Here is a 135,529-nt window from a genome sequence, read left to right as displayed (position 1 = left end):
CTCGGGCCTGGTACTGCCAGGGCGGAACGTCTACTAAACACCGGTCTTAAGCGTGGCGTGCGGGGTTGGGCTCCATGCGTCCGCTATAGGCCGGAGCGTTGCCTGATCCGGGGGCGACGAGCATCGTTCCACGAGCGTGAAACCTAAATTTGCCGTGGCGCGGTCACTCTCACCGGGGACGGCTTGCCGTCCCAGGGAAACCACCGCCCAGTGTCTTCCTCGGAATCGTGGGTAACCGCGAGCGATGTAATCACTGACGGGTGCCAGGTCATATGACTGTGAGGGTCTGGCGAGCCGTCCTGAGCGAGGAACGGGATACCTTGCGGGACGGACTGAATGCCTGGTCTCCTCGGAACCGGGTCGGACGGAGAAATCTTGCGGGGCGAATTGGGTGTCCTCGCTCACTATGAACAAATTCTTGCCTAGACCGAGAGCTCGAACTAAAGGGGCCAGACCACCCATCGGGCGAAGCACGTGCACGTATTCAGCCGGCTCGGGGCTTGATATGAGATAGGCACCGGCAGAAACGGCAATCTGTCGATAAAGATCAAAACCGTACGCGCTATAAAGGAGTCGTCGCGGTACACACAGCGGTGCCCCGACCGACTTGCTTGCGGACAAGGCAGTTGCGAGGGCCTGAACGCCGGGTTCAAACCTTGTACCACGGGACTCGGAGTAAGCCCCGTCGAGTCGGCTTGCTAATAGCGCCTCGACGCTCCGGGGGTGCTGGACCCGAGGCGCACGACCGCGTGGACTCACCGAGGACTTGCGCTCGCCCGCACCGGGGAAGGCACACTTGAGGAAGGACTCGTGGTGGTTGTGGGAGTACCGCCTTAGTAGAAGGGGTTTGACTCAGGCGATAATCCGTCGGGCTCTGGCCGCGGCGGTCACTCATTATGGCGCCCGAGGTGAGGCGGCGCCCCGGGTAGGACCCCCGGAGCAATCCGGGATTACTGCCCGGAAGAGACAACCCCGCGGTTATATAAAGGGGCTGAGTGTCTCCGGGGCAACCCGGAAGAACTGGTCGACCCCGCAACACACGGAAAGATGTACGTATATTGTGGTAATATTGAAGTTGTACATTTTTAGATTTTTTTACAGTTCAAAATTTATTTATTTTTTTGTGGAGCAGGAGGAAGTCATTGAATATTCCTATGATAAAATTCAACTTACTCAAAGTTACTCTTAACTTGAAGCACATTTTTCTATAAACAAATAGCAAGCTGTTGGATAAGACATATTAATTAATTTAGGGAATCGATGATCTTTCAGTTTGGTTGAAAGTTAGTTTTATGTAACTTAATTTAAGGGAATACAACGAATGATATTCTCCAATGTTCATATTTAACTGTGGTGTTTAGTATACTTTCTCTTTTACATAAGTCAGTTAAACAATAGTTGACTAATTCATTAGAATCTTGTTGTTTTATGTCATGGCAGAATTTTAAAACATTAATTCCTAGTGAAAATATAACCTCTTGCTAAATCAGAACATTATTACCCATAAACATACGAATAACGACATATTATTAATAATTAGATTTTATCCAACTTTTTTTAAGTCCTCGCGTCTCGAAACGACTTATCTGCTGATCCTCATTGGTTTTTAACATATTTATAATTCGGATATAATGCTTATAAAAATTATTAATACAATTCTAAATATTTTATTTACAGTTTTTAAATTTCAAATATTTAGATATGATCGATTATAACAATGATATGTATTGGATTAACGAGATGAATATAAATCGTCAGCGTTTTATTTATATAATATAATAGACAATAGTGCTGTAACTTGTATTTGTAGCCTGTAAGTGTACAATATATTACAATATTTAAATATAATGTACATATATAGTTAGCAGGTTATTATAGGTAATCATTTTGAACATTGTTAGTTCCATAAATTAAATGGTACGTAGGTATGTAGAAAGATATACGGCAGTACCTATTATAGTAATAATAAAGACAAATATTATTCATATAAAACCTCATAAATCAACGTAAACTTAATATAGTATTATAAGCCCGTCGAAGGTATGTTGACGAGAACATCATTTTAAAAAGTGTCGATGCCGGATTTCAGTGAGGTCAAGAACGGTACCAGGCAGTTGATTTTTTTTCATCTTATGATTTATCATTATATTTGAAAAACGATTAGGTTTATGTGGAAACGGTCAACATTTTGTCTGAAAACAAGCAATCGTTTATATTACCTAATCCTTTTTTTGTTTTGTCGGTAGCAGCTTTGTTTGATATCCACGTTCGACGGTTCAACCATTAGGAAATTTGGAAAACGACCTCTAGTACCACCCGTGTTCAATTTCCAATCTGGAGGGTCGCTGAACGAGGCTTTTTGAGATTTCTCACTGCGTGTATTCACATATATATAATAATATATTACAGCCTTTTGCCAAAATATAATAAATGGTACATAAAATCAATATGTGTCCCGCTCCGCTATCGGCAAAATCTGAAATTCTGTTGAATATATATATACATAAGTGTATAACATAGGTAATATGGATACGTATTATACTATATACACATCACGTACGTGAACTTAACGGCGCACGTGTAGCACACTAATACGTTACGTTTAAGCCCGTCCTACGAATTTGTCACATCAACGCGTGAACGTCAATGAGAATGACGGCAAAAATACCTTAATATAATACCGCATAACATACATTAATGATGCAGCTGCAGTATGCCGACCGACCGTGTGTGGGTATAATATTTATATTTATACATTATATGCATTTATAATATTTATAATATATATAATATTATAATATTCGTCCGTAAAGTGTTAGCCGGTCAAATTAAAAATGTATAATCAAATTTTTTTCAATAATTAGAAAATAATTTGTACTTAACAAATTTAAAACTTATAAAAAAAATCTCTCTTAATTTATCTTAAAAATAAATTAAATTAAACGGACCTTTTAGAAATTTTCGAACTTAAAATCGCGCTAAATGTATGGTATTTGAAAATATTAGTAGGCAGAATTTCAAAATGTTTAGATCACTAATTTTGTGACACCACATGCAGTACCCTCACGAGACTGGACATTAAGCGTTTCAGTTATATCTCTGGATGGTCACTTAGTACATAAACACAACTTCTCATAACTCAACAAGATCATTATGTAATATATCAGAGATTAAAATTGCACATAGGATACTATACTCTAAAGAATAAGTTTGACTGAAATTTTTTGATTTAGTGCTTGCAAATATATTTACTAACCACGTATAACGTTTTTGCATGTAGTACTCAAAAATGATCTAACGGTGTGTTTATTTTGAAAAATTAAACCACGGTATATAGAAAATGTAAAAAATATAAAAAAATAAATATAAAAAGACTGAAAACGGGTGAAACTAAAAATGTTTTTTTTACGTGCTTCTAAATTATTGAGAAAACTGGCAATATATGTTTTGAATTTTGACGGCTGACTCTACTACACTACACGGATATGGACGATATTGTTATACATAGCTGATGATATTATTTATTATTATTATTATTATTATTATTATGGCGTTAGAATCGGGTTCGATCGAAACGCGTCCAACCAGATAATATGCGCCTATTACTACATGTATAATATTAATAAATGCGGGTGGTGTAACAATCTTATATATATGGTAGCTAGCACGTCACATGGCTATGTCCCGCAGTGTATAACGCTCAAGTCCCGGTGGCGCCAGCACTTCACGCGAGCACTATGCTATAATATGCATTATATACATACATATTATATACATATATAGGTGCATATATTACACACGCACACATATCATATACTATTTTATAAACAATATATACCTATATGATTTATATACATATACACGTTGATATTATGTATAATATATATTATATGCGTATATAAATAATATTCAATTATATATATATAATATATATACCTATGTATAGTGCAGTGGCGGCGTCATCGATCCATTCATCATCCGCGCCATGGCGGCGCGTCCGCAGATTAGATTCAAGGCGCCGCCGAATATTAAAATACACGGGCGAGCACGTATAAATAATTTAATATCACCGCGTGATTGCTGCGGAAACGTACCATGAGCTATTATCATAATGCAAACGATAAAAACCGTTTAGCATAATAATGATAGTTGTAATAATGATAATATTATAACATTTATTACTCGTGTGTAGTATAATACGATTAGAATTGTTTCGGAAATTGGAATTTTTAAATGTGACAAAGATGCGCGTATAATGTTGATATTATCTAAGACTCAGATTTGAACAACATGAATATTTTTGAAAATTGCGTTTATTTTATTTTCGAAAAAAATTCCCAAAGTGCCTTAAAAAATGTCTTGAAATTGTATTTTTTATTATTGTTGATAATTCAATACAACTTGTGTTAAATCAACTGGTAGCCGATAAGTAATCCTGTTTATTAGTGTAATCTATAACTCGTGCTATATTGTGTCAGATTTTCAAATGTTATAGTACAAAAATCACAAAAAAAATCTCATATTTTTATAATTCAATTCAAGACACATTTTGTTGTTATATTCCAAAAAAGATCCTTTACTTAAAAACAACAAAATATACTAAACATAACACTAAAAAAGGTGATAAATATTTATTGCTTAGAAATGATCATGTTAGGTAATCAAAAATGAAAATTAAATATATGAAAATATGAGTTGGAATCCTAGCCAATTACCATGACACTACATCTTCAAAACTGAATATTCGTGTTAAATTTTTAACGTATTTTTGCGGTTAGACTATGAGTTATGAACAAACGATAAACAGTTGATTAAAAATAATAATTGTAATGGCTATTTCATTTTAAAACTGTTAACTGTTTATTAAAATTTTAGTAGGTACTTATTAAGAAACCACATATCACATGCACATAAGAAATACTACCTCTCTGTAAATTTAATTTCCTTAAATATATGTTACTTGGAAACATAAATATTCTAATAATCATCTTTTACTTATAACTTATAAACAAGGCCAGATTCATAAATTTTTCGCCTGAGGGAAGGAATTTTCTTACCTTCCACCTTTAAAATATAAAATTAGAATTTACAATAAACATACCTAAGTATATGTATATGCTGAATATCTAAATGTATTGAAATACGTTAGCTAAAATAATTACTCTAGTAATCTTCAATATCAACAGGTAAATAATAAATTTTACAATAATGTTATTGCTAAATAAACATTTATCATTGATTGTTATACATGATATTCCTGTTAATAAAATATATTATTTTAGTACGAAAAAAAAAATACTCATGGTATATATTAGTGATTTATAGTAGAATAATTTATAAACTATAAAATATAATATTATAAAAAAAAATAAATATTATGAAATTATACACACTCTTAAAAACCTTACACCCGAAGGCAGATGCACCCTCTGCCACCCGTTTATCTCATTCCGCTTATAAATTATTTTTTTAAATATTTAGGTATTGTTTTGTTTAAATATTTTTCAGAGTTTGCATACGCCGCCACGCCGGCAGCATTCAATCGAGACTATATTAAAATCATATATTATTTTGTAAATTTTCATTTATTAGGCATCTATAAATTATTTCAAACTTCTAAAAACGTTTGTGCATTAAGTCTAGTAGTTTGTGAACAACTATTTTCGGAGATACTGCAATAACAATCTATTGAAGAAAAGAAAATCCATTTCTCAACTCCACTTTTGAATTTTGAATTTTTTTTTAAACAGATTGTTTGAAAACTTTGAATATTAATAAGTGTATAAAAACAACTCAAAAATAGTAACATACATTTACAACGTAAAACTTTTATTATTATTAAAATGTCATAAGCTGCATATCAACTAAGAATGGTATACGACCTATTTCTAAAGTATCTTGGCTATTCTTAACCAGAAATTCATTAGAAAATTGTCTTTGAAATAAAATTTGTGAAATCTGAAAGCTGAGAATTGTCTAGCGAGATCTTTTGAAAGAATCTTATTAAAATATATCATTTGTCAAGAAAAATATGATTATATTGTGTTATGCTTTATTTTTGTTTTATTACAACGTCACTAATATCTAACTAACTGTAATCACATAAATGTAAATTAAATTTATCATAGTAGTAGTTATGTATTTACTAATAATTATATTTTACATTAAAAGTGCTTAATATCTATGATGGGAAGTCAGTGTGTTATGTTTTTTCCTATTAAATCACGTGCAACATTAAACAATAATTGCGTCAGTAAAACCAATTTTACGTATTAAAATTTATAATATTTAGTTTAAGAACGTATTAATCTATCATTATTAGCTTTAGGCTTACAAATATTTATAAGATATCTAAATTCTAGTATAAATTATGAATACTTGTGTATAATAATAAAATTCAAAAATGCTTATTACACCATAGACAAATTGAAATATCGTAAAAATATCTATCGTATAAAGATAACGTTTTTAACTTTAACTTTGGTTGTTGATAACTTCAGTATCTTTCACTCTTATTTCAAAGATAACAAAATAAAATTAGTTCAGGGAAATTGGCCATGTTTTATTATTGTACACTGGTCAGAAAAAGAAAACAAAATATAGTGTGTTGATGTCCTATTAATAAAATATTGTCTTAATTCGTGGTATCATCCATTAACGGATATTTTCTTTTTGATTTTGGTTAGCATTATTTTCTTATCGTTTCTCATTTGAAACGTATTTTATTTTGTTTTATACGTGTTCGATAGCTTCTTCATCAACTCGTGGGATAGGGCTAAGTAATAAAAACAATATATCAATATAACATTGCGTAAAAATGTTGTATAATGTAAACATTTTTAAGTGGTTAAAGGTTAGTTGAAGGATTGTGTGGGATGTTTCACTCTTTATGGGTCGGTTTGGAATGCTATTCGCTTTCATAATAAGAATAAAATAAAATTAAGCATATTTTGATTATACATCTCAATTAAAAAAAAATATTTCTGATCACAAAAGAAATCTTATGAACTCACATTATTTGTATTTTGTGTAAGGTTACGCTATTGTTTTTTACATTAAAATAAAGCTATTGTTTTATAATTAATTATTTTATTAAACTTAAAGTTTATTGTAATATTAAATTGACATTATATTTTATTCATCTATACATAAAAACTATAAAAAAGTTATCTTATCATTTTTTGAGAATATAAAGTAATATAAAATATAATTAAAAAAAATCTATAATTAATTAACATAAATTATAGAATTAATGAATTACAGCCATAATATTATATTAAATCACTACATAATATATTTTATTGTTCTAATACCAAAAATAACATATTATATATTTTTGTATACAATTTTAAGATATTATTACATTTTAAATTCTTAATTGAACAATGTATATAGTATATTATTAGCTAATAGCTTATACGCGTATCTGATTTTGTGTCTGTCATCGTGTTCTAGAGTAAAAGCAATGCTCTGATTTTCAACTTATATGTAGTTTTGAATGAAATATTTATTAGATTTAGTTTGTACTTTATTATAAAAATCTAATTAATTTTCAGAAATATTTACAAACAAATTTTTGACAAAATCAATTATGTTTTATTTTGTGATTTAAAAAGGAATAACCATATTGACTTAAAATGTTGACCAAATAATTTTATTAGCTTTTTTAAACATTTTACAATTATAGGGTAATATTTTTGAGGATTTTTAGTTTTTTTTAGATTTTTAAAATGTTTTTTCCTTTTTTTTTTTTTAAATGTCCCCCATATTTATTTTTATTGAAATAAAAACAAAAAAAAATAAGTTAAACGTATTTTTTAGGAACTTTTAAAATATCAAATATCAATGAAGTTGGATATTTAAAGATTTAAACGTATATAATTATTACGATTTAACCTAAACTAATGTTTTTTATTTTGTTATAATTAAAAAAGTATTAATTGTAGGGACTTAATAATTTTTAACATTACAGTTATTATTATTTTATACACAAATTAAATTTAATAACTATTTACTTATATAAATATTATGTTATTTATAGTTATACCACTAATCTATTCATACCATTCTATGGTACAGTTGTATTTAACCATGTATAACTTTAATATACAATATATGATTTGCATTTTAGAAATATTTGTTAAGCCTACCGTATTACTATACAACAATAAATTATTAATACACGGCAGTTATATAAACAAATTATAAAATATTTTTAATAATAAAAACTTATATAATTATATCATATCTATTTTTCACCTGTTTAAGTGATAGATTGAAAATGATTGTTTAATAAATTTATAATTTAAAATAGCTCGTTTATTTCATTTAACTGAAGTATAACAAGTGTATGTAGAAGTGTGGTGCGTTAAAGAGCTGTGGACTCAATGACACAGGTAAATCTACATATGTTTTGCTAGGGACTTCCATATATGTGACGTCCCCATCCCTCTTTTTCTGAATCTGAAGTCCATTATTTAGTCACGGTATCGTTGTTTGTCCTTCAAAATTTTTTGTTTTTGTAGGTTAAATTTTTTAAGCTAGTGTGATTATAATGTTCTGTTATTAAATGTATTGAATAGATAAAATCCGGTTCATGATAATAATCAAATTCATGATTTCGATTTCAACACATGTAAAACATTATGATTGGCAGTAACAAGTTCGAGGATTCAAAGATATCGAAAACATATTTTATAATAATAATCATAGAATTGGTAGTAATTTGTTTGATAAATTGGTACACAATACTGTCAACACTAGGAATCTTTTTTTTTTGTTTCTCTTCTTAGCTGATAATTCTGCATAAGATATGAATTTGAATATTTCATTTTTTTGTTTGATTAAGTCACGAACTGTCTGTTGATTCACGCTGAACTCATTTGCAAGTTTTTGTACACTTTCACCATAATCTACAGCTTGGTTAATTATTAACAATCTTTTCTTTAAAGAAAAAACGACACGTTTTCGCTTAGCACTTATTATTAGATTACGTCGGAACGATATTTACGACGATAGTGATCTAGTGAAGGCCAAAAGTTTATTGAAGGTGATTCGATAAATATAATCATCGATGTATAATATTGCTTATCTTCATATTATTATCGTCAAAAATACCATTAATACGTTTGTCGATATCGTATAGAATGTTCGATTATAACTACACACATATGTACAGTCCATATTTTTTTTAAATTTTCGGAAGAGTGAGCACGGTTAATCGCGAACACGGATAATCGAGGTTTCACTATAAAAGGTATTGAGTGGGTCTCTGTAATCGAAATTTGAATTCATTGATAGATATATCATACGAAAAACCATTTTAAATGGAGATGGTCTCTCATATACGTCTATATAAATATAACTAATTACATTTCATGATATTGCTATTAAAATCATTTATTTTATTATTAGTATTACGATAATTTGATTTAACTTTTTCTGAAAACATCGTATTTATCAACTTATTAATATTTATAAATACAATTTTGTTATTAATTATTGAATCCACCACCTTACCGTAAAATAGTGTCAATTGTTCAAGATAAAAATAATAGTTAAATATCTTAAAATTAATCAGAATATTTTGAAAATATCATTGCATTCAGTAAAATTTGTAGACCTATACGTAAAAGATTTGTTTTTCCAAAAATAATTATGTCTTTAAACTATATAAATAGTGAACATCAGTTATTCATGTAAAAACTTGAACGTAGAGAATTTATAAAAAAAATTATACGACTTTCCGGTAAAATTTTTATTTTAATTTAATCTTAAAATAGTTATAAAGAACCTTGTATTCAATTTTAAAATTTTAGGTATTTTAACTACATAATAATTTGCTAATCTTATTTATTTTTACGAAATTCACAACTTAAAATATTTATAAATTTTTTTGTGGATTTACGCTCATGTATTTTTATTTTAGTTTATATTTCTAATAACTTATAAATAATCTTGTTTTAAACTTCCAAGATTTTTTACTAAGTGAAAACATGTTTTTTTAAAAATTAAAAAAAACTAATAGGTATATTTTATTTATTTATTTGTAAATAGCTCAAAAACAATCAAAATAAAATAAAACTTTAGAGAGCACAATAACACAATAGTTAATACAATACAATTTAGTAGTCCATAATATAATATTCTTAGAAATATAGGCCAACTGACCGTTTCCGCTCAGAATCGTTTTTAGTGAAGTGATTTTTGTGGTTTTTAACTACTCATATTGAGTGTTTAACTATGATAGTTGGTTAATTTTGATCATTTATGAGTAACCCAAACTCTAAAGTAAATTAAACTAAGTGAGTATTATAATATTAATAACAGCTTAAGCGAGACCATACATTTTGTCAATATGCTCGATTTTCAAATATTTAAATAAAAGTCCAATCTTTTTTCAATTAGATGGAGTCTTTAGTTTTTTTTTAGTTTATTTACCTTGAGTATTTTTTATTTTATAAATTTTAATCATGTTATTGTTTGTTGCTAAATTCTAACATACAGCAACAGCAACTAGCAAGTAAGGGCTGTTGAAATTGACCTAATTTTAGCAACGAACAAAGTACGATGTCTAAACTATTTCGTACAAAGTAAACAGTTAGTAAACCGTTAGCTTTAAGTATATCCACAAAATTTCGCTAATTACTAATACGTTTATTTATTTAATATATTTTTGACTTTTAAGCCTTTTCTCCGGTTTTGTATGTTCATTTGACATGTTTACCAGTAATGTGCACTTATTTTTTGTAAGGAGTTTCTGAAATATTCATTATAACACACTCTATTATATATTCAAAAAAAAAAAAAAAAATTAATTTGTTCTTATTAACATAATTTAAAATAGTTATTAATTTACTTAATAGTGAACTATTATCCATCAGCAAATTTATTAGTCACTCAACCACCTACCATAGATTTCGATAAGGGTATTAGTAACGACTCATACTCCTGTAAGCACCCATTTGTGTGCGCTACTGGTGTTTATCGAAATGGTTCGCAAATTGGTATTCGTTCGTTTATGTAAATATCTGTAATCCGTTTTGCGTGATATAACTATGCTTATGATACAATTTCAAAGACAGGTTTTTTCAATCAAATACTACGTTAACTTAAACCGCTTTAACCTAGTATTTGATTTTAACTATTAAATATTGGCTGTAAACGGTATTTTTCTTTTATTATCTTAGGTGCCTAATTATCAAAAGCAGTATTAGAAAGTAAATCTTTCGTATATTACTTAATTTATAATATAGTATGTTTACATTATATTATTGTAGGTTCGTTTAACTAACGTTAATGATAATAATTACAAAGTTGTATTGGATTTTGGAACGTATAATGTTCCCTGGGTGGAGTGTTATATTATGTGGGCCCAAAAAAATTTAACAAGAAAATATATATTTTTTTAATTATTATGTATATAAAATCAAATATTATCAAGTATTATTAGATTAGCTTGGTTTTTAAACTAATTTCGGTACACATTTTTCACTTGTTATTTTACGTTTTTTTTTTTTTTTTTGAACCACGTTTTACATTGTTGTAATTTATGAAAGTCTTTTTACACTTTTAGATCTGTAAAGGAATGATAATTTATTAGATTTTTTTAGTAAATCATAATAAGCAACAAATACTATACATAATTTTTCAATAAAATACTTGTGTACTTTAAACTTTGTACAATTTTTCATTGAGTTGTATACATTTGAACTTAAAAACAATAGTTGATAATACTGATTAGAGTTACCTAATATTGTTTTTGATTAAGAAATCATCATAAAGCGTTAGTTTACTACAATTTTTAACGTATAATTCTTGATCCATGAACAGATACATTTTGTAAAACATTCGATAATATTTTTACGATTGATTTTTCCGCACTTACCGTTCAGTAATTATAAAACTACAGGGTTTTCTACTCACCAAAACCCTCCCATCTAAATCTGGCCATGTCATGATAAATAATAATATGACTGTAAATGTAATTGTATATAATATTATGAAATATATTATGTAGATAACTAAAATTTGTGCTGTTTGACTACGAATTTACGTGTCCCCACGACACCATGCTATGGAGGATGATTACAGACCAATATCGTAAGGGGTGGAGGGGAGTATCAATATGAATAAAGCCTCCGGTTGTTTATTATAATATTGTATAAAGCCTATATACCTATCTATATATTATTGGTGGATTTGACAATATTGCTCATTTAAAATTGTTGTTTGAGCTGTAAAATATACACTCAATGTGAATTGTATGAAACAGAGATAAAATACCGAATGCTTTATTCACATATTTTATACACCCCACCGCGATGTCAGTTCGTCATCTGTTCTGGTACTGCGGTGACACGTTGATTCGAATAACGGCACGAATAGCGTTCATCAATACACATACGTCTATGATTACGTATTAATATATTATACTGTTATTCACTGTCGTTATTCGTTATTGTCAATATATCGTTGTAGGTTATATGGACATTTACATAATATTATTATAAATATTATTTGTGAAGTTGTTCTGTAAAACGTGTATCCAAATAACACGTAATTTACATTTTATTATTCGTATATCTCAACGGGTTGTAATATATAATAATAAAAATACCATTGCAAACTTAAAAATCAAGGTGGTGGACGATCCCCGACTATATTGTCAGTGCTGTCAGTGCCTCTACTTAAATATTTATAAAAGGTAGAAAGGGTAAAATTAACTAAATGTAAAGTGAAAGCTGAGTTAAAAAGTTCATCTTCTTCAAACATAACTTAATTAGTTAATTCTGTAATATCAATACTTAATAACTTAAACTAGTTAAAGTATTTTCTGTTGGAATAACTTGGTTTTATCCTGTAATTTTGATGACAATTTTACATTAATAACTAAAAATGATGTTTATTTATGTCTATGTCTGGCAATTAAACCTGATTAAAACAAATTAATTAATAATTGCTTTATTTAATCACGCTATAATCGATATTCACAATGATTTAAAATGAAATAAAAGAAATAAATGTTCCATAATTTAATAATACAGTTGACACAAATATACCATAATTTTCCAAATCACTACGACTAATTTGCAACAAGAAGGAAGAGTGAGATGCATTGTTTACAACATCCTTAGTTGTAATTTAAAACATTTGAAAGTTGTACAATCACTATGTAAGTAATAATAAAAATAATTATATTACTACTCTTCCTTTAACAACCAAGTTGTGTTATTTTTCTCGAAATCAGCTTTAAACCATTAGATTCAAAAATACCTACATTGTGTGTTAACAAATCTGACTTATAACATAACGTTCTTATCGTAGTTGACTGAACTCGATTTATTTTTTTCGTCGATTCGCTCGCAAACCTTTGTGTACACAATGCTTACAATTTAACACCTACGATTATAAGTTTTTCGATTCATTAAGTTATAATTTTAATTGTATTAATATTACATTTCAGTCGACTTGACGGTATTAATGACGACGATAATAACGATATTATTATAATTAAATAATATTATAATTTAAAAAGGCAAAAAAACTCGTACTAAAAAAAAAAAAAAAACTGCAAAAGAACAAAAACGAAAAAATGAGCGAAAATCTTCGTCAGCAGTTTCCTCCGGATGGACGCGGCGGATAACATTTTGGTGAGGGGTGGAGGGCGGGGCGGGTAGTTGGCGGTAGGGGTTACGGCGATCTAGACGGCGGAGGGGCGGCGCGGCGGGCGCTCTTGGAGAGCGGTCGACCCGAGAGAGAACTTTTGGCTCGTCACCTGTGACCGCACTGCGGCACCACCGCGCCCCCAAGCTTGCGCGCGCCGCCCCGCCGCCGCGGGCCGTGACGAGCGCTCGACACGCGGCGGCCACGGCCCGCGGCCTCGCAGTACACGCTATCCCGTCGGCCGGCCAACAAATCGGCTGCTGTACGGGTGCTGCTCGGGCTGCCGCCGCTGCTGCTGCTACTGGGCCGCCGCTACTGCCGCTGGTGCTCCGTCGTACACATGTCACCGCCGCCGTCGTCGTCGCCGTGACCGACTCGCACACACGTAAGCACATTGTTCCATGTTTATATTATCATTGATATTAGCGTTATTTATTTTTATTTATGCGTCCGCCTCAACCCTTATCTATATATTACTATTATTATTATTATTATTATTATTATTATCATATATTGTTTATATATGTATATATATATATATTGTATAACCGGCCGTGTGACCTTCACGGCTGGCGCTTGACCATCCGCTATGCACTCGATCGCACGTCTTTCGATTGTGATATATTTATTTTTTTTTTTCTGAAAACACCAGTTCCAGTTGCCTTGAAAGTATTGTACATATTATGACAGACGATACGAAATTATCTATATTCGATAGTAATAATAATGGTTAAGTTTCAATATTTATAATAATTATACACAACGTGCTAATATATATATATATATATTTATATATACAGCTTTGTAATGAAAATTATAGAGTTCGGTAGGCGGCGTGTATACCAAAATTAGGTACGAGGTATGACAAATATTATTAGATTAACATAATATTGTTTAGAATTAAGTTTATTATTATAAGTACGACCAAAAGGACGGGTCCTCGTCGGGCGTAGGCATCCGCATTATCCTATAACAAGAAATTAACATAATATTATATAATAATTTATAGGTATCTACTGAGGATGGTTAAGTCGGTACGTGGGGTGAGTGACGATGGTGGGTCTTAGAATACATGATTTGAAACAAAAAAAAAAAAACTACTTTGTTATAGTGTAATTTATGTTATATTTACAAATCATTATCTACAGGCTGTAGGTAGTCGGGCGGTGAACGTAGATGGAACAAGGTAGAAGATAATTTGGGATAGGGAGAGTTTTTTGGCTAAATTTTGAATAAAAAAATATATTTAAGTGATTTAATGATAGATTGTAGATTTAATGTAACAGGATTTTCTATAGAAGGTATTAAAACTTAAAAAAAAAAAAATTGGTAGAAGGGCTAAGTCTATGATTGACAAGATAATTCAGAGACATATTCAGAGTTAAGACGCTCTTAGTAAAGTTTTGATGACCCTCTATTATCCTCCTTAAAAACAATTCGTCACTAGTTAAAATTTGGATACAAAAAGTTTCCAAGAATTTACGAATACTTAACTTTGATATAGGGATATCAAATCTTTAAATTTTTTTGTCATTAAATAATCATTCGAGCTTAAGGTCTAATCTACTTTAGATATAATACGTGTATAATTTACGAGTAAATATTAAATATATTAAATAAATTTAAAATAACTTAGTAGTAGGTATATAATATTGATATATACTTAACTAGTAATAAATTAGGTTCATAAAATCAAATAGATAATTTTGATAACTATACAATAGAAATTTAATAATGTTATATTATCTATAACTGTAATAATAATATTTTACCAAGCACGACAAAAAAACCTAATTTTATACTTCATAAATAAAATAAATTTGATTTTTACACGAATTAATAGTCATGATAATAAATGTTTATGTTTCTTTATTGACAAATGGTGATTAACAGCGATTTTTGTATTTAAATTAATATAGTAATAATTCTGCCACCACTAAATTTTAGAAAAATTTTCTATCTAAAGCACCTCTAATTATCCCTTCAGTATCCCTAAATACGTTCTAAAATGAGTAGTTTCTACACAGAGTGGAAATTTTATATATCAGTTATATTAACAAAGATTAAACAGTTTTTGAAGGGTTAATAGTATTTAAATTCGATATCGGTATTGCAATATCAGAATCAGTACCAGTATTTAACAAAAGACGGGTCAAATTGCACTTATTTATGTCGAGCTGTACTCAGTTTAAAAAGGTAATGTTTGAACTGCACTCCTTTCGATCACTAAATAAAATGTATTTAATTACTAACGAATATTTACAGTCGGATAAATAATAGTTCGTATTTTTAATAGTTAAACTGCTATCTACTCGTATTGTTTATGTTATTATTATAAAATATATCTACGATTTAAAAACAAAAATATACAAATATGTTATTTTTCAAATTAATAAAAAATCATTTAAAAATAAACTTCTTTAAAAAAAAAGTAATAAAGAGCTATACAATTTAAGTATTACATGTATACAATTAAAATGTATAATTTATAATATGGAAATATTATGTAAGTACTTGTATTAACATTTATTTCTAAATTAATCATTTATGTTGTGTAATAACGTTATTGCAGTAATAATAAATCATTAAACCTATATACAGGGTTGGATTTAAGATTTTGGAATCCCTAAGCCTATCCTTAGAAACTTTGACTATAGTTTTTCAATTTCATGTAATAAATAATAATATAATATAATTTATTAAAATATACTGAAAAAAAAATATTTTAATCAAAAATATAGTTGAAAAAAAATATTTATTTTTATTAAAAAATGAACACAAAAAATAAATGATATAATACAATAAAAATAGTTAATTACATTAAATTACATTAATACTCTTTAAGATTTCGTTGCTGTAAATTTTTCAATCATTTGAGAAAAACCTAATGATTTAAGTATGTTACTTTTAATACTTAAAAGAACAATGCTTGATAGTCGTGTCATCGAAATTCGAAATCTGTTTTTTTTTTTTTTAACTAATTATTTTACAAGTTCCTAACTAACAAATATAAATTCATATTTATATTCTTATATTTATGCATTTATTTCATTAGGTATTTATTTGTTAGTGAAAATATCATTGATTGAATATTTTTATTGAAGTTGTGATTTTAATTTGTACTGCAAATTTCAATTTATATTAGAGTTGCATTATATTCGGATGATTGGATTAAAAAAAAAAAACTTTATATTGAGGCTCTGATTTTGTGATGGCCAGGGGCTTCCTGGGTTCCTTCTAAAAATCCACCCTTGCTCATAAATGCAATTGTCATTAATATTCATAAGCTCTACGAAATGAGCGGATTGAGCGTAAGACGAACATTACTTTACTATAGGCCGAGCGCAGTTCGAATATTACCTTTTTAAGCATTTTGCTACTTTAATGCAATTTGAACGTTATAGTTTAATAAGGATGTACACTCTCCAAATGCATAAAATATATTATATTTATATATCTACACGAACAATCGTTTCTGATTGGCCAATTCCAAGTAGTCAACCTTAAAGTAATTGAATTATTTAATATTTAGTTATCATATCGTGTTGAATAAATAACAGAAGTTTTTAATTATTCTTACTTTACGGTACATACAGTTTATCAACATTTACGTACAATACAGTGCGTACCAGAAAACAGTAAAACCGATACACACCGGAATACCGTAATGCTAATAACTACATCGTACTATTAACATAATAATATAACATAATACTATCATATTATAATAACGATGGTACAAACCGAAATACAATACGCTGGCATTGACAACATCATATTATTATACGTATCAAATGTATTAATACAATCAAATACGAATGCCTAAAATAAAATTATCGTTGTACAGTTTATTATGTATACATGTATAGTGAATACACTTAATGTAAATAGAAATCTTTTCAAAATCAAGCGTACGGCGTCCTCCATTAGGACACAGCCACACATGTATTAAAATTTTTTTTGTCTTATTCGACATGAAACCTAAAGCCATGATTTTTCTCATATCGTCGATATATTTTTTTAATTTCAACACATTGTATTTCTGTGTCATTCGGCGTAACCCCTCAAGTGGTGTACGTGCTTGAGCAATCACCGACGCCCCGTAGGGGGGTATCGTTATCAAACGGAAATGTACCGAAAAAACCATCCACGCTGTGAATTTTCATAGCGCAATATATTGCCGTGTTGTTATCGCATAATGTTTTTGTATGATCACGCCGTTGTAACAAACAATTTTGTGACGTTCGTTTGCAGACGGCGTACTCTCGACGCCGCGCTCCCATACACGCGCGCACAAGCGGCGGTGGTTCCGCGGAGAGACGGTGACGGCGGTGAGAACAACTGCACCTTAGCGACGACGACGACGACTACCACCGCGACCATCGTCAACACGGTGACCGTCATCGGTGCGATGCGTACCGCCGTCGACCGCGACCTCGGACAATCGTCACGCCGCTGAGTGGCCGGGCCCCTGATATAACCGAGTGGCTCGAGATACTATGGAGTGATGGCGAGAGAAGTGAGTATTATTATTCCTAGGCGCTGAAAATATCGCACGTCATAATATTATTATAGTTGTCGGTCACCCGTGTCATGTATAATATTATGTCACCGCGCGTATTCGGCGATTGCAGTTGTCGCCGACGAGTTCTCCCGACGGAGGACGCGTTGTCGTCTTCGATGTATACAACGTTATCGTCTCGTGTGGGTTACAACTACTGATAAATATACAGACACACGCACACACACGCACACACCTAACACACACGCACGCACACGCACACACACACACACACACGCACACACACACACACACACACACACATGCCGATTACTCTTTGTAGGTCGCGGATACCTCTATCTCGGAAAAACTGTGAGCGTGTTGATTACATACTAAAGGGAGTCTAGCAATGGCTTTTGTTCGAGGGGCGACGATTAGACGGTGAAACCCAAAAGCGCAAATTCATTTTGTGCTTTTGTATCTTAGTAGTAGAATAAAAGCACAAAAATAAATATTTGTACCCGTTACACTATAAGTTTCATTTTAAAATTACTAATCATTAAATTAAATTATTCATTTTATTTAAGTATATAGTATTTTTATAATTCAAAAATACATCAACAGTGATCGAGTTCAGTTGAAGTGTAGTATCGAATTACAGTGAAGGTTGATAATCATTTAAGATAACTTAACAATGTATACAGTATAAACTTATATCAAATAATATTTGACTGTGGGCTTCAAACTTCAAATTTAATATTAATAACTATATTATGGTTTTTAACAAAATAAAAACTTTACTGTAAACTTTATTTTTTTAAAAATATATTTGTGTTTATGGTTGGTCAAAAAGGTAGTTTTTGCTTATGAAATATTTATTTTTGCGCTTTTGGGTTGCATTTGGGTCATATTTTGCACGTATGGGCTACAACCCGATTAAACGATTTCTAATCTCATTGTCACCGCCGCCCGGAATCTATGCTCTAAAATAAATGTCGAATGGCGTACGTGCATTAGAATTATAAAATTTACAATACGAATTTCACGATGACTTAGGTCTTGTACTGCTGTTTTGATAAATTTAAAGTTAGTTAACACTGTCTGATTTAAATTCAACAGAAAAATATCTGCACTTTTTATTTTTCATTTTTAGTTTCGTTATAATTATGATTTGATAAAATCCATGTATCAAGTTTTCAATTAATGTCTAACAGAAAATATATGAGATTACATTTTTACTAAGTTTTCCATACGATCTGTAGACATTTTCCCACTGAATTCAAATATTTTTAAGATTTAAAATCGGATAATTTAAACTGAATTTAATTTTAACATGACTTTAGGTCTTGAGGTTCTGAGAGTGTGAGATTAAATAAAAAATAAAAAACCCCAAATCAAAAGAAAAAAAAACATTTAATTAACTGATCACTAATAACAGACCTATAAAATACCGGTAGGAAATCACTGAATTCAAACAACGAACATCACTATTACTAGAATGTAATCACACGATAAAAACTTAAACATATTCGATTTTGTGGTAATATTTGTATAGCGTTAGTAGGTACGATTAAAATTTTCAACCACATTTCAGCCAGAAAAAAAATATTTTATATGACATGACAAGTTATGAATCTTGCTTGAATGTTTGAATTGCGAGCTAAATGATCTCAAATTATTATATAAGGTGACGTGATGGTTGATGATTTTTGTTCACCTATATTATACTTTGTATATTAGTTGTAGTAAGGTCGTAACGTATTGGTATCGAATCGTCAAGTATTCATTTAAATACGATATAATAATACGCGTAGGTACCAAATACGGTATTACGATAGTGTTCAAAAATATATTTTCTATCCAATAATAATTTCTAAAACTTATATTTTCAAGTATTTCTTCTTCCTATCTATTTTCCATTTTACTATATAGACCTAAATTATTTACTAACACTTTCAAGTTTTTGGAAAGGTAAGCGATTAATGAAAATAATTAATTCAAGTTAAGTTAATAAGTAAATGCGAGATCGTTTAGTCAGAATTAAAATAGTTAAAAATAATAAATTTAACTTGCTAAGTTTAATATGGAGAGGAAATAAGAAGTTAAAAAATGTATTTATTTTTTCAATAAGTATGTTGAATACATAAATATTTTGTACCTATAACTATCTATAATATTGTTTTATAAAGAAAATAAACAAAAGTTATACATAAAATTAGATTATTTTTGTTTTAAACTGTACCTATATACCGATATTTAATGTACCATTTAAAACCATTAAAAACAATTAAAAATACATTTTTTATATTAACTTGATGGATTATTTTCAAGTAAAAAAAAAAAAAAACTAACTTATTTCAACGATTAATTAAATTAGTTAAGACAAAAAGTAAAAAAAAAAAAAACTTTACTTAAACTTGTAAATTTGTAGTTAATGTTCATCTTTGCATATTATATATGTACCTTATAATTTCTTTTAACTTGTAAAGAAGTGTTAGTAATTCAATATTACCTATCTTTACACGTTTATTAAAAGAAAATATATTTTTTAAATCAGTCCTTCAGATTACAATTACGTTTAATTCTGAGAGCTGAGCTGTATACTATAATACTGTAATTTCAAACGTAATTTTCTAAATCATATAGCAGCTCATAATTCGACATAATATATAATGGCAAATAAGTGCAGATTTCTTAATATTTTTTATTACTTTATATTAATATTAAACACACCATATAAACAAAATCAAAATAATATCATGTGATTAAATTTTAATTCTCTACCATCTTAAAGACATTTCCCAAAATTATATTAAAAAGCGCCTCGTGTATCAAGATATCGGGTTATATTTCACACCAAGATAAATAAATGTAATAAAATATTATAGCATACTTTATTTCTCTCTATAATAATATCATATATATCGTTCGTGCATGTAGTGTGAACATTATGATACTATATATAATATTAAACTGCTCAGACGATAAAAAAAAATCATTATTTTGGTGTAATAATATTTTAACACTTTATATTTATTTTTGAAATTAATTAGAAATATAATAACGACACTGCAATCGCCCCAAAATTATATGAATGCCCGAAAGCAGTAATGATATTCGAATGATTTATATTTTTCCATTTTTAACGATGGTGAATATATTTGTTTATTTGTGTAGGAGCACGATAAAAAAAAAAAAAAAAAAAATCATGTTCAAAATATTTATTATTCATTTACCGAGGAAATATTTAGAGAGACATGATACATTTTTGAAACTTAAGTAGTTGTGCGCTGTATCTTATGTATGTTAGTTACATGACTGCTCCTTTTAAGTATGTACATATAGATTCAATAAATAACTGATGACTGGTGTGATTAAAGGGCATGCGGTAAATTGATTCCAAAGGATGATATTTGCATTTTAATTAATCGTGTACTTAAACCTCATAATTATATTTCATAAACGTAGGTAAATTACGGTTAACTTAAATTTATTAGTTTTGTAAAATGATTATCCGTGCAAAATACAGTATTACTTATAACAAATAAATAATACAGGTAAGTATCTTAATAGTTCAATTATGTTATATATATTGTATAATTTGAGATCACTGTGGTAAAAACATTAAATATTATGTCTTCTTATAATCCTACCGATTATTGCAAAACCGATAATAATAAAATTATAGAAATGATTTACAATGATTGAACCAATGTTCGACATTGTAATAATTTTTGTACAAATAATAAATTTTTAATCGTAATATTAATATTGTAATGGTTTTGATATAATTATAAATTATAAAAGCCATTTAGCTTATTATTAATAAATCATAGAGTGTACGAATGATTCATTACATATTTTGATTGAAAATGAAATATCATTATTGCATTCATTTAAATTTAGATGTACACAAAATAAATAGGTAAATATGTATAGAATTACCTGTAACTTAAAAAATAATTTTTCGTAAAATACTCAAATAGTTTAATTTATTTTAATTATTTCATTATGTTACGTATATTATTACTTTTTCATTTAAGTTACATTCAAAACTATTGTACAGTTTAATTTACATAAAAACTATTAAATTCTTAAATGTTACCATCAAATAATTTATAACATAAAATAATTTGAAAATAAAAAAAGGCAGTCTATAGCGTGCCACGGACATTTTCAATATATATATATATTTTTCATTTTTAAATTCTTAGTAAATATTATTTATACAATTAAGTGTTAAATTATTAGTTTTAAGTATTTTATATTAATTTTAAATTAATTTATATTTTTTCATCAAAATAACAGTGAAATGTTTCAATGTCTATAATTCTTGTACTTTTATTTGAAACTAACAAAATATTTTTGAGTCTACATGGTATCAATCTAGATAATCCTTACATATTTACTATACCGAAATACAATCAAATATTATAATAAACATAGATCATACCTGCAAGTTACTGGTTATTATTTTTGGTGGGAAAGTAGAGGGAGTTGATATGAAGGGTAATTGCATATTAATATTATTTACTGTTAAGTATATATTCTCTCTTTTGATGTAAATCTTTGATTTCCAGTTTAATGGTAATAACTAATAAGAATCATTTAAACACGTAAACTACTCCTTACTTAGTTAATTTATTTTCATTTACATATTATTTGGTAACTCATAGAATGTAAGACACATTCATAAGCTATTAATAAAACCGTACATTTTTAATTTCATATTCTGAAATAGAATATAATTTGACATATTTGAATGTACAAAAATTAGTTTTAAAAAAAAAAGAAGTTTTTGTTGAGCGGAATATTATACCAATCACCAATATTTTACCAAGTATACAAGTTGTATACTACGGTAGGACTGTGAAATTGAAATACTTAAAATTAGGGCTGGGATTTCAATGTATTTTAAATTCAATATTTTAATTTAATTTTAAGATTTTTACTTAAAAAAGTTACTTTGTAATGTATTATTGAGGTTTTAACCTAATCGAATATTATATATCAATCGTATCAAACGAATCCGTACAATGTAAAAATCGAGATTTGAGTGGCGATGGAAAAATAAATGAGAATAATTCTTTTAGTTATTTTAGATTAAATGTTAATGTAAAAATTTGAGATTATGAAATTTTGCAAAACTTTTTTTTTAAATTTAATAAAAAATAGTTTTTGTGATTAAAATAAAAAAATGAAGCGGTGCGATATTTGATTTTTTTAGATAAAAAAAACATTTATTTTTGCTAACTATAACATAGTGTAATTTACGTTCTCTACATTTTTTGTAACTCATAAACTATTTGTACGAATTTCAATTCTTATGTATCACAGTATTTCAAAAAATATTTTGCTTTAGAATAAAGGATTAAAAAGGTATATTGTCATTAAAAAAGTAAAAATTTAAATTTTATTTTATTGACTTAAATTTTAAGGTAAACTTTGGTTATATGAAAAATTGGTTGTATACAGTTTTGATTAAACTAATTATTTTTAAACTTTTAACAAAACGACGAAGGTGTTGATTACAATGATGTTTGTTTTTTTTTTTTTTTGTTATAATTTTTTGGAACAATAAAAATGTTTCAATTTTCAACATTGAGGGTGATTTTTGATAATAAATTAAATCTACTTAATATTTTGTTGGATAATGGTCAATAATAAAAAAAATTAAGAAATAACTGTTATTTGTATGCTATACTAATACTTGACAAAAGCAATTTTGATTTTGAAAACTAACCATTGATACTTGAATATTCCAAATATTTATAATATCATTTTCAAAAATATTTTGACTCTTTTTGAGTTATTTAAAAACATTAGAAATGTTCAATGTTTTTTAGTTTTTCTTTCTAAAAATAGTAATAAAAAGTTTATAGTTAAATTAAAATGTTTGAAAATTTAATATAAGATTCCTCGTGAATAGTTCATCTACTATTTAAAAAATATGTCAGATTTTTTTTATTTACATTTAAAGTTACAATTTTGGCAAAATTAATTTAACCCGTTAAAATTTACAAATTATATTGTAATATATTTTTTCATTTTATACCTAAGATTTGAAAGTTTAATACAAGATTTTTCATAATTTTTTCAACCTTTTACAAAAAAATTAATTTACTGAAAGTCTCATTAATTTTATAGGATCGTTTGAAGTTCAATTTTTATAAAATTGAATATTCAATTGTATATTAATTTTATCTTGTCAAACGATTTTTTTTATATTTTGTTGCACTTCATTAAAAAGTAAGCCATAATTAACCATAAATAATTAAAATTTTCTCCAAAATGTTATATTTCTATTTTCTATTAATAAAACAATTTTCAAAAAACTCGTCTCATTTTTAGCTATTTAAATTAGTCATGAATAATATATCGTTTATTTTTAATAACTTTCAATAAAAATGTTTCATTCAGTTAGATAGTTTAAAAATGTAATGTTTGTTTCGTTATAAGTTACTATTAAGTAATAAATCGTAAAGTATAAATATTAAATACATATAGGTACTTTTAAGCATTGAAATTTAAATCATGACAACATTTGTTAAACTCATAAAAATTAGTTAACAATTTATAAAATGTTGAATTTTCATAAATAAGATTTGAGTATTTAATTTAATATTGTTCATAACTCACAAGTAATTCACATTGAATCCATAAGTAACAAGTAATTTTTACTGAAACTAAAAAATTTAAAAATATAATGTACATTTTCTTTTAGATATTTGAATTTCAAATTTGGACGAATTTACATATTATTAAACGATGAATAACGGTGTTAAAATTATTTTGAAAAAATTTAAAAACATCATTTATGGGAGATTTAAAAATTGCAAGTATAATATGAATTTTACTCAACACAATAAAATTTTCGAAATATTTAATTCAATATATTACATATTTATATCATAAGACTATTTACAGTATTTTATAGTAAGGTAGTAGTATGTACTCAAAGTCAGTGACAATTATATGATATTAGATGTTATTAAGATAATTTAATCTTAATGATATAACAAATGCAATACTTTCTGAAGAAAATAAATCAATTAATTGTAATACTAAAAGTAAAATAAATAACTTTAATAGCAATGTAAAAATCATATATTACCATTAAATGTATTTATAGTGATATAAACTGATAGATAATCTCCATTCAAAAGCGTTTTTGTGTACAGTGAAACATTATCACTATATTATTGAGCTTAAAATGAACATTTCAATTACAAAGCCCAACTCTATACCAACCATATAATTAAATGATACTTAATTGAACACTGTTTTTTTTTTGTTTTTTAATTATACCAAATAAATTGATTTTTTAAAGGATTATTATAATGTTTTTTATTGTTTTAAGGTATATATAATATGATCTAGCACAATCCTTAAGATTTTTGGCATTTTACATTCTTCGAACTCCTTTTTTTAAATTTGTGACATTCTATCTGTAGGTTATATGATTTGTTAATCGTGTTACTTCATAAGTTTCACATATAGGCAAGTGTATCTTCCTTTAATAATTACAATAACAATAAAAATAATAAAAATAATATGTTTAAAAGTGCATAAGAGACGTGAAACTAAGTGTAATTGATTTCACCAAGGTAATTTTATGCAACAGTTATTATTTAGCAGAACGATACATACTTATTTACCTTTTTTTTTTATACGAGCTTAACTTAATAAGTTAAAAAAAAAAAAAAAAACATTGTTAAGCTAACTTCATAAAAAAGTGAATATTGAATACAAGAGGTCAATATAATATCAAAAAGGTATTAAAGCCGTGAAATTACAACTAGGATTGGTTAGCTTAGTGCGAGGTTTACATTTTTTCTCAAATATAATCAGAAACATTATACTAATCATGCAACTAATAACTATTGTTGTAAAAATTGTCATGTGAAACAATGACAATAACGATTTCTAATGCGGTATGTAGGATGTATTTTAACGCATCTGTTAGAATGTTGATTATGTATAAAGTATAAAATCATTGTATATAAGGTTTGTGTACAAAATATCTTAATATCTTTAGTAGGTATGCAAAGAATTTGTAGGGATCTATGGAATATAAATTTCAAACCAAATAAATTAATTCTACGAAAAATCATCTAACTATACTACTAATGACCTGTTTTTTTTTTCGTGTCTAGGTTTTTTTTTTTTAATGTCTTAAAAGTCAAGTCAAAATATATAGCACAAATCACATTAAAAACAGAAGGTTTATGTACTAAGTGTTTGGAAAATAAAATTTTTTTATTTATTTTGTCACCGTCTGAAAGTATTATAACGTCTCTTCTTTTAACAGAGATAATTTATATTGTTTCTTTTAATAATATTCAACGAAAAAAAAATTGAATAAACATTTTAAGTCGATGAAGACGGGGAAAAAGTACTGCTTTTCAATAATGAAAACACAGACATTCTCTAAATATTTAGAGAATACTTACATTATCAGAAAAAAAAATATAAAAGTTTTACGACCTACAGGACCAATGGTATCTTAAATGAAAAAAATCCACTTTTCACTGGGAATAAATTATGTTTTATGGTGGCACGTAGAGACTGATTTAACGCTTACAACAAATATAGTCAGAATGTTTGGATTAATAATAACAAGAATACTAATAACATGTTTCCGAAATCATGATATTTCTAACATATTATTTTCGAAGACTGCGTGATTTTTGAACAAAGATCTTTCGCCATCGTCGAGGGAATAGCTTTTAGAATAAAATATTATGTTTCTGCATATACAATATCTACTGTAATATCTATATTCGTTTTGAGATTAATATTCTATAGGTATTGCTTTAATCTAAAACTATAATTTATAAACCTAAGCATTTTATTATAAATATTTAGAAAATACAGAAAATATATATTAGGTATGCCTTTTATATATTATAATATACAACACATGAGTGTAAATAAAATATACTTGTTCATCCTTAAATTTTTTATGCAATAAATAATTTATTTAAATTTTAATTTTTGGACAACTATGTTTTTAAATTTGTTTTGTGCAACCTAAGAACTAATTAGTCACTACATTATTTTTAAAAGATAACTGCCCCTTTTTTTTGAAATTTTTTTAGTATATTTATGTGTTTAATTCAAAATTTGAAAAAGTAGTTTTTCAGTTATTAAAATATTTATTTCAAAGATAATAGTCCTTAAAAATGGTTTTACAAAAATAAAAAATAGATGTAATATCAGATCTGATATTTATTTTACTTGACTTCTTTTTTAAATCATATTCAGTATTGCAATAGATTTCTAAAATTTGAAGAAAAAAAATGGTTTTATTTATAACTATATTTTAAAAATCAGAATTTTGAAATTTTTAAGTTAAAAAAGGGATGAGTCTGCTTGAAAATTACTCTGAGAAGTACAATGCATGTTATTAAAATGTGTGCAAGAAAGCTTAGAGAGCGAAAAATGTTTATTATACACGTCGTAGGTTGTTCGTATTTTTCACTCTTATATGTATGACGATAATATCAACTGTATAATTTTAATGAAAAAAAATATGTACAAAACAGAACACTGCCGAGTCTCGCGTATTGGGTTGTCTTGAACTGTAATTCCGGAAAATCGAACGTGTCAAACCAGCTGTGGATGGTTATCAAAACACAAGGGGTAATATTAAACAGACAGAGTGACGTGTACTAATAACCATTGTGTTGTATGACATGAATGACATGGACATACAAGAATATAGCTCTTGATTTACACAAGTACGCACTTTATTCATGACCATTTGCACTTTTACGAGTTTCTCTTAGATAATCAAGTGTCATTTACGCAAATTCAACGGTTTTCATCCATTCACTAGTAAACCAGACCGGAATTTCTGTGAATTCACGTATGCATTTTAATTATTATGATTTATCATAAAGAATATGAAACGGTAAATTGATTTTTATATTTCACATTAGTTACATTGTCATAGATAAAGAGATAAATTACCAAAACACAATTTAACAATATTAGAGCACGTGTTTCAACTTTTGATACTGATTAAAACTGTGCTTTATTAATCATTTTTTACAATATAGGTATTTTATATTTGTTAATAAAATTACTATTTTATGGTTTTATAATTATATGTGATATTTTTACGTTTTTAAGTTTTTTTTTTTTTTTTTATCTGATGACAATGTTTATATAGTACCAAAAATATTTCAATATCTTTTAATTGGTACTTTGAAAATCGGGAATAAAATTTCACAGTTGAAAATATTCCATTAGAAAAAACAAAAACATTATAGAATAATGCTCATATTTTTACGCGAAATCAATTTTCCTTTTTGTTTTAATTCAAAATCAAAAAATCATTGATACTTGAATTGTTACTAAATTTTTAATTTAGTTTTCTTTGTATAAAGTGTATTTTAAATTCTTTTCTTTTAGACCTTAAGCATTTTGAAATTAAAGATTTTTTTTTCTAGTCTTATTTTATAAATATTGATAAGCAAACTTTCGCTCGGTCAAAAAGTACAATAAAAGTTTTTTTCATAATTTATTATTAAAAATACTTTAATATTTAAAAAAAAAATACCTATGATTTTTATTTTAAGTTTACATTTTGACAAAATCACAAAACATTTACATTTTTTTGTAGTTAATAATATATAGAATGTTCAATTTTTCTAGTTAAAGAATGCAAATTTAATACAAGATTCCTCATATTACTTTGTTAATTCTGCAGACAAACAGTCTAAATAATATATAAGTGCAATATTTTTGTATATTTGAAGTTTATGTTTGGATAATATTAGATATTTAAATAAAGAATAACAATTTTAATTTATTTGTTATTTAAAAATTAAACGCAGTTTAAAAAAACATTTATATTTATTATTGTATTTTATATACTATATGCAATGAATACTAGTATAATTATTCAAAATTAATAATATAATAAATAAAATCCATATTATACCGTAATACTGATAATAAAATAAAATGATTTTAATAGCAACACCAATAAATTAGATCATAAAATATACTTAGTACCTACTATGTGTTGTCAGGCTTTCTTCGTTCAGAATTTTTTTTTTTTGTATGGAATGATTTATCATTGAATTTAAATTTAACATGTCATAAATTGATACATTTCAATGATTTACTTAATGACGAGACATAATCGATACCTAGTGTTGGCAGAATGGTTATTTATCTAATTTCCTCCCTTTTTTTTTAAATATAATACTTAAACATTTAAATTGATTTTATCACATTTAAAATATCATTAAATTTTAATGACATATTTTGTACCTACTGTGATGTTATCGTTTTTATTGAAATCAAAAGTGGATTGAACTGCTCAGAAATTTAAAAAAAAAATACATGTAATATTTATTATACGAATTAATAATGAATCATTATAGGTAGGTACATAAATATAGGATACGTTTAGTTATATTCAAACGTGTACACATTTTTATACTTTATGTAAAACTTCATAAACTTATAAATTTAGTGTATTCATACGTGTACATCGTTAAAGAAATTAATAATTAATAAAAGCATATTATTTATATACATTAAAGCTAGTATTAAAACTGAATTATAATATTGTGCGATTACATACTTATTAAAATAAAGATAAATAATTGTATCTCAAAAGTAATTAATAATTTATTATATTTCATCAAAAATGTAACTTGAATAAATTCGTTGGGTTGATGAATGGTAAAAGTTAATAAATAAATCAGTTTGTATACAAAACGATTATAATGGTTTATATGAAAGGTATACTATAATATAATATTATAGATACGGTTGCATTTACACTCTTCATTTTAGACTTAGGTACTGCCATATTTTTATTGCAGTCGACATATTTATATTTAATAATATAATGTATTGTATTATGCACAGTGTATGTTTAATAATGTATTATGTTTACATTAATTTATGGCAAAAAATTAACGATAATATTATAATATTAATTTAAAAGAATAAATATGTGTTAGAATATAATTTAATAAATTTATAAATATATTTATTGTGTATTTTCAAACGTGCAACCGTGTTTAAATTTCTAAAAATATTTTTACTGTATATCATATACATATTATTGTCTATATTATTTGTGTCAGTAAAACCGATTACATTTCATGGCAAATATAAAAAAAAGTGTTCTGTTTTTGAATATATAAGCAACCGGACATTAACGTAACAAACGCTGTGCGAATGATGAATAATTGATTACAGTGAATTGTGATTACATGATTACAATTTGTTATTGAAATAGAATAATTCGAATAAATTATTAAAATAGTAAAGTGTTTGTTTAATAATAATTAGCATTCGATTATTACAAAATAAAAAGAGATAGAGAGAAAAACTCACTTAACTGCAATGAATGAATTGAATTTGAATTCCATTTTGTAAATATTGTAAGAAAAAATGAAGGAGACGAGTTGGCCGTAATCTATTTCTAAGGATAGAAGTTATTTATTTGAATTAATGGCATAACCGTAAATCCAAAAAACGAATGTCAAAATAGCGACGGCTAAATAGCTAAAAAAAATATTAGCAAATAATGTTCAAAAAAACTAAAATATATTATTTTAAAATTATTATTATTATTTATCTGTAGTAAAATAGTATTACTTATAAAGTATAAAGATACAGATAATCACAATTAGTTTTATGGCTAGGTTATCCAATATTCTGGACGAACGAAATCTAATAATAAAATAAGTGAATTAGATATGAGCACAATATTCGACGACAGTGTGTGTTAGATTTTAGATTCTGAATGGAGTGATGAATGTATTGATTTTACAATGATGTGTGTTTTTTTTTTTATGTCTGTGTACAACATAAGTAGTCGAAATAATGCTTCAATTTCAAACTTCGGGGGTGGTTTCCGATGGTAAAGTGAATATCCTGGGTGCATTATAGAGGTAAAAAGTAAACATTTTCCAACAGTTTTCAAAAAAATCTTCTCGATTTACAAACAAAAAAATGACGGAAAAACGGGAATTTTTACGCAAAACCAGTTTTTGACCAAATCGATTTTTTTAAATGGTTGTAATTCAAAAATTAATCACTGTAAATACTTGAACTTTTCACCAAATTTTTATGTTAGTGTTATTTATATACAGTTTAATTTTCAATAAATGTTGACTTTTTTGAGTTATTTATAGACCACTGAAATTATCGATTTTTATGAGAATTTTTTTTTGAAGTGTCGAAAAAAAATGTTGGATGATCAAAAATTTTTGAAAATTTAATGCAAGGTTCCTTATGAGTTGTTCTTATTGTAGCTAAAAAAAATTAAAAATCGTTAGTCACAATTTTTTTTATAAACGTTTATTGTTCAAATATTTACGAAATCTATCGAAAACGCAAAAATTTGTAAGTAATTTTGAAGTTGAAAAATCATAAAATTTTTTGTATTTATAACTAAGGATTAAAAATACTACACTATGTTTCCCTAAGTTTTCCTTCAAGTAGCTATAGTAAAAACTCGAAACATCATTATAGAAATAATTTTAAGTGCGTTTGAATTTTAAATTTTTATGAAATAGCGTAACGATAACGATTTATCCTCAAACGATTTTAAATATTTATTAATATTCAAAAAGTATAAGTCGTAGAAACTTGAAAATTTTACCAGTTATTTAGATTGGGCATTTTCTTTATATGATTTAATTTTCAAAATATTTTGACTTTTTTTAAGCTATTTTAGACAACTGAAATTTTCAATTATTCTAAAAATTTGTTTTTGAAATGTCGATAAAATTTTTTTGGCCGAATCAAAATACTTGAACATTTAATACAAATTTCCTTATAAGTTATTCTTATAGTGATCAAAAAATTTTAAGAATACATAGGTAACAATTTTTTTTTATTAGCATCTGAAGTTCAAATATTGACAAAAATTCGTCAAAACCATGAATATTTGCAACTATTTTGTAGGTATAGTTCATAAAAATTAATAATTAATTGATTAATCATGACTTGTAAATGCGCCCTAATTGAAAAATAAAATATTTGTTTTAAAAAAGAATGTATGTCAATATTTAAATATAATATATCCTAGACTGACAAATCATCTCCGTTCAGAATTGTTTTTTTTATACAATGATACTTATCATTGCATTCAAATTTAATCTACCCTAGTCCGAGGTTCACTCTACCCCCTAATGTACAGCAGAGCGGTACCCACTTTCCCCGCTTTTTTGTATATTATATGGGTTAGAATCATGGTTTTAATCATTTACTTGGATCGTGTCACCCGACATTTTAGGAACTTATAGAAGGGTTCAAACAAGAACAGACTAACACAGAAATGAAAATAGAGCAATACATAAGCGGACAAACCCTAATAAAAAAGAAAAGAGAAAAAATATCAAGATACTGCATTAAAAATTCTAGAAATTCAAAAACAACATACGAAAATAATATTGTTAATTATTTGAAAGGTATAGCCTAAAATTTATCACTAGAAGTATAAACTATTTAATTTGATATATGACTAATAAATTAACAAATTAGTGTGAATATTTTAAAAATTGAATTGGGTATTACATCAAAACTGTTAGGAAATTATTATAATTTAAGATGTTAAAGTAGATTTTTTATTCAAATTTTTTCGATTAATACATTTATTTTTAAGTAAAAAAAAAATAATTAAAACTTCTAGAAGAAATATATGATTATTTTACGTTTAAAAATACGCATATTCAATAATAATTGAATTAAATTATTTAGTTAATAACTAAAAATGCTTATAAAAAAAAAATTATAAACCTATAAGTATTTCTAACACATTATTTTGTTAACTTTACTGCCGTTAGAACAATGTATGCAAAAATTTTTGTTAAATGTAAATAATTTAAGCATAAAAATTGACTATAGTTTCTGTTAATCTTCATTAAACAAATGATTGAAAAGTTTCGTATCTTATTACGTATTTTATTAACAATTCGAATTTAAAATATTTAAAATATAAAATTGTAAGGTTTTAGTGTATCAATAATAAAATAAAATAAAATATAAATTATTATTTTTAATTCAGTTATAATATGTTACATTTTGATAAAAATCAATCACGAAAATAATAATATATGCTTATTCAAAAGTTATTTAAATGGAATTTACTACATATTGAACATTAATGTTTTACTATTTAATATTAAATAATACCATGTTCATTAAGGCCAACTATAATCCTACATGATGATTTTTTTTATAATTCTATCATACGTATAACATTACGAAAAAATAAAAGTAAGTAGGTATACAAATAAAATACTTATTTTACTACGAATACGCCTATTCAAATTATTATGAAATTAACATTTTCAAGTACATCTTGAATTCTTTCCTTTTTTTTTTTTGTAATTGCAATTTTATTAAGTAAGACATTATCACAGTTGTTAGTACTAACTAAAAAAATGCATGTTGATCAAATTTATTTATCAAGTTGATTTACCTATCTAAAGAAGAAAAAACAAATTCTTTGAGATAAATATGATATCATTGATATCTAATGTTTTTGTTAAATTGTATTACAATTATTATTATTTTTTTTTTAATTGAACTTAAGGCCCGGCAATTAGGGCCATTAGCTGAACTATGGTAAGGGGTAAGGTTGGTACGGTAGGTTGTATTTTACAATTGTTACGGTTGATAGAAAATACGTGTATGTGTGGAAAGGTTTTTAACCACTATGATCCCGAGTGGTCACCCATCCGGGAGCTAGTAGCTGTGGTCGTTACTTACTCTCAGTCGCATTCCACGACTGGTAGCAGCCAACGCACCACGCCAAGCCACATACAATTATTTTATATATATTATTAATTATATTTGAATTGCTTTTTCGATAAAAACGGTATTTAGTAAATATTCACATCGTTTTTCCTAATTTTAACACATGTGTAATGTATTAATGTATTATTATTACAACCTTATTATCATAATATAAAACGAAAAATTTCTTTACGTAAAAATTAATACTTTAAATGTTCTTGAAGTACCTACAAAGTAAGAAGGTTCAGTCTATAAATAAACAAAATATAAGCTTTCTTTCACTTTTTATTGTATTACTTAATGTATACATAATATACATCAGTGAAACAAACATGTCATTTGCTAGAAAATAATGTGTTTGGGATATCAATTCCTGGAAATATCATAGCTCATAGATTATTGTCATGTTTTGATACTATACATTTTCGGATAAAATAATGATTTGTCATTAATTTATTTTTTATGAACTTTTTGTTTTACTTAAATTGACATTGGACAATAAATCATCATTTGTATTGAGTTGTATTGAAATTTTTACAGTATAAATAGTTACTTGAAAACTTTGGTACACCATAATAATATATTAGGTAATATACGTACCTACCTATTGTTATGAATTTGAAATTATTATGAAAACTACAATAGCAGTCGTACACAATTTTATTTAGTTATTGACTTTTATCCGTATCCATACTTATTGAAAAAAATTAAATCATATATTATGAAACACTTGATTTTAATGATTTGATTTTATATAGACTACACAAACATAAGTTAAAAGAGTATTTATGAAAAATTATTCTATTTTTTATTAAACAATACTATTACTCACTGTTACAAATTGTTTAATATAAATTGATAAAGTTGATATTTCAGGATATATTAGGATGAAAAAAGTTTTTAATTGTTTTTATCAATAACATCGAAAAGTTGTTTGATTAAATTTTCATTTATTAATAAAAAAAAAAAAGTTCAATTAATACACTTTGGTATAGTGTAAATACTAAAATATATTATGTACAACAGCATTATCATTAAAATATAGATATATAAATATTTAGGGATACTAATAATTTGCGTTTTATGAATTAAGGGTACCCTGTACAGTATACATAATATATTAATTTAATTTTCTAACTAACTTTAATAATTCTATGTGAGTAGAACTGTGTATACTTTTACGATATATTTATATATAGATTTCCATAGACATGATTAAATATTCTACGCAATTACTTCTGCGTGCTTTTGATAAAAAATTAAACATGTTTACTTATAGTAGTTAATTTATTATATTCATTTATATTCATTTGCTGTTTATGTAACACAGCATGCATTACATGTATGTATTATACGTAACGTATAATATGTAATTTGTAAGATTATTTATGATTTAACTAAATAATATTATTAAATACCTATTTAAGTTCAAAAATAAATTTTGATCGTATGATAATACTGTTAGGAGTAGGTAACAAGATTACAAATATATTTCTTAGACGTTGGTGAACTCAAAACATTTCGCCACATTTATAAATCGGAAAGAAAAACACTTTAATTATAAGGTTCCGTTAAATTTATCCGTTATACCTCCGTCAGTAGCCAATATATACTCACGCATTTTTCGTACTATAATATTAAACACGTCGTAAATATAATATTAATAGAGTGAATTGTAGGCAGTAAACAGGTTATCTAGTTGGTAACAAACAAGGATTTGTTTTTATTATTTCAATAAATAATACACGTGTTATACATGTATTGTGAGAAAAATTAATCGAAATCATAAGGATGGTGTATAATGATGGTTAAATTATATTATTGCATCAGAGACAATAATATTGTACTAGTGGCCAAAATCCCGAGAAATCTCTTACGGTTCTCTCAAAAGGATCGTTGTCGTTTAATCATTGTTTTCTCGGAAATTCAGTCGAATAAAAATCAATAAAATTGTGGTTGGTGCCTTGATATCTTTTATGTACAATTTGCTTGTATTCCGTATTCATTCAATGGCTTTAGATATACCAAATTGTATTAATCGTAAATATTTGAGTATAATCTATATACTATATTATATAGTAATCATTGCGGTATTTAGTAATTAATAATAATTCAGTAATTTTGCTAGGTATAGAAAAAATAAATTACTATATTATTCAATTGAATTTCAACTGTATAGAATATTATGTCATTAGTATACACAATAACTAATTTAAAAAAATACCATTAGACACCAATAATAATTTTTTAAATCAAACTGCATTACACACAGTGAGTATTTATCACGTTACACAACTGTTTTACGTATTTGATCCTTTTAGTGACATTTTAACACGAACATTTTTATTGTTTTGAATTTTTTCCCTCAACACCAAAATTGTAGTAAATATGATACTTATTTAACTATTTATGGCGAAAAAAATATTAGACTTTTCATATGATAATCGCATTATTTTCAATCTACGTCATTTAATGAGAATAAACGATTCATTTTTTATATTACTCATAGTGTACGATTTTTTGGTCATACATAACAGTGTTTTGAATAATTAATGATTACTACTACCACAAAATCGGATGATAAATTCGAATGTGAAATGATTAAGAGTCACCATTATAATGTAAATAATATGTGGAAACTAATTTTCAACATGAAAATCCCAGAATTCTAAAAACATTAATTGCAAAAAATAGAATTTTAAAAATTTTAATAATTAACTGCTACTGTTTATAGAACATAAAAAAGATAAAATTAAAATGAGAGAGAGTTGACCTCGTGTACCTAAACCTTTTTCGTCAACTTGTCACTTTAAAATGACAAATTTAAATTAGTTTTCAGAATCCATTTCGCTTAACTACATAAAATTGCTATGTTGAAAATTAGTTTTTATGCCATGTCCAAAACGTATATGAGTGTTTATCACGGTGGGTTATTAACGTATTTTATACACACTAATATTATATTTTTCACATTAAAGTACCATGTAATGCGTATAAAACAGGGGTATTCGTTTTTTTATTTTACTGTGGCCAGAATCTGAAATACGTTTTGACATTACATACCAAAATTATTTGGAAGTGGGTAGAAATTCAGTAAGATTAAAAATGAAGAAAAATCGTTAAATTAATTATTTATTTAGATGTCATTTTACAAAGGTAAAAATTAATTTTAATGATTTTTTCACAATAAATTAGAACTTAGAGTTAATGGAAAAAAAAAATCAGTCAAATTTGTGCTTTAAATCAAAAGAAATGACATAATATAGTGCTTGAACACGCCCCTAATGATTTACTTTTTTTTCATTCCTATCACAAATAACATAGTTTTAAGAAAAATTACACAATTTAAATCATCATAAAAAAATTTAATTAAGGTAATAGTAAAAATTAAACATTAAATTCTTCTAATTTCAAATCTTTTAGTAGATATACCAAGCGATTTTCAAAAAATTTTACTTTAAAATAAAGTGTCATATAATTTTCGTGAATTTGATATCGCCAGTACTAAAGTAATGTAATATAATTTAATCAAATGTATATTATCATCAATTAATATTAAAATTTTGCAACCGAATTTTTGGCGATCATCGTTTTTTTTTTATTGTGCTTAAAATTTGTTCAGGTACAATTGAATATGTAAAATATATATACCTATAATTTATATGTCCTTAAAAATAGTCATATATACTAAATTAATAAGAACAAACATCATGTTTTAAACTCTGTATATTAGGAGAAAAAAACACTACATTGTTGTGTTCATTTTTAACTTAATAAAATTATCGAATCAAGTTAAGTATATGACTGTTGTTTTAAAGTATATATATTTATATATATACTATAATTTCATAATACGTATAATAATTTATAAACTGTATTTAACTACGAATGTGATTCAATTGCTATAATATGTATTTACAGGCTACCCTCTCTATGTATACATGTGTGTTCAATAAATTTATATACAGCCCTCATATTATTATAATAGTATAATGTCTATGAATAAATATAACAATCACTAGGGATGAAAATTGAATTGTATGAAATAAACATTATTAAATTGTATGTATTTGTTTTGAACATTAATGTTTATAATTAATAACCATGTTCAACTGTGAGGGGGGAGATCGGATATTCTCCAAAGGGCGTTATTTTCATAATAGCGTGAGACAATGACTATTCCGTATCGAACATTGTATGGTATGAATATACAAAATTTAAATGAATATAATTATATTTTTCGATTTTTTAATTTAGATGGTTATTTAATTGGTTAATGTCTGTAGATTCTTATCGTTTTTAGGTAAACTAAAAGTGGTGATAATAATAATTTATAATAGTTTAAAGTATATATGGTTGTTAGTAGTATGGATGAGCCACCTTAAAACAACCCGATTCGATCAGAAACATTATCATAGAAATTTGAATCGATCCAACAAGAACCGAGAAACATATTATAGTATTATACACAGCTCAATTTCACCATGACTAAATTTAGATAATATAACTCCTGGCCTAACCCATAATATAAATGTTGAAGTGCTCGAAGGAACTCAGAAAAATCTCATAAAAATTGTATCTAGTTCGATGATCTAGCTCAAAACGTATTAAATACAATCTGATTTAATTCAACCCATAACTAAATTTAATTGAAAAAATCTGACCAAACCCGATAATAAGTAAAGTTATGGAGTATGGATCGACCTGAAGCTTCGGTAGAATATTACGAAGAAATATATTTTATATTAAGTGAAAGCTATACCTACATGTGTACGTATTCATATTGTCTCCATCCTAGGAACGTACAATAGCAAATTTACGATCAGCAGAATTAATTTCATATTTTCAAGTCAAATATTACTATTTATAAATGCTTATAACATATTTAAAATTTGTTTAAAAATCAAACCATTGTAAGATTATTTAAACTGTTTTATCAATTGTCTATATTGATTTAGGTATTTTTCTATTAAAATTAATGACATAAAATAGATTCGGTTAAATGTAAATATATTATGTTGTACACTTGTACATTTTTAGAAAACACATGCTTATATAATACCCATGTCGACTTTTAAATATGTAGTTAATATTTGTAGTGTAAACGTTGGCTAAATTCTGGTTAAAGATATAACTTATTTTTTCAAATAGAACTTTAAATGATATTTAGAAAATAATTTAATAATCTGATCAATTTCTCAATTACAATAATCACCTCACTTACTTTTTAAAACACAGTTTATTGAAGCTAAAGTACTGAAGTTCATTATTGTTTTTACACAATTATTAAAAAAACCGAAACAAATTTAATTAAAATATTTTAAAAACATCCCGGTCTGGTTAACATCGAGTCGTTCTGAGCTAACCAGGACTGTATAGGATCATCGAAAATGCATGCACATTTATTTGGTTATTTATTTATTAGTATTACAGTTCAAGGCTGAACATAAAAGAAAGCAATAAAATCATGAAATATTGAAAAAAAAGTATAAAAAAGAACAATAATACAAATGTAAATAAGATAGATATAACTGTTATAAGTCAAGAATAAGAAAATAATTAGAATGGTATAAAAATGAATGCCTGATAGATAGTAAATAAATTAAAAATCTCAAGTTGATTTAATTTGCCATGATCTTCAATTGAATAAAGTAGCATGGAATTAGTAGTTAGAACTTAGAAAAAGTAAATATAATATAAAATGGGAAAGTAAATTTGATGCGACGTGACAGAATTCTGAAATTAATTTGAGATAACAATGTCAGCGAATCAATGAAGCTATTTATAAGTTTAGTGAGGAATGTGAAATCGGTAGTTCTTTTCTTGTCAGCTAGGGTATACTATATGCAGAGAATGTTTAAAGAAGAGTGAAGGTATGTGGGATAATGTATATATCTAGGAATTTAGCGCATAAGAAACAAGTTATCTACATTTTATTCGTTTAACCATGATTGGCTCGGCAGTAATAAAACAACAATCTATTCATCAGTCAAATGTAAACAATAAAAGAGCAGAAAAGAGTTTTCGGAAAAAAATTTCAGTTAAATCCGGAAGCGATTAATTTGATGAACACTAATATTTTAAAGGCTTTGCATTTAATGTTTAAAATATATACTCTAGGAAATCAAGTCAAAGAGAGTAAAAAATTAAGCTCTAAACAGAACTTCTCACAGAAGCTATAGTGTATTATTGATGGTGTAATTCGCGGCCAACGGAAATTAAATTCAGGAAAATGTCATTAATTTGAATTTATCTATATTGAAAGAGATAACTAAGGACTCAATCCAACTAAAAAGTCGATTAAGGTAGGATTAGAAGATCTAAACATGAAGAGATTTGTATCATCAGCAAATATATGAAGATTAGTATGCAGTCAGATTACATTACTTTGATTTACAAAGAGAGAAATAGAGGGAAGAAAATAAGCTTCTTGTAGTAGGTACATCAGAAAACGGAATCACAATATTTAAATTACAATCATGTAATTGTGCCCGTCGATGGCGATTAGCTATTAGTAAGAAAAAAAATCATGAAAGATTAAGTTCATCAAAGTTAAACTTTATTGAAAATAAGACAGTTGAGGATATGTTTAACATGATAAAAACTTCGAATACCTAATTGGTTTAAATTACATGTACTTCTGAGTGTTATGATACAAAAACTAAATATTCGTCTAGTCGTGGATCTACATAAATAGAAATGATGGTGCTCGTTAATAAGGACTTCATATTATGTAGAAAGAATAATGGGAGGTCGAATTAATGTTTTAAAAAATTGAAAATATAAAAAATATTTGCGATTGGTTAATGGTTTATAACTTATGAGGTATTACAGGATTTAAGTAATGGTGATAATAAATTATAACTTATTGATATATTATTTTAACACGAATTAGTGATGAGTATATATTATAATAATTAATACAAATTATTTTTCTCCGGTATTTTATATTTTATCTTAATTTATGGTTGATGAACGATATAATATTGTATTATTATGGAAAATAAAATAATAATGTATTAAAAAATCAATAATAACTAATTAATAATTAATGTATAAACTATTAAGTAAACTTTTTGATACTTAAAAAATCTCAACTTTGAACATGTCATTAATCAAACTAAAAAATGATTATAAAAATAACGAAAAAAAAAATATTTAAACGATATATTAAAAACCCAGTCAATTGATTGAACGAAAATCGTGATTTTTTTTTTGGACACATCCATAAAAACAAATTAAGTAAAATTCAGTTTATAAAATATCTCATTTTATTATATTGTGAATGTTGTAATGGGTATGTTAATCGGCATATAAAAACCGAAATAAATATTATATAAGTATATTTATTATTTATTTTTTATCTATCGATTACACGGCTATACTAGAATAACAAGAATTTTAATTTCAAATAATAAATAGAACTGAAACTCGAAAAATTTGCACCGGTAAGCAGTCATAATTAGGTTTTTATTAATTAATTAAAGCAAATTAATCTGACTAGTAACTAATGAGTTGCATTCAAATAAATTTGAAATAGAATAGGGTAAATGTTGGTAATATATTTATTATCTTATATACATATAACTATGTATGTATAACTGTATAAGTACTGCAGTACGACTACCTATCTATTTTATGTTTAATCTAATAATACGTAAACTAGTCAGAGTATAAAGCAATAGGAAGGTATATCTCTCAACACCCAAACCGGTAAGATCATTGTAATAATCAGCAGTAGTGCATATTATATTTTCCTATCTGAGTCATTATCCAGTCGCTTTGTTGGCAAACTTCGAAAGGTCACGTATGCGGTTTTCCATTATTAAAGCATTATAGTTTTGGTACATAAGATAATTTTTTCCTCGAATTTTCAATTGAAATATGAAATAAAGTAAACTAAAAAAAAATTTAATATATATATAAATTAAATTATATTTTTTTTACTTGAAATTTAATTTATAATTTAATATATTATATTACACATACGTCTTTATCGTTTGTTGATACTTCAGATTAACTAATAAAACAACTTTGGTCTGTATAGATATATATGTAAATTTGAACATTTTGTTTGTTTAAATTAAAATCACGGATAAAAGGAGTTATAATGATTCGATGATCTCTAAATTGAATCCCACGAGATTAAACAAATCGATAAAGGATATATTTATTTAGTTCTTAAAAATATAAAATACTTTCGTAACTAATCCAGTGACAGACAATACGTCACTTATTTCAATTAATTATATTGACGTTTTTAGACTGTTTTTGAAAAATAGTTTTCTAAAACACTTACATAAAGTTAATGGTGCAAACATTGAAAACATTAATAATAACGTCATACATGACATTATATGAATGGCAAGTATTACGCAATATGGCTAATAGAGTATTTTACACATATTCCTCGCAAGTTGTATTAATTTTATATATTTTAAAGTAAAATATTTGCTCGTCTGCGCATTACGAGTTTTGTAGTGACAATATTTAGATTTATATTGTATACGGGTTATTGTCATCTGTAGACTTCTTTTCAAACGATAAGAGAGCTCCTAAAAATTTGTAAACAATCTCATCAATAAAATATATTAGAAACTGCATAACTCGGATTTTGCTTTGAACACATATTTTTATAGCTGTTGTTGAAATTTTGTGGACTTAAAAACATTTTTTATGCTCAGTTTATGCCATTAGATTTGCATGCGGCGTATCATTTATTCACTATTATACTTGAAATTCTCAAAATACTTAAATCGCGATTTTAATCACGCGAATATTTAAAATTTTGGTGATAAACTACCATGCCGGGTACGCAATCTTCTTTGAATGAGATAATTTATCATTTCTTTCAATTTTATAATAACAATATTACAATGTCTTACTGCTATGTGAACGAAGCGAGACGAATTCCCAGAAACGCCCAGTCTTTGTATTCTGACCGCTTTTCTACGTTTATTGGACAATTTAGTTTGGTGATATTTTTTACGTGTTGCATTATTCAACCGTCGACCCTTTTACACAGTATAACACCTAAAACACTAAAAATTTACATCAACGTAAAAAATAGTTATAATTAATTGAATTAATTATTACTATCCTTATAATAATAATGAAATGAATAAAAAAAATATATAATGATACATCATTGGAGTTGAAATTAAAAATAAACAGATGTATACCAAAACAAAATTCGACTTATCGTTTGACCTTTGTGAATATTTTTTACACAATATAAGTAGCTAATACACGCAAACAATGGTCACTTGATTAAATACTATTTAAAATTTTCATATATGGTTTAATAATTGTAACTTTTTGTTTAAAAATTATAATTAAATATGAAGAATTCTAAGACGTATTTATACACGTGTGTGTACGTGTATGCGTTTAATAACTGTTGCGACAATATAGTTTAATGGTGACATAGTAATTAAAAGGTAATTCAATGATGGCATCAAGTAATTGAGCAGTAGTGAAAGAAGTAGACAAGAAAAGATAGCCGAGGAATGCTGGTCAGTGGTCAAGTGTCGATTACACTAATTAGACACTATAAAGAAAATCTAGTCTTGCATTTAAGAATAATGTAGATAGTGTTAAGTCAAGTTAAGTATTAATAGATTTATGTTAATATATGTATGTTTAGTTAAATTATCATATTACGATGTAAGGTAACCAAAATCCAGCTGTACTTACTTATTGTACCGCCCCGAGGTTTATATTTTAAGCCGTGTATAAACTAATTTTTTATTAAAATTATTTTATACCATAAATGACAATATCATAATAATATCTAACAGCATTAAGTTGAAAGTTCAACGTAATTATGTCTTACATTAATTTTTATCAATAAAAATACTAAACCCTAAACAATCGTGCTTTTAACTAAAATAATGTTAACACCAATATTATAAATTTGTATCAAACAATAATATAAAATAAATAACAATTCGATGTCTGTAGCACTCAATGGAACAAACTTTAAATTTATTTTCTTTGATCATTTATAAAATCTTATATTTTTTATAAGATTAAAAAAAAAATTAATAGGTATATAAGTTTTAGTTTTTTGTTTTTATAATACTATTTACAATATGTTACAATATGGAATAATAAGTAAAAAATATAGATGATTTCATGGCTAGAAAAAAAAATGGATTTAAGAAGCCTTTTATTGAGAGCACTTGGTCAGTTATTTGTATACATTTATATATGTTTACAATATTATTTTTACAATAGTATTTTAATACAATATAGACATTAGCTAGGTTAATAGTTTCCAATAAAACTACCTTTTCAGTTTCTTTTAGGGATTAACAGATATTTATTAGCTGATGTTAGTCCTTTAATTAAAAGGTTTGTGTGGTTTTGAACATTTAAGATGAATCGTCTGTAAAAAGTTCTAGTTTTTGCAGAGCCCCATAATTGGATTCCGTACGTCCGTATTGGTTTGAGATATAGTTTATATATTAGTACTTTGATTGGTAATTTTATGTAGCTGGAGGTTAAAAGAAAGCGGAGAAAACAAAATCGATTGTTCAAGAATAGAAGTTTGTTGTGAAAATGAGGAGACTTGGTAAGACGTTGATCAGTTATCATGCCTAGGTGAGTGTTTTGCGCGGTTGGCAAGGTATGCTCGTTCACGGTAAAAGGTGGATATTTTATCTTTCTAAGAATGAAGGTACAGTATATAGATTTGGACTCATTTATTTTCACTTTTCGTTTCTTATACTATTTTTCAAGGGGGGGGGAATGCTCTTAGATGTGTAAGAAGTGGCGGTTAGGTAATGACTATTGGTTATAAGAGCTTTGTCATCGGAAAAGTCACAGATAAGAAATGAGAAGTGTGGGTTGATCTGATATGAAAATATTAAATAGTAAAAGAGCAGTGGCTTATATATAAAATATATATATATATACATTTAAAATAATTACTATCTCTTGAATACCTAATAATTATTTGCTGTTCTGGATTGGTTTATTTGAGTACACAATAAATAAAATATTTATTTTTGAATATGTTTAAAATTGATTATTTGATGACATTTAAAAAAATAAATAAATAAAATAAAATAATTCAATTTCAAAATCTAAGTTAAATTTTATAAGTTTTGATATTTGTACATTTTTTGTTTTATTTTGTATTCAGATGGCAAAAAAATAAGTTAAATTAATACAATCTTTTTTATTATTTATAAGGCGGTTTAAACTGAACTTATTATCATAAAACATTATTCATAAATTACGACAGTTTTGTTAACATAAATATTTTAAAATTATAAAACATATTGAAGTATTATAATTACAAAGGGAAAAGCATATAGATACATTATTTAACCTCATTTATAAGTTATAAGTAAATAAATTATTCAACTAAATAAAATAATAAACATTTTGTTTCTATCATTTATTATTCATAATCAAAATAAATAAATTCATTAAAAATTATTATTATTATTTTTTTTTTTTTTTTTTTACTACCTACATTATAACAGAGCTAGACCATGCGTCTCATTCAAAAAGGATTATCCCAGGATAAGGCCTTATTTAGTTTTTCTATTCCATTTCACCCACAAACTTCAAAAGAGATTTATCTTGTCTGGTTTTTATTCGTGAATTTGCTTGCATTAAAATGGTCAGCAATAAATGAGATTTTCATTTTAATTGAATATAATTTTATATTATATTATTATAAAAAAAGTTTGTTCACATTCTATCTATAGTAAATATATATTATTTTTTTTCAGTTATTATATTTTATTCGTATTTAATGAAAGAAGTTTAGGGCTATAAATAATTAAAATTTACTATTTCAGAGTTCAGAAACCGTTAGTTATAAATAATAAAAATGAGTTACATAAATATAAATGTGTTGAGCAAATTTAACTACGTATATAGAAAATCAAGTTTTCCTTTAAAATACCATCGTTATATTCATTAAAGTTACAAAACTTTAATGAATATACCTATTTTATATATGTATATAAATACATATGTATACATTCTATTATAGGTAAACAACTACTTATTTCAACAATAGTTTTCAGAATAAAAGTTATACATTTTTATTTTTTAAATATATTGATTTTATTCGTTTTTTCTATATTTCAAAATGCTTCGGTGTATATGATAGATATAAATGTATAATATTGGTACTTAAAAAGTGTGATAATTTATTAATACATGAGTGTTATTTAAAAATAAATTTCCTATTAAAAATGATTTTTTAATAAAAAAAAATTATAAAAATTAAAAGTATGCAAAAAAAAACTACAAATTACGTATAATGATTACAAAATAATAGCTAGTACTTAAAACAACAAATACTGAAAAATAATAGTTGCGTAGTTATTTTTAATTTTCAAAATAAAATATAAAATTATTATGAATAAATTCATAATTTTGTCGCTTTATAGTGTCTATTATTATGTGGTTTTCTAACTAAAATAAAATAATTGTAGTTTGTTCAGATTTCAAATTATATTGAATAATCATATTTTGTAAGCAGTTTAATATTTTTACATTAAAAACTTACACGTTTAAAAAAATATAAGCTAGCAAGTTTAACAATGTTTCTTTTGAAAGTTGGACTATTAATAGAATCTTATAATAATCACTTTTAACTTCAATATGATAACTGTAGGGCTCTACTCTTGGATCAGTACTCGATGAAAAGCGCATAAAAGTCTTACGGGATTTGGAAGTTTTTTTTCCACGATTTTTAACTAAGCTCGATGCGAATATTCGTTTCAAGGCTTCGTGAATATTTATTTATGACAATCATACAACAAATGTTTTGAAAAAATGAAACTGTTGCGGATTTTGTGTTTTTTTCTTTATTGTCTGTACATAAACATACCTGTTCTAGTGCTGTATTATATTTATACATTTATATATTAACCTGTATGTATATACCTAAGGTAGGATGAGATATATGATATAATATAGGACTACGTTATTATGACACCATTTCTGATTCCGTCACTCCGACGAGTAGTATGAAAAAATAAATATTGTTCCCTTTTTTCTACTCCATTTCCACAACAGCGATGTGCTTGTGACTAAAGTAAAGTACATTCATTTATTGTCCTGCCAAAATGAAATGAGATAACTTTTTTAACTATAGCTATGAGTGTTCTCCAGTCCTTAATATATTTATTTTAAAGAAAATAATAGTGTATGAATTTATAACGCATACGTTTAGTATTATAATACTTTGCGATCCTGAAGACTTTATACATCATTTGAGATAAAAAAAAAAAAAAAAAAAAAACACTTTCGATTAAAAGTTTATGACTTGAATTATTTTTAACACTTTTAACTCTAATGAATATAATCTTTGGGCTCTAAAAATAAAAACCAATTTTACTGTAAAAACTGTTTGAGTGAGAAAAAAACGATAAAACGATCACAAAAATGAACACTTATTTGTTTTTAATAGTATATTTTCCTTTGTATAGAGATGAGCTCTAATAATTAAATTGGATTATTTTTCATGTGAGCTGTCTATACAACTATTTTTACAGTAAGCCAATTTAATTCCTTATATTTTTTTTTTCTTTTCATAAAATTCAATATAAATTCGAATATATGTGAAATATACTAATTTCGCTCATTTATGTTTATTGATCTGTATCATTTTAAATAAGTACCTATATTTCGAAATACTGATTAAATTATATAAATTAAATAGGTTAATTTAAAATAATAACTACGTTAAGTATTATTTTATTTTTTCAGAGCTTGAATTAAGATAAATAAATAAAACAATTTGATGTGGTGATTTGAAAATTTAATCTTAAGTAGATTTCATGACAATATATAAATCATTGATAGACCTATAAATACATTGGATATAATTAATTATCTAAGTAACGTGTGATACGAAAAAATAAAAATAAAAAACACAGTGTACGAGCCTTTTATTTAATTTGTATTTGTATTTGTCTACTGTTTTTTTATAACAAATGTATGGTTAATAATTAAAAACTAAAATTTACTACATTAATTAATTGTAATGTTTACCACATTAATTAATTTATAATTAATGGCATGAGTTTATAAATTTTAAATTGTATTTTTGATCCAATACATAATTTAATATGAAAATAAATCACTAAATTCTGTAATAAGTTTGGAACCAATATTTCTAAATAGTTTTTATTGAATAATAAACGTGTATATTATAAAATATTCGCATAATTCCTATTAGGCCTTTATTTAACTATATAGTAACAAAAAAATAAACAGGTTATACAAATATAAATATCTGTAACAATATTAAATAATGGAAATTATTTATTAGAGTATATGTTTACGAAAATTCAACATAGTAACTTTATGTTTTTAATAGAAAAAACCCGAAAAACTTAATTTAAAAATAAACACAATTGATAAATATATAGTAACGGCTAATGTAATAACTGCAATTTATTGAATATCTACAGAAATCTTACATAATACAATTAATATTTTATATTAATTTTATAAAATATGTTCAGTTTATGTTATTCATTTGACAACAATCGCGGAGTTTTCGTATTTTCGTATAAAAAAATTAATTCACTCTAAAATATAAACGAATTGCATATTTTTTTAATGAGACTCTGTTTGGTACAATGAAAACTTCTATAAGGAGAAGGATAGCAAATTGTCCAAGATAGAGAAGTTAAAATGTTCAGTTATGATTCTTTTTTCTGACAGACTGATAACCTAATTATATCAACTACGTGAGAGGTGGTGAGTTTGATTTTGACAGTATAATATCAACAACAATGCCACTTAAAAAAAATTAACTACGATAGATAATACGTCCGTTGTAATGTATGTTATTAATTACCTTAATAAATTGGGTCGATAGCGTTGTGTAAAAAAAAAAAAAACGTGTAAGAATGATACAATATTTTATTAGTGTCCACATCTACAATAAAATTTCAATCTTTTAAGGTTAATAATATTTTATATAACAATAAAAACACTTAATAATATCACTTTGAAACTAATTAACTGATTGACAAAGTAGATATCGATTGAAATATAAGCATAGACACTATAAATATTCATATATATAAACAATATAAACAGTATTTAACTGTAAACTTTGTTAAGTAAGTAATAGGCGCTATAACAATATATTATTGATTACATATAAATGGTTCAAATTGAGCAATAGTTGTTCCTGAAAATGTTATTCACATAATATATTACAATACAGCTGTTATTTGCAAAATGTCTTAGTTGGTATTGGTTTTGGTTTTACATATGAAGGTTGCAAACAAATACCCGAAGATAATCGATTCACCATACATTCAATTCCATTAAGACGTATAGGAGGACTCTCCGGAAACAGAAATTCGCTTAACATCGTTTTAAATTACTTTTTTTTTGATAGGATTTTCTAAATTTCATTATTTCAAACAAATAAAGTCGTGTTTATTAAAAACAAGTTCATAAACTGTTTATTTAGTATGTGGATATCTAGTAGATAGTGATATTATTAAAAACTCAATAGATAATTTTAGTATTTACGTTTTCAAAATTTAACTCTAAAGTTGTCATGTTATTTTTCACTAATAAATACTTTATTATATTTCGTTTGAAAACTATTTACATTAAAAATATTTAAATAATAAGATGATTACTGTAAAATGTATGTCATAATTGAGTCATATAATAATAATGTAATTCATTTTAAATTTATAAATTATTATTATTGTTTGAAAAGAAATTTTAATTGATAGAACATGATATTTATAGCTTTTAAATCATATAAAATAATGAAAATTTTCTGTGAACAATGAAAAAATTAAAATAATCAAGGTTCAGAAAGAAATGATTATAAAACATTCTTTTTTGTAGAAATGTATTATAAAATTTTTAGAAATACGTAAATATTTTTCATAATATTTTTAATTTTTAATCAAAAGATGTTTTTTAAGTAAATATTCAGGGTTCAAAAATATTTTTTATTGTTTAGGAAAAATGCCAATTAGTAAATTATCAAATGACTAAGAAAAAAATTAGGTATCATTAATTATTTGTACATTAATTCTATCACAAAACATATCAAAGTAGAAGATTATAAGAAATGTATTATTTACACCTTAGGTTTTGTAAAAAAAACATAACACAAATACCTTTTAAACAAATAATTAATAAGCTCATAGAATACAATTTAAATTATATTTATTATAAACAATTATTTATAGCTACTAAAATTATTATATCTAAATACATAGTTTCTACTGTCTAGTGTTAAATATATTTTATTCAAAATTTCAATACACATCACAATTTAAAAAAATGTTAATATAAACATCGATAATTAATATCTAATAATTTTTTATAATTAAATTACTATATATCACAGACAATAATCAAAAATATTTACAAAGGGAATGTATTGATGGTAAAATAGCTCTAATTCTATAATTATCCATTTTTTATGTAATTTTTATAAACTTAAAATTCTGTAGTTAATTTATTATTTATAAAACGCTAAAAAATAATTAATTGGAATTTTAAGAAAAGATTTTAGCACTGTAAATATTTTGAAGTAATAAAATACAATATTGATATTAAAAATTAGACATCCTTTTACACGTATTATTATGTAGTACATATTTAAATAGTCAATTTTAATTTCATAAAAATTAAATAATAAATAATTTAATAGTTTATAATATAGTATTAAGTTCTTTTAAATTAAATAGTGAACCTTAATTGGGACATTTGTTATGTCAATATCCTTTGTATTCCTAAATATTTTATTACTGTATTACGACATATGAAATTATATTACGCTGAATTAATTAATTATTTAAGATTGATACAGCTGTATTATACACAAAAAAAATTGAATAGTATGATTACCTATTTAGTATAATGCATCTGTATATTATTCGATTACATTTAACCATTAACACAATCTATTTAAAAACGGAATGAGTGTAACGCAAAGAAAATAATTTTTATTAAATACTGACCTGGTCCTCTTACGTTGGCTGGAAAACCGTATTGATTTTTTTTTTAATGTCTTTGCATTGTATAAAAATGTTTTTATAGTAGTATTGAAAATGATACATTAATAGGGAAAATTACTGAATTAACGTGTTAATAAGTCCATTGAATTAAATAATTATTTATTATATAATGACAACATTAAAATATTAATTTTTTTATAATGTAATTTGAATATAGTCATCTTTATTTTTAAGATTTTCGATAGAAATATTATTAAACATTTCAATAAAAAATACCATATTCATATTGATACGCGCATTTATAATATACGAGTACTTAAGTATATTTGTATATTTATTTAATATGTTTTTCTAAAATTCAAAACTACTAAAATAACTTTTTTATTTCTAGATTAGATTTATATGAATTATTTTTAATGTAAACAATATTCACGGTCTATGATTTATTAGTATACGTATTTCATTCTATAAATACAAAATAAATATTAATTTAATGAGTATACGAAATATTCTGAAATACATATATTTGATAAACAAACATAATACCCATTTACAATTTCAGATATTTTTAATGTTAAATGAAAAAAAATACAGAAGTATTATATTTTGAAATGAATGTAAGATAGTTACTATACGTGGGTAGATACAACGGTTACTCTGTGCAAATATTATATAATAATAGTATTTTATTAATATTTATCCTAAGAATAGTAGAATCAAAGGTTGAATATTTGCTTCAACGGTTTTCATAAAAATATCTTTCTTTAATCATTAGTCCTACGAAAGCGTGTTCGCTAGCTTATACGAGTACATTTCAATAATTCAAAACTGCTGTATTGAATTAGTTTTTGATACAGTAAAAAAAAAAAAAAAAAAAAATACGAACCACTATTTTAATTATAAAAGTTGTATTTCTGTAGAAGAGGAAAGAAAATGTTAAAAATAAAAGCACGAAGAAATTAAAACTAAGACCATAACATTTTTGAGATCTAAAAGTTATATTTTAATCAACAGTGATCAAATCACATACATCTGTTTTGTGTGTTTTATAATTTTCAAAAATATACAAAAATTTAAATTAGATAAAGATGTTTTTTCGTCTAAGATAACGTGATTAAATATATCATTTATAATTATTTTTGCTTTGTCACTCAATTCGAACCCAGAGAAATGTTTGTTAAATTAATTATATGATTGAATATTTGATTGATTGAATTGCACATACCTATAACCTATAGCTTTCAATTAATTTAATTAGCATAATTCTGTTTTACATATCGAGTTCGTATAACACAGTATAAACAAAAATATTATTTTTGAAGGGTATAGGTTAATATGGAAAATATTGATTTTACAAACATGGTTTTTTTTTCCAAAAATACTTTTTGGAGTAGTTTAAGTGCTCTAAAAGTTTTTATACAACCCCTTGATTGATTTGAAAGTGAACACAGCTTGTGTTGTAGACAATTCAATAAGTCAGTCAATTTCCAGTAGTTCTTGAAAAAATTCGAAAAACTATAGAAATAATAATATTTTTAATGTATATTTTGTAAAGTAGTTAAACTTTAAAATTGTAATTAATATTTTGAAGAGATTAATGTACTACAAAACATTTTATATACCATCTAATTTGATTGATAATCAATAGTAAAACGAACTAAAAATTTTTTGACACCTTTAATACATTGTCTAATATACCAACTATAATTTGCAATTGTACACTATATTATGAAATGTATTCACTAGTACTATAACAAGTAACAACCAATAAATTAAAACATTTAGAAAATTAAAATTAATTATTTTTTTTTTTTTTGCATTTGATAAATTATTATATTTTTTATACTTAACTATTAGTATTCGAAACTCAGCTTTTTCTTCCATAATTTTTTACTCAGTAAATAACAATTTTTACTTTTACAACAAAATTTGTTTATAAATATTTTTATTTTTATAAATATATTTGTATATCAGTGTGTGTCACAATGATTTAATACATTTAAATGTAAATTTTTCATATATTCATAATACAAGTATTTGTATATGTTTAAAAAACAATTAAAAAAAAAAAAAACTAATAATTTATCATAAATATTTATTAAGCTTAATGTATAATTTAATTCGATAATTTTATGTAGGTTAATATTTTGTATTAAATGTATTTTAAACATATAATTTATAATTTAAATAAACTTAAGCACAATGACTCAAAATTTAATACACACTTGTTAAATTTCGGAATATTTTAATATTTAAATTAATTATTAGATAGTTGTGTATAGTAATTGTATTTTTTCAGTTTCATTTATTTAAATTGGAATTTACATAAGAAATCAATATATACATATTTAAAAATTAGCAATATATTTTTTTGGTTATATTTATTAGATAATAAACACCTACATTAAAAGTAAAAAGATTTAAAATGTATTTTATGTAAATTTGAATTAATTTTAATCATACTTATAAATATTGTACACAGCAAGGTTGCTATGTATAGTATAATAATATGTATTATTTATTCTAAGCTTAATTTAAAATACTTTTATAATTTAATTAATAAAAAAAGATAATGATTTGTCCAAAATTCAGTTTTTAGTACACATTAAAAATAAATATTCAGTTTTATATTTTTTTGATATTAAAAAAGTTTACAACTGTTTAAAAATATAAAAATAACTACAGTTTTACAACATACGTAAAGGTGAATACAAATAAGAATTGTTGTGTATTTAACATTATTAAGAATAAACTATGGAAAAAAAAATGAATAATTTCCGATGTGTTCATTTTTCCTTGTTAAAAGAATCACTTTGTAAATTAAATGTATTTTAGTATATACTGTTTAGTATTATATAGATAAATATTATTTTATTTAAGTATTAAAATCAAATTATATGTTCTATGTATTTTGTATTAAGTATCACAATAACAATTTTCACGTGTGAAAACTGAAAACTAAAAAAAGCGTAACTACAAAGAGCGAAGGAAAGTTCTATTCTTTCATCTTAACGTAAGAGGGTGTTATATTATTATTTTTAATTTGAAAGAAATGATAAATCTTCGTTTTTGAAAAGCAATTTTGTAGAAAACTCTGTTTACAATAGTGTTCACGTCATTTTCAAAATTGGAAGTGTTTTAAAAAAAAAAAAATGTGAGTAATGTTTGTTTTTAAATTCATCAAAGACATTTAAAATATAGTTGGTATTGTGTAAACATACCAATATTTGTTGTAACTAAAATTATATATTTTATTGTATTAAATCTTAATATAAAGTCGTATTAATAATATTAGAGTAAAATAAATATAATATCTATAACAATACTTTAATTTTAACTCTAAATATGTATACATACGTAATAAAAAATTTTTGCTTACAAAATTCGACAAATTGTAAATCAACAAAAATTCAAAAATCAATATCTATTTAATAAAGCGTTATACATTATTAGTATTTATAATAACTTAATGAGTAAAATTTTAAATATACTAATTCTTTATTAATTAGCGATTGTTCAATAAGATTCCTGGTCAGATGGTAGTATAATTAAAAAATCTAAAGAGTAAAATAAAATATGGGGGTAGTTGTAAAAGCTCTTTTTATTTTATTGATACTATCATAAAACAATTATTGAATAAAAGTAAAGCTTAAGTTATTATTGTATTAGGTATTAATAATTTATTTAAAATAAATCCCTCTACTGTTATAACTAAACAAATATATTATTTTTTCAACATTTTTTTTTTTTTTTTTTTTTTTTTAAGTACATCGTTCATGATCACAAATAATTAAACAAAATATATAAATAATTTAAGGTACATTTGCATACAATCTTTGTAAACTTGGAATAATTTTCGAGCTTTTAAAAAATAATTAATGACAACGCTTTTTTTAAACGAAACAAAATATGTATAATGAAATTAATTTTTATTTCATGATAATATAATTTTATAACATAATTTTTTTTCTAATTTATATCTGTTTCCTGTGTTAATTAATAGTTAAAAATACCAGTAAACACCTCCTAATCACACTAATAAACTCCTTGGGATTGATACATTTGTAATGTTTATATACTTTAATTTTATTCTACATTTTCTCAAATAAATACTATATGAAATCTAAAAAATAAATGTATAAATGTCAGTTTATAGAATGAAAACAAATATATAATTATGAATGTTTCGGAACTCACAAATTGCTCATATCTCAAAAAAGTGTATAATTCAGTAATTGTAAAATGTATTGTATATAATATATAGTTCATTTTTAAATACCTATTGTATCGTTTACAGGCAATTGTCTGTTCAATTTTATTTGAAACTAAAAATAGGGGTCTCGAAGTTCAATTAATTTATTCAAATTACACCAAAATTATTATTCAATCATAGTATTATGTTCAAACGTCAAAATTGTATACGCGGGAAAACTCAATAATCATAAAGCGAATTATCAAGTTTATAATAATCCGAGTTTCATCAGTTAATTATTTACCATATATTTACCAGTATCTATATTGATATTGTTTGTATTATGCTTTGTGTAATTGTTAAACATACATATATTTTACCTTTGAAGAGTAGTTCATAATTGTGTTGAGTGTTAACATTTCGTCTACATTATATTTATACTATTTGATGTCACGTGAACATGAAGTATTATACACGTGAAAATATTAAAATGAGTGACAGTAATTGCGACAATAGCACAAATACGAATGGATGATGGTGTTATTAGTAGTTATAGAACTATTCCCGTAAACATTTCAATGTTAAATTATCTTGTTCAACTTTCAAAAAAATAAATAATTTTACCCTTAACACATTTTTATGTTCACACGTAAGCCTTTTGAATCGAGTTCCTAAAAAATCTGAATAATTCGCTGAATTATTGACGAGAGGACTATTCTTGGTCAACAATAAATTTTATTATTATCAGACTTATACGTTGATGTATAAATATAAATATTTTTTTTATTAACAACCAATTTCAATGTTCATTTATGAAATTGACAATAATTGTGTTTACCATTTCAGTTTAAATATTTCCATTATTCTGAACGCACCTTTCAATAATGTAGTTAATAAAAAAAAAAAAAAAAAAAAAACAACTATCAATGAATTATTTTATTTAAAAATACCAATGAAATAAATAAATGAGTAGAATAATTTAATGTGTACAAAAAAATATTCAACCATTTTGAATAATTTTTTAAAAGCAAGTATAAAGAAATGTAGGCATAATAAAAATAAGAAACCTTTTTTTGAATAAATCGTGTTTATTTTATTTAATAATAAATTCTAATTTTAAATTTATGATTTTCAATATTCAAATTATTATTTTGTTTACAAATATGAATAAATAATAAAAATATTTAATTTTTAAGTTTTATTTCTAGGTTAAATATGTCGTAAATTGGTTTCTTGTTGAACAAAAATAATTTTAGAGATACTGAAAATATGTCAAGTATATATTTATATATATGGATTATTGTGTAACAAGTAAAAAAAAACCAGATGAGTCTCCATAATTTACAAGTAATGATGGTTTGAATGTAACTTATCATTGAGAAGGTTACTGTAATATATAAGTTAAATTTGGATTCAATGATAAATCATTACAAACGAATATAATTCTGAACAATATAGTATCTATTTCTAAAGATATTTTATGATTTAATTAAATAATTATAATTAGTTTTTCTTTCTATAAGTAGTACGGTCTGAAAAATATTTTTGTCGAAAAAAAAATTGTATAATGTACTGAGTGTTTTTCAAGCACTTACACAGACATTTTATTGTTTAACATTTAATTTAATTATATTTTGATTTTGGAACTTTTCATTCTACATACTTAAGGACTATATTTTTCATTATTTAGATTTCATATATCATTTATAAAGAAAATGTTGTCTATTGTTTATAATTTTTATTGTAAATTTTCTGAATTTATATCCACCATATAAACCAAAATTCAAACAAGTAGTTTTTTAATTATTAAAATGTGTATTTCGAGACAATTTATAATTGAACGATTGTATAAAAGTATGAAATAAATGTACCAAAAATTAGTAACAATAACAATAACATTTTTCAAACACGATAACTGTCCTTATTATAAAGTTTAATATTTCAAAAACTACCTACTCATTCAAATTGTATTATTTTATATTATTACTAGAAAACTATTTTAAAAATATAGTATTTTCAGTAGACTTAAAAATTTTAAAAATCATATAATTTTGATCAACTACAATTTAATAGTTAATACCATAGACCAAACTGAATATGTTCAAGATATTATTATATACTTTCAATTAATTTTATTACGTAAATAAAATAATAATATATAAAATATATGAAAGTTTCAAGTTTCCTATGGTTTATAACAACATAATAGCTACAGCCTATAACACAGTAAATATGTCTATAAAAATAAAAGCATGCCTATAATGTATTTTATTTATTTTTAAATATCAATCAATACTTGTATGAGATACCTTGTTTTTAATTTTTAAACTTTTTTATAGAGTAAAAACATTTTTTCTTTTACTTTTATAAGATAAAAAACTAAAATAAATAAGGAATTTAAAATTACTGTTAATTGCTTAAAATTAACCAAATTGTTTTCAAAATCGTATTGTCTCTATGAAATTACAGCAAAAATAATATTTTAGTTTTTAAGTTTCAACAAAAATTATTTGAAGAAAAATCGTTATTATATACTCGTGTGTTTGAATTTCGAATTGAATATAGTAAATTTTCATTACGTGGATATACGAGTTTTTTTTTATTCTTGAAAAAAACTTATGAGAAATATTTTTTATTAAATTATCAATCAAAAAGATGTTTACTTTAAAGTGTCAATAAATTTTCAATTACTAAATATTTTAAACATTTTCATAATTTTAGATTTTTTGTAAATTTCTCTATTGTCCCTTCATTTTTTTTCATTTTTTTCCTGATGATTATTAGTAATTTTTTTTTGTTTTTGACCTGATAGCCTACAAATTAAATCCAATTTACTGTTATAAATCAACCTTTATATTGAAAGTTGAAATACTTTTCTAGTTTAAAAATTATTTTTTAGCACACACACACACACACACACACACACACACACACACGCATAGAAAATAAATAAAAATAATTTTAAAACTATAAATACTATAATACATTCATAACTCCGTTAAAATTTAAAATGGACACAAATTATATTTTCACACTCCTCTGAGCTGTTTTTTTTAAGTAAAATATTTTAAAATATTCAATTAATAGACTTTAAACACGTTGAAGTTTTAAATAACTACTATAAAGAAGATTACAAGTAATTTCTCAAACATTTAATGTACCAATTTAATAATGAATAGTTGAATAATATTAAGAATCACTTAAATATAACTTGATTTATAAATTTTGATATTTATTAATTCATGTTTATTATTTTACAAAGAAAATAATCTTATGTAGTCAGATTAATTGTAAAACGATGATCATTATTTTATAATTCTCATATTGTTAAATCAATACATAATATTATTATAATTTTAACTTAATGAAATGTTATAATATTGTGATAGTATGATTTTTAAATTATATTTAATAAATTAATTCAATATGTATAATTTAAGCCTTAACATTTAAATAGAATGTTAAACATTGTATATTTGAATCATATATAATATATATTAAGCTTTTTACTATATTTAAACTTTATAAGACCATTTTTTTAAATTCCAAATCATAAACACATTAGTTCAAGTAAATTCCTTTCGAAATATTTTTTTAAATGCATTGGTTTATCATTAAAATTACAAATAACAATTCAACCACATCCCGAAATGAGGTGAAAGTATGTTGGCATTTATATATTTTTTTTTACATCATTATTCGCTATTCTGGCATCAATATATATATATTATATATTTGATTTATTAAATTATGAGATAAATCATATTTGTTTTAAACGATTTTTGAGAGATATTTTATATATTTTATTTTTATTGCTAATTTATTTATTTTTGATAAATGTTCATTTCACTTTTATTATTTTCAAAAAATCTTTCTATAAACGCTATAATAATAATTTTATAACTTATACTAATATAAATATCATAAATATAAATAATAAACTTTAATTGTGTTTATTTAGACGTATAAGTTATTATAATATCCTCGATTAACGTTTTATAATATTTTGTAATAATATGTACATGGTTCATCAAGTATGCTTTTCTTATTTTTTTTTTTCTTAAAAATGGTTAATTCAAGTTATGTTTTTTAAAACTTTTAAATATATTCAAAAGTTAAATATTTCCAAATAATTAGAAATTTTATGATATTTAAAAGGTATCCTGTGAAGACACAAACGTTTTTATTTTTTTCAAATTTGGTAATTTTTTTTTTTTTTTTTAATTGTTAATCAAGTGAATTTTTTAAAAATGTTGATGTAGGTATCTAAATAAAAATTCGAATAAGTGGTTTTTGAATTATTTAATTTTGTGTACTCAGGATAATAAATACACAAAAATGACTATACGAGTATTAGAATCATTACATAACATTACATATACCTACTCGTATTTTTGTAAATTAATTTTAAGAAGTGTTTTCATCAATATATAAATTATTGTAATAATTTGGAAGCCATTCAAAATTGTATGATTTAAAAATATTTAAAAAAATATTCATTTGCTTCAAAATTTACAATAAAAAATATAAGTTCTAATTTGAAAAAAATAAGTTTGTATAATCATAGAACATTTCTAAAAGAGTATAAAAATTAAAAAAAATTTAAATACTCTCTGTAAGTATTGTTGAAAGTTTCAAAATCCAAACCAAAATGCAACAAATTTATTATTAAACAAAAAAAAAAAAAAAAAAATGGTGGTAAACATACTTGATAAATCACAAAATTTATAAAATACGTATGTATTTAGCATGTAAAACTAGATTTAATAAAATACTATTGATAATTTTTTTAATATATTATTAGAATAAAAATTGGAATGAAATTCTTAAAAACAAAATAAATATAAACAATCAAAAGTATTGTTTATTAAAAAAATTAATTTTATTTATCTAATACCGAGTATTATAAGACTTTTTTAAAAATAATACATAACCATAATTCATAAGTTATCATTATTAAACTAATAAAATTTTGATGCATAAGAATTTTAAACTGCATATTTGACCTACATTTTTGAAGATTATTTTCTAAATATGCACTTCCTTCAAAAAGAGATTTCAAACTAGGTCAGTAAAATATTACTGGTACTATTTATTTTTCCTCAAAATAATATATCCATTAACAGCTTACATTAAGCGATTTAAGTAAAATTTAAGAACTTCATGAGTCAATAATAATATAATTAAATTTAAGCGAAACGTATGTATTTATTTTCAAATAATTATATTTATTAAAATTTCAACTACTAAATTAAAGTGCCTACTGTTGTATTGCCTTAAACTATATGTATGACATGCAATTTTAATGATTCATTTACATAAACAACAACAAATTAAAAATGTTAAGTGATAAGATCACAGAGTAGCCTGAAATCACTAATTTACCACACAACGTTGTTCTTATATTATGGTGACAATATAATATATATCTTAATTCAATCCATTTCCATTATATTTTATTGATAACATTAACATTTCTCACGCCAATAAGTAAATATAAATATTAAAAACGCCGGCTTTTAAATTGTAGGTGAATACAATTATATAATGACGATGAAACAGCAAACAATTTTTGGTAATTTAAGATTCAAAAATGTCATTTATTCTTATATCAGTTCTAATAAAATATATGCTATACATTTCTAGACTTCGAATTTTGTAAGTCAAAATAAAATATGCTCTTAGATGATGAGTGGAACTACAGTATTGAACAGACAGTAGAGGATCATAGAATGAGGAGAGTGAAGTTGACCTGTTTAATAAAAGGTATGTGGAAGAAAGGAAAACGTTTTAAGTATTTCATAATTATATTTATTAATTTTTTTAATTTTTAATTATTTTAATTAACAAATTATTCTAAAAAAATTATAAATATGATACTGCCACAAGAATAATGACACCATTACGTCCTTATTGTGTCTATTGAAAAGTAAAAATATGAATAAAATAGTTAGAGAGAACCAAAAATATACGATAAAATGATGGTGAATAAATATTAAATGTAGTTAACATTAGTTTGTCTACTATTTATAGTAATATTAAACGATAGAAATTATGGTAAACGTTTTATTGTTCCAATTCGAAAAATATTCTTATCACATCGCATATTTACTATTTACCATACAATTATCATTCTCAACCACGATTGTCCCTAATTATTTTGTGCATATGGTTTTAAAACTTTTTTTCTCCAAGAAATGTTGAAAATATTTATTACTTTTTTTTTATTTTACTATTATTATATTTACAAAAAGTAATAAAGTTAAAAATTAAATGACTATTCATAATAGTTAATCTTAACATTTTTAGTAATTTGTATGAATATAAAAAGTACCCGGTAGGTAATTGTTTTCTATCTGAGCTTGTGGTCATTTTTTGCAGTTTTTTGAATAACAATGATATTTTTTACACTGAAATTTTTGGCCAATTGATTAATATTACTTTTAATATAACGATTTAATGAATAAATAATTATTATACTTAAATATTTATTTAACAAAATAAATTTAAATCGTGTAATTTATAATAAAGCATTTAAATATTATTTTGTTTAGTTATTGAGACATATCTTTTTAATATCTCACAATCGAAATTTCACAAAATATAATAATACAAAACTGCTCTAAATCAAAGTTACAGTGAACTTTGAACACAAAAACAATATGCATATTTTATATAAAGGCATACGTCAATGCGTATAATAATTAGATGACAATATAGAAAGTATATTTAAGAACAATTTGAAATTAGTTTTATAAACATATCAGGTTTATCATATTATATATTATGTTGTTAAAAGTGAGTTAAATGGGTTTTCAGTGTTTCCTATGTAATGAATAAATATGTTTTAGAATTAAAAATAATATACTAGGACACATATTATACTGACCTAAAAGTATTTACTTATTTAAATTGATGTGCTAGTAAAAATTATTTCCATTAGTTATTTCCCCAATGGAAATTAGTAAATCTTCATAAAACGATCAACTCATAGCTTTTTTTTAAAACTACAATTTAAGTTTTTTATTTAACTTTATCCACGGAACAACAAAATAAATACGTATCCATGTGTTATACTAACATTTAAAAAATGTAACTGTGTGAAAAATCGAATGGCGTCAAGTACGATATGTATTCTAGAAAAATAAATTATTAAAATTACACTGAAATATAAGTCAAACAACTTGGAAAACGATTAACTTTTATTGTTTCGACAATAGAGTAAATTTTAATAAAATAACACACGTTTACGTAAATTTCATTTGTATACGACATACGTATATTATATTATACTTCCTACCATTCGAACATTTTCTATTCGACAAAAATATTTTAGGATTTTTAGAACCAACACATCATCGTGGTTAGTAAAACATTTCGTAATTATAAGCTAAATATTTACTTAAAAATGAAAGAAAACAGTAAAACGTTATTATTTGTCTAGGTTCAAATGTTTGTTTTTCTTTTCATAAACGAAATATTTTGAAACACGTTTATTAGTTCCCGACGTGGGTAAATTTTGTGGCGGGTTGGCCCTGCTACTAATGTGTTTATAAATATAAAATAATGGCCATTCGTCGTCCCTTTGATGTCGGATAATACGGGAAAAATGAGGAGCATTGTCATTACGCCGCTTGTGATGTCAACGGTGGTATGGTATGGGACCCGCCAAAGTCGCAAGCGTCGAACGATTTGTGCGGTTCCGCGATTGTGGAATGGTGTGTGATCCAGTAACATAATTTTGCATGGTGGTGCGGGTGACAGGGATGACTACTGTACTAGTGGTGGTAGGGATAGTTTTGGAGAGCTGCAGCAGCAGCAGCAATGGTACATGTGGAAGAGATGACTGGTCGGATTGGTGTCAAGGAATAGTAGAGGATGAGAAAGGGGTAGTAGTGGATGGGAGTCGTTTTAATGTAGGTCAAAAGGACAAGGCGTCCCCTCTCTCCCTAACTCCCTCTACTCACCCTTTTTAACGCACACCCTACTCACATACACACACAGACACACACAGCGCTTATGCGCGCGCGCACTCTATACAAACTGGGAATGCATTGGTAGAGACCACCCTAACCTCAATAGTTCTCATCTTCTTCCCTGCTGCTTCCCCCGTACTCTCATCCCAGGCACCTTTAGTCTCGATGTTTATCCCAACTGACACGGTTTGGTTTGCCATCTTCCTCTTACCACCCACCTACCCACACAATGCTACACTCGGATTCTCTCGATTCCGCCGACCATGCTTTATCTACCAAATCTGTCCCATAAAGTTTTACCCGTTCGCTTCGACGTGTCCAATAATTATGGTAATAATACGTTACACGCTACACCTCGGGTACTCTGTCTTGCTTTTGATAAGTATCCTATGACTCGCTGACACACCACTCTCCTTGTCTTGTTCGCAAACACTCTAAACTGCAAATGTATTCCATCAGTTAATCGATAATTTCCCTTTTTTTTTATTTTTTCATGTGTTTTATGTATGTATTTATATATGTATGTATGTATGAATGAGTATGTATGTATGTATGTATGTATGTATGTATGTATGTATGTACGTATTTATGCATGTGTGCGTGTATTTATTTTTCTCACCCGCTGCTAAATTTTCCACGGTTCTCTGCCTCTGTCTCTATATAATATATTATATTTTCTCGCACGTGTGTAAACATCTATACTCATACTTATCTCGTTGGTCGTTGAATATAGTGACTATTTCCTATTTCAAACAGGTCGTCTCAAATTTGATGAGATGGACGACGCAATGTGCTTGACGTTCAGTCGTAAACCACGCAGATTGCTCTTTTAATGTGTCAACATAAATTACACACGCGTCTTGGGAAAAAAAAAATTATTGGTTATGATTTATTCATTAAAAGTATAGTTCGTTTTAAATTTAAACGGATAGAGATATAAATATCCTTAATAATAACCATTGTTAATTAAAATTTTGAAATATGTTCAATATGCCTGTATACATTTATGCTATACATAGCTAAACGAATAATTTGAAAATAACTAACGACCGTTCAAATGTGAACACCCATTATCCATAATTTAAAAATTGCTATAATGAATTTTTAAAACTCTGTCAAAGTCAAGTTGATATATGCTTCAGGTTAACTACTAATATATAAATGGGAAACAAAGTTTTCAAAAGTTTCTACGAAATAATTTGCACTTCAGATTTTCTTCTGAAAATCGAAACTTCATACATCTATCTTTTAAAATAACTTGATGAATTCGCAGAATACTCGGAAATAACTATGTCTCAGATTTGCTTTTTAAACTCCATAATGGTCGTCTTTTAGACCAGAGTTTTGTGTTTAAAGCTATACCTACGAAGAGAATTTCATGCAAAGTTTAATTGATTGAAATCAATTTAAAAAAAAAGATAGGGTCCTCAAAGTTATTTGAAACTGGGTGGTTCTTGGTGTGCCAAAAAAATACGTATACTATTTCACTATGAGTAATATTCAACTAGCAATATGATAATTAAGTTTTTGATCTATGTGGCTGTTTGGCAAGCTGTCGACCAAACGTGCTATACATTTTGTATATATTTCATACGCATATTCCGAATAAATCATTCAAATAACGATACAAAACCACCCATAACCAATTACATACATGTCATACACAGAAGACTAATTCTTATTAAAACTTTATGCTTAAAAATTAATCTTGAATTATCAATAATATTATGAAAAAAAAAAATGTACATTTTATAAACCTAACGTTTGGTAAAGGGGTAAAAGTAGTGTAAAATATATTTATCACTAAGTTTGAAATAAACAATAAAAAATACTTACAAAATAATTATTATATGATTTTTTCATTACGTAATTTAACCATTATAATATTTTTATTTTATTATATATTATGTTATTATAAATATTAAGTATACTTTGATTTATTTGCGAAAATTTAAATTTATATCGATACAATACATAGAACCATAACGTACGCGATCTTGACGTAAACTACAATATAAAGGCGTCCGTTATAATAGCATATATTTTAAAGAATGCACGAGATACTAAGAGCGTTCAAGTGTAGACCATGCCCCCTCCTATCTTAATTTAAATTTCAACTTAAAAGAATTTTTTAATATCATTGACATTTTGTCTAATAAATAAAAGTTTTATATAAAAAACATTATAATAACAAAAAAGTTTACAAGTTTAAAATGCTCATAACTTGGTTGAATTAAAATATTAAAAAGAGGAGAGGGTCCTAAGTAAATAATCTTGATTTACATTTACATTTAATTATAGATCAACTTTACTCTTATATCTCTAATAAAATAACAGAGTAAAACGGATTATTTTAATTATGTAATTTGGTTTGTCATGCGTTAATGAGACCATGATAACTTACACATACGAGTATAATATTCTATTAACAAATTAATATAATTACAGTTTTAAAATCTATTTAAGTCCTAGTTAGTATTATGAAATATCAATATGGTAACAGATGATATTTCTTTCAAAATACTTAGTTAGAACGTATATTATAAATTTACTAGTTTTTTGATAACTTACCTACTCAAGAATGTATTTGTAACGTAAATTATACTATATTGTATGTGTAGGTCAGCAAATAAAAATAGTAATTATTGAGAATTTTACCCCACCTCCATTTTTTTAAATTTTATTCCAAAGTACATGCTATGAAAAAAAATATGAAATATGACATCGAATTAGGATACAAGTATGAAACACCTAGAAGTATTTTTTTTTAAACTGCAACTATAGTAATTTGTATATATATATATATATATATATATAAATTTTTTTTTATTATTATTTAAGTTAATATATTACAAAGGTATCAAGCTCTTAAAAATAAAAATAAAAATTGTAAGTCAACAAATAAAATTAAAAATTAATATTTTAATTAATACGATGGATTAAAATATTTAAATTATAAAGTATGTGGCTTTTTGTGAAACTATAGTTTTCAAAAACTATTTATCCCTTTTAATTATATCAGTAACTTTTCTTTGATAGTATATAAAATCGAAGTCTTGAAACTTATATTAGTGTTTTTAATTAAAAGTATAAAGAGTAAAATCTAATACGTTTTTACTAAAATGTTCACATGATTAAATTTTCTCTCATAATAATTTTAAATATTTTATAAATATTATATTGAATATAGATACTATATTGATGGTTTAAGAGAAAAATAGAGAATTATATTTAACTCGATTTAATACTTTAATTAGAGATTACGAACTCATTTCTAAGAATTAAAATACTTATTTAATAGATATAACTTTATTATACTTATATTGTACTTTTTATAATATTATTATCTAATTATAATAAAACATGCGTTTTTGTTGGTTGGCTTATTCAATGAAACTATAAATGTTCATTGTATACAATATTATGTAAATAAACGTATAAACACAACTAAATAACTTAAAAGGTATAACAACTAAACATATATTATGTGTAATGTACTATTTATATTTGTTCCTTTTCATAAAATTATAATAACATTCAAATAATGTAAAAATATTACATAAAATCTGAACATCCCATACACCGGGTACACAATACACATTATTTTTGCATTATAAGAATTGTAATACCTACCTATACATTTGTTTATGTTATTAAATAATATTTATGTAGTATACTAATCATAGAATTTCAAACATTTATTCTTAAAGATGCTTTAGTTTGACATTTTTTTTTTTATGATTTCAATAGCAAATATTATAAAAGAACATGAAAAAAAAAACAGTATTACGTATTGACATTTAGTTACTATATACAATTCAATTTAAACTACATTAAATAATAAATGCATTGGAATTTTACAAAATTGATTCAATTTTTTATTTAAAACAGAACGAATAGTAATTATAGTTATATAATAAATAGGGCTATATAATCACCACAAACTAGTTTTTGGGTCAATTTAATAATTATTATTTTAAGTACTGCTATTTTACTGAATTGTGAATATTATCTTATTATATCTTGAACGAAATAAAATGTATAATAAATTATTTTGTAAAAAAAAAAAAAATAATAAAATATTTTCAGATATTTGCACTGGTTAACAACATAATAAAATTAAGGTCATCATAGTAAAAATAAAATAATATTTCTCAAAGAAGCAAATAGTGATTGGTGAATATTTCAAGTCATTAAATTTACGAAATAACAACTAATAATAACCAAAATCAATTTTGATAAGGATTTATACACCGTTAAATTTCATTATTTTACATTCGTTAGATAGTTTTTTCTTACAATTGCTAAAATCACTGAAAATAACAATTTTAAAGCACTGTTTAAATTGAGTTTATTATTCAATAATTCGTTAAGTATAAGAAACTTTAGAATTCTCGTTTTACCCAAAACTGGGTCATATTATGGCATATATAAACTCGACACACAAAAACGCACATGATTGTAGTTTGTGTACTACATAATATGTACAAAAAACATAGTCTCTATATATTATTATTAAATCAAAATTAAGAAATAAAATGTATATATAAATTATGTACATACTAAAATGATAACAAAATATCACTAATAAATTTTTAAATTAAAATAAAGTTAATTCAAAATCAACAATTCATAATATCGTGAGAACATGTCTTACTTAATTACTAGATATATTGTTAGAGATGGTTTTTAAAATACTTATAATACAGAAAAAATTCACAGTATAAAAATAAAATATAATTTTAATAACTAAATAAGAGCAAAATTAAATTTTACTTGCTTGAAAAAAATTATGTAAGAAAATATTAGTTGACCAAACTTAAAAAGAAATAAAACGTCTATAGTATATTTCTTGTCAGCAAATAATATTTTTACTCATTTTTTAAATGGAAGTTTTCCACTGTCTTTAGTATTATGCAATTTAAATAAGCAACGAATTTTACAAATCAATATTAAAAATAGTTATAATAAAAATATAAAAATTTAGTTTTAGCTTTAATCATCATCAAATTCAGAAATCTAACTTTTAGAGTCATATGAGTATCTTTACTTTAATATTATATATACTAAATTATATTCAAAATGCTGTATATAGGATAAAGTATGTATTTTTTTTTTATTTTTTTATAAGACACACACTGCAATACAAATACTATCTTCATTATTCGGATTTGAAATTCATTATTAATTTTAATCGGTAAACAAATATTTCTCAAGTTTACTGAATTTAAATTATGCTAAATAAGCTTTCTACTAATAACTAGTTGTTACAAATAATAATCTTAATAAAATAAATTTTACGATACAGGTTAATAGTTACTGATAAATTTATAGGTTTAAATATTTTTTTAGTTTCATAAAAATATAAATACGATATAGATAAAAAAATTCGAGTAAGTTATTTAATTAAAAAATTGTCCAACATCACTGATATCGATAGTTTTAAAATATTTAAATTTTTCTTTTAAAGTCATTATCACCCTAAATTTTAACCATGAATATTATTTGAATTGTTTTAATTTTCCGTATCCACATCCATATCCATGGTATGCCAGCTATCCAGCTTAAATTATATAATTAGTCACACCTAACAGAATAATTTATAATATTATATGAAATATATAAACCACAATTAAAATATTTTTGTTAGAATTAGAAATACATAAATTAAATATACTATGTTTAAACACTTATATAAAACATTTTTCGAGAATAAACCAGCAATATATTATAAAAGTTAAAATAAAATACAATAAATAAACAAAATAACAATCTCGTATAGTGATCTTATCTGACGAAGATCGTACCCAGACACATTATTACAGTTTGTTTGCCTTCGGGGTGAAAGGAGACTTACGCTTTGTGGCACGATATGCTTAAAACTTGTTTGACAACTTGTACATAAAAGTGAATATGAAAACGATACCTACTCTGAGTCTTGCTATTTCAAAAGAATATAGGGGTGTTTATGAATTTCTATAAAATCAAGTACACTACACAGGTTATTAGAAAACGTTAAAAATATATATATTTTATACCTGCACACATTTTAGGTATATTATTAATTATAATTACGAACTGTAAAAATTAAAACTAAATAAACTGCTAGCAAATCGATACCCACCGCCTACCCGCCACTGTAGTAATCTGACCGAGTAAAAAGTATACAAACAACAATAATGGAACTGTATTTATATTTATTTTGTATAAATATAGGGTTTGATAATATGGCTATATGGGTCACTGGTTTTTATATTTATTTTTTCATAAAATCTGTATAATATTGATCGATTAAATGGAAAATATTCTTAAATTGATTGAGTGTTAAACAAAGTAGATTTAATATATGTATATATATATATTATGTAATGTGATAAAAGTGTCATAACGATATTATAACAGTATTTATTATGTTACTCGATCGGAAATGAGCAAAAATGTCACTTTGGTTTATCGAGCTTGAAAATTACCAGTTGTGTTGTATACAACTCAAGATTTTATATTTTTATAATTCTTAATTTTAATAAAACATTATAATCAAATATTGAATACTTTTATTTTTATTTTTATGAATATAAAACAAAATTATATTTTTCCCTAAAAATTAATGTAAGTACTTTTCAAATTAAAAAACATTTAAAAAAAAATTTAATTGTTGTTGTTTAACTATACTGAGAAATGTTAACGTAATCACAAAGTTTATCTAAAAAATATATAAATGTTACAAACTGATAACGAATATGTATCTGAGAAAACAATATCCTCCAGTTAAATAGTGTTATTTCTATATAAATGTTTTTATTTTATTGCAATAAAAAAAAAAAAAAAAATGATTATTGAGGCACAAGTAGATGTTTAAAATCGTTAAAAAATTAGGTAATATTTTTTAGAATTTGTACGAATATTTTGATTACGGTTGAACACATCTAAGTAGGTCAAGAATTTAATAAAAACTTAATTAATTTCTGATCACTTGGTATAGTTACGTAAAATGTTAAATTACAATTTTTAATTTTTTTTCCTACAAACAATTTATTTATTTAAAATTTAATGATAGTTGATAATTTTCTTAAAATGTACTAAATACCTATGTCTATCATAGATACGGAACGAGGTTGTTTTGTTATGTATTTGACTTCTCAAAAAAGCATTTTAAATTATAACGGTTTAATCTAAATAATTTGTGGTGTATTAAGTTTTAATTTTCTAAAAATCACCCTTTTGCAGATTGTACTATACTGCAGTTTTTGAATTTTGAAAAATTATTTATAATCAATATTATATTTAACTAAAAACAGTGATTTTTCCATTAAAATTACAATGAATTTATTATATGAGTACATTATTTAGATTTATAATTTTCACAATACTTTTTTTTTTTAAATTAAATCCTTATTTCTTAGATTTAAAATTTAATTATTTATATTTAACATTATAAAATATATACACTTAATAATTTTTCAATAAGTTATGAATATGATACAATTATTTAAATCGTTTGTACTTTTTTAATCACATTATATTTTTTTAAGTTTTATTAAGTAAATTAATATAAATAATTAAAAGTGTTCAAAGGTTACTGAAAAGCGAATTTTAATATCATATCTTACATGTCTTCGTACCTACACGAAACATAGGATCTCACAGAATTCAGAGAAACAACTAGTATCTTGAATATCGTTTTTGTTCTTAGATAGTTTAAAAACTATTAAGATATTATAAAATATTAAAAGTATCTAAAAATTGATGAGTAAATTTAAAAATAAATAACAATAAAAAAAATAATTAAAATCATATATATTTTATCAGTTTAACATAGATTTCAATAACGAATTTTATCAACTACTTTTTATTTTTACGAAATAAGTTAAAGTAAAACAGCAATTAAAATAAACATTAATTTACCAAAAAACACACAAACCACCGTGATAATTAAAAAAGAACATAATAAATAGATATAACATTGTCATATTTCATTATAATATTCATAGCATATTGTTTTTAAAAATGTTTTAAATATTTAAATTTGATAAAACTTAAGACTCACAAAAAGAAACATAAATCAAACCTCACATAACAATACTATAATCCGGAGACCTTAAAAATTGAATGAACGACTGTAGAAAAGATATTAAAAGTTTTCTTACTATTCAAATTATTATATTTACAACCAGAACCGGAAAAAATAAGGATAAAATAAAATAATTAGGTCAAACAAAATGGGAAAAAATAGACAATTATCTTTTACGTAAAAAAAATAAAAATTATAGACGGTTTAATTTAAATATATAATATATACTTGGAGTTCAGTATCACTTTGAAATTACTATAAAGAGTATTATTTTTAACATTTTTCTAAAAAAGTTCAAAAGAATAAAATTATCGATTGAGTTATGTGAAATTGAAAAACTTTAGATCGTGCTTACTGCTTAGAACAATCTGGTTTCGTAACATTAACATAAAAACGCACTTATTGCTTTTGTTTTATGAATTTGGGTGGAATAATAAAAAAATCTACATTATTTTTTTATCCACGTATCTCTTAAAAATATCATCACTAATTAAAAAGCTAAACAGAATGAAATACCTGGTATTATTGGATTCGTTTTGTTTCACTCACCTGAGACTAAGATAATGGTGTTTTTAATATTTAATTTTAAAGGAATAAAAGAACAAAGATTTCGGGAAATAATTTTTATTTGAGATCGGTTTACAAAAGTAGTTATAAGATGTTTAAAAATCTGTGTATTAGTTATTGAAGTTGTTTGTAATTTAATATTTTCAAACTTTATTGAATTTATAATCTCATATAATATAATATATGTTATGAGTAACTTAAAGATTATCTAAGATAGAAAAAAAGTAATACATAGTTCAAGCCATCAAAAAAAAAAAAGTTTCCACAATTTTAGATACCTATGTGACAAATAAATACAATGATTGTATGAACGTGAAGCCTCAAAATAGTATTTATTTTTAAGATGTAACTAATCTTTATGCTTAAACTATAATGTTAGTAAATACGTACATCATATAACCAATATTAAAGTACATAAAATGTATATTTTTAGGAATCTCGAGGAAAAAGACCATTTAAAATATGGGATGGTTTTAGAAACATAAGAAAAAGCTTGTTGGCCTCCAGCTTAAAAGACTTAGAGATACGTGGTAAGTATTAATATAAATTATTAATTTACATCAGCATGCATCTATACGAGTTACCTTAGAATTATAAGAGAATATTATGTTCATAAATTAAAAATTCTTAATAACTTAATAAACATATTCAACTGTTATTTTTATTATTCAAGTGTACATAATATAGTATTATGATCCATTAACTAAATGGTTATATACTTATTTTGAGAAACTTTTACTTCTTCAAAAATTATTTCTGAGAAAAAAATACCATTATAAAGCTATTTTATAAATTATAACAAAAAATATTCATAAAATTTTGATCATTTTCGTTTTATTATAATAAGCATTATTTTAATGCAAATTAAATATTTTCAGGTTTTTTAGTGCTTAACATTAAAACAAATATACAGTATACAGTTATAATTAATTGTTCATTTAAAATAAATAATTCTTTTTGCAAAAGTTGTAATTCAAAAACATTTAATAAACTTAGTGAATTACAATTGTTGTAATCTTATAATTTTTTGTGTTACTTTATATTTGTGTACATTATATTTTTGTTAACATCATATACGTTTTTTTGTTAATCAATTAAATAATTAAACTAAAAATGTTCATCTATGAACAAAATTTAAAAATCCAAATAACTATTTTTACTTACAGTATTTGAATTATGCAGTTAAAATACCTTTTCATACCACTGTGTGGTCAAAATAGAATATTTCATATTTAAAATATCATACACAAACTACAAAATAAATAATATAAAAAAACCTATAATTAAAACTACATAAAATTTGTAAATTTCGAATTTTGGTGTTAAATTCAAAACTATGTTATAACTTATAACTATAAATATAATATAAATTGTAATAGTAAATAAAATAGTAGGCTTAACTCTAATGTAATCCTAAATTTATATGTAAATTTTAAAACTTAGATTATAAAATAGTTGATTAAATAAAGCAATTTCAAATAATTAAATACATAAGAAGTATTTTATTTTTTTTTTTTTTTTTTAATTGAATATTTTTATATACAATTCGTAAGTAGTTTTTAAAGTTAAATAAAGCATTATTATGATTAACAGGAATATAAAATTAAAAAAAAAAAAATGATAAACGGTTAATAATTTTCAATAAACTATAAACTTACTTTAAATTTAATAAAAAAAAATCTTTGATTTGGAGCTTGTAAGTCTCTTTGATTTAACTTGATAAATTTAATTTTGTATTTATGCCATATGAGTAATTAAAACATAATATTAATGTATGAAACTTTGAAAAAAAAATAAAACACCTCAATATATTATAAAAATTTATAATTTTCATGTAATATCACGATACATGCAATACAATTAATTCAAGGAAAATTGAATAAAATCACATACGTTTTTATAACACGTTATACTACATACTAGGTATATTCTTCAAAGCAATAATGTACCTATTTTGCCTATACAATACGCCGTGCAACAAATTTAGTTACGAAAATACAGCCAATATGGTACAAAAATAATATTATTACTTTAGATTCGCAACCAATAAAAATTAATCATCACATTTGAAATTAATTCTTTACTGATTTTGGTAAACTAAATTTTGGAATTATTCAATAATTAGATTATCTAGTATAAAATAATACTTACCTAATTAAATAATAAATTATTAATTATAATTTTAATATACCTTAAACTATTACTTTAAAATCAAATAAAAATAATGTAAATGTATTTTTATTAAAATTGATTTACCTGGTTTTATTTTATTAACTTCTAGATAAAGATACATGCAATTTCAAAAGATTTTTTTCTAAAAAAAAATAACAGAATAATTATAAATAAATAAAGTATTAAATTAGCAAGCAAATATACATTTATAGTTTCACTCGAACTCAAAATTTGAAATACTTAAATCTTTTATTAAGCTGTATTTAAATTCCTTTAAGGATTATTTATTTATATGTAGTATGTATCATAATTTTCTTGAATCAAGTATTTCTGACGATCATTTTACAATTGTATTTAAGTAATAATAATAATTTAAGTTATAATATACTGAAAAAAAACATAAGTTAAATAAAACTGAATTTTAAAAATATTGTTTTTTTTTCAGTGCTAAAATGTAAAAATACATATTTCAGAAGAACCTTTAAGATAATTTCATATTAAAAATTAATTTTTTATAATAATCATAAAGTTTTTCATTAACCTTTTCATAGTTTTAAATAAGTTTAAATTGTAACACTACGTAATTATTTTTTTTAGTATTTATCTATTTTTAAAACTGAATTTTTATTTTTAATTTATATCAAAAGAAAAATGTTTAAATATCGATCACTAAACAATCAGAAATGTTTGATAGATTAAAATATAATAGAAAGGTTGTAGAAGAGAATATTAATAAATATTTAACAATATATACACTTCCTTAAACTTCCAATCAATTATAAACTAGTAACTACATTTTATAATTACGTACATATTACACAGAATTTTCAAAACATCATTATTTTCTAAAAACTAAAGAAAATTAAAATAATTATTGCATAAAAATGAAAAATGTAATTTTTTTGTTTAAAATTAAAGTTTTTTAAAATTATATTAAAATTTTAATAGAAATGATGGATTTATTATTGGTTATTATAATACTAACAATAGTTCCAAATTAAATTGTCTTGTATGCAGATCGATACGCTTACTCCTCATATCTGAATCTAGCTTACATTATTAGTCAACTATTATATAAGATAAATAATTAATCCTCACAAATTATTATTGGATAGGAGATGACACTTGATTAAAACTTTAAATAGAGGACGTTTCAATCGCATAAGTGATATAAACTTCACTTAACCACACTAAACTAGATCAAAGGAGATTTTGTATAGTGCTTTTAGTCACAGTTGTAAAAAAATTCACTACAGTAAACAATTTGGTGTGAAGAATAAACAAAGATAAATAGATCAGAATAGATATGTTATTGTAAATAAAATAGTCATATACACTGCAGTATTACATAATACAAAGTAACCACATGTTGTATTACTACTTTTTTATTTAATGATGTGTATTTAAATAAAAGAAACAGCAATATAAAATTTCTTGGGAATAGTTTTAAACGAAAATAGCTTCCAGAAAATAACGATTTTACTCTTTGACGAAATTGAAAATTTCGATTAAAAAAAAAAAATAAAGAAAAAAAATTAAAAGCCTATCAAAAACTGTATCTCCGCCAAACGCTGTATGTAATATAGTCGATCTTCTGTAATTTAAAATTCGTCGGAAAAAAATAAAACATTGATCATTTCAAAGTTAACAAGAAATATAATAAGTATGATGACAGGTTGGTAGAGATTTTATTTTATTTTTTACGATAGTAGTATTTTTATATTACCAATGACGGCATTGAAATATTATCGACTCTAAGAAAGAAATTCTAAAAATAAAATGTCAATATGTATTAGTTATTTAAAACTATTTTTTATATATGTATAATTATTTTTTGTATTTATAAATAACTCTTTATGAAGTAGTAATTTAAAATGAAAATTTAAGTCATAACTATGATTTGGACAAAAATATTTCATTAAAATATTTTTAATAACTTAAATTAAATTCAGGTTGTGAAATTGGCTTACATATTTCATTTATAACAAGTTATTTTACTGACGTATATTTTATTTCTAAATATTTTTATCGTGAATATATTTAAGATTCTTTTCATATTTGCCTTAAAATAATCAATTATAAAATGAAGTATAACTGATGCATACTATTTAAACTAAAATTCCTTTAATGAAACTTAAAATATTACAGTGAAAATTTTTATATGTTCGGTATTTAACAATAAATTTAGTGAGTATATTTTAGAAAATAAAAAAAAAAAACATAAATATATTTTAATCTTTAACAAACGTTTACATACACCAATAAATTCACCGTACATTCATCCGCTAACAATTACTTAGTAAAATATATCTATAACCGTACTAAATGTTCTATAATAATATATAAAATAAATATTTTTACTTTTTTTAAAATAGTGTTTCTCCAAACTTTAGTCTCTACTTATTAAATACAAGTTTTGTTTTCAGCAGCAAATTCAATATTTAAATTTAGAATATTACAATGATGGTGAAACATATTATACATAATAATTCATTAAATTAACATTCATTAATCGAATGTTTTTCAACACAATTCGCTCACTATTAAGTTTTATTTATATGCAACGTACGAGTTCTATTTAAAAGCACCAAGTTGATTTTTCTTGAATATCAAAAATAGACTTTGATTATTTAGTAACGTTTTATTGAGTTTTTCATAATAAATTGTTTATAAATAAATAAATATCATATTTTTTAACTGTTTACATAGAGTTTATTTTATTGTAATAGAGTTATGGATTATGAAAACGTATCAAATAGAAAGTTTAACATGATTTAAATTTTTATTTCATTTTTTTTTTTTTTTTATTAAAAATAGAATATAATCAATATTAATGATGTGTATTTTTCAGGCAAAGAGAAACTGAATATCGCACCGAATGAGCCTGTTAGATTGGTACTCGAAACTGACGGTACACAAATCGAAGATCCCGAATACTTCAAAACACTGCCAAACAATACTACTGTGTTATTGCTCAGGAATGACGAGTACTGGTACCCAGCTGAAGTTGATGCCATTAAAACAGGTAATTATGAATTTTATAACTTATTATAATCAGTATTAGTATTCATCGATAATTTGCATAACTATTGAAAATCGTACGCGGAGTCCAAATTCAGATTACTCAATCAACATACACACCATTATTACAAACAATAAAGTACAATCTGTGCATAGAGACTTCCGAATATTTCGCATGGCCCTTCTCATCACCACATCATGAAAATAGTGTTGTATTATAGGTTTTTCTGATTATAGTGAAAATAATATAAAACCAATATTCCGTTTAAAAAAAAAAAAAAGTGAACAGAGTTCCATCGACTCTAGAGTACAAAAACTAAAATTAAATCTGGTACAACCGAGTGTAATATTAAGTTATACTAATCAAGAAAATACATCGTATAAGTAATATTCGTCTAAAATGGAATTTACCGGTGCATGGGATAAATTATACGGTCTAAAAATCAGTTTAATAAACTTTAACTCGGTTCTCCCATGGCGCACTCGCACATTATCTGAATAGCCTGAATAATGCAAAAGATGAAACTACGATGGTTTGTTCGTTTGTATGTGCGATGACTAATAAACATTGTTGTATAATATTTTCTTATACAAAAATATATAATAAATAATAATAAAATAAAAATATAAACAATACATTAAAGACCGAAATAAGTTCAAAACTTTAATTTGTATTAAATGAACAGCATCAATAAAAGTTCAAAAATTAAATGAACAAATCCAATTCCAAAAGAGCTTCTTTATACGATATTATTATTTATTGCGTTTATACGTTTTTAAGTTCTATGAAATTCTACCACTTTTAAATGTAAATAAGTATAATTATTATATTAAATTATTTAAATTATGAACAAATTACATCCAACACAATTAAATAAGTGGATTTTAACTAGTATTGTATGAACCTAAATAATTGTGTAACTGTGTTATTTTTTAAATGTTAATGTTATTATTTATGTAGGTATTTATTCTTTAAAATAAGCAATTGTAATCATAAAATAACTTTACAAACTGAGTAAATAAAAAAAAAAAAAAACATAATTATGAAAAGTATGGTGATTTTTTTCTAAAACCACAATTATTGTTATAATTAAAGTATTCTTAGAGCATGGCAATAAAGTTTTTTTTTATCAACTATTATTAATCAAAATAACAATTATAATTTTACACACCATAAACAAAATTTGATCGTTGTTCTAAAATAATCTGAGGTATTTTTATATATAGTAACTTTTATATTTTTATTTAAGCTCAATAAATTGGTTTTACAATAATGTGTGTGTATGTGTATTTTTTAGTATGAAAAAATCGCATTCATTTTCTAATTCTAGGGCGATTAAAAGTAAAAAGCTCAACGACGCATATTTCTTAAAATCAAGATAAAGATAAAAAATTATAAAGAAGAGAAATCTTTACACAATATTTATTTTTAAAAAAACAAATTTTATTATTTTGAATTTTTGAATTTATTATTAATTCAAAAATTAATAATAATAGATATTTTAAATTGCTATCGATTATCTTTTATATAATTTTTGGCTCATAATGTCATTTTTCAAAACATTTTTTGATCTATTTATAGAGGCTTTAAATTTTTTTTACTTTTATTTTAATAAAAACATGTGTGTGTATGTTTTAATTATGTTTTAATTTTTTTAGAATTAAACCATACAATTTTAACATTAGGTATATCATAAGTCTATGAATAAAATCATTAAAACGTGTAGACCGGCTGTAGTTTCGCAGATAACCCATTCACTAACTGAGGTTACTCGGGTTACAATTCAAATACAATTTATGACCGATTCGCACTAGGTACTAAATTACTAGAACCCAAACCATCGATGTGCGTATCCGAGTTTTATAACACAAATAAATACACATATATGTACTTTAGTTTTTTTACATATCATGGTATGACATGTATTTTCCTTGTTTTAGATATATTAACATTATAATTATATTATAAAATCATACATTTTATAAAAAAAAAATACTTTTGCACAGAAACCTAAGTCCATATTCATTTTCCGTGCGCTTCTTTAATAGTTAAAACTAAATAGTTGTTTCCAAAATCAAAAAAATCTAAAATTTAAAATTGAGTAGTTTTTAAAATAAATGTTTAGTTTACCATTTTTAATGCTAGAAAATTAACTAGAGTATAAGAAATTTTTTACTAGATACATTGAATTAATGAAACTAATCTAGTTTACGAAAAAGTAAATTAATTTCTAAACTATTAGTTAAACATCTTAAATCTATAGTTGAATCAATAATACCAAATCAAAATAAGTTGGCTAATTTTTCACATACTTTTTTGTATTCCACTAACTAATATAAATCATATCATTCAAAATTAAATTAAATTATTTATCTTCCTCGTCCGAATTCGTATTAATTTAATAAAGCTATTTTTCTGTTGTATAGTAAGTATATAAGCTAATGAAAAAATTGATTCTGAGTGAAGAAAAATATTAAACTACTATTAATGCTTATCATAAAATACTAGTTAAGTGTATTTTAAATATTTTTAAATTATCGTAAAAATAACTTATAAGAAACATGTGTCAAATTTTCCAACATTATTATCGTGAAATTAATTTCAAATATCTCCCTATAGGAAAAGATTTCAATTAGTCTTATATCAATTTTATATAAAAATGATAACATAAGTAATAGTCAAAAATTTCTAACATAATATTTTTAAATTTTTATAGGTTAGTTCAGTTTATGAACTTTGTAGATTTTCAAAAATTGTATTACTATATATATTCTAATATTCTTGTGCTTGAAAAAGATAATTTTAAGAATAGAAGAATGATTTAAGTTTCAATGATTAATATTTTTTGATTTAAACTAATTAACATATATTTTTTAAGAAGAATATCGTATTTTTCATTTAATATACCTACTTTTCAATATTTATTTAATTTTTTTTTTTTAAATAAAAATAAAAATGGATCTAAAAATTTTGATTTTCAGAGAAACCAAAACAAAAAATACAAAGGTTTTAGTCTCTGTTTTAAATACGTCATTAAGTTATTGAGCTCAACGTTAGCTCTATCATTGTCTTAATTTGTTTTCATATTGTTATAACTTGTAGTTTGAAAATCATAAAGATTTTTGAAAAGTTATATTAAAACTGGGAGAAATATGTATCTGTAAAATGAGATTTTGGACTATTGGGATAGGTATTAAAAAAGTGAGAATGTTTTAAAAGTCTTAAAAAACTAATAAACCTACTTTTCAACAAACTGAGATTTCTTAGAACTGGAATTCTGAAAAGTAGATATGAACGGGACCGAATAATATACGCGGAGAGAGTTTATCATTTTAACAATAACAACTAATATAGTAAAATATTGTCTTTTAATTTTGTATAATATGGGTACAAAATAATCGTTAAAACCGGCAGACCGGCTGCAGTTTCACCGATAACCCAACGGCTGAACAGACAACAGATAACCTACTGTTTCGTATACCGAGCATTGATACTAATTCTATTCAATTTTATACTGAGATTACTAAAGGTTATGGGGATATGGTTTGATCAGAATTTTTCACCGATTCACATTTCCAAACTACTAGGGCACCATGCGAAAATGTACATGTTAAAGTCATAATATATTATTCAATTTTACTAAAAAATATGAAACCTATCTAAAAGAAAATTAAATATACTAATTGATAAATATATTATCAATTTTTTACTTATATGTATAGTATAATAATTCATATCTCCATTAAAGGTATATAAGAGAAATATATGAGAGAGAAGAAAATAATAACCAGTTTGATTTTGGGATAGTGCTTTTGATGTTGTGTTATAATTCTAGTTATAACTCTAACAAAAACATCTAAGGTACCTATTAATTAATAATTTTGATTTTGCGGCAACAACTAATAATGGATGACGGAAGAAATATAACATGAATAACATTGTACAGGTTAAAAAATAAAAAAATAAAATAAAATAATTAAAAATAGTTAAAAATTAACATTATTTACCTCAATTATGAAATTAAATTTTCATGTTATCAATTAAGAACTTTGTAAATAGTTTAGTATAGCATTAATTCAACGGATTATAACATTGCCGCAGCAACGCGTGGCCGAGTCAGGTAGTTATATGATATATATTTAAAACCCTTCACACAGGACTAAAAATATATGTTGTAAATGGAGTATTATTATTTCTAATTTAAAAATAATGATTAATTATCGCATTCAAAAACGATTATGAGCTCAACTCAGTTTTTGACAATTTTTTCAGAACGTAACCAACCGTTAAACATAAAAAAAGTATAAATCAAGATTTTAAAGATACATTGGATAGTATGTTTTATATTTATCTTAAAAAAATGTTTACTGCAATTAATATAAATAAATTACAAAGAAAACTTAAAATATATATAATTTTTTTTTTCCTAAATAATGCTTCAAAGTAACCAAAACTTGATTATTTCAAACACCAGTTCTTTTTTAAAGAATAGAGGCGTTCTCAAAAAATCGTTTAGAGACATTCAAATTATGTTTAAAGGACAAATAAATTGCGAATAAAACTTAAAATTATTTAAAAAATACCATCAATGCAAACAATAATACATTTATTGCTATGCTTAGAAACTAAAATTGTCAAGTATATTGAATATTATATATATATATTACATTCTAAAACTGATTTTGAAATACACTATACACATTACACATATAAATGGAAAACACTACTATAATAAACTATTTATATTTATATAAACAACTTTTGTGTTGATACCAACGTTATAATCGCTTAAAATATACAGAGAAACCAGGAAATTCGTCTGTCAAATCAAATTTGAAACCCTTTGTAGCTACCGTATAGCAGGTTTTGGTGCGTAAATGATTACGTAGACAGTCTCAAAGGTGTTTCTAAACGTTCGAAACTCTGTTAAATATATATATACATATTTTTTTTTCAAGTTATAAATGTTTTACACCGTCATTTCTATAGATTCGCATTTCGCACGTTCGCGCGTTACAGGGAAATAAAATAAATGTACTCCCACCTAAAACACGAGCACAGATAATATTTAGATAAAAAACTCGTTCTTCGTGATTGAACGCGCGCGTCAATATTGCGACACACATGACTATCACACTGGATGATTTCCCAAGCATGTTCACTCACGTTTTTCCTTTGATAAATAATTTATTCAAGTACTGATTTTAAGAATTTATAAGTTTACATCTAATATTAAACTTATCTTATATTCTTGTATGCTTATTTATAAGGATTAATATTCTCGGTATATACATTTTAATGACTCAAAACTCAGAAACTACCTATTAAAATTTGGATTAATAGATACGTGGAAATGTTCAAAAAAATTGTTTGCTTGACAAATTAACAGTTTAAAAAAAAAAAAAAAAGAAAGATTAATTCGTTTGAATAAATGTAACGTATTCGGTCACATGTCCGCTGTTTAAATGGTATATACAAATCTAAACATTTGTAAATTATGTTTTTCTGAAAACGTTTAGTTGAAAGTTTCGAAAATCTGAATTCAAATTAAATTTATATTAAGCGAAACAAATGGATTGGAGAGGGGGAGCATCGTGCTTCGCGATTTTTCATCTTATTGTACTTAGATAATATCTATAGAATAAACTAAACGAACGAAAATGTTATAGCTATTGCCGCGATTCCGAAAATCGTCTGCGAAACGATTCATGCACTGGAATTGCAAGACGAAACACCATCGTGGAAAATAATGGACAACAAAGGCCGTGTTACCGTTGTGTTGCACTGGGACCAACGTAATCAAACCTACCGCAGTTCTGGTAACAGCGGTGGTATGGACACGTCGCCGTCCAAGAAGACAATGGCGCACCAGCAAAACGGTGTCGGAAGTGTGCTGATGGAGAACAACAAGGGCCCGCCGAAGAGGGAACCTAACCAAGTGTTCCAGCAACAACAACAGTCCGCGCCGTCCATTTATCGTCACGGTTCCACGCCTCAGATCACGGTCATCCACCACGACGCCATACCGCCGACAATGCACGATGGTTCGAGTAAATATAATACTATAGAATATATTGCCATTGAATTTATGATTATTTCTTTGAGCTATTTGAAATAATGCAATAATAATAATTATTTAAGGGCAGTGTATGTGCTATTATTACGTACCTCTACATATCATTACCATAATAATAATAATTATTATTATTATATTATCCGTAAATACCTATATATATATATACGTTTAAATGGCGTTTATGACGCGGCTGAACTATAACGTTTCGTTCTAATAATATCTTTAAGCCATGTGCCTAGTTTTTCATTACCTATAGTTATTATAAATTACAAAACTTGCCGTTGTTTAATAATATCTTGGAATTAATTTGTTTAGGAACATGAAGAATTCTAGAAATCCAAAATAATTTCCTCGGAATTTTCACTGTTGTACGCATATTTGACATTTTCTTTCCTTTATAATTACTTTTTATCATTTTACAAAAATATTAACATCTCTTTTGATTAAAAAGTTATTCTTTGATCATGAAAGCCGAAGTTATTATCATTTCTAACGAAGTTTTATAACATCTTTTATAAACAACAGTATAAGAATACATAATTAAGCAATAGATAATTTTACTAATTTTATTACTTTAAAATAAAATGACTGGTGTATTATAGTTTAAACAAATCTGTTTAGTTAAATATCATTAATTAATCTGCCGATCTTTATGAGAATTGATTTTTTGTCTATGTTATCTAAAAACAAAGACTCACATTTGTTAATATTTTTTATAAATTAATTTTATTTTTAGCTGTTTCTTAAAAAAAGATATTAAATACTTTGACCTTCTTAATAAAATTCATAGCTAATTTTGTTAATTTAATACAATTTTATTTTAAGAGTAGGTACAAACTAATTATTTATTTATTTAAAGATTTTTTTTTTTTTTTTGAACAATAATAGGTAAATTCAATAAAAATAAATATTAATTGTAGAATTTATAATAGTGTAGAGTCGTGAGTCCATTTAAACCAATTATACTCAAGTGCAGATTAAATTAAAACAATAGAGTTTAACAAGTTGTTGGTAATAATATTTAAACCATACTTAAATAATCAATAAATTGTTAAATCAGAATATTTTCCATAAACAATAATAACTTTAGTTCTGAGCAGTGATTGTATAAAATGTATAAATTTCAAAATCACGTGTGTGTTTTTATTATTTTTATTTTATTTTTATGTCTGTTGTCACTATTCAAAACAGTAAAATGCTTTAATCTTCAACAAAAGTATATTTTTCGGCAATAAAGTGGATCTAACTACTTTAAGAAATCAAAAGTAATATAAATCAAGTACATATCTTGATAATTTAAAAAAAAATAACTAGTAAAACAGAAATTTGTATGAAAAAGAAAATTATTTTGCATACATTATTTTATTATTATTTGTTGTAAATCATAAAAAAAATAAACATAGATACTTGAAATGTTCAATATATGTTTAAAGTTATTGATTATTTAAACATGAATTAATATCTAAAATATTTTGGCTCTATTGAGCTATTTTCAAACGTTTAAAAATTTTGATTTTATTTTAGTTATTTTCTTTAACTATTGATTGAAAAATGTATATTTACTTAGAATTTAATGATAATACTTGAAAATTTTATGCAAGGGTTCTTAAAATATTATTTTTATGGAAGGAAAAACAAAATTGTTTATGTTAAGCTAAAAAATTTTTAATAAGATTCTAATGGTGATGACATTTAATTTCTCACTCGTAAAATTTCGATTTCTCAACCAAATTTTTAATATTTTATTGTAATTTCAAAAATATTTGATGTAGAATCTTTGAATACTTCAATATTAATCAAATAATTATTTTTCATGAGAATTAAAATTTTAAAATATTTAGGCACTTTTTCTTTTGATAATTAATATTGGCTACAAAGTATTAAAATATAACACAAAATTCCTTAGATATTTATTTTATAAAAACTTAAAAATATGATAAATATACATGGAACATTTTTTTTTTTTTTTACATTGTTATTTAAAATTCAAATTTTGTTAAAATTGGAATAATTAAATAAAAAATAAATATTTAAGTTATTTTTCTCTAGTTAAAAGAATATTATTCGTTAGAACTCAAAAATATTTACCATTGCCTGTATTATTTTGTACAACACAGGTTGTATTTTTTTAAATGTCTATATTAATTTTAAGTAAAGCAATTCATAGTTAGAACTTATTTAAACTGTTCTATGAACTATGGTCCATTAGTACTGACTTTAAGTTGATAATAACTAGTGATATTATATGAAATATTATTTCAATATTTAGGTAGATACTAGATACCTATTATTTAATATATTTAATGCAAAAATTAGTTAAACCTATCGTATTTCTACTAAAATTATAAAGTTCTAGTAGCAATATGAATTAACTTTAAAATATTCTTTCAAAAATAGAAGATGGGCTGAATCGAAAACTCAAACTCGTTTTTTGAATTTATGCAATAAATTATTTATTATTAAATTCAAATTTAAAACATCCATTACAATAATCTATACCCAATGAAGGGGTACACTCGAGACATACTAGTTCTATAGTAGATTTCATGTATTTTTTATTTATTTTTTTTTTATTGGTTTTAAAATTATAAAATTTTTCCTTCTACTACTAAAGCCATTAACATAACATATATATATAAATTATATCTAATAAAAGAATAAACGAAAAAAAAAATACAATTTTAAATTAAATATTTAAATATTTATGTACATGGCAATTGTTAGCTATATTAAATTTAGTTTTTGATTGTTTTATAGAATTATGTTGCGTGAATTTAATTTTATACATTACCTATATCTTTAATATTTTAACATTCTTGTTTGAAAATAAATTGCTGTTGATGTTCATCTCAAAAAACTATACGCTTCTTATTTATGCGAGAAAGGTTTTATATAAAAAAAAAAAAAAACATAAGACATGAAAGGTAAAGATTAATCTATGTACTACGCGTCAAACACTACAAAGCGTATTTGGATTATTTTTCAGATTGTAACTTAATAGCAGGTTGTAGTACGTAAGTATAACTAATTAAAAACCTAAATATGAGTATGACAGATAAAAAAGTTATTAATTTAAAAATGAACACCATCGATTGTTGAACCAAAAACTATTGACTATAAAACTCGCATAAAAGCTTTTAAAATTTAAATATATAATAAAACATGATTTTATAAGTAGAAAAATTATACATTTTATATAATATATGCATAATATAAAAAATAATTAATAAAGGGTATAACCATTTACCCCAATCATGATCTATTGGGTACTTACTCGTGCCAATTTATTTTACGCATAATTACTTTGATAAATATACCACTAAATCAAAATTATAATTAAAATTTTAAATTCAAATACGTTGGTAGTATACTTTCAGGTAGTGATGGGCACTATCAAATAGTATTAAATTTGATAATTTGGAAAAACTATCGAATATCTATTCAAATATTTTTTACATAACCAATTAGTAGTTTCTTATTTAAAACTATCGAATAGTTCAGTGGACTATTCAAATCGCACTATTGAATAGTTTAATTTTTTCGAACTATTCGAATATTTCAATTTTTAAAAAGATCGCAGGCGCATATATGGAGATGCCAGGTGGTGCTTAGCACTCCCCGCTAATTTTAAACTAAAAATATTGTTTAAAGTGTAATTTTGCGTTTATAAAAATAAGTTTATTGAGTTTGCATTGATAATTCGCTAATTCTACGGACGTACATATTTAATATATATATGCAGTATTGGGTATTTGTGTTTGCAATGTTAGTATGTTTCCTATTTAGTATTTATAACGCATTTGGATTTTGGAAAATTCATAAGCTATCGGCTTGTCAATATTTAATTTATAAAATTTTTTTATAATTCGGTTTTAATTATTAAATATTAAATAGATATATCCCACAACATAATTTGGTCAAAAATTAAATACATCGATTATTGAGTATGATAACAATTAAAAAATTAGCAACTTATAACCTATTTATTAATAGTTAGTTTTAATAATTTTTAAATTAAAAAAATTAACTATTCGAATAGTTATGAATGAATAGTGAACTACTATCGAATAGTTCAATAGTGACTATTTGATAGTGCCCATCACTATTTTCAGGTTTAGATATAAAACCCCCAAGTCCTAAGATCAATAGAAAAATTCAAATTTACAAAAATAAATGCATATCTACGTGAAATATTTAGTAAGAATTCTACAATTATTACAATTAACAAAATGTACTAAATCGATATAATTGTAAAACCTTGTTGTTTTATCAATTACAAAGAAAAATAAAGCCTTACTAGTAATTTTTTTAAGGATCTTTCACTTTTTAAAATAAAAATAATAAATCTATTTTCTATTTAGTAAATGTGTATATAGATGAATCTAATCAATGCCTTTTTCTAAAATGTAAAAAAATGTATTGAATAAAGAAAAAATTATAAATAAAAAAAAAATTAAATTCATATTTGAAAATTGACGTAGTTACTATGTTGTTTCGAATGGGTTATTAAATATGTGTATCAATGTAATTGATGTACTAAATATGAATTCAAAGATAAATCATTATATAGGTAGCTCACTCGGCGTCAACTTCTCATGATGCCTTATAATTTATTTATATTACTATACAGTTAATTCAACTAAATTTTACCGAAATATCGCATTTATTATATAAAAATAATTTAAATACAATATAATAATATTTTAATTTACTTTAAAGTCAATATTTACTATCAAATAGATTCGTGATAAAAATAATTTCAAGTTATTCTAAATATTTTAAAATGCACTGTGTGTAGAAAACAATTATTTACGTAATGGTAAAGTGTTAATGATAAATATTTTTAAGATTATAACAAAATAACTAATTGTAAAAAAATCATTAGCTATGGATTATTGTTATGTAATATCAAATTTTGACTATTACTTTAGCTAAGAATATCATGATAAAAATAAAATTGTACACAATAAATACTTCAATATTTTTCAATGCTAAAAACTTATGAAAAATATTATATTTAATGTCAATCATTTCAACTTACAAACAAAAACAATGAAAACGTAAAACCAACTCAAAGTTCTATAATCAACATAAAGTGAATATTTCAAGTCTATGGTTACTCATTTTTTAAGTAAAATAAAAATAAAATCAATTTTGTCAAAAACTAGATTTTTATAAATATTTATGTTTTTTTTTATATTTTTTCCTCAATTATTAAGAATATTACTAAGAATTTTTTACTTTTTACACACCAAAATACCAATTACATATTATTTTCTGCTCAAAACAATTTATACATTTTTTTAGCTCCAATACATAATGACGTAGGTAGATATATAATATATATATATATTATCTTTATTTTTAATACGTTATTATTTAACCAATATTAATTTAAAATAATAAAGAAGTAAAATCTCATTAATTTAAGAGTTGTTACCATCAATAAAATAATTATTATTTTACCTTACAAAATATCAGTGAAATATCCTAAAATAGCTCTCAGAGTTTAAAGTGTATTGAAAGTTGAAAGTTAAAAGAAACTCTTCTTTATTGAAATTTAATGTATGGTTTTGTAGTATAATATTATACTAGTGACAGGTAGCACAACATATTGTGTTTAAATATGTAAAACCAATTATTTTAAACGATTAAATTTAAAATTTAATTATTTTATCAAAATTATAAAATTAATAAGAAAACTACAAACATTTTTAATTTTTAATTCACCAATAGTAGTTTTGTTATACTGAGGTGTTGAAAAAAAAAATATTTTTGTATTAAAGATACTGTATTACTTTATAATTTTTAATTACAACTCTAATCAACATAACACCACAATTTAAGTAGTTTTATAATTGTTGGGCTTTCTGAATTTCACATTATATTCACTATTCAGAACTACCCATTTTATTCACGTTTAAACTATTTTTTTTTTTTAGATGCTAACGACTATTTCTTAATTAGTGTTGATCCATTTGTGATTTTGATTTTTCAAACAATTATGGCAGTCGAATCGTAGATGTTGATTCATTATTTAATAAATTACCAAAACTTTTCAAAATTTAATAAACTACCTAATTTATAGTTCTAAATAAAATGATTAGATTACTTTTGCTTATTAGAAGTGTCCAGTAGTTATTTTTTACTATATCTAATACTGAAATTATAAATCCAATGAACTATATTAATAATCATTAATCATTATTTATATTTACAAAAATTATTAGAATGTAATAATTGTAAAGATACTAAAATATTATATCCATGTTGTGATATTTGTGGTTCACACAAACAAATTTTTTGTGGTGGTAAAATAGAATAGATTATTTTTATTTTACCTAGTTAATTTATAAACCAAATTAAGAGGATTACGTTAAATTTTATTTATAACCCATATTTAGTTTAGAATCAGTACTCAAATAGTAAGTTTTATTTGCATGATACTTGCGTAAGCACGGTGATTGTAATACAGTTCCTTTTGAACTTAGAAAAGTTTCTGTGAATAATATACTTTTTATTTTTCTAAAATAGAAGTAATAGTGTAGAAATTATTATTTTCAAAGGAAAACCTTTAACACGAGAATTTTATAAAATTATTATTTTCTTGTAATCCAGAAAATAAAAATCTTGACACTAAATATTTAAACTTTAATTGTAATAAGTAGAAGTAGTAAAGAACTATTTTATAATATGAAAATACATAAATATATGTATACAAAATTCTACAGATATTTCATGGATAAGCCTAATATTTCTGCAATCAATTATTATTTTGAATTCATTATTTTTCCCGTAATATAAAATGAAAATGAACATTTGATAATTTAATTTTCAAGTTAACTTTTTTATAATCTAGTTTTTAAAAATAATTCTCTAAAATGATTCAATCTAAATAAATAGTTTTAAAATTAGTTCTGCAAGCTGTCACAATATGATCAGTCGAAAAAACATGAAAAATTATTATTCATAAATCTATGCTCCGAGTAATTTTATATTACTAACCAGCAATCAGAAAACATTAGATAGTATAATCAAAATGTATTTTTAAATATTTTTTCAGTCATAAGTTCACGTCTTTAGAATAATATTACATAACATTCCAAAATCTATCATGATCGTAGAGACCATAGACCATAATAATATACTAAGTGCTCAAGGGAATCGTTGGGAATGGAGGTGTTTTACAAAATTATTTTCAACATTCATTATTTTTATAATCCCTGAAAAATATTTTAACAAGATATTCAAATTCAATTTGATAAATTTTACAGCTTAAAATTATTATAAAAATGTATTATAAAATTATTATTATATTTAAATATATTTATATAAATGAATATAAGTATATTTAATACTTAAAATTAATTTTAATATGACTGTTGTTATAAAAATAATTTATTATATTTAAATCATTCATAATTATTTTTTGAGTATCGATATCACCATCATAAGTCAAACCCAAGTTTAGTCGTTTCAATAATAATTAGGGAAGAGGTAGTTACCAAATACTTTCTTTTAAGTCAAAGAGGGATATTCTTCAATTCCATTGTGAACACCACAGGTTAGAGGTACATATTATATATTATACACAAACAATTTTCAATTTTCATTGTTTTAAAAAAATATTAACGATTTTGGAAATTTTTTTTTTACACAGTTTTATGTCATTTAAAAATAATATTTTTCAAAAATAGAAAAACAAATTATTCTGAAACATTCTTAAAATATTTTTTTTCACCATTTTTATTGTTATCGATTTTTAATTTTATTTGTTTTTATGACTCCATGCATATTTAATTTCTTATTCGAAAGGAATATTAGTTGAAGTACTTCGATACAAAAATGTTGGACAAGTATAGTTTACGAGTTATAACTTAAAAGCATTTAAAATATAGACAAGCCGAGTGGAACGGTATACAGAGGTATCCCTTAAAATGTCGGTCCACGCTAGTCGAAATTTTAAATATTCATACGTTATAATAAGCTAAGCGTAATAAGTATACAAACTAATTGACCAAAATTCTTTTTTTTATCTAATCTATTGAAGTAGGTAGGTACTCTCCCAATAACGTAGTGCTTCGGAGTATTAAATCTAAAACGTCTATTTTATAACGATAAAATATGGTAAAAAAATATCGTTGTTTTCCCTTAACCACCGCCGTTTTATAATGACTTCATATCGAAGGAAAAAAAAACAAATGATTATTGTTATAATCATAAACGGTAGTGCGTCTTCTGAAACAACGAGTGTCGTACGCAAAACATATTATTAATATTATTATTATTATTATTATCGACGACATATTATTTTGTCACGTGACGGAGTAAAAAAAATAACTTAGCCCGTCGTTTTGTCGCGTGTCCGACAGGTCAACACTATCAGCAGCTGCACCAGCCGCCGGGGCGCAGGCTGTCCAAGCAGGGCAGCAGTTCCATGGACGCGGCGGCCATACACGTGCACACGTCCGAGTGCGCGCAGTTCATACCGCCGCCGCCGTCGCACAACTCGGCTTCCGGCGGTGGCGGCGGCGGCGGCGGTGGTGTCTGCTCGCCGCGGTCGAGCAGCCCGTCTCGCGGATCCCTGGCCGCCGACAGGATGATGCCGCCGCAGTTGCACAGCCTGCCGCCGATACAGCAGCCGTCGGCCACCGCCGACCACCACGGGTTCGAGTGCGACTTCCACTGTTGCGCGCTGCACGAGGAGGGCCGCCGGATCGCGGTGCACAAGTCGGTGGCCACGTCGCCGATACAGGAGTGCCACCACGCGCCGCCGCCGCCGCTACTGCAACAACCGCCGTCCGTTTCAGGCGGCCAGCCCGTCTCGTCCTCGCTGTCGGACGGCACGCGCCGCGCATCGCCCAAGGGCCACGTCCGGTTCCTGGACACCGCCGGGTCGCCGCCGCTGCCCCCGCCGCCGCTGCTGCCACCGTCGCCTCCAACGTCGCCCGCGCGCCGGCAACAAACGCTCCAGACGCCGCAGCAGCAGCAACAGCAGCAGCCGCCGTTGCCGCCGCCCCAACTGCAACATCGCTCCGACAGCTCCGACTCCGAGACCGAGACCACCGTCATCGAGGACGATTCGATGACCAGCGAGAAGTTCCTGTTGCTCATCGACCAGCTGGTCAACAAGCAGGACAGGCACCTGACCGTCAAGGACATCGGCATCATACTCGAGCGGCTCAACTCGAAAATCGTGGACGTCGAGCGGTTGGACCGCGACTACGAGGCCACCGACTGCTACAACTGGACCATCAAGGCGACCATCAGGGGCGATGTGCTCCAGGAGTACGGCATCATATACAACGGCAACTACTACGGCATATCCGAACATCCGGGATACCGGCAGAACGACGAGGAGCTGCCCAACGAGGACGACGAGGAAGTGCTGGACGACGACGACGACGGTGGTGGCGTGTCCGCGGCTGCGGCAGCCGGCAGTGGATCCGGTAGAGAAGACCGCCAGCGCAGGCGTCGCGCCGACGAGGAGGTTAACATTTAAATACTTTACTATATAATCACACGTTGTTACACGCACACGACATGCGCACACACGCGCACACACACAGACACGCAGACGAATACAGATACACACACAGACACACAGATACACACACAGACACACACACACACACACACACACACACACACACACACACACACACATACACACACACAGACGCATAGGTACTCGACAACCAAAACAAACTGTAAAGGGTGCAGAAATTAAAATACATTTTCAATGTAGGAATGTGAATTAATTTAACTGCCATCAATAAAATGAAATTGCTTTGGAATGGTAAAAAGGTATACTAACAGATAGTAAATTTTTATTTTGCCACTTCGCACCTTGTTTATTGGTGGTGGCATGGGCAAGGGTATCGTTTCTCACCTTTGAATAATAACCAGGGCCATTTCACTCCCACACACCTCATAAATGTCGTTTATGCACACACAAAATACACACATATAGTTTGCCTATAGTATGTGTGTGCTTATGCACACACAAATACACACATACAGTTTGCCTAGTATGTGTGCGTGATACATTCTCGGTTATATGTTTGACCTCCACGGTTAGTGTTTTGAAAACCACGAGAAAAATATTGTGACAAAAATTATTATTTGTTTTTTAATAGTTCCAATCGACGTTTGAATATTATTAATATTTATTATATTGTTATTATTACTATTATTATTATTATTATTATTATTATTATTATTATTGTTATTAATCGTAATACTCCTGTTGCCGAACCTGCCATAAATAGGTACTACGGTAATCGTTATGCTACGTGATGATGATAATAATATTATGTGTGTCTATAATGTTATGGTGTATAATATTATTTTATGATATTGTGCCTGTTGAGCGTCAAACAACATTTTCGTGTTACTTGTCGCATTCGATTCACCACCGCACCATACCTCAGACACGCAATGTCGCGGTTTCGTTTCATGTGTTTCCAATAACGTGTTGTTTTTTTTTTTTTTTTTTTTCATTACTAACCGCCGTCGTGACTGCCAACATACATATTATTATACGTGTATACATAAAAATAATACACACACACACACACATATATATATATTATATAATACACACATTTACCAAGCCATAAAAATTTTATTTGTTAGAAAAAAAAGTAAGAATAAAAACGTTTGACTAAACGTCTAACCCGAGGTACTATTTTCGATACCGACATATTATAGGCTGTCAGTGTCGTTTTTATAAAGACAGTTCAGCTTAGGGTTTTTCATTTGTTTAGATGAAACATTATATAGAAATGTTCCCTTATTGCGTACTCCGCATTTTATATAAAATTATCTTCTCCGACAATTACGAACGAACAAAACGTCGTTTATGCATATACCATTATTATATTATTATTATTATTATTGTTTATATTATTATTATGATGATAAGTATTTTTTTTATTATTAGAATGTATTATTTTTATGATAATTATTATTATTACTATTAAGGATGATTATTATTATTATTATTATTATTATTAATATTAAATACAATATATTACAATATATTATTGTTATTACTGCGATCTATACAGAAGCCTTATTTTTGAAAACAGAAGTACTGTTTGTTATTTTGTATCCTTTCAAAAAAAAAAGGCTACGCAGTTTTCCAAATTTCACGTAACACGTGATTTTTATTAAATGTAATAATAATAATTATTACTTTCATAGGTCATACTCATGAGTCATAATGTTTTACTCAGCTAGGTTATAAGGTAAGTAACGTAAGTGTTCACCTAAAGCTGCATTTGTTTTAAGAACAATTTTTAAGATTTCCTTTTTTTTTTCTTTTATGTTAGCAGAATATAAAAGTAGACAAACAAAAATTGTTATAGAATTTATAAAATAAAAACAGAAATACTGTTTAATGTAATTGTTGAATTTTATGTAATTTAAACTGAATTATCTTGTGAACTTACTGTTTCATTTGTTCAACTCATTATTTTTTTATTCGACATTTATTATCTCAGGTACATTAGAATGTTTTTAAAAAGAATCTGTATGTAATTCAGTAGTTGTGTACACTCTTATATTAATGCTATTTATTTACATTTTTTCAGCATATTTGCGTTACAGTCTTTATATTTTCTATGACTAATTCACATAATGCTTAAAATTCTCCCTTTAAAATTTTATTATATTTCTTGGAAATATTAGAGTAGAAAAATGTTATTTATAAATTTACAGACAAACGTCAGTCAAATGACTCAAATGATATAATACATAGCTTTATAAAATAAATGGGTATAATATCATGTTATTGTTTTATAAAAATCAATTGTATTCGGTATTTAATAACTTATTTGATTATTTTAGGTTTCATTATTTTGTCACATTATACTCATTTAAATTCTCATTCGTTTATGATAATTCGTCCCAAGCGCACAATAGATTTTAAAGTTTAAACAATATTAAAGACTTTAAGTAAAACCTAATTTGTTATCACAGTTTGTTTTACTATCGGTGTTTCTTATAATTCAAATATTTTTCTATAGTCATACAAAAAAAAAAAATAAATAAATAAATAACAACAGTAAAAAATATTAGATAATTTATTATACTTATTTAATATATTGTAGAGAAACAATTTTAACATACAATTCTTCCGCTCAAATCACAATTTAAATTTAAATAGTGTATAATAATGTAATCTAATAGTTATTCCATATAGTTTAATAATGGAATTTTAAATGGAACAACTTATTGAGATCCATGCTTAATAAAAATATGTTATTTCAGTGAAAAATAGCACGTTATTTTAGACAGACTTACCAGTGTCTTCCTGAATAGATAATTTGACAATTTGACATTTATTTTGTGGGCAATTATCCATACGACTTGGTGGACAGTATAAATTTACACGAAGAAGCACTCTACTATAGCGTACATCTATGACTTTGAACAACGTTCATTATAAATTATATAATGACATTGCGTTATGGATTATGCATTATTTTCTGCAAAATAAACAAGAAGACCTAAATAATGCCATGGCTCAAACGAAACTATTTTTCATTCCAAGTAATATTACCATAATCAAGATAGTTCTCATTTGACTTGTATAATATATTATATCTAATTTATAAGACTAGATACTACAATAATATTTATATATACCTACATATAATCTATTATAGCTAAGATATAAGTCGAGAAAACATGGTTATAATCAAGCAGTTAATTATTGTTTTTTTAGATTCCACCTAACCCAAGTAGACACTTATCTTATTAAAACATTAAAACTTTACTATATTATGTTGAGCAAAACTGGATACATAACCATTAACATATATATAAAATATTATTGTCAAATCGAAGATATTTTATTCATAAATCTAATAGGTATATAATGTCGTTTTAAAAACTTGTAGATTATATCACATTTATAACAAATTATTATTAGTTCGAATTAATTTTTATTTTTTTTTTTTTTTTTATTAACATCTATAAATCTTTATTTTAAAAGTTACTAAGTTACCGTCTTCTAATACTACAGTAATTTTTTATTCAATATCGATGAACAGGGGCGGACTGGGCCGACGGGCGGGTGGACAATCGCCCTCTGGGCTGTTAGGATTTTTGGCCTTACGATAATAGATTACGATAATAATTGTATATTTTAGTTGACAATTGAGGACACGAAATTTTTTTTTTTAATTTTATATTTGTATAATGCAAATAGACCAAATGACGATGATTGAATAATTGGGCATGAGGAAAAGTCACTTATTCTATCTGTCTAGGCTATTAATATTTAGAAATGTATGCTGGGATAATGCTATTTGTATTATACTATAACACCTGAGCGGCTGGGCCTTAATCTACGATCGCCCGGGCCGATTTTTTACGTCAGTCCACCCCTGTCGATGAATATAAATTATAAAACTTATAATATATAAATATATATAAAATTATTGTTACAATAATTCAACTTAATTTTTATGAATTCATAAGCATTATACTTTCTTTAGAAATTATACTACATTATAATTATTTATGTACTAATAAAAGCTAACTAATCATTTTTACTAATAATAATATACATTGGTTTTAAATAACGGCAGTATTTAATTACAATAAGTAGCCTATTGTTTTATAATTATAATTTGGGATCAAATAGTCATTTGAATTACTTTCTCTTCTTTCATACCTGCACTCAAGTATAAAAATTCCATTACCACCTTTACAATATTAAAAGTTAATTAACTGTGAATGTCTATCCTCAATCTTATAAATCCAGTGATTTTATTTCCATTTAATTTTAAACTTTTAATCTTATTTTTTATTTTAATCATTAAATTTTATCTTGAAGACTTTAATACTTATTTTCTTATCCTTTAATAGTATAATTTGTCACGAGCGTATTATACAACTTATTTTTAAACACATTTCATCGAGATCCTGTCATGATGTTAAATTTAATTAGTAGGTAGTAGGTATCTAGATAGATCTTAATTCTGACGCTACGTCGTTTTGAAAAAATTGAGTCATTAATTTGAAGCTTAGTCAGCTTCAGTAATATTCTAAATACATAACATATACAATACAACATAACAGCACTATCAGCGTGAAGGCCATAAGCTTATTATATACCAAATACCAACTAACAAAAACAAAAAATGGATTTTTATGTAAATGTATGAAAAATATATCAACAGTAATCTATTATAATAATATACTCTTAAACATAAAGATAGTAAACGGATAAACACGAAAAACATTATATTCAAAACATATTTTAATACGCCTATTGACGAATAACCTACAGTAGGTATTTAAATTGTATCGATATTAAAAAATAAAAATGCATAGAATATAATATTCTTGGTTTGAGCAGAGATATCTAGATTCTTAGGAAATTTTCAAGCAAGAAGTTTGTAATTACTTATGCGTGATCAAATTTGAAAAATAATATCTTTTTGAACTAAAACAACTATTATTGAAAAAGGTCTTAATTTATTTTAAACTTGTAATCATCGCAGTTACCAATAAATTAATTTATTGCATTAGAATTATAATTTTTTTAATTACCTAATTACAGTGAATATAAATAAAAATATAAAATGGGTTAGATTTTGCTAATGTTGTACACTTAATGTTAAATATTATTATATATTATAAAATTTCATTCAAAAAATATTGTAACGTTAAATTAAATTATTTTAGTCTAAGATTCTAAGGACTAAGGTAATAATTGTTTAGTAAACTAAATTTTATTTTACAATATTATTAAGTTATTTAAATATGATTGTAAATAGTTATAGCAGTGATTATATATACATAATATGTACTATACATAGTGCTGTGACCAAGATTGTTTTATTAGAAAGGGCTTTATATTCAATGGTCAAAAAAAAAATGTTTATTCAGTTCATTATTTGAAAAAGTTAATGATCCTCTGTCATTCGGGGGAGAAGAAAGGACTTAAGTTTGTTTTAACCTTCTCTTTGGCTGCGGTACTATGTATAATATTAAGTGATAGGCATAAACGAAATGTTCAATGTATGTATTTATAATTAACCAGCTCATAGATTCACTATACATTATACTTATGAACAATAGGTACATGTATACAGTGATTTGGTTGGTTCATCGATAATATGCACAATGCGCTACACTGCCTATATTTATTTGTTGTTTTATACGACAGAACTTTGTTGTTGTATTTCGTTTAATTATTTTATATACAGCAGTATACATATATAACAATATTATATAAATATTATATAACATTATATAAAATGCACATGTATAATGTATATATTATGTTATCTATATAGAAATATGATTTTATTATTATATATTACATTAATTTTATTATAATATTAAATTAAAAAAAAAAAAAAATCAGTTATATGACAGACTATTATACATTAAAAAGTGTACATTTAATACTTATAAATTATAATATATTATCATATTATAGTTTGATGTAATAAAAAATACCACTCTAATACTTTAATACTTTCCTGTGCGAAGAACAAATGTGCGGATATAATATGTTTTAGATTTTATTGTTGATAAAACATAAGAACAAAAATTTTTGCTTGATAAATAAAATACGTAATTAAAGCTCACATTTCCAACAACTAAGAATTTATTTTCATCGTGTACAGCCGCACTATCATAAAGGGGTTTTCATTTTTATTGTACTATATATCCATAATATATAGGTACGACATAACTCAACACAAGTAGATACAACATAAAACACAAATTCTTAGACAAAATGCGTATATGTAAAAACATGTCTGTCAAGTGTTAAACACGATTAATATTTTCGGTATTATAAATATCAGTTTAAATAACTCGTCAGAAAAGCAGACGCACAATGGATCATCGCCCATCGACGACGCTAACTGGCCCAACTATACAATCCCTTTCTCTAGGTAGTCTTATTATCATACATCATGTCTAATTTATAATTCTAACTTACAAATTTTTTGATAACGACATCGAATTTGATCTATCTTTATATGTTAACATATTCTTTTAAAATAGTAAAAACATTACTATATAGTATATACTATATGCTACTGTACATTACTTACTTTCTACACCTGATTTTTCGTAACTTTTAAAGTTACTTAATTACTTATGTAACACATATCATATAAAAATACAAATAGCTTATGAAACTATCAGATTTTTGGATATTAAAAGTTTTAGCAAAAAAAAACACTGGATAAAAATTTAGTGAAAATAAATCTTTAAGTATTAGCATCACCAACCATCCCGGATATCTATCATAAAAGTCTAATAATTAGACTAATTATTGGTTCTGTTAGGAGTTGCTTGGCAAGAAGCATAATATATTATATTCCGTCATGATTCTCACATAATAGTCCATTTGGTTTCTAAATATTCTGGATACAGCATCCTATGACAATAGTTAGCAAACTAATCCTAATGAATATCATATGATATAAAAACAGACAGGTAAGTTACAACTCTGCTATACAGTAGGTGTTAAGTATAGGAACCTTGAAATTGGATAAGTCGTTATAATTAATTTGTTAAATTTCAATTTAATGATAAATTATAAAAATAAGCAATACATTTTTAAGATTTTTGGGTTTTAGTAAGAACTAGTAAACTACTAATGAGGATTCTTGTGTTAAATATTCAAACTTTAGCTATTAAAGATAAATATTCTATACATTATTAGCACCAAAATAATTTACAAATGTCTGTAATTTTTACAGAAGGTTATTGAATTTAAATGTCAAACGTCTATAAATAAAAAAATCATATATTTATATGTATGTATTTTTAATATTTTATGCATCTATGAGAACAATTTATGTTGAATCTATTTTTTAAATTTTCAAGTTGCTTAACCAAACTAAAACAATGTAATAAAAACTTAAAAATAATAAACTAATACTAATAAATAATTTAAACTTAGTCTAAATAATTTGAAAATTCTATTGATTTAAAAAAAAAGTTATAATTATGTAATAATTAAATGTTTCAAGTTTCTTAATTTTTTATAAACTAAATTAAAAAAAAATTAATATCGTTTAAAACGTTATTTTTTAAGTGATTATCCAATTTTGTTAAAATTTTAACTTCAAAAATAACTTTTTAATTTAAAAAAATATTTTCATAACTTGTTTTCTATTATTCTTGTAAAAAACAATAAAACAAATACGTATTAAATTTTCAAAACAAGGTATACCTTGAATATTAAAAATCAAAAAAAATATACATCATTATAAAATTAATATATTAATCATTCCGTACAGATTACAAAACAATATATATTTATTTGTTATACGAGTATTATTAGTACTGCATGCGTGTTTTAATTTTTAACCGTAGCTGCAGAAATACCTAATTATATTAAATAGAAATAAGGATAAAATTTCAGTATGTAATTTTACACTGATCTTATTGTATAATATTATGAAAAATTTAAAATTATAATCCATAATATTTTTCAAATCATTGACAAAACAATGTTTAATTTTTAATACTAATTGTAAATTATACAAATGTATTGACAAATTAACATCAGGTGATAATAAAGAGCTTCAGTATAAGAAATAAAAACTAAACTCAACTAAAAATTCAAGTTTAAAAATATTGTATTATACTATTTTTACTGTAGACAGAACCGATATTTTAAACTGTAAAGCTCAAATAATTAGGTCATAATATAAAAGAAAAAATGTCTTTACGATTTTATTATTATTAATAATTAAAGGATATTTTCTAGTGACTTTCATCATATAATATTTTCCCATCAAAAACTTCATACAATGAACTTTAATCTATTCGAAAAATCAGAGACGTGTATAATACAGAGCAGAATATTATAATAATGGCATTCAGAGGTAATAATAACTTATTACAAGCCTAATAACAACTATAAAACATAATATTTGACCAACATTTTGCAGAACTAGTCACGTGTTTAAATGTCATCAGCTCAAATAAAAAAGATTTGTGATATCGTTTTTTTCGAATAGTTGTGTATAAAGTTCACACATGCAAATCCTAAAATAATAACTGAAATAAGCTGAATGTAAAACATAATCTAAGTAAATATACATACCAGTTATTTCGCAAATTAGATAAATTAAAAAATTAACATATTAAGTTAGTTAAAGTAAGTCAACATTAAGAATATTAAGTTATAAGTAATAAATAAACAGAATATTTAACTCCAAAAGTTTTAAATTAAAACTAAGAAAAATATTAACATAACACAAACAAAAAAATTCAATTATTTTTTTTTTTATTACTTTCTATGTCATAAATAGTGATTTAGACACTTTTTAAATAATTTAACTTTTTTTTTTTATATACAGTAGCTGTAGAGTAGTGTAAACAATGAGATACACATTTTTTAATAAATAAAATATAAATAAATCAATTAATTTGTTAATTTTATTTTTATTTTAAATTCCAAAAATCAACCAATTAATTAGTTTAATTACAGTTGTTAAAGGTATCATGTATTAACATGATTTTAACCTACGTATTACTTTTAAAATTCACTAAAAGACCTCAATTTTTTAAAATAGATAAGTACTTAGATAATTTTTCGAATACCTGATATTAAGACAAATGTATTTTAACTATAAAGATTTTATATTATTAAAAAATTATGTCAATATATTTTAGATTCTGAACGGAGTAATTAATGTATTGATTTTACAATGATGTGTATGTTTTTTTTTTTTTTTTGTGTCTGTGTACAGCATAAGTAGTCGAAATAATGTTTCAATTTCAAACTTTGAGGGTGGTTTCCGATGGCAAAGTGAATATCCTTGGTCCATTATAGAGGTAAAAAGTAAACATTTTCTAACAGTTTTCAAAAAAATCGAGAAATACGAACAAAAAAATGACGGAAAAACGGGAATTTTTACGCAAAACCAGTTTTCGACCAAATTAGTTTTTTATATGGTTGTAATTCAAAAACTAATCACTGTAAATACTTTAAATTTTCACCAAATGTTTATGTGAGTGTTATCTATATACAGTTTAATTTTCAAAAAATTTTTGAAGTTTCGAAAAAAAATGTTGGATGACCAAAAATTTTTGAAAATTTAATGCAAGGTTCCTTATGAGTTTTTCTTATTGTAGCTAAAAAAAATTAAAAATCGTTAGTCACAATTTTTTTTATAAACGTTTATTGTTCAAATATTTACGAAATCTATCGAAAACGTGAAATTTGTAAGTAATTTTGAAGTTGATAAATCATAAAATTTTTTGTGTTTATAACTAAGGATTAAAAATACTACACTATGTTTTCCCTAAGTTTTCCTTCAAGGTAGCTATTGTAAAAACTCAAAGCATAATTATAGGAAAAATTTTAAGTGCGTTTGTATTTTAAATTTTTACGAAATAACATAACGATAACGATTTATCCTCAAACGATTTTAAATATTTGTTAATATTCAAAAAGTATAAGTCATAGATACTTAAAAATTTTACCAGTTATTTTGATTGGCATTTTCTTCACGTGATTTAATTTTCAAAATATTTTGACTTTTTTTGAGCTATTTATAGACAACTGAAATTTTCAATTTTTCTGAAAAATTTTTTTTGAAATGTCGATAAAATTATTTTGGCCCAATCAAAATACTTGAACATTTAATAGAAAGTTCCTCATAAGTTATTCTTATAGTGATCAAAAAATTTTAAGAATACATAGGCACAATTTTTTTTTATTAGTATTTGAAGTTCAAATATTGACAAAAATTCGTCAAAACTACGAATATTTGCAAACTATTTTGTAGGTATAATTCATAAAAAATGTTTGTATAAATAGCTAAGAGTTGAAAATTTAATACAAGATTTTTCATAAATTTAGCTTACAATAATTATAAAAGAATTAAATTTTAGTGTATTCAAGCGATTAAAACATAAACCACGGAAATTTAAAAATTTTAAATTTTCACATTGATTGTACCACAGATTATAATATATATATAATAATCCTACAGTAAAATAATAAAATGTATATACCTATATGTATTATACGAGATGATTATTGTGGTTACGAACTAGATATATTATATTGTTCTGTGATATTATGGTATTTCTTTTTGTGTAATAATATATCTACAATCATTCTTTTGGTATACCAGGTATATCTATGATAATATATTAAGGTATTATAAATTATGATAACTACATGCAATGTTTTTGGAAAAATAGATTAACAATGACTTTTACAAATGCGTCCTAATTGAAAAATAAAATATTTGTTTTAAAATAGAATATATGACAATATTTAAATATAATATATTTTAGACTGACAAATCATCTTCGTTTAGAATCGTTTTTCGTATACAATGATACCTATCATTGCATTCAAATTTAATCTACTCTAGTCCGAGGTTCACCCCACCCCTAATGTACAACAGAGCGGTACCCACTTGCCTGCTTTTTTTTTAATTGAAGGAAAAAGCAAGTTGTTAAAATAATTTTAAGCTTTTGTTATAAATTCAGAAAAAAATATTTCACATTTAGTTCATAAGTTTAATATACCACTCATCATCTGCTCACAGCTGCTCGTGACAATGATCGACGAGACATCAAAACTATATAACGAATACCTCAAGGCTCAAATATAATTGCAGGTGAGCATTAAATCTACGTTTACGAGCTATAATTAGCATTTAAGTTATAGAAACATAATTTCTAAAATAGTTAAATGTTATTATAATAAATTATTAAATCTTTTTCAACCGTGATATAGTATATTTTGAAAAAGTATTAAAGCCACAAGTTAAATCAGTGCCCTAAACTAATATTGGAAATTATTTCAGTAAGTAATTATTATTATGCTCTGGACTTAAATAGAAAGATCAATAATTTTTATTTTTTATCATTAATTCTATTTTAAGAAACCCACAAATACATTTTTTAAGAATATTTGTATTATGTTAGTACCTATGTTCTATATTTTATATACCTATTCACATTTCATTTCACATCTCTATTAATTGACAATTGGTTATAACTTCATAACAATTTATTACCTTTTTACTGTTAAAACTTCAATTTTACATAAATATACAATATTGAATATAACATACAACTAGTCAAATAGTTTGATAATTCGTCGATAATCTATATATACTGATGTACTATAGATAATATACGATATACTTTTAATCTTTATACAATACATGTATCTATAAATGTTAGCAATGTATAAAATAATATATAATAAACAAAAAAATAGTAATACTTTAAACATTTTCAAATTGAATGTATATAAATATTAGATTTAAAACTTTGAAGTTGTATTAGAAAATATTATTGAAAATATATTCTTACACATTTTACTTAAATTTTTTTTAAATTTTTTTATACGATATTATTTTTTTAATAATATTTCATTAAATTAGGTAACTTAAGTAGATACTCAAATAATCAAACAAAAGAATCATAGTGGGCATTAATTATTAATACAGAATAATTCTAACTTTAATAACTACCCATACGACCATACTACCTTAATATGTATATATTAAACTCGACATTATTTACGAAAAAAACCACAATATTTTATTTTAGTTTGCAATCAGGAGCAAATTAGTAATATTGATTTTTTTAAATTCGACCTAAAGCGACTTACATAGTTAAGTTAAATAAACTTAACTATGTATTTTAATGCTCATATCAACTATATATAATATTATCTAATAGAAGCTATTGAATATGCGATATTATAAATTATTTTTTTTGTAAAATCTATCCATAGTATAAAATATCATTTTATACTCTTAAATAATGAAAATAAAATCAACTGCTATACATAGAGGCTAAATATATGTTATTTATTCTTATTTTTGTTTACATGAGCAATTTGCTTATTAAAATTAAATTTGTTTATTCTCAGGTATATTTATGAGTTTTAATTTACAAACATAAAAATTAAAAGAAAATATAGTAAAAACTTTTTTCAATACTAAAATTATATAATTTATAATATAATATTATAAATAATAAGGATCAATTCAAAATTTCTCAGCATTCTAATAGAGGCCACTTCCTATTAACGGATATATTTTAGTTTCCTTATCTTGTATACTATAGAGAGATTTTACTGTGCCAATCTTAACTGAAATTACTAAATTTATTTATTTATTGAATTTCCGATTAAAATAAATAATATTATACCGATTACAATTATTTTACAATTGTTATAAAATAAAAAACTTAGTCACCTCCAAGCTAATAGCTATGCGAAGGGTGGAATTAACAACAATATTATCATTTATCAATAAATAAAAATTACAAAACAATTTAATGAAAATTATCAGCTTCTTAATAATAAATAATAACATAAATTAAGTTTAGTTATAGTTAAAAAAAAGTTTGGGGTAGATAATTACATAAATTATTTTTTCACAGTAAATATTAATTATGTATGAGGAGTTTCCAATAATATATTGTATATATGAGTGAAATTATCAAGTTCAAAAGCTAAAATAATATTTTTCATGTATACCTTACAGAATTATCAAATAAAATTATAATTAAGATCATTAGAATTTTTCCTATACATTTTTATATTATATATTTTTAAAACAATTTTACTAGGCTACGAGTTTTGCATTTTTTATCAGCATTAAATTATTCCTTTAAACGTAATATTAGTAAACATCGATCCAATTCATCTAACAATTTTGTTGGATATTATTTTCCAAGGGGCAAATTTTAACTTTTGCGGTACTAAGTTTACGCCAGTAGCACAACATTTTATCAGATCATCACTTTAATGTTAAACGTGTTTTAATTGATTTGTTTGACAACTTTCAACATTTATTGTACTTTATTTTCACCATAATCTATAGAAAACTTCATGTATCACAAAACTAAACGGGCTTCATAATACTAATTTTTATTTGTTGTCGTTTGTATTTTTTTTCCATACATATATTTGTACATTAAATACACACACACATAATGTACAACATAAAATTCTGATCACTCTATAATAACAGAGTGATTCTTAGATAACACTTTTTTTTTTTTTAAATATTAATGTTTTATTTACATTATTATATATTGTAATTATTTAAATGATTAATTTAGAAACAAATACATTAGTGCTTTAGATGCTTCAGATAATCTATATTATTAAATTATTTATTTTTAATTTAAAAGAATACCGAAATTGGTAAAATTGAATTAAACAGAATGAAAACACTTGGATACAATAATTCAGAAGAACGTAATATTTTCATCGAAGTCATGAGTCGTCAAATGATTATTTTAGAAATGACTTCGAACAACGTTTTCTCATAATTTATTTCTAACACTTTTAACTTGACAATATTTTTAAAGTGTGTATTTTAAAGTACATACTTATTATTCAATGGATTAGATTGGAAATTAAAAAGAAGAACACAATGTTTTCTTCAGAGACGTTTAATCAAAAGAAAACCTCGTAGCAATGTATTTATATTGAAAAACTAGATTCTACTCAAAATAAACATGCAAACAGTAATATCGTATACTTCGATAACCTATATTTAACTATTTCTAACTCATAGATCTAAGAACTCATATCTAGTCCATGTGCGTCCGTCGGTGAACCATCAGTGTGCCGCTTTGATTGAACGATTTGTAACACTCGTCACACTGGTACGGTCTCTCGCCCGTGTGCGTCCGCAAGTGTACCATTAATGCGCCACTTTGATTGAACGATTTGTAACACTCGTCACACCGGTACGGTCTCTCGCCCGTATGCGTTCGCCTGTGTGTCATAAGTGCGCCTTTTTGATTAAACGATTTGTCGCACACGTCGCACTGGTATGGTCTCTCACCCGTATGCATCCGTCGGTGTATAGTCAGTGTGCTGCTTTGAGCAAACGATTTGTAGCACGTGTCACATCGGTACGGTTTCTCACCAGTGTGTATTCTCCAGTGTACCGTCAGTGTACTGCTTTGATTAAACGACTTGTCGCACGCCCCACAACGGTACGGTTTCTCACCAGTGTGTGTCCGCCGGTGTGCCATCAGTGCGCTATTTTGAGTAAACGATTTGTCGCACTCGTCACACTGATACGGTTTTTTGTCCAAGTGCGTCCGACAGTGTACCATCAAATGCCATTTGTCACCGAATAACTTCTTGCACATATCACACTGGTAGCGTTTCTTACCCGTATGCGTCCGCTTGTGTACCGTCAAATTTTTACTGTTGGAAAAATATTTAATGCACACATCGCACTGATACTGTTTTTCACTCACACACTTAGCCAGAAGACTTCTGACGGAATAGTCCATTTTAGTGATAGTACACTTACGGATTTACGTCAACGTCTTCACGAGTGTTTTGACAGTTCTGCTGAATAAAAAATGTTGGTAGACCCAATAAAAGTTAACAATTACTGTATTATTTTATGTATACAATGAACTAGTAAATGCTTTTTCGCGTAATAACGTGGTTACTGTTACATCTTTTGACTATGGACAGAGAGTGTACACAAGCATAGACGATAAACAACTAATTCATTTAATAATTACGTACAACGGTGAGCATAAAACATCCAAGTATAATATATGTATATATGTATAAATAACACAGATAACCGACCTAACAATATATTAAAAATTACTGATAAATATTACCAAACAACCGATAACATATTAATAAATTATACATATATATAACATCTTTCTCTACTACGATATTTTTTTGACATAAAGGCATAGACATATGTAATTAAACACAATATAATTTAATTAATTTTAAAATATTACACAGTTACACGTATAATTTAAAATACACTAATACAACAATAACTACCTACTTTACATTTATTTTATTATTTATAAATGAACCGATTATCATTTAAATTGCTTTTTTTTTTTAATATGTTCGTGCGTAGAAATGTGATTTTACATTAACCTGAACCAAATAACTACATGTCCCTGTTTTTTTTTAATTCGAATTATTTCGAACTGCGGCCTTATCATTTATTTTGTAATTAATGACGTTACCAGTTATTATTCTCGTGTTTAACGATTTCCATAATACTTGGAGATTTTAATACCGACAAATTATTTGGTTATTTTTATTTAGATAGAATATAATCTTTACTTGCTGTCGGCATACTCCAATATTAATACGCAAAAATTATTTATTTTCAATTTAATCTCTTTAACATCTCAATCGGCGTACAATTTCTTCATTGATAGTTTGTTAATCACATTATAGTCTACAGTATAGTCTCATTACGTATGACACATCTGTTTTTATCCCGTATTTCTTAATGATAACTAGACAACATGACCGCCCATCTTTGTAATATAGACAATTCTAGGACAAATATATTTTTTTGTTAAATAAAAAATTGACTTTAATAGTAACTGACCAGTAACCAAAATTAATTTACGTTACAAATAAATATTTATACAATTTCTATACAGTAAAAATTATCTCCAACTTTTCACTCTTAATTTGAGAATAACTGTTCTCCACCATAACTCTAACTGCAACACATAACTAATAATAAGCTCAAGTTATGCGTTATTTTATATTTTACTCATTATTACCGACTGTTATGCGTTTTTCAAACGCAAATTAAAATTAAACGTCTGACCAATTCCACATGATTTTATTTTTTTGTTAAAATTATTCAAAGGTACTAAAACTAACGAAAATATTGGAATAAAATGTTGATAATAGTTAATAAACCAATAAAAGATTTTAGTTGAGCCACATCATTAGGATACAATGCGTGTCTCTTGCATTAATTTTATTTTCATCTTGATGTACACCTTGATAATCCATTACTTAAAAATTATACACTCGAAAGATAAAGCTGAAATTTTTCAAAATATATTTTAACATTATACTCATTTAATTGTTCTAAAATACCACTTCAACATTTTCTTCACATTCCGATCTTCATGCGCCACTAATAATTATGTCATTTAAATATATTTGTAAGTACTTTAAGAAGACCCTTCAAAGTTTTTTTATGACTGACTAAAATATTTTCCTCAAAAGATAATCGATTGAAACGATATCAATCTATATGAATATAAAAAGACGTACGACTTTCCAATGCGACTTGTAATTTCAAATACGCTTTCGTTTATATATATTTCCACTTTCCGTCTACTATAATGAATTCTCTACCCCCCATCAATAACTTGTATTTTATAGAACTATACCCAGTAATATAACGACATATTTTAATATATAATAATTAATCAATAATCAATAATAACATTGTACCTAAGTAAAAGACAAAAATACAAAATTCATAACAGAATAACGAAAGCATGTTATATACTGTGGTATACAATTTGTAAGACCTAATTTATGTTTCATATATTTTATATTATAACTTATACCATGATCGTGTAAATCACTTTTAATTTCACCTATGAAGTATAAAATATTTGATATTATAACTGAGTTTATTGTTACCATTATAAAATAGTTTATTCCACGTTAATCCAATACATCCGAATATAATATAGCTATTTATGAAAACGGACCATCCCTAAACAGTGACCATAGTAGGTTATTCGTGCATTTTGTATTTCGATTAAAAATGTTGTCATTATCATTAAATTTTCTAAATGGATCCAAATGAGTTTTTTACTAATATTGCTCAACACAGACTGGTCCATACATACTTTTAGAGTTAAATCTATAGTATACATATACATATACAAATTAATATAATAATTAATATTTATAGAAAAATAATTAAAAAATCCAAATGGTATAAATAATAATGCACTAAAAAATGTTTGATATTAATTGTAATCTATAACGCACCTGGAAATCACCGTATTTTTCTTTATAACTTTTATCGCAGTAAACCGATCAGAAATAACGCTACAATGAGTAATTATCATTTTTAAGTGATATTTTAGATTTTGTTCATATTAAAAAGTAGGTACCTAATATTAATAAATTACATAAGATTCCATTGTTCATAAATATTTTTATAAATTTATTTATTTAAATAAATACCCCCTTCAAAAAAAAAAAAAGTAAAGAAACAATTTTCTTCCAAAAATGGCTCTAAAAGTTAAAAATCTAAGCAAATTTACTGTTCCAAACGGTGATAAACACCTAAATATATTTTTATATTTTTTTAAACATTTTTCGTTTTGTTCAAAATGAATAACAAATTATAAAATATAAACCTAAACTAACCTTAATATTACTCAAAAAAAAATAAATAAATAAGGTAAATATGCAAAAAAAATACTTTCAAAAATAAAATATAATAAAATATAAAATACACAAAGTATATAAAATATTTTAATGAATATAAAAAAAATGTTTCAATAAATATATTTTATGTAGAAGTAATTCAATATTAGGTATATTATGTACCTTCTAATACTAAAAAAATATGAACCTTTACCTATTACACAACATTGTTTAGATATTATTATAATTAATATCTTCTTTATTTTATTAAAAATCTTCCATTAATACTATTTTATAGTACATGACTACTAAATTATATAGTTAACGAAGGACAGAATTAAATTGTTTTTAATCAAATTAATTATCGACTACTTACATCAAATATTAAGTATTTAAATTTATTACATAATTTATAAAATATCTAGTGGAGTGTAGATATAGTATTAAATATTTTTTTAATTTAATTATTAGTCAATGACTTCAAACAACATATAATATTATAAAAACATAAATCATACAAATTTTCAAAAAACTTTATTTAAAAAACCATTTTTTGTGAACCTACATATATTATACATGAAAATTAACATATTCATTTTTTAAATAAAAACTATTAATTTAGTATAATTAAATATAATTGATAATTAGGCATATATTAAACATAAATATCTAACGCAAATTCAATATAGAGACTTATTAGTTACCTATTAAATTAATCAATTATAATAATAATACGACGTCTATGATTATCTATAATTAATAAAATCCTTGAATCTATTTAAAAATCATGATGAATTTTAGTTATCTATGAAATTATTTTAACATTTTTATAATTTTATTTTTAAAAACCTTTATTAGATAATATTATTTATGTATCTATAAGAATATTGGATTTAAAAAATTAAAAAAATCATAACTTAGTTAAATTACCTACTTATAATGTAGGTATCTATTATAAAATGTAACTAAAAAAATGTTTAATATATATTAACATGATATAGATAAAGTGTCCATTCATACTTATAGAAAATAAAAGTGGTATACATGAAATGTTTGTAAAATATTTGTTTATGATTTTAAAATACCAATAGGTTGTTATTTCCAAAATGGTTAAACTTAATCTAATACCTAAAATATTGTAAATTAAATATCAACAATTATTGCTTACTAATTTCTTTAAGTTTGGATGCTATTATCTTAAAATTCATGTTTTCATATTTCGTATGTTTTTCTCTTTAAATTGCATTAGTTAACATTTTTTTTAATAATCATTAAACAACGAATTTCATGTAAAATTAAGTAGGTCCAATTACAAACTATAAACTGAACTAAGTTAAACTAAATTTTTTTTTATAGATAAAATCATCTAAATATTTTACTTATTTTAAACACAAAGTTCTGTTTTACGTCTCCGATACAACAATACATAGTGATCTTAAAATACAAATAGTTAAAGAAACTGCTAAATACATATTTAAAATACCATGCAAAAGCTCTCCTGCACTCAAACCCATTAGTTATAGCTCTCTCATCTCAAAACAATCTTAATGTATTAAATAAGCGTTTAAAACAACAATAGTGTTGAGATCTTTTAAAATAAATTCATTCTCCATCCCAAGAAAAAATAAATAAGTAAGTATTCATCGAGTAGAGTAAACTAATGGTTCTTTTTCTCCTTTCATACTTTTTTTTCTAAATGTAATTAATATAATACTTTATCAGTTGTACCTACTTAACGCGCATTTTCACAAAATGTATACAGATTAATACAAGATAAGACTTGAACTAGGTACTTTGAACTATTCAAAAATAAAATGATTCACATTTTTTTTTTACATTAAAAATTTAGTTAATTATTCCAAATAAAATCATTAATAAAAATGATGTTAACTTGTGAAATTTGCAACTGTTACTATTCATTCTACGCTTATAAAATAATATTTATTCATAAATTAATTCTAATCTTTTTCTAATATTATACGGGTAAAAAAAAAAAAAAAAATCATAAATAAAAATAAAATAAAATCATCAATAAAATCATCATAATCATCTAACCTAATAAAAATAAAATATATATGAATTCATACAATGTAAGAACACATATGATCTACTGATTAGATTAAATATAGTTAGGTAATTGAAAACCATTAAACCATTACCATCTTTGATCATTCATTAAATTTAAATTTAAAATTACCCAAATTACTGAAATCTTAATTTTAGTCGTGGTTTAGTAAAGTATTTATAAATTACTCAAACCTTTATAAGAGTTTCACTTTTTTAATAATAGATATACGTATTATAAACCAGAATTCAACAATAGCCAAAAGGGTTAATTCAATAAATTATTAATTGCAATTTGTAATAGCATTATCAGTATCTAACCTTATACTATACATAAACATTCTTGCTGGAACTCTGCAATTATTGTTTATAATAAATAATTATACATGGCAATTATGATATTATAATTTTGTGAATAAAATATTATGTACATTGATACAAAGTGTTCAAAAACACACTGTATCTACCTACTTGTATTTAGTAATTTGTCACCAATAATTTAAAAAAAAAACACATACACACACACATTTTCCCAATAAATATGTCAGTTTTTCCAAAAAAAAATTTTCCTGAACAATTTGAAGTGATTATATTTTCTACTATTTATTATATTATCATTTTTAAAATTTTTAATTTTCTTCAAAAAAATAAGTTTTAAATGTCATATTATTTAAAGCAGAATGAATTATTTATATTTTATTGTTATTCAAAAAATGTTACCACATACCATAAAAACTACTGTTGAATAATCAAATTTTTCTAATTATAAAGCATTAAAAATATTTGGAGTAATTTTAGTCAATTTATACATTTTTTAAATTTTTAAATCAAGTAAGTTTTTTTATAATAATGAATTTACATTTGATTAAAAAAATTGAAAATATAATAAAAGGTTCTTCATAAAATGTTCTTATACAACGATTGATACCTAATTATCTAAAATACAAAGAAACGTTTTTTTATGAACGTTTAAAATTCAATATTTGGCAATGTTTAAAAAAATTGTGAACATTTTCAGATTATTTTATAATTGAAAATCAGATACAGATAGCCCCCCTCCTCCCTTTCCGTAGATTTCTGAAATCAAAAATCTTTATTTTCGGCAAGAAAATAAATAATATTCATAAAATAATACAATGATACATCACTTAATTGACACCTCTAAATAGCGGAAACCTTCAAAAAATGGACATTTTTCGGGAACAGGGACATTTTTATTACTTATCTATAGAAAAACCTCTAAACATAGAACATTCTAAATAATAGACACTTTTAAAGCAAAATGTTTATCAATATTATCATTATCTAAATACAATAATATGTTATTTTAAAGTTCATTATTACACTATTATAAATTATCTTTTCTGCCATAGCCCGTAAATAACGGCCGTCTCATTCTGTAACTGATTTGTACGTGTATCATGCTCTAATATATATTTTGATAATGTTCATTTCTTCCATTTTTTTAATTAAACCTCTCCCCTTTAAATAGCGAACAATTTCAAATAGCAGTCAAAATTTCAATGACCAAGAGTGCCAAGTATTTATAAAGGTTTCGATATAAATCTAAAATTATAAAACGTATCATCTCACCGATTACGTTTTAGCCATGTCCGTTTTTATAGGTCGCCGTTAAAATGCTAATCTGATCAAACACTCGAACGTCTTGTTTGACACAATAAAATATTATATTTATTTGTACTAAATTATTAAATAAACTAAATTGATTATGATTTCTGTGACCGTCAATCATCTATGCCAATTATATATGATTATTGTATTTACAAAATCAAAAAGGCGAAATGATTTTTTTGAATTTATTCTGGTTTTTTATAATTACCTATATATATATATAATATGTTTTATACTATTTTAATATTAATTATTCTACCTATTATCATATACAATTAATCTAACCTGATTGATCATTTCTTTTTCTAATCTAACTATACTGACAAATTGGAATTTTAATAATAATAATATGTACTTACCTATTAGTTTGTATATTATCTATTTATACGTATTTTAATCAAACGTTAGCTGAAATTTTATTCCTCCCCCATATTTAACAGATAATTAAAAATGTAGAAAATAAACAACATAATATAAAGTGTTTTTTTCTGTACATATTTCTACAAGTTCAAATATTGACAAAATCGAATATATAAACGAAAAATAACGATTTAAGTAAATTTTTTTATAATTTAAACATATCAACTGTATAGTTTTGGAACTTTTCGTGATTTCATGTAATAAAAAAAAAAATAAAATATATATGTACAATTATACATTTTCAGAATGTTTAATATTAAACTATTTATACCTTGGTATTAACTTAAGTATTTTTGTATAGACTAATAAGTTAATTTCAACTAATTATATTATACGAAATAATATAATATATATTATATATATATATATGTAATGATTGATTTTTTTTTTTTTTTTACTAAAATATATTTTACTTAGCATAGAAAGTGGCCACTAATAAAAAAATAAACTATTTTAGTAAGTAATAATTTAAATACATAATAAACATCCTTAGAAATCATATAAGTATATGTAAAATGTATTTAACAACCCATAATCGTTTTTCGTGTACAATAATTTTATTTATCTAAGAATTCAAATTTAAAACATCCATATTGGCAGAGACTTACTCAATCATAAGAAACTCTCAACAAATAACAATAACTACTACCTATACTAGTTTCATTAAGACTTCGTTAGACGACATAATTATTGTTAAATCATTTATTTAATTCAATTATGCATTATATGATCGTTATGGAGTTATTGATTTTAGTCATAATATTTTAAACAAATTTGACTTACCTAATTAAATAAAGTTGAATAGCTCAAGTTAAAATTAACTAAGTTTTAACATTTTTTTACATTGAGCTTGGTGAATGAAGTTTCATTTTATTTATTGTATTTTTTTTTAACAGTCTATCTACAATTTTACGAAGTATTCCGTGTAGTTTCATATAATTTCTTTTAAAGTTAGATGCAATTTCATAAGTACAAATACAATAATAACTATTATTATTTACGTTCTTCACTTGCAAATATACTGATAACCATAGGAAATACTACGGAAGTAAATTTATTTTAGTTGTTTAAAAAGTATATATTTTAGCATGGTTTAAAATTATGTTTATATATATATATATATAAATATATATTAACTGTTATACTTAAAGAAATTTCATTTTAATGTCATTTACTAGCATTAGTTTTTAATATAAATCTTACACAATGTATTTATGCAAAGACTATTTTGTAAATGAAGCTTTTTCCATAAATAAAGAAAATAAATAAATAACTACAACATGCATAAATCAAAACTTCAACTTGAATCAATTTTCAAAATAAGAAAAAACTTTTTAAATCGATATTGTTTAAAAAAATTGATGTAATACAAATACAAATTAAAAAAGGGGGTGCAATTCAAAATTTTTTTAATTTTTCATAAAAATTGTTGTATTAAGTTCTTTGTGCAGTAAAAAAAAAAACTCGCTGAATGAAATTCCGAATCACGCGTTTGAAATATTTTGTGTTGCCTTTATCGTTATTCATTAAATACACTGTATTGTATAGTAAAAATAAAATAAGAATAAAAAGATTATATTTACATGATACAATATTACTCATACAAATTACAACAATAGGACATGAACTTTAAGTCCCAATTGTTAAACAGTATTAATAAGAAATCGCAAAAGCTTATAATGTCTCTTGAATATGTTTAAAAGGAAAAATAGCATTCCTAATTATTTACATCTTTAAAGCAAAAGTGCAAAACTTCTCTCATAGTAAACTTTGAGTATTATTTATTCTTATTTTGAAAATGTATTGTATATTAAAAAGCATTAAAAACGATGGTGCGATAAAATACTTTTTTAAGCAGTCAGTCAATGTAATAAAAAAATATTGTTACCTAACCTATAATAAATTGTATACCTACTTTTTAGCATAATATGCTTTGATATCATAATAGCACTGATCAAATTCGAAATATTTGCCCATACCTTTGCATGACTTATTGCTTATAAAATTAATTGTAATAACATGATTTGGTGTTTTAGTTCTATTGCAACTTAAGTTCTTTAAACAGTCTAACTTAGATAACTCAATCAGATGAACACTATGAAATTCGAACAATACTAGATATATTATTAATAGATAGGTAGATAGCTAACTTTATGAAAACACCAATTTTTCTAAACAATTTTGGATTAATTAAATAATTTTATCGTTCAGAACAGAACGATAAATATATTTATTTTTACAATAAGTTATTATTTTTGATAAAAATAAACTTATAAATACCTACCTACATATTATTATAGTAGGTACCTATAAATTCATTTCAACAATATAATAATTATATTATTAACAAAAGAAATTATACAGGAAAAAAATGAATTAATTTGATATAAAAGTACCTAATCCATTTTATAAGTTGATCATGTATCATGTATACCTTTCTACCTATTGTATATTTAAATATTTAATTATAATTTCAAAAATGTCTATTAACATTAACCTTTTTAATACATTTTAAATATGGCATTGGTACTACAATGCATTTTGTATAAGACACTAACTTTAAAGTCCAAGCATTTATATCTAAAGAAAATTACAATAATTTTGTTTTAACAATTTTTTCCAGTAAAAAGTACCTAGTTTAAATATAAATATTTTTTCTACGATTTTACTGAAGATCGGTTAGTAGATATAAAAATAAAATTTGTGATATTAATTTTAAAAATGAAATCATAATAACTAAAGCTAGGATTTTAGTGACTTGCATTGTTTCCTTTGAGTATTATATAGGTACTATAGTTCTAACTTCTAACCGAAAACTAAATTTGTTTCGTTACATTATAACAGTTTAGAATGTATAATTTTTATTTTGCATTTTTTGAATTTTTTGTATTAAATCCATTTTATTGCATTTTTACAAATATTATAATATATTTTGTGTGTTTAAACTCATTATTGTTTAGTTTAAGCTTTTTTTAATATGTATTGGATCTATAGATAATTCCAATTACCTACTCCAGTCCATTGATATTAAAAAAGTAATATTATTAATAATTGTCAGCTCAAATTTAAACAAATGTGTTTAATTTACTTCTTAAAACAAATTTTTACCTATTTTGTGTAATATAAAAAATGAATAAATAGGTAGGTAATAATTATTTTTAAATTGCATTTTTTTCGCTCATCTAAGTAGGATTTTTGGTCATATTTATTTCATTTTTTTTAAGTTTTTAAGTCATTTTTGAATATTTTTTTTAGTAAATTTTAGTGTCTTTTTTAGGTCATTTAAATTCTAGCTTTAAAAATAACTAATATTAGTAAACTTGTTAATTTGTTTATTTCAGGTAGCTATGTTTGTTTTCTGATACAAATATCATTGTTTTTAAATAATAATAATCTGAACATGAGTATGCGAACAATAATATATTGCTCTTAAGCTACACCTTAATTTAATTCAAAATTTCAAATAAAATAAAACATTTGGAAATCTGAACATTTATCTTTCGCTTATAAATAGGTAAAAATATTATAAATTTGTATATAAATTGTTGATTCGACTCTTATATCATAACTAGACATCATCAAAACGATATACCTACTTATGTATGGGCGTATGGCTATGTGAATAATAAAATTATACCCACGTCAAAAATTTTAGTAACATAAATATCATATTTATTTAAGAGAGACAATAAAAAGAAATGATTTTTTGCAATAAAGATTTAAAAAAAAATTAACATTCTAAAAAAATTAAAAAATGTCAACATTTATTTTTTATTTTTTAGATATCTACGAATGTATATCAAATTCACTAAACAGTCAGTACCTATGAAATAATTATTATTCAGTTTATTATATCAAGTATTATGTGTGTATGAGTGTATGTCCAAGTACATTTCAAATAAAACAATAAAATGTTTTTTTTTTTTTTTAATTTTAAAAACTTTATAATGTATAATACATGATCAAAAATTTAAAACTTTAAAAAATAAATCTTAAAATAAATTTGATAATTAATTGTCAACCTTTTTACATAATAGCTCTTGGTCACTGTTTGTTATAACTACATAGTATTAAATGATTACTATCATCACTTTCCATACGTCTTTTACATTTCCAACTTATTAATATGTTTCTTATCTTTTTTTTTAAACATGTACTAATTTAAACTATTTTTTTCTTATGAATTGTATCTCTTATTTTTGTTATTTAGTTCTAAGATTTTTTATTAAGTTTCTTTACTTCTTAATATTTTTAAATAAATAATATTTAATTAATTATTCGTTTGAGAATTATGAGAAAATATTTAATGTACAATATAACAAAAATCCAGATCAAAAAATTGATGTCCCATTACGGATTTGGTTGAATCACTCAAATTCGGAATTAGAAATAAAGAAGAAAAAATCACTAATAACACATTTAATAACTATTCTCAAACTGCTTAATAAATAAATGTCATGATTATAATTAACTTGAAAAGTAATTTTTTATTTTAAAAATACCTAATAAATCGTATATTAGTCTTTAGAAAAATACATTAGTAAAATGATCCTGATAAACTTAGTTATAAGATTTTAAGAATTTGTATTTTGTTGAGATAAATTTTTAAAAATATCATAGAATTTATTAACATCGTTTTATGGAAAATATAAAAAATAATATTGTAAGGATATTATGAAATAATAATTAAATAAAAAAGATATTATTTTTGTAGCCGTAACTTTATCAGAACATTTAAATAACATTAAATAGTTATGTGAAAATGAGTAGGTTATTATATTATTAAAAAACTTTCTCACGAGAAGTAATTTTTCTATTAAAAACATTTCTACATTTTAAAATAAACTTACAAATTAATATTTTGTTATTAATAGTAATTATTTATAAAATTTTCAACTTTCATAAGTAAGATTTGAAAATGTATAAGAAGGTTAAGTAAATAATTCATAAATAGTTCACATTATGGAATAAAAATAATTTTTTAGTTAAAATATATAAAAATTAGAATTTTAAACAACTTTTAAATATTATTAATGTTGTTATTTTTCAATATACCTTCCTAATTGAATTTTAATTTATTTATTTTAGTTATAAGTAAGAAACAGAATGTATATCAAATATTTTTCATCAATTATATATGTATAAAATATCTTTAAGACAATAAATCGTTTCTGTTCAGAATCATTGTACCAAGTCTATTATTTAACTACTTTGGTTTATTTACTTTTATTTAATTTAATTTAATATAAGTAGTTAGTCAAGATATTGTAAAATAAGTATTATCTAGTATCAAGAAAATTACAATATCTAATAATTGAAATTATACCCCAAAAGTATTCTGCAACAATCAATAAAAATAATTATGTTTCTTTTCTTTAATTATGAAAATTTTATTAATATTTATGCTGTTACAACTCATACCAAGGTATTTCTTGTTAAACATAATATGTTTAAACCGTAATTTAAAGTATAGTTCTTAAAAATTATTTGAATACCAAAAGTACTTAACAAGTTTACACAGGTGGTACTTAAATTTTGACCTAGATAATATAACATTTTATTTGCGAAGAACAACTCTACAATTATTGTTTATTTAACATAACAATTATTACCAAACTATACTTTGAATAGGTAGGTTGTAAGTACTACCATATATATTAATTTTTATAAATAATATATTTAAGAACATTATTTAACAATAATAAAAAAGAGCACATATTAAAGTGGAGTTTTTATAAATTTCTGAAACTATGAAAAATCTGTGTAAATTATTTTATTTTTTTTAAAACAATATAAATGTTATCAAAACTAAAAATGCTCATATTATGTATTACATTTATTATTAAGTTCATATCATATAACTGTTAATAGTTTAACTCATTCTGTAGCTTAAATTAAATTTTTAGTAATTATTTTGAAAATAAAATTGAGTGGTAAATAATAGATAAATAATTGAAGATAAAATATTTTTAATTTATAATAAACATTCTTCATTATCATTTCATTATACACCCCTTAACCCTGTATTAAACACATGCAATTCTATACTTAACGTAGTTACTCATACACTGTAAATTTGTCTGATTATGACAAAGGATACTATTTATATACTTATGAACATTTATTCCATTATTAATTTTTATTATTATTCAAATCATATTTCATTATTACTTACAATAAAAATACATTATTTTTATATTATATTTAAAATTGACTGCCATAATTATTTTTAAATGTATTTATATTGCTTTATACCATTATATTGTAATATTATCATATTTATCAGAACTAAATTTAGGTTTTAATTTCAATTAATTGTAATTTAAATTAATAAAAACATCTGATCGTGTAGATAAATACTAATGTTAGCTACGATTATTTAGCTAATAATGTAAAAATGTGTTACAACATTAAATCTAGTATTTGCTGTTTTATACCACCGAGACTACCGTAACTTAAAACTTAAACATTTTATAATGATTAAGTAAAAAAAAAAATTATGTAACTTGAATTGCACATCAAAAAAATAGGTTATATTTTTAATATTATAATTATATACTCATTAATAATGTAATAACAGAAGGAATAACTTCAATAGGATAACAAAAGAAAATATGAATATAACAATAAGCCAAATGAAATAGATGATAAAATACCCAAGTCAATATTGAAAACTACAGAATAAACAGATTTAGCACATCATATATATACATGGTATATTAATTTTAAAAAGGTATAATAACATACAATTTATTTAATGAATAAAATAATTAAAACATAATAGGGCAATTATTATAAATTATATCTTAATTGGGATCAATAGTTTTTGTAAGAATGACAATAGTCATTTGAATCGTTTAGGGTTAATATTAATTTATTACATGGATTTACATTTCAATTGGCTATTAACACACACTGATGTCATGTCAATTATAAAATGAGCTTAAATAATCACAACCAAATCAGACTTAAGAAGAAACAGGGGACATAAAAGCAAGGTATATAGAAATTCATAATTCATAATTCACGATTCATTAGTATCGTTTTTAACATTATCTAAACCTTCATCAATTGAATCTTTTTTCTTTTTCAGTTGTTCATTTAGTTCTTTATATCTTGCCATACATTCTTCCTGTAGAAACATTTAAAATGCATTAAAATTTAAAGTTTTATGATAATTGAAGTATTCAAAAAAACAATGTTAACAAATAATACAACTATTTTAAAATTTTGTACTTACTTTAGTTTTATTTGGTACACATTTAGAAATCTTTTCCCAGCGATTTTCTGTAGATCCCTTAGGAAACTTAATAAGAGCATTTTCCAATGTTTTCTGTTGAATTTGAGTCCATGAATTGTCACTTGACTCAACATTTTCTGTTGCTCTTGTTTTAACTTTCTTCGGTTCTTCGGTGATAACTGGCTCTATTGTCTCTCCAGGAGTTGGCACCTTATACCCATTTTGTTTCATTTTATTGGCCATAAATGCAACTTCAGGAACAGGACGTTGCATTGCTTTGCCAACCTTTTGCCACCTATCTGATGTACCAGGAGGAAATTTATTTACCATCTGTGACAATTCATATAAATCTTCATCCGTCCACAATCCGCCAGCAACTGTTGGCGTTTCATTTTTATCAGTATTAGCTTTTCCACGTGTATCTCCATTAGTATTTTGATAATCATTAATTTCTGGTATTTTATACGGTATTTTGCGACGTCTTATTCTTTCACGAACAACTGGTTCTGGTTTTTCAAAATCCACTTTTCTAAAAATAAATTAAGATTGTATTATATTTGTTTAAGAAAATTAACATTATTGCTTAAAAAACTATAACTAAATATACATAGTTGACTCAAAAATCACGGTGATGTTCTTTTTTTTATACTATACATGTGGTATGTAAAAATAATGACATTTTTGTTAAGACCGATACAAATTCAATATCTAAATTTTGTAACTATTTTGTTTTCATTGTGAAACAAATTATTATAATGTTAAATAAAACCATTTTAGTTATCATCCATAGGTCATAAAATGTAGTTGTATAACAAAATAAATTAATATAGACAACTACAATAACTTGAATTTAAATATTAAAATTTATAATAACACAAAAAAAATAAATTTATACAACACTCATTTACACGACTAATTTGTTGAGCACCTATGAATAACTAGAGCAAAAAAAAGGCTTATCATTAAATATAATGATATTAATTAATTTAGATAAAATTGTGTTGTTCAAGTGATTTAATCCAAATCATAAATTAAAAAATTATTTGCATTTATAAAGACATAATCTTTGTATAGGTGTTTATTAACTAAATAAATATTAACATCAAATATGTTTTGTTAAAAAAAAAAAAATAAATAAATAAAAACATGATATATTACATAGATTGTGACACTATTCAATTGACTAATAAGTATGTAAAGAATAATAAACATGAAATGAGTACTTACTTTTGGTTATTTTTTCTTTCTTTGAATTTTGTGACCAAAAATGATATGGCTGAAGTTGTAAGTGAAGGTAATTTTAAGATGAATAACCATAACCAATAAGGTAATTGACATGGAAGTGTATTTTTTAAACTGAAAAAATGATTTGTATATTATAAATAGTAAATAAAAGCCAAGACTAAATGAACAAACCTAGGTTTTGGTATGTTAACATCAAATTCCGGTGGTAATGTTGAATCACCTCGATATTTCTTTTGTTTTCGAATTTTTTTAATTTTTGAACTCAATAACTCTTCCTGAAAAATATTAAAATAGAAAATAATTAACAAGTTTATGATAATGAACATTAAAACATGATTACATACCACAGTGAATTTATTTTCTATATATGATCCCCAAGCCACAAGATATTGTCCAACACTTATAATAGAAAAGAGAATAACAATCATTTCTAGAAAACCCATCCTTCTAACTCTTCTGTAGTAATAAACAGCATGATGCCAATCTGGTAACCCTTCACTTAAAACTTTGTCATAATGACCACGTTTAACAGGATCCCGCAAAACATCATGAATTGAAGCTAATTCTCTGAATCTGGCTTCTGCATCTGGAGAGTCATTTTTATCAGGATGTAATATCAATGACATCCTTCTAAATGCATGCCGTATTGCTGATGAATTGGCATCCTAAAAAATTAAACAACATATAAGTTAAAAAATCCATTCAATAAAAATATACTTAATATAAGCTAAACTAATATAAACTAAATATATACCTTAATATCTAAGTACTTTAAGTACGAAAAATTGCACAAGCTTATAAAGATATTAATAAATAAGACACAGATTTTTATGGGAATATATAATTTTATTAAATGCAATTTTTTTTTTTTTTTTTTAAATAAGTATGTTTCATAACACTGATAAAAAAGCATTTTTTTACATATTTCAATGTAAATGTATATTTTTAAATATTTTTATACATATGCACTTTCAAAATTTAAAAAATATTAACAATAACCATTATACTGACAATATGAATTCAGATACTACAATTATTGCTATTACAAAAGCTCCTGAATGATTGAAAAATCATTTAACATATATTTCAGTAAATTTTTGTTTTTTAGTCAATGTGATAAAAAAATTGGAAACTTCAAACTTCTTTTGATAGTGGAAAATGCAACAACAAACAAATTAAATGAAATTTAAAGAGAAATAATAAAACATTTAATTAAATTACGTACTTTCTAAAAATGTTGGTTAACAAAATATAAAACCTATTTGAGATATTCTTTTGAATAAAAATGAAAATACATCAATGGATATTAAATTAACACCATCTGATATATCTAGTATAAAATATGTCCCATTATTCTCAGTCAACGTTATATGCTCATTCAGCCGCTACAAATAATTTTGAAATCTAACTGTCATACATTAAATTTGAAAAACTTCAAATGCATGTTGTATATAATGATTTCAATAAGATGACAATCATGGTGAATTTAATTAATTAAATTTAAAAATAATGTATGTAATAAACTTAACCTTTTTTTTATTAAATATCCATGTTATATTTATATTTATAAAAAATAAGAATATAAATATTTACATACTTTGACTTCTTAATTACAAAAAAATCTGTTCTCTACTATCAAGTAATAATAATAATATCTACTTCTGTTAAAATAAATACTTAGAAAATTTAAGTTTTTAAAATCTTTATTTATTATTTAATATATTGTACTTAAATATTTCAAGTATAATAATAAAAGAAAAATTATATATAAGTTTAATAATAAATGTTAAAATATTTAAAATTGTATAAAACAAGTTGTTTAAAAAATTATTGAAATGGTTTGATGATTAAATAGTTTAAAATAAAAGGTTCTTATTTTGAATCATAAAAATTTAATATGAAAATTTCATAGGTATATTTACATACAATAGTTATATAAAATAAAACTTACTTCAGGTACTTCTAAAAATTTATAAAAATTTATATTATTCATTTCTTCAACCAGATCAAAAACCTCCATTTGATCAGTATCCCATCCTTGAATTGACACTGTGTTGATAGCCAACACAACTAAAATTAAAGCTGACATTTTTGAACCTAAAAAAAAAAAAATAATAAGTAACATTTAAAATATTTAAGGATTGACATAAACAATGTGTAATACCTAATACATAAATAAAGATCAAATCAAATTTAAAATAGGTACACATGAATCACACAATGAATAATATATAATAATTGCAAATATTTAAAACAGATAAAATCTAAATTGTTTGATATTCTTTAATTTATTTACTATAAAATAATACTAATAATCATTATAATTTTTTATATTATGAGTATAATATCCACTTAAATAATTTAGATACTTTTACTATTTATGTTCCACATAATGAAGGATGATATTCAGTGAATTGCCACTCAGAAGTAGAACATAATAATATGCAATCTGGTAGGAAATTTTAAAATAACACTTTAAAAGTTTCAAAACAATTTTTTTTCATGCTAAATAGATCTACTTTTAATTCAACATACTGAATACTGATAAATTTAATTATGTCACATAGGTTTTGAAACAAGTTTGGATTCTTAGTATTGTCTAATACATATCTTGCTAATAACTTTTAACAAATTTACAAATTAAAATTTAAAACTATAGTACGTAAAAATTTAATAAATAAATGGAAAAAGTTGTTTGTAATATTAAAATATTTGAATTTGTTTTCATTTTTTGAAATATCAAAAAACTTAAAAAAACTTAATACCTAAGGCTGGATAATTTAGTATCATGTTTCTTTTAACTTAATTTAACCATAGTAAAAAAAAAATTGTACATATAGCTTCAAGATTCTCATAATATATTAAAAGATGTGAAAATAATCCGCACACATCTATCATCATCCAATATTCCAAAAAAACAGAAAGGTAGTAATTGACCTAGATTCGTTAGAAAAAAAGATAACAAACTTAAGATAATTTAGTGATGTACTTTTAGTAATACTTTTTTGATACGATACTTTTGATTAGATATATGAGGTGAATAGGTGTACCTACGGAAGAAAATAAAAAAAAAAATTTAATTTCGCGCAAAATTCAAAACGTTTGAATTCGTTTGAATATGGGACGTTTGACGAACGAAAAAAAAACCAGTGAATCGTAAATGTTAAGTGTCAGAAAATGAACGCAGACGACGAATCCGTGTCACCATATTGCAGCGAATCTCGGTTGGCACGCACCGCCCCCGCCTCTCTACCGACTGTGTTCCAGATTATTCGCGAGTGCACGCGATCAGTGAAAATCGGAAGCGCGCACGCCGCACATGCCCACCCGATGTGCCGTTTGAAATCGGTAGGTACGACGGCGATCGTGCGGCGAGAAAACCGACAACGAAATAATTCGTAATAATTGTTTTACCGGTCATGTTTGCGCCGGCACTGGCTCCTCCGTGGTGTGTGTAGGTCGCCGGGACGCGAGACCCGTCCGCCGCGGAGTGACGTCGAGAAACGGACGCGTATCACACGACGTCCAGGCGGGTACAACAGTGGACGGCCGACCGACCGACCGCGTGTGCGCGCGCGTTACCCAGTCGAAACGTGGCAGCCGAAAGCGCGCGGCGGATCGGTTGCTGTGGTGTCGCTGACGAGTGACGACGGCGGGCTACGTGATGACGCCACACGGACTAGACGACTGTGCCGCCGTGTCGTGCGCTCGTTTCAAGCGGTCGTGTACTTGTGTGTGCGGACGTTGCGCGACCGGAGTAGGACTCGTCGCCAGCCCGACAAGTGATAAGGATTCGGACGTGATAACGCCGCCACGCACGTACGCGCAAGCGCAGGCACGACCACGCAAGCAAAACGACGGACGGCCGTATGACTGGGGGAGCGGCGGCGCGGGGGGAGACCTTATCAACCGCGGCGGCGGCGCGGGGCGCCGGTAAGAAAGACGGAAACCACCCACCAGCTGCCGCCGCTCGCTGACGCGCGACCGGGTCCACCCGCGACCCTATAACGCCTGCGGTGCATCGCGGCCCTCGCCCGCTACCGGCGACGAGCGATAAGGATAACGCTTTGGGAAATGCGAACACGCACGTCGTCGTCGTGGCAACACGTAGCCGAATAAAATTACTACACACGGTTTCCCGTCGAAAGTTCGGCACCCACCGAGTGCCAGTGTTAGCGGTGGAAAGGACCGAAAGTGTGCGCAGTTTTCAAAGTTCATACCACGATATTATATATTTTTATTAAGCGTCCAAGTCGTCGTCTACCTTTGGAGACGTTACACGACATTACAGTCATCATACCGGCCGCTTAATCGTTTGTAAGAGTAGACGCTAGTTTTTGGTCGTCGGTCACGTTCTCATTGCGGTGAGACGGATCGAACTATATTTTATTTTAGTCCTTCCTCTCCCCCTCAACAAACAGCCACATGTTTTGTGTTCATCTCGATTGAGTTTATATTTTATTTTTACGCAGATATCGCGTCGATTGATGGTATTTAAATAATACACAACATGAGATGAAAGTTCCATTTTAAGCGCTTAATGCTTACCTACCTATTTAAAATTACGTGTAAGTACAACTACGTTCTGAAACAAAACTATCATAAGGAAGAAGTGGGAGAAAGAAACGAAACTATTTTCCCCTCCCACGCAGTAGGTAGGTATGTACGCAACTACAGCTATTATTATGATATTAGTACACAATCATACTGTTACGATATTGCAATAGCGTCTGGCCGTCACAGTGTTTCGCGTGAAGTAGTCACGCATTTCGCATATCAAAAACGATTTAGTCATTTAGATATAGGTCGGAAAAATGTTTTTTTTTCAAGGTCGTCGTTATTACACACCATTTTTATTGGTTCGTCAAACCGAAGAATGACATTAATAACGATATAAAAACATTATATTTGCGAAGGAACACTAGATAAAACTCCTTCCTGCTGCACTGTTGTTGTACATTGATATTAGGTACGTCTGACATGATATGCACATAGTTGTGCTGGCGTGCTGTGTTCTATAGGTATAATATGTATACGAGATATAATATGAGTAATGACTAATGAATACAAACGAATAACGGTAAAAAATAAAATTTCCCGATCTCTTCGATAATGTTACACGTTGCAACGCATCGATACGAAACATTATAGTAACTACTACTTTTCAATACAGGTCGCGAAAAAAACGAATTATTGAGAGCACGGTTAATTGGAGTGAAAGCCAAACGAGATATTATATAGGTACTATAGGTATATACAGACCGATTGCGAGTACCCGAAGTGTTCGACGGAAATAAATTAAGAGGTATTCAGCGCGTAATTTTTCGGAAGCAATAACTATATTATAATTATTAAATTATGATATATCGCAGTGCGTTTAGAAAACAATAATTTGTCTACTGATTAACATTATTCACAAATTATAAAAATAATATTTAAATAGTAGATAATGAAAATATCGAATCTTATCTGTTGAATAAACAATACCTAGAGTGTAAAATTTTACATAGGTAGCCCGTAGGTACATACTTGGTTCATAAATAACTTAAACTAACCTATCCATAATTATTTATCATTAATAAATATAATATACTATTTATAAACAAAAAAATTTCAAAACTACGTTTTATATAAAAAATAAATAGGTAATAAGTATAAAGGAGTATAAAATTGTTGTAAAGTTTAAATAATGGTTGTTAATATAAAAATCGTGTTAATATTATACAAAAATGCTTGTATTAATACGAGTAAATATATATATATTACATCTTGTAATTATACTACCAACTGCCAACAGTTATTATAAACAACATTTACCTATAAGTAAAGGCGTCCGCAGAAATGAGTATTTTAAGGAAAGTAGGGTTAAAGTATTTATTCCATTATTATACATACCAACCAAATACATATAGGTAAATTATACTTTTTCAATATCGTGATTTTTTTTTTTTTATAAATTATTATTTTTACTAAGCTAATAGAAAATAAATAAAATAATTTTAAATTTACTTAGCTTGTTTATTATAATTTATAACTAATTAACATTAACACGTTGGCACGTTGCGCACACTATATGACAAAAATATTTGTTAGTTTGAAAGATTTGATGTACTTGATAGTAATAATAAATCTAATGAAATCTAAGAGAGAATTGTGTAATTAAAAATTAGTTTAAGTAGTTATCATATTTTTTATATTATAATAATTTATAATAACCAAGTTTGAAGCATATGAAATTGTGATGTTTTATTTGTGACTTAAAATTAACTAAGTTATTAGAAAAATTCTTTATTTAAAATCTACTATTTATTTTAAGCAAACTCAATTTCTAAATATAGACAAGTACTATTATTAATATAAATCTCAAAAATGTATATCTTTTCAAAACGTGTACATAAAAAGTCTTTGCTTGAGAGCAACTGCTTTTAATTTACTATACTAAGCGCCCTTGATTAAGAATAAATGTTTATTTTATGTCTTTATTATGGTATAACGTACATAAAATTTTAATTATATTATGTAGGACCGTGTTATAAGCTTGTATTCAATTTATTTATACGTACAATATGCAACATGTGTACATTTTACTGTATACTTACAACTATAAACTGTAAAGTTAATAATTATTATACAGTCTATACATTTATTGATATCACTATGTACAATATGCTATGATTGCTATGCTGATATATAATAACATCCATATAAATATTCTTTTTTGGCTTATTGGGTACCTATTTATTTTATGTCGTTCAATGTTCAACGAAATATTCGACCTATGTTATGTAAGTATAATATAAAATATTAAAATGAGATGATTCTTTTGTATAATTTTATCACTAAACATTAACAATTATTGTCGTGGTTAATCTATATATTTAAAAAAAAAAAATCACATAATTTGAAGTAATAACACAATATTTTTGATAAAAATAAATATATTTTATCACCTATTTTTGATTGTAAACGTTTCTTTAAATGACAACATTACTAAATATTACGTATATTTTATAGTTGTGTGAAAAATCTTTAAAAAAAAATATTAACCTTAGTAAGTATGTACAGTATGTACATTTAACAACTCTTATACTCCTTATTAGTCAAATAATTACCTACATAAACTATTATACCTAATGGAGATTTTCAAAAAAAAAAAAAAAAATCTGCTAACAGTAAAAATATAGATTTCATTTGAAAAAAAAATATGATGGTATCAGCACAAGACAATTTTCAACATAAAGTATAAAAGTACTAATGTATTTGGAAAATAGGCCTAGGTATTAATTCCAATTTTTCAGAATTTTTTCAAGTTAGTTATTATTTACTCTTGAGGGTATTAAATAGTCAACCAATGATTTAAAAATATAGACTCAACTTGTTCTATGTAATATTTTAATGATTATCGTTTAATAAGTTATTTGATGAAGGTAATAGACTTGCAGTTTATAAAAACCTAAATCAACTGATATCGTTTTCAAACAGTTTCTATTACTAAAGGTAGTCTTTTTACTATGGAAAAAAATGGTATAATAATTTTAACTAATTATTCATTATTGCAATGCATTATAATCCAGAAATTTAACTTTTTTTTTTTAAATATACATTTTTTAGATTACTTATTCTAATTTATAACAGCTTGTTAACTATCTTTCAACACCAACTTTTACATAGTACCAACATTTATATATATATATGCCCATTGAGAAGACAAAAGGTCATAACGATAAACGATGTCAGTATTGTAAGCATAATAGTCTTTATAGCTGAATTATAAAATTGAATATACCTACATAAATACCTGTAGACAATAAAAATTAATATTAAATTATTGTATATTCAATCATCATTAATTGATTTAGAACATTTATTTTATTCGGGATCACTGCTCACATTAGAAATTAAATTTTTTCATAAGTAATAAAATAAAATTATGCTGAATTATAATTGTTTAAATTATTTTATTTTAATGATTAACAATATCCATTACATAACTAAAAGCCAATAGGTATTAGGTATAACTTTTTCTGAAACTTATCCACCTTTAATATATTGATATAGGTACCTAATTAATATACTATTTACCATACATAGGAATAATAACAATAATATAATCAGTTATAATACATTCAAGATAAAAAAAAATTAAGGAATATAATATTAAATATATTATAATATTATGTAGGAATATCCAATAAACTATTCATGATAATAATCAAAAATAAGCAAATATGTAGGTACTATATTATACTATACTATATAAATAAATATATAACTGTATTATAAGACATTCAACATGCGATTATTTAAAGGTGTTGTTAAGAAGGTATATAATTCAAAGTTATATCTACAAAAAACATAACAATACTTAGTTTTCCACAATTATTTTAAGGACAGGTGATATTATCAATTTTACATTTTTAAATACAATAATGGTTAACAGAGATTAGTAGTTACAGGTTATATTTTAATAAATCTATTGAAAATGCAGGTGTTAATTATTTAAAAATAATTTAAACAATAATATAAATAGAATGTTTTGAGTATTTAAAAATTAAAAAAAAATTTTTTAATAAATGGACGGATTTATAAAATACCGAAAATTTAAAAAAGTTTTTATTAAAAACTGATTAATTTTGTAGGATGCCAAAATAGGCAATAATGTTAAATCATGTAGGCTTAATAATAATAAATTTAGAAATATACAGATAGATAGTTTCATTCGATGTCGATTGTAATAATAGGTATTAAGAATATTAAGATGCACATATAACTATATATATTATAATCAAGTCATAAAAAAAAGAATAGTAATATTATTATTTTATTTCAAAAGATAATATATAGGGGAGATTAAGAAAATTTAAATTAGACTTTAAACAATTGTTTCATGAAGTTTAAAATAAATTCAAATTTAAATTTATATTGTATTAAAGTTTTTGTATAAAAAAGTATTTAAAATCATTATCAAAAAGCATATTTGATAGACTTTTTACGTCAAGTCATAAGCCTGTAGACGTTTAACAAAATACTTTTATATTTTATTATAAATATACATAAACTATAGTCTATAAACTAACAGTTTATAAAAAAAGTTAGTTAATAATCAACATAGTCTGTATAATAAAATTGTTTTTATGTATACCACTCATCAATAAATCAGACATATATTTTTTTTTAATAGTAAGTTATAAATTAAATAAAAATTATAAAATTTCCTAATTTTTTAATTAAACAATAAAAGTATTTAGTACATTATCCAATTTATATTATAAATTTATATTTTCCAATACATATAAAACATTTATAAATCTAGCTGATCATTCTCCAAAAAAAAAAAAAATGTTATGAGATTTATACGCTCCTTTTATAATATATGTGGACTATAAGATCGATGGGTAAGTGGATTTAAAACATAAAAAATTATTGTTATAATACAATAAAAAATATAAACTAAAAAGCTCATTATATTATATTATTTTTCTATTTTTTTTTTATTTTTTTTTTTTTTTTTAGATTATAGGTAACTGTTATTAATTGTACTGTCATGTTAGTTGAGAAAAATTGATAAAGCATTTTAAAAAAAATTTTAAAAGATTTATTATTGATGTAATTATCGTTATACTTTAAGCAATGGTTTTCAACCTTTTTCGAATCGCTCCCCCAAATGAGTAAAAACAATTAAATAATCTGTCATCAGATAAGATTACGCTCCTCAACAAGTTATTGTATAGAACAAAATAAATTATTTTTTTATTTTTTAAATAATATGAAAAAATCATTCCGTTCATTATTTTTGGCGCCCTCAAAATTAACATTCACGACCCTTAGGTTAAAAATCACTACTTTAAGTAATACAATAATATTGCCTAAATAAAAAAATAGCATTTTTTAAGATATTATAAGCTTAATTAACTGGTGTATACAGATGATTATATTGAATATAGTTTTATAAATTATATACAAAAAAAAATGTTGAATTGGTAACATGATTAAAGGCCGCATTTTAAATAGACTTAAAACTTTTCTGTAATTAATACTTTTAAAATTAAACAAAAAATAAAATCGTATTTTATCAGCTTGAAAGTTTTAGTCAACATAATCTCTTACAAATTGTAGATCAAACATTATAATTTAAATAGCTAATTGGTCTTAGATACTTTATACCTATTGTATAAGTAAAAACAAATATTCAAAATATATAATGATATACAGATTAGGTAAATATCTAAGTTATTATAAATCATACATTTTAAATCATATGTATTTTTAATTTATTAATATTATAATAATAGTTAATGAGCTTTACTAAAAATTTTAATTATGAAAAATGTTTTTAGTATTTTTATAATATTCTTATTTTTAACAATTTATTGTTATTAAAATATTAAATTTGTATTTAGTTATTTATGTTGTTAAGCATGTCATAATAAAATAAATGCCTTAAAACAAGTTTCTCAAATCTCAAGTCTTTGTCTAAATGTATCAAAGCGTAATACTGTTGTAGGTAAAATGCTAGAATTGGATATGGTCATATAGAAAATGTGAGGAGACATAGTACTATATTTAAATTGGTTTTTAAATATTTGAGCGTATCTCAACTAATTTAAAAAAGGTAGATTGGCGGGCGTTTGTTAAAATGAAAACATTTTAGAGTATCTATTTTTCCAATTCTAGCATTAATCTTAATACATGTAAATCGATAAACCTATAGTATTATAATATAATATTAAAAATTTTAATAAAAATGTTTATTTAATTGACTTTCAATTCTTGACAAATTCACTGATCATTTTAATGTAAATAAGTTAACTATAGTCTATGAAACTTATCAGTCATCTATAGTGTTATTATGATTATTTCTAATCATGCCTTTATCATACCGAATATTATTATTTATCATATCGTTCCTTAATAAGATATAAGTAAATATAATAATAATAATATAGATATATTAGGATAGGTATTTAATAAACAAATTAATAATGAATTAAATAAGTAACGATGAATAGTTTAAGTCAATACTCAATGGGACAATTATTTTCGTAGATACTCTCATAGATATATAGATAATAATAAAAATATCTAAACTGTTATAGTCTTAAATACTTATATTATAAAATAATAAAACGTGGGTATACATTAACAAAATAACAGAGTAGTTAGCCTATAACCTTCTTTGTTATGTGATTCATTGATTATTTATAAATATTGAGTTTAAATATTATGTAATGCAGTCATAATATTATATTTTTCCAATTTCACTAATAAAAACATCTATTCAATGCCAATCCAAAGGGATATTTACTTAGATAAATATCAATCTTGTATCACATACTTAGATGTTAAGATGAAAATTACATATAATTAAATAGCTCAAGCTTAAACACAAATTAATTATTCAAACTCGATGTAATTTTATAAAATATGTGATAACCTCGGGAAGTAAAAAATCGTATTGACAAAGATCACTCACGTCTCGACGTGCATAATACAACATTTAACGAATCGTTTAGAAATAATCGCTCTAAAATAATATGATCATAATACATTGGTAATAATATTATAATACCTATAATATGCTATAGATCATGCGATGATGATCACTATATTATAAGACCGTGATTATGACTACGGCCAATTTAACAACAATTAGATAATAACTAAATGATTGATAAATAAATAAAAATTTATAATATTATACATAGCAGTTTTTTTTAGCAGTATTAATATCGATGCACATATCGCATAAAGTTGTGCGCGTGTTTTACTCTAACAATAAGACTAAATTGAAGGGTTGCTGCAAAAACCACACAAGTTCACTTTTTTTCAAAATGCACTTACTCACGGAATAAAACAAAGAAAAAATATCCTAAAAATGAGCGCAACATCCAGATTAGTCCGTTAAATATATTTATATATTACATAGGTATAATTTGTATAGTCGATAGACCTATCTGATATTTCTTTTTTTGGTATAGATAATGATCAAAATTCAATAACATAATGAATAATTATAAGTAGTGTGCATTCATTATTCAAAACTTGATTAGTGTTGAACATTGTTTTATTTTATTTAAAATAATTTAATAATTGTTTCATTAAAAACAAAAAAATTATAATTGTAAGATTTAAAAAAAAAAAAAATCAAATCTTAAGACTGTTTTTTGATTATACCCAAAAGTTTCAAAAATTTGATTTGTTTGATTTTTGCAGCAAGTCCTTCAATCATTATTATAATATATCAATATTATTTTTTATGTGTATGTGCGAGTGTGTATGTAAATGTCTTATTGATCTTCCATGGCAGTGTTTTGCGGATCGATGTTATCCAGCCAGTTGACTATGAACATGTTCCTATCGTATCGGGTGAACGCCTTTGGCTGATATCGCTTTATGGTGTCAGTGCACACGGCAATGTCGTCTGGGCACAGCGATTTGCCACCGGTTCTTGGTACGCTCAAATATTTTCCTGAACCCGTGGCAGCGGTGGCTGCAGTCCCGTCATGGCGGCCGGACAACTGCAATTGATCTGGTACACGATCGGTTCCGGAACTCTTGTCTAAATTGAATTCACTTAGAGATAAACGTTCCAATGTCTTGTAAGTGATCATTAGACGCCGTTGAATGTAATTTTGTCGCACCTGCAGTGGACACAAAATACATATAATTATTATATTATTATAATATTGTATAGTGCCAAATTGGCGCGTATTCAGAGGAGAGGAGAAGGTGTA

The 135,529-nt window shown here is 24.8% G+C and overlaps 4 protein-coding genes across 7 annotated transcripts in view; 1 reads left to right on the top strand and 3 right to left on the bottom strand.

The window, feature by feature from the left end:
- Window positions 1-13,907: 13,907 nt before the first annotated feature.
- Window positions 13,908-92,572, top strand: LOC112600467. 3 transcript variants are annotated; one of them, XM_025347701.1, is made up of 6 exons: window positions 13,908-14,050; window positions 17,920-18,184; window positions 72,168-72,264; window positions 76,758-76,931; window positions 82,598-82,972; window positions 91,377-92,572. In XM_025347701.1, exons 2-6 carry the CDS (start codon window positions 18,173-18,175, stop codon window positions 92,504-92,506), a joined length of 1,788 nt encoding a protein of 595 aa, XP_025203486.1. In that variant the 5' UTR covers window positions 13,908-14,050; window positions 17,920-18,172; the 3' UTR covers window positions 92,507-92,572. The 3 variants fall into 3 exon arrangements, with proteins under 3 accessions (XP_025203486.1, XP_025203484.1, XP_025203483.1); XM_025347699.1 differs by having other exon boundaries at window positions 82,598-82,978; XM_025347698.1 differs by having other exon boundaries at window positions 82,598-82,978; window positions 91,350-92,572.
- A 14,009-nt stretch (window positions 92,573-106,581) lies between these two features.
- LOC112600393 (zinc finger protein 239-like) lies at window positions 106,582-107,312 on the bottom strand. Its single transcript, XM_025347587.1, has one exon. It carries the CDS (start codon window positions 107,296-107,298, stop codon window positions 106,582-106,584), a length of 717 nt encoding a protein of 238 aa, XP_025203372.1. The 5' UTR covers window positions 107,299-107,312.
- A 13,645-nt stretch (window positions 107,313-120,957) lies between these two features.
- On the bottom strand, window positions 120,958-126,573 carry LOC112600480 (dnaJ homolog subfamily C member 1). The gene is made up of 7 exons (XM_025347719.1): window positions 126,210-126,573; window positions 124,747-124,892; window positions 123,140-123,460; window positions 122,967-123,070; window positions 122,778-122,906; window positions 121,551-122,079; window positions 120,958-121,442 (listed from the first exon to the last, which is right to left on the bottom strand). The coding sequence occupies exons 1-7, from the start codon at window positions 126,214-126,216 to the stop codon at window positions 121,335-121,337; spliced, it is 1,344 nt and encodes a 447-aa protein (XP_025203504.1). The 5' UTR covers window positions 126,217-126,573; the 3' UTR covers window positions 120,958-121,334.
- Window positions 126,574-134,985: 8,412 nt separating this feature from the next.
- LOC112600443 overlaps window positions 134,986-135,529 on the bottom strand; it is a 10,390-nt gene continuing 9,846 nt past the window's right edge. For both annotated transcript variants that reach the window (XM_025347663.1, XM_025347664.1), the window contains exon 4: window positions 134,986-135,436. In XM_025347663.1, coding sequence (XP_025203448.1) covers window positions 135,083-135,436 — 354 coding nt within the window. In that variant the 3' untranslated portion in view covers window positions 134,986-135,082. The remainder of the gene's footprint in view (window positions 135,437-135,529) is intronic.

Source organism: Melanaphis sacchari, unplaced genomic scaffold (genome assembly GCF_002803265.2).
Source record: "Melanaphis sacchari strain LSU unplaced genomic scaffold, SCAv2.0 Contig64_pilon_pilon, whole genome shotgun sequence".
NCBI classification, from domain to species: domain Eukaryota; kingdom Metazoa; phylum Arthropoda; class Insecta; order Hemiptera; family Aphididae; genus Melanaphis; species Melanaphis sacchari.
Note: the sequence above shows the minus strand (reverse complement) of the source record. Positions and strands in the feature narration are given on the sequence as shown.

Coding starts and splice junctions, on each gene's coding strand:
- LOC112600480 (XM_025347719.1), bottom strand. Junction 122,907..122,966: donor GTTAACATACCAAAACCTAG/GTTTGTTCATTT, acceptor TCATTTTTTCAG/TTTAAAAAATACACTTCCAT. Junction 121,443..121,550: donor GTGTACCAAATAAAACTAAA/GTAAGTACAAAA, acceptor ATGTTTCTACAG/GAAGAATGTATGGCAAGATA.
- LOC112600393 (XM_025347587.1), bottom strand. CDS start 107,298: ATGGACTATTCCGTCAGAAGTCTTCTGGCTAAGTGTGTGAGTGAAAAA.
- LOC112600467 (XM_025347698.1), top strand. Junction 72,265..76,757: donor AAAAGACTTAGAGATACGTG/GTAAGTATTAAT, acceptor TGTATTTTTCAG/GCAAAGAGAAACTGAATATC. Junction 82,979..91,349: donor GACAATGCACGATGGTTCGA/GTAAATATAATA, acceptor AAAATAACTTAG/CCCGTCGTTTTGTCGCGTGT.